At 47.1% G+C, this 144,179-nt stretch overlaps 1 protein-coding gene across 2 annotated transcripts; it reads right to left on the reverse strand.

The window, feature by feature from the left end:
• Positions 1–344: 344 nt before the first annotated feature.
• Positions 345–70,907, reverse strand: ADRA1D (adrenoceptor alpha 1D). Of its 2 annotated transcripts, none has more exons than XM_054028904.1 (2): positions 67,874–70,907; positions 345–1,135 (listed from the first exon to the last, which is right to left on the reverse strand). In XM_054028904.1, exons 1-2 carry the CDS (start codon positions 68,835–68,837, stop codon positions 570–572), a joined length of 1,530 nt encoding a protein of 509 aa, XP_053884879.1. In that variant the 5' UTR covers positions 68,838–70,907; the 3' UTR covers positions 345–569. The 2 variants fall into 2 exon arrangements, with proteins under 2 accessions (XP_053884879.1, XP_053884880.1); XM_054028905.1 differs by lacking the exon at positions 345–1,135 and adding an exon at positions 51,789–51,874.
• Between the last annotated feature and the right edge of the window lie 73,272 nt (positions 70,908–144,179).

Raw genomic sequence — 144,179 nt, forward strand, 5'->3', positions numbered from 1 at the left:
ACCCCAGAGTCGACAGCAGGAATCAAACCCTGGGCCCTTCACCATAAGCCCTTACCCGTGAGCTAACGGAACAGCTCTGTCAGCTGTCGCTAAGCCGCAGCTGAATCCTGGCTGGGAACAGCCTCTGGAAGGAGACGTGGTCACATGCACTAAGACAGGAGAATTACAGCCAGCTTTGGGGCTTTCATGGTGTTGACCTTTCCATTTTTTTGTAATCGCAAAGGATGCATTCTAGTTTCCCATGAATTGCACAGCAGCTGTGAAACACCATCACCCCAGCAGACGAAACAGATCGTTTCCCTAGACCCCACAGTCCCACTGCTTCCTTCACCTGGCAATACAGCGGATCAGACTCTGGCATCCCATTAGAGCACTAGTATTGCCCTTATACTAAACCCTTATTCCTGTAACCTTAGTGGGCGGTGATCACAAGACCTGCCGGTGGCTCATTTGACACCCGATCGCTTTTTCCAGCCTGCCTGACAAACGTATTGATTGCATCCCGTTTTCGTCCCCTCTACCCACATGTAATGCACATTTAAAAACAAACAAATCGTTGTCCCTGGGCTTTAAATATCCGTTTCTCTGAGCCCGCAGCAGTCTGGTAAATCGTACATTTGGTAGTCAATAGCCTCCATGAAGTCATTAGGGATCCCTAAGGAAACGGACTCCACCTCCATTTTATAAGCTGCGGTCATGCCCCCTTTGCTGGAGCCCCTTATTTTGTTGGAGAGGCTGTTCATCTTTTCTTTCAGTTGGGTGGAGGATGGTTTTTGGAAAGCGGTGACCATTTTCCACCCTTTGAAGCTTAGCGTTCGCCTCTTAGGGGTTCTTTCCTGAGGGGTGGAGTTCAATATGAAAGAGCTGTTGAGGGTGGCGATTCTGGGCCCCATGTCCATGTCGGAATCCCGCCCTGAGCTGCTCATGGAGGCGGCGCGCCAGTGGTTGTCGTACACCCTCCAGATGGGCCGGCGGCGCCGGCGGCACTGACATTTGAGCAGCCTGATGAAAGCTCTCTTGAACTCTTTGCTGGAGCAGGGGTAGATGATGGGGTTCACGCAGCTGTTGAAGTACCCCAGCCAGAAGATGATCTTGAAGACCATGTCAGAGGGCTTCAGGGAAGGAAAGAAGGAACCTTGGAGGAAATGGGACAAACAAGGTTAGAGGAAGGCCATTGGGGAACTTGAACTGAAGGTCAGAATATCAAGGGCTGCAAGGAAGGGCGAAACTGATGGTAACCCTGCATAATTCGGCATGCACCATAGACCAAGAGTTGAGGGTCTGACTCTCTGTTTCGATGCCCCAGGTTGAGCAGCGTGATTTTGCTCAGTGAGATCGTGCTCGGCAGAAGCAAGGCTGGCAGGCCTGGGCCCTAGGTGCTCGTAACAGTGCAGTCAGACTGTGCAGGAGATGGGAACTACAGCATCCACCGCACCGTGGGACAACATCAGGGATGAACCAGCTTCACCACAGCAGCGCTGCTGAAGGAGCTCAGCGTCAGGGAAATCTCTCTCTTCCCATCCCCCACATGCCTGCCCAGTGCCCATCCTGGCTGCTTGGGCTGGGCTCTGGGGACAGTACTTGGGCCTAAATCATTTCCCACGATTCATAGAGAGACAGGCTTAGAAGCCACAATCCAGACCACAAGGCAACGTTTCCTCTCTTACCTGTAAAGGTACAAAGCCTGCTTCTCATCTGGTGCAAATCAGCACCGTGCAAGTGAAGTCAATGCAGCCATGCCCATTTGTACCAGCGGAGGATCTGGCCCCTGTGACATCATCTTTGAGTAAACTAGGTGTTTCAGGAAAGTATCTGGTTGACAGGCCTGGAATCCAAGTCTTCTAAACGGAACAGATGTGGCAGCACATCAGACCACCCGCTGCCTTGATGCCCTCACAGGAAAGAGCCTCCAAAACCCGGCCCAGCTGGAGAGTCTGTAGTGGGGTGGTCACCCCGCTCCGGCCTTGAAGGGCTTAAAGCAGCCCTGGGAGAGGGCTGTGGCAGGGGAAAAGCTGGGCTGGTGGGGAAAGCAGCCACTGCTGTAGCCCATGCAATCAGGGCCTAGCTGGCCCTTATAAGAGGGCTGGGGGCCAGAAGAGGGAGACACTCTCTAGCTTTGTGAGAGAGAAGGACCTGGCTGCCTGGGACTCTGAGGAGGAGACCTAGGGTGGAGCAGGGCTGGGGAAGGGCAGAGGGAGCTGGGGAGCTCCAGCCTAGCAGAGCCCCAGGCTGCAGGCCGAGGTAAGGGCCCACAGGAGGGTACCAGGGCTGCAGAGGGGCAGCCCAGATATAGGCAGAGAGGCAGCTGGTCCAACCCCCATTGCTGATGATGAGGGGTTTAGAGACTGCAGTTTGCCCCAGTGAGCGGGGGCTCGACGACGACTGGCAGTAGCCACTGAGGCGAGGTGGAGATAGAGGGTTGGGGGTTCCCCCAGGAGGGGAGACCCAGACTGAGGGGGTACGGCCAGGTGGGTAGAACCCTGATCTAGGAGGGCACCGGGGTCCGGGAGGGACACGGGGGGCCAGAGGCAGGCGAGACACCGGCCTGCAGGGGGCGCTCCGGGCTGGAAAGAGCTAATTCCCTGTACAACCAGCAGGAGGCGCTGCGCCGGTGAGTCGTCGCCCTGCCACAGACTCCCAGACAGTGGGGCGAGCGGGTTGTGATGAAGGTTTCTATGATAGACACACGTTTCAACCCAGCCCAAGCGGGCCACTGGACAACTGCTTTTTGCCCAGTGCCGGCACGGGCTGGCACAACTCTCCTAGGGCCGATCTACCAATCCCCTGAGCCATCCAGTTCCCCGGTGCAGAGTCTTTATCTGCACGTCTTAGAGGATATCACTCATTTGGCCCTGGCTTCTGATGTGCAGGTTAACCACGTTAACTGCCGAGCCCTTGTGATCAATGAGAACAGGGAACCAGGGCTCAGAATGGGAACTGCGGCACCAGGCTGCCGCAGCAGTGAGGGTGGTATATGAACCCGGGCAGAGAACAGCGCAGCTGTGCGTGACACTGATGGTTTTCCCAATGCTAGCGCCAGACAAAGAACTCGTCCCCAAGGGACAGCTGGGGTCAGTCACTGACAAACACTGCAGCAGGCTTGCAATCTATAGAAGAGAGCAATTGAACAAGCGAGACTGAGGTGCTTGGGGAAGCCACAGAGTGCAGTCAGTTATCAACCTGAAGGCAGTTCCCGTTTCAAGGCAGATGAAACACTAATAAATTCAGAGGGAAGACTTTAATCTGTACCCACGGCCGGTGCATGTACAGGATCTCGCTGACTTTTATGGAGAGCTCTGTCCCGAGCTGCCGCTCCTCTCCTGTTTGGAGAGCGGAGGCACGTGGCCAGTTTATACAATCCTCAAGGTCCTTGCAGCTTGGATTCTAGCTAGAGAGAATGGAAAAAAAGTGTTGTGAACTATAAATGTGTATATATGGCAAAGAAGTGGGGGAGGTGTGGTGGGAAGCGGGGGGACTCCTGGGTTAGTATAGCTGTAGATCCGCTACTGACTCATGAGGTCATTTGGGCACCAGATGAATCATCTGGATGTAAACCTACCTCACAGGCGTTTGATGAGGCTTAGTTCAATAGCATTTCTAAAGTGCTTTGGGATCCTGAGTTGAATAGTGCTTTACTACTGCTAGGGTGACCAGACAGCAAGTGTGAAAAATCGGGACAGGGGGTGGGGGATACTAGGCGCCTATATAAGACAAAGCCCCAAATATCGGGACTGTCCCTATAAAATCGGGACATCTGGTCACCCTAACTAGTGCACACTATTTATTACTACAGTACTTAAGAAACCTAAAGAAAGATGTAACTAAGTGTCTAGTTTAGCTGTACATAGCCTATGCCAAGACTCTTTTTAACTCCCAGGAGAGATTTACAGTAGATGGTGCATTGGGATAATCATTTTGTTCTTCTGTTGGGAGCGGCAGAACCTCACCAATAACTCAAGGAGCTATGGCCAGGGATACATAACCAAAATAGATTTGCCTTCAAAATGCAGATCATTTCTGTAAAACAAAGAATGGACTGAAAAAGAAGAGGCAGCCGTACCAGCTAGGACATTTATCAGGGACTGATATTCAAGGTCTCCTTGCAAAGTTACTCTAAAACTTACATGATTTAAAAGACAATGAAATCTTTTCTATAGAACTTTGAAACTGGGTTTTTTCCTATTCAGCTCTTCAGGGCAAAGAATATGGTTTAAAAAGTCCACAGAGAGGTAGGTTGTCGCTCTGTTTTCTGTGATAGGCAGGTGCCAAATGCTACCATTAACCAGGCTATGTTGCATCCTGCACAGCCAAAAGTTACCTTCTCTCTCCACCCCCCATCACAGAGGATGCTGGCTCCCCATTCTGTTGTGGCATCCCAGCACGCATCACACTGTGACATCACTGCTTTTGCATGACGTTGGCTGTGTAGTTAAGTAATTCCCAAGATTACCAAGCCCAAAATTTCAAAAATCATGAACCAGGTCCACAAAATCATGAGATTAAAAAAAAATAAATAATTTTGGGGTTCTTTTAATTTACAATCTGGCACTGGAGCCTGTAGGGTTCCCTTTTTCAAAATTGTCTCCCCAACCTGGAGGGCTAGAAACATACTTTTTATTTTAAGTGAAAGCTGAGATTCTCACATAATCACATGACTCCAGAAGCTGGGACTTAAAGAAAAAAAAAGTGAATAGCATGAGCCCTCTGAACACAGTTTTACTGCTAATTTATACCTTGAATGTGTGTGTCCCCTTCTGGCATAGGAAAAGGAAATGGGGCACAAAGTTATCCTCTAATTATGTCTTCTTTACTTTGCTCATTTTAACAAATGACTGCTTTTATAGATATCATAGGCCAGCTCTTGACAGGAATGTACACTGGCTTCGACCCATGTATAACCTGTACGATGGCCCTTGAATGGAGAGTCCACCAAGAGAAGAATGCAGTGGCACAGAATAGCCACAACTTCCCTATCATTGCATGGTCCAGATGGGGGGTCCAGCACAGCCTGAAAAGCCTTAGATGCTGGCTCAGGAGGGGGGCAGGACAAGAAGATATGCCGATTCAGCGCATGGCGGCAGCCTCCCACAGCACAAACTCTGAGAGGGGGTGAGTGGTGGTATTATAGACCGGGGTGCAGTCTAAGTTCCAGCGTAATTCAGAGAGAGAGAATTCCCTGCAACAGCAGCTGTGATTCTAGGCGTCCATCTTCATAGCATCACTATTGTCTTTTGAACTGGGATATTAATTAAACTTATTGGAGTGCTTTTTGGACCTGGAAGCAGTTGATAAGGCACTGGTCCTGGCTTCTATTCTCAGCTCTGGCACTGTCCTTGTGCAACTCAGTTCACCTTTCTGTGCCTCTGTTTCCCCATCTGTAAAAGGGGCAAAATGGTACGGATCTTTCTTTGCAAAGTGTTTGGAGAGCTGCAGATATAAAATTGCAACTTAAGTGCTGACTGTTATTCACTCTTGAGCTTTCTTTTAAAAATTTCAAACAAAATATAACCTCTCAAATCTTCCCAGTTGTTTTTTTGCTTGTTGTTTGCTTTATTAACTTTAGAAGAAACACACAAGCCAAAAAAAAAAAAAATACAATGCAATGAGCAAGAGCCTTAAGGATGGGATTGTCACAAGTGCCAAAGGGATTTAGGAACATGAGTCACAGTGACTTTCAATCCCAATTCAGGTAGGCACTTGTGACAACCCCTCTCTAAATTAATGTTATTGAATCGACCAGAAATTTAATATTAATGAATTTAACATATCTTAATAATTAATTTAGCACGATTAAATTAAACATTATTCCAGCATCACTGCAAAGGAATGCAAACAGATAACTGCTTTATGCTTTGCAGCTTTGGTAAGTATTCTCACACTTCTTATCAAACTGTCTGTACTGGGCTAGCTTGATTATCACTTCAAAAGGTTTTTTTCCTCTTACTTAATTGGCCTCTCAGAGTTGGTAAGACAACTCCCACCTTTTCATGCTCTCTGTATGTGTATATATATCTCCGCAATATATGTTCCATTCTATGCATCTGAAGAAGTGGGCTGTAGCCCATGAAAGCTTATGCTCAAATAAATTTGTTAGCCTCTAAGGTGCCACAAGTACTCCTGTTCTTTTTTTGGTTTCTAATGTTTTTCTTGACACAAAAGGCCAGGACTTCCCGTCGTAGCCAGTAAGTGGCACTGTTGCACCCGCAGCGTCTGCTGCTCACTATTACACAAAAAAGCCTGAAATAACTTTCTGACTCAGTCTTAATTTCTTTTAATTTTAGCTCTGGATGACAAATCACGACACGGTGTGACTGAGCGTTAATTTGTATTTTAGTAAATATCATTAGCTCTGGGTATCATTATTATTTTATCTGCACACGTAGCCCTGGTGTCAAAACAGTTGAAAGGGTGTTGAGAGTCTGGCGTGAAGCCACAGAGATCCAGAAATTCAGCGTTAAGGAGAAAACCTTCCATGGCCCAGTGAGGAGCTTCCCAAATCGTCGGATAGACGAAAATATACTCTGTAAAACCCAGGGCCCTAATTCAGCAAAGTACTTAAGTTCTGGGCAGAATAAGGATGGATTTAAGCACACGCTTAAAGTTAGGCATGTGCTTAAGTGCATGCTGAAATTATAAGCATGTGCTTACATCCTATTGAAGCCCAGGGGAGTTAGGCACATGTTTAAGTGATGTGACAGGGAAGGCTGGACTTAAGCGTGTTCTTAAAGTTAAGGATGTGCGTAAGACCCCAGGAAAGCACTCAAGCCATGTGTTTAAATGTAAGCATGTTTTTAAGTTCCGTTGCCCTCAGTGGGACTTAAGCACATGATTAACTTTAAGCACATGCTTAAGCGATGGCCTGAATAGTGAGGCTTTCAATTGAGACCAAAACCCTGTGCGGAATCGGGGCCAAGTGGCGATTTACAGCGGTTAACTCTGAACGTTTTAGGCTTTTGTTGCTCTTTGAAACAAGCAACGCTATTGTCAATAGAGATGTGCAGCACCAAAACCACTTGAGCTATGATTAAGTGGCCGGGTTTTACCCTGGTACAATTATGAGTGATACAGTGGCACATAGGCGCCCTAGTCACGCCCAGCACCCCACTGTGCTAGGGGCTGTACAAACACCAAAAGAGCAAACAATCTAAATATAAGACAAGAGGCACCAGCTGGATGCAGACTGATGGGGGAGTACAAGGAAACAGAAACAATGCTGGTCAGCACGACAGGCAGTGGTCTTGGCACGCCAGTGGCGTAATTGTTGTCAAGTGTTTTTGTAGGTATCCTGGCAAAGGAGCGTTTTAAGGAGGAATGGAAAAGAGCACAATGAAGTGGCTTTGTGGGTGTTTCTGGGGGATGGCCCCCAAGGATGAGGGGCAGCCTGAGAGAAAGCAAGAAGATGCCTGTTTGAAAATGTAACAAGTGGGAGCTGTAGGCTGGCATCACAGGCCGATCGGAGTGGGAATTTGACATCTCTGTAGTGAATGTGAGCTGATTGCAAAGGGCCTTGAAAGTGAACAAAAACAGCTTATGTTGGATATTACCAGAAGGGGGCGCCAGTGGAGGCATGCAAAGAGAGAGGTGTCCTGGTGAAAGCGACAGGCTGGGAAAATCATCATTGCAGCTATTTTCTGAATGGATGAGAGTGGGGCAAGACTGAATTTGTTAAGTCCAGAGAGAAGGATGTTGCAGCGATCGAGACGTGAGATGATGGGAGCCCGGAAGAAAGTTTTGTGCAGATGGATAGGAAAGGCTGTATCATAGACATAGGCTGCAGAGCCGGGGACACCACCTGTACCATGGTCCGACTACTACCTTCTGGCCAGGCCAAAACTGAGTGGCACTGTGACCCCATGTGCCTGGTTGCAACACCACTCACTCAAATTTGGCCAAGCAGCCACTCACTCTGATCTGGCTCAGCCATCCCCTCCTCCCTCACGAACCTCCTGACCCATGAGCTCCTGCACCCAAGTCTGAGTGGCATTGCACGCCGGGTTGCAATGATACTCACTCAGATTTGGAAGGGGTGGGTGTAGGGACACATGGGCCGGAGAACAGGCTGGTAGTGGTGTTGGGGTACCTGAGAGGGGAAGAGGAGGAGAAATCTGGGTTTCCTCCCACATACTTTAATTGGGGCTCAGCAGCCCTATTAGATGCGTTACACAGACAGACTCTGCAAGATGCTTGGATGTGAGGTCCTAGAGAGAGGCCCGAGTTGAAGATCATGCCCACGTTAGAGTCCTGAGTAAGAGGGAGGATTGTGGTGTTCTCCACAGTGACTGAGAACAGAGGTAGTAGTAAGGGTTTAGGGAGAAGATTAAGAAGATTAAGAGCTCTGTTTTAGCCATGTTGAGCTTGAGCTGGTGGCTAGGAGATGTCAGAAAGACAGGCCGAGATTGTAGTTTGGACAGGAAGAGTCTGGAGTAGTGAGGTAGATCTATCAATCATGGTAGCTATATTTGTGCGTGCGGATGAGATTACCCAGAGGTGTTGGGTGTTGAGGGAGAAGAGAAGGGGACCAAGGACAGAGCCCCAGGGAACCCTCACAGGAAGCTGGAGGGGGAATGAGGAGGATCCTTTGAAGGGCTGGCGGACGGCACGATTCGAGGTAGGAGGAGAGCACAGAGTCACTGAAGCCCACAGAAGACAAGGTCTCAAGAAGAAGAGCATGTTCCGTGGTGGTGAAGGGGGCTGGCAGGTGAAGGAGGAGGATGATGGAGTATTGGTTCTGAGCTTAGGCTAGGAAGAGATCATTGTTGAGAACAGTTTCAGTGGAGTGCAAGGAGTGGAAGCCGGACTGGAGAGGGTCTAGGGTGGGATTGGAGGAGAAGAACTCCAGACAGCGATTTTAGACAGTATGTTCAATGAGCTTAGAGATGGAAAGGCAGAAGGGAGATGGGGGTAGTTGAAGGGAAGTGGGTCCAGGGCCGGCTCCAGGGTTTTGGCCGCCCCAAGCAGCCAAAACCAAAAAAAAAAAAAAGCCGCGATCGCTATCTGCGGCAGCAATTCGGCGGGAGGTCCTTCACTCCCAGGCGGAGTGAGGGACCGTCCGCCGAATTGCCGCCGAATACCTGGAACTGCCGCCCCTCTCCAGAACAGCCGCCCCAAGCACCTGCTTGAGAAACTGGTGCCTGGAGTGGGTCAAGGGTGTGTTTTTCCCAAGATGGGAGAAACTTATATTATGCCTCTGTTGTGAGAGGACAGAGCCAGAGGAAAGTGCGTGGTTAAAGAGAAGAAAGAGTCAAGGAGCCAGGAGGGGATGCGAGTGGGCAGGAGGGACATCAGTAGACGCGAAGGAGTTAGAAGAGGAGAGCAGACGAGAACCTTCTGTGGTCTGTGACCGGGGAGAAGGAGACCGTTGTAGGAGGGGAAGGGAAGGCAAGCTGTGGGGTCGGGGAAGGTCATGTCATATGTTGTTAATTTTCTCTTGAAAGACATCAGTGATATCCTGTGCTGAGAGAGCAGCGGAGGCAGGAGGAGGCGGAGGTTCGAGGAATGAGTCGAAGATGGCAAAAAGGCAGCAGGGATTGGTGGTGTGAGATGGTTGAGGTCAGCTACTAGAAATAGGCAGGTTCACCTGCACTTAGACAGTTTATTTTAAATACATCAGTGCTGGTGCGGGCGACTGGACTCCAAACCCAGATCCCGCTCTGAATTTCACAACTGATTCTCATCATTATTGTGCACTGAAACAAACCCCAGATCTGGATGGCCCTAACCTCTGGAAGGTTCGAATTCTCGAGTCCCACCCATGTTTTCCAGCTTAGACCCAGTTCTAATTTGAATGTGGTTCTGTAGGAGTGAGTGTGTCTGTTTCTTAAATACAAAGAGTAGGAGGACAGTCCAGTGGTTGGAGCTCAGGCCTGTGTGCTAGATCTTGTGGGGGTCTACTTCTGACTGCACCGTTGACTTGCTGTGTGACAGCAGATCACCTGATAGCTCTGTGCCTCAGTTTCCCCACAGGCAAAATGGGGATAACAACCTTTTACTACTTCCCAGCAGTGTTGTGAGGCTTAATTCAGGACTGTTTGTTGAGTGCCGTGAGTTCTGTAGATGAAAGGAGCGGTAGAAGTGCAAAGTGTTCTTATTTAAAAGGAAAAAAAGAGGAAAAGAACACAAAGCTACAACAATAAAGAAAAAAGGAGCGGCTCTTTAAAAAATGAATCCTGTACCTACGTCTTGAGTCATGCCAGCTAAGAGATCAATTCATGCTTACAATAGCACATTTTAGGGAAAAAACACATCCCCGCACACTTATCACCTATTGGTGTAATGTGGCTACTGTAGCTTATCCCTTGTTTTTGCAGTGTTGGAAAAGCTGTGCATTTTAAAAGCAGTAGGAGAGTTCACTGAAGTTTAACACTGGTTGTTTTTTTCCCAGCAGAATTTTGTGTACATACCAAACCTAGGGGCTCATTAGCATCGGTATTAGTATGCAAATATGCATGCCCCTTAAAGAGACACATATTGAGTGCATCCATAATTCATCCCACCACTTGCAGTGTGATTATGCAGCTCATATTTTATGTCCTTGGCTAGTAACTATATACATTTAAGCATTCATTAGTCTGGTAGTGAGGAATAATGCTGAGTCTTAGATAAGGCAGAAAAATCATTAGTAAGAAAGAACTACCTTTCTCTCTCTCTCACCCACATAGCCACATGGAGAGGGAGGGCTTTCAGGATTGGGTCTACGTTATATAATAGTTACACTGCAGCTGCTTTTCAGGCATGGTGTGAGAACACTGAATATTGAATACACTAAGGACCCAGAATAAAATTTCCAAAAGCACTTAAGTGAGTTAGGAGCCATAGTCTCCTTTTCAAAACTGATTTAAGCACTAAAAAGTCAAAATCCCAACAATTTTCAGTGAGATTTAGGCACCTGAGCAACTAAAGGCCAACTAACTGTTACTGAAATCAATAGCTACCTTTAAAAATGTTGACCCTTAACTGCCTATGGCATTTAGGCATTTTTGAAACTTTTGCCCCAAATCTTGCAACCCTTGTACAGTCCTTCATTTGGAGTTTTGCATGAGTAAGAACAGCAGGATGGGATCCCATTATAATTATGTATCATTATCCTATTCTCCAGTAGCACCTGCCATAAATAAAACCGCAGAACAGTTTCCATTAAACCCTCTTGTTTTTGTGCTCCTAACTGTCCAAACCATTCACCTTTGGGCTATGTTTGGATTCGGCCTGCAGGTGAATTTGGAGCAATAGCTGTGTAAGTGTTTTGGGGTGAGGAGAGGGCGAAAAAACACATTTTTGTGTGTGTGTGTGTGTGTGCGTGGCCTTTCCTGAGTATGTGCTTTGGGGAGACTGTGTGGGTGCAGAATCTGAAAGTAACGAATGTTTGAAAATACACCACGGTGTACCTGCAGCCTTCAGTTATAAGGGATGATTTTACACAGTGGATGTGGCGCCCATGATTGGGATGGCTGCATAGTGAAATGCCCGGAGAAAGGCACTGATTTAAATGTGCCATGGCTTTAAAACCTACATCGGCAGCAACCTTTCCCTCAAAAGTGACAGCTGACCCCAGCCCCTCCTCCTCTCCCAGGTTGAGGCTTCGGTTATGGGGCTGCGTGGTACATAGGATGGCAACGGGACAAATGTGCTCTAGAGAAATGAAGTTGTTTGGGTGGGAGATGCTGCAGTCTCATGGGTTAAAGGTAGAAATATGAACCAGGAGCTCCAGTCCTGGCTGTCACTTTGGCTCACTTTGTGACCTGGGGTAAGTCACTTTCCCCGTCAGTTGTCCATCAGGACGCTGATATTTTCCTACATCATAGAGGCCTGGCTGAATTATGTTCACAGAGCATCCAGGAGGCCAGTTAGTTTTCCTTCTCACCAGCAGCTTTCCTTCTGGCTTATGGGTGAACACCCTCACCTTCTGCTTAGCATGGGGTTTTGAGGGCACCTCATGTGGACATTCCCAACTGGGGTACCCCTTGGCTGTCTCACAGGATGTCTCGTGGGAAGCTTAGTTAGTTATAAACCACAGTTTCTCGTCCCTGTATGGGCAGAGCGTCACCCACTGGCTCACCATGTAGCCACGCATGGAGGTCTCCCATCCATCTGATTTAGTTGGGAATTGGTCCTGCTTTGAGTTGGGGGTTGGACTAGATGACCTCCAGAGGTCCCTTCCAACCCTGATATTCTATGATTCACACACTGACCAGCTCTGACCCTTCCTATGCTGCCTCCATCCCATGGCCTTTGCTCCTCCCCCAGGCAGTGAATCAGTTTAAGGTGCTACCATTGGATTGTTTTGTAAGTTGCCAGTCACGGTTTTCAGTGAAAATGACAAATGCGCAAATGAAATGGACTGACTCCAATCGAATTCTGGCCTCAGGTCCCTGGATGCAGCCAGAATCTCTGAGCAGCTTCCTTCCTGACGCACTTGGTACGGGGACACTGGTGGTCACAAGGACACTGGTTACAGCATGCCCTGAATAACTGCGGAAGAGAAATGCCACAGTGTCTCCAGGTGCAGGCACGTGACGACTGCTGTTCAGAAGTGGGTGTTAGCTCCAAACCCAGAGCTACTAAAGACATCAGAGAGGGAACCCCAGCCTCTTGACACTAAGTCACGGTGTGACCTTGGGCAAATCAGCTCTATCTGTCCATCCAGCCCACACCCTTCACCGTGGTATGGAGAGGCTCAGATAACACAACACAGAATCTAGACAAGCAGGGTCGAGGCCCTGACCTCTCTCTCTATACCTCAGTTTCCCCAGTGGGGATACCGACACTTCGCCACTGCACAGGGGCTTTGTCCCAGGTGGACAGCACCCTGCATACTGACCCAGTACCAGTTGACGTGACCCTGCCAGCAGAAAGGTGAGATAATGGTCTGGAGGGACTTTAAAGGGCCTCCCTTACCTTCTGATCTCCCCCACGCCCTCCCCACAACAGAACAAGGGGGTTCTCACTCAGTGGCATAACTAGGACAGGAAAACTGGGTTATCCTTGGCTTTCGGGTGCGTGGGCACTGATGGGGGAGGAGGGGGAGCAGGAGAGATGGGAGGCCCTGGGGAGGGGGACAGAAGGGATGAGGGTCTGCCTCCCCTCTTCCCCCCTTACTGCTCAGTAGGCACCTGGGTGCACAGGCTGTGGGGCATGCCCATGGGGCAGATGGGGGCCCAGCTGGGGCTCAAGCTCCGCCCACCTCTCCTGACCCAAGCTCAGTATCTGTCAGCCCGGATGTGTCCCCCTCCTGCTGGCACCGGGTGCTGTTGACCCTGTCTCCAGTCCCAGTGTTAGCCCTGCTCAGATCCGCCCCCCACAAGCCCCCCCCCCGGGCTACGCCCCTGCTCTGACTTCCTTAGCCCTATTAATCCCCCAAACCCAAGGAGGCCTGGCTGTGCCTTTCACTCCCTATCCACCTGCCTCACCTTGTCCTGCTGGTCCCCACTGGATGTGAGCTCCAGACCGACCTGCATCCCACCGGCTTGACATTCAAGTCAAGAATTGGGCACAAGGGCAGGGAATCAGTGAGGGTTTCTGGAGGTGTGGGTGGGTCAAAATTCCCGACACTCTCCTGCCTGCCTGTTGGGAGACCCTGACCGACCTGCCGCTCCAACCCCTAAAAACCTCTTCCTCCCAGCTTCTATGAGAGTGGCGGGATTGGTAGGGGCCAATGTTTCACTCGCACACGGATGGTCGTTTCTACTGGGGTGGTTGTGGCGGTCACTCCACTGTCAGGGTGGCAGTAGGGAGTTGTCTCGTTGAGGGCAGAGAGGAACAGGGGAAGCTGCAGCTGACAGCATGTTTACAGTGATGAGAGCTGCTGCTCGCTGGAGGTAGCGGCGCTAGGCTCTCAAGTGGCCCAGCACTGGAATTCCTCAAAGATTGTAAACGTCCCAGATGCAGCTGAGCTCCATAAACAATCTAACAACAACAAACGGCTTCCATCATGCCCCCACAAACTCAACCACCATGGCATTTACTAGAGGCTTTTAAGAGGTACATTCCCTGAATTCAGTGCTGTGGTGAGGCGCGAAAGCATGGATCATGTAACTCTTCCCCAGTGACTGTAAGTCCACAGCCATGGGTTGCTGCTTGTAAATTGCCATCAGCAGCGGCCCTGGTCAGTTTTGATCTGGGGATCTCAAAGCACTCCGGCGTGGTAAGGAGGTGTCTCTATCCCCCTTTCACAGGGAGAGTTCAAACAAATTGCTTACCGTCACACAGCTAGCCAGTGGTAGAGGCCAGAATGGAACTCCAGTCTCCTGGTCCCCTGACCTTGCCCTAATCGCTAGCCCACCTTATCCCTGAAGGTGATGCTTTGGGATCTGCCGATTTAGCATATGCCGTGGATCTAGGGGCTCAGATTGCAGCTGGGGCGTTGGAAAGCCCTTCGTTGTCATATGATTTCCAGGCAGCTTAGCAGGTGTGTTGTTTCCCGATGACACCTTAAAGAAAAGAGGCCACGTCTGCTCTGCATGAACATTAAAAGTCCTGACTCACTGTGTGGTACAAGTAGGGGTTTGTCCCCAGGTCCTCAGCCAGAATGTCTCCCACTGGCTGCCCACACTTCTCCACTGCAGCTCCTGACAGCCAAAGAGCTGGGTTCAAATGTGCTGCAAGGCACAGATAACAGGGGAAGAGACGGGCTCCACCTAACGAAGAGAGGGAAGAGCATCTTCGCCAGCAGGCTGGCTAACCTAGTGAGGAGGGCTTTAAACTAGGTTCACCGGGGGAAGGAGACCAAAGCCCTGAGGTAAGTGGGGAAATGGGATCCTGGGAGGAAGCACAAGCAGGAGAGCGCAACAGGGGAGGACTCCTGTCTCATGCTGAGAAAGAGGGACGATCGTTGAGTTATCTTAAGTGCCTATACACAAATGCAAGAAGCCTGGGAAACAAGCAGGGAGAACTGGAAGTCCTGGCACAGTCAGGGAACTATGATGTGATTGGAATAACAGAGACTTGGTGGGATAACTCACATGACTGGAGTACTGTCATGGATGGATATAAACTGTTCAGGAAGGACAGGCAGGGCAGAAAAGGTGGGGGAGTTGCGTTGTATGTAAGAGAGGAGTATGACTGCTCAGAGCTCCGGTATGATACTGCAGAAAAACCTGAGAGTCTCTGGATAAAGTTGAGAAGTGTGAGCAACAAGGGTGATGTCGTGGTTGGAGTCTGCTATAGACCACCAGACCAGGGGGATGAGGTGGACGAGGCTTTCTTCTGGCAACTAGCAGAAGTTGCTAGATCGCAGGCCCTGGTTCTCATGGGAGACTTTAATCACCCTGATATCTGCTGGGAGAGCAATACAGCGGTGCACAGGCAATCCAGGAAATTTTTGGAAAGTGTAGGGGACAATTTCCTGGTGCAAGTGCTGGAGGAACCAACTAGGGGCAAAGCTTTTCTTGACCTGCTGCTCACAAACAGGGAAGAACTAGTAGGGGAAGCAAAAGTGGATGGGAACCTGGGAGGCAGTGACCATGAGATGGTCGAGTTCAGGATCCTGACACAAGGAAGAAAGGAGAGCAGCAGAATACGGACCCTGGACTTCAGAAAAGCAGACTTTGACTCCCTCAGGGAACAGATGGGCAGGATCCCCTGGGAGAATAACATGAAGGGCAAAGGGGTCCAGGAGAGCTGGCTGTATTTTAAAGAATCCTTATTGAGGTTGCAGGAACAAACCATCCCGATGTGTAGAAAGAATAGTAAATATGGCAGGCGACCAGCTTGGCTAAACAGTGAAATCCTTGCTGATCTTAAACGCAAAAAAGAGGCTTATAAGGAGTGGAAGATTGGACAAATGACCAGGGAGGAGTATAAAAATATTGCTCAGGCGTGCAGGAGTGAAATCAGGAAGGCCAAATCACACTTGGAGTTGCAGTTAGCAAGAGATGTTAAGAGTAACAAGAAGGGTTTCTTCAGGTATGTTAGCAACAAGAAGAAAATCAAGGAAAGTGTGGGCCCCTTACTGAATGAGGGAGGCAACCTAGTGACCGAGGATGTGGAAAAAGCTAATGTACTCAATGATTTTTTTGCCTCTGTCTTCACGCACAAGGTCAGCTCCCAGATTGCTGCACTGGGCAGTACAGCATGGGGAGAAGGTGACCAACCCTCTGTGGAGAAAGAAGTGGTTCGGGACTATTTAGAAAAACTGGACGTGCACAAGTCCATGGGGCCGGATGCGCTGCATCCGAGGGTGCTAAAGGAGTTGGCGGGTGAGATTGCAGAGCCATTAGCCATTATTTTTGAAAACTCATGGCGATCGGGGGAGGTCCCAGATGACTGGAAAAAGGCTAATGTAGTGCCCATCTTTAAAAAAGGGAAGAAGGAGGATCCGGGGAACTACAGGCCAGTCAGCCTCACCTCAGTACCTGGAAAAATCATGGAGCAGGTCCTCAAGGAATCAATTATGAAACATTTAGAGGAGAGGAAAGTGATCAGGAACAGTCAGCATGGATTCACGAAGGGGAAGTCGTGCCTGACTAACCTAATTGCCTTCTATGATGAGATAACTGGCTCTGTGGATGAGGGGAAAGCAGTGGATGTGTTATTTCTTGACTTTAGCAAAGCTTTTGATACTGTCTCCCACAGTATTCTTGCCACCAAGTTAAAGAAGTATGGGCTGGATGAATGGACTGTAAGGTGGATAGAAAGCTGGCTAGATCATCGGGCTCAACGGGTAGTGATCAATGGCTCCATGTCTAGTTGGCAGCCGGTTTCAAGTGGAGTGCCCCAAGGGTCGGTCCTGGGGCCGGTTTTGTTTAATATCTTTATTAATGATCTGGAGGATGGTGTGGACTGCACTCTCAGCAAGTTTGCAGATGACACTAAACTAGGAGGCGTGGTAGATACACTAGAGGGTAGGGATCGGATACAGAGGGACCTAGACAAATTAGAGGATTGGGCAGAAAAAAACCTGATGAGGTTCAACAAGGACAAGTGCAGAGTCCTGCACTTAGGACGGAAGAATCCCATGCACTGCTACAGACTAGGGACCGAATGGCTAGGTAGCAGTTCTGCTGAAAAGGACCTAGGGGTCACAGTGGACGAGAAGCTGGATATGAGTCAACAGTGTGCTCTTGTTGCCAAGAAGGCTAACGGCATTTTGGGCTGTATAAGTAGGGGCATTGCCAGCAGATCGAGGAACGTGATCGTTCCCCTTTATTCGACATTGGTGAGGCCTCATCTGGAATACTGTGTCCAGTTTTGGTCCCCACACTACAAGAAGGATGTGGAAAAATTGGAAAGAGTCCAGCGGAGGGCAACAAAAATGATTAGGGGTCTGGAGCACATGACTTATGAGGAGAGGCTGAGAGAACTGGGATTGTTTAGTCTCCAGAAGAGAAGAATGAGGGGGGATTTGATAGCAGCCTTCAACTACCTGAAGGGGGGTTCCAAAGAGGATGGAGCTCGGCTGTTCTCAGTGGTGGCAGATGACAGAACAAGGAGCAATGGTCTCAAGTTGCAGTGGGGGAGGTCCAGGTTGGATATCAGGAAAAACTATTTCACTAGGAGGGTGGTGAAACACTGGAATGCGTTACCTAGGGAGGTGGTGGAGTCTCCTTCCTTGGAGGTTTTTAAGGCCCGGCTTGACAAAGCCCTGGCTGGGATGATTTAGCTGGGAATTGGTCCTGCTTTGAGCAGGGGGTTGGACTAGATGACCTCTTGAGGTCCCTTCCAACTCTGATATTCTATGATTCTATGGAAGAGCAGTTTAGTTTAGTTCCCTGCTGATGCCCATCCACAGCAGAAAATCACCAGATAATTGTCCGTCTAGTGATTTCAATGGGAATTGAAGGTGCACAACGCCCTCCTAGGAGGCACTCAGTATCTTGCAGGACTGGGCCTCCAATTGCTCTGCACCTCCGTTTCCTCATCCAAAAAATGGGACTAATAAGACACACCTGCCTCGCAGGTGAGAGTGAGGCTAAACTGATGAATGCTTGTAAAGCCTGCTGAGATCCGCAGCTGGACGGCATTATCGATGTGCATGTGCTCAGGGGCACTATTCACTCCTCCCACAGAGCAGGACTGTTCCCTGTCTTCCATTTCCTCACACTTCACCCAGCTCATGGGTGATCCTGTTTAACCCGGCATCAGCCCAGAACAGTAGCCATAGATCTCTAGAGTCCTTGCTCACTGTTCTGGGCAGGGCTATCTGTAAAGCTCAGGGGCTTCCAGCAAACTGTACCCCTATGCAATGGACTGCAGCAAGTAGGCCAGACAGGCCTCCGAAGCTGTGACCGATGCACTACGGAGGGTAGCGGGAGAACCATTCTCCCTGTCGGGGCTGCTCCACCAAGGTCTCCATCCACACTGGCCCGGTGCTGGTGGGCGTTGGCCCAGTGGAGGACAACTCTGTGGTTAGCCTTCCTCTGAACCCAGTGTTGTGATGGCTTGTGCACTACTGGCAGCATCTGTGTGTGTGTGTGTGTGTGAGATATATTAGAGCGGGGCTAGAGGGACCAAACAGGGTGTCAAATTCCTTGTGGGTAGAAAAAGCCATAGTGATGGAATAGTGCCACCTAGTGATACATCACTTCCCAGGGCAATGGATGGTGCAAGCCAAAGAAACTGGTTTGTGAGAACAATGAGCACCAGACCTCTTATATGGGGACAAAGATCTGAAAGCTATAGCAGAAGGGGCCCAAAAAGATACTGCACTAATAATACCAGGCACTTCCACAGCACATGCCAGCTGGGGATCTCAAAGCACAATGCTGGGATAACACATTAAGCTTCATTACACCCCTGTGCCGTGGGGACGTATCATTGCCCTGATGTTAGTAATGGAAAGTCTAATCCACAGAGAAGATGAATGCCTCAACCAAGGCAACACAGGAAGGGCCAACTTGCCTCGCTGCTGTAATGCCATTGACTCCAAGGGAGTTACTTCAGGGATGGATATGGCCCAGGGTCTGTATAAGAGCCAGGAACAGAACCAACATTTCTTGGTTTCCCGCCCTGCGGTGTGACCACAAAACCATCCCTCCCCCATTACACATGCCATTAATCTGCAAGCTTCACCATTCACACGCAGAGCCGTGACAGCCTGTCTCCCCATCTCACGAAGCAGAGGGCGGCGGTGAGGGCGCACATTAAAAAGAATTGGTTACTTTTGAAACCGTGCATTTACGGGGCCAGCGCGAGGAACTGTCAGAAACACTTAAAATGAAACGCTGGCTGTCAAAAGCAATTGTGTAATTCCTGGTCCTTGTTCTGATTTGTACGCGCGAGTCGCTCAGGCTACAGCTCTAGAGCCAAAAAACTAAAAACCAACAAAAAACCAAACCAAACCTTGTGGCACTGAGTCTCAGGTCAATTGACTCAGGCTCACCGGGCTCGGGCTGCAAGGCTAAAAATAACAGCGCAGACGTTAGGAGTCAGGCTGGAGCCCAGGCTCTGAGACGCTCCCTCCTCCCCGCCCCCGCTGAGTTTCAGACGTCGGGCTCCAAGCTTGAATGTCTACACTACTATTTTTAGCCCTGCAGGGCATGTCCCGCAAGCTTGAATCAGTTGCCTCGGGCTCAAATTTGCGACTGTGTTTTTTTGCTATGTCACCACACCTGAATTCAGTGATTCGCAATGCCGCTCCAAATTGTGAGAGCCGGTCTGACTGTAATGGTGAATTAACTGTTCCCAGAACATAGATTGCAAGGCCAGATGGGATCACTAGCTCATCTCACCTGACCTCTGGTATAACACAAGACACAGAATTTCACACAGTTCCCTCTAACGTGAGCCCCAAAACTTGCGTTTGGCTAAAGCATGTCTTCCAGAAAGCCATCCAGTCTTGATCTGAAGACATCAAGAGATGGAGAATTCATCGTTTCCCTTGGCAGTTTGTTCCTATGGTTAATCACCCTGACTGGTAAAAATTGTGACATTTCTCGTCTGACTTTAACCTATGGGAGAAAGACATAACAAGAACCAATGGCTGGAAGTTAAAGCGCCCATTAGCACCTGGTTTAGTGCCCCTTTTCTCTAGGATGTAGAACTTCCGGGTCTCATATTCGGACAGCACCTTTCATCCAGTAGGATCTGGAAACCCTTTACAAACAGAGGGCTTTCAAGAGAGACCTGCTGCATGGCCATCAGCAAGAGCTGCACACAGGAAGCTGTTTGCAATGTAGAACAACAACAACAACTTTATAGACAAACTTATGAATGATACAACACACGCTGTTACTCTTACTTGCCACTAGATAGCGCTCTTTGCATATACTGACGCCATGTACGTAGCCAGACAGACATGCATCTGACGAAGTGGGCATTCACCCACGAAAGCTTATGCTCCAATACATCTGTTAGTCTTAAAGGTGCCACAGGGACTCTCGGTTGCTTTTTACTGCTTTATCTGCAACTCTTGGAACCGCCATCAGATCACTCCACTTAGTGAGTGAGATCTGAGAGGGGAGAGCATAGGCAAGCACTTCATTAGCAGGGTGAGGACTGTTTTGACTCATGTCTCCCCCACATCTCTTTTCTACCCTGTGTCATGTACCATGTGCTGGGTAATGACGTGAGAGGATGCTATTCTTGTTAAACTCACCTGGCTCTTCTATGAAAGCTATTATTTACACAGATACTTCAGCTGCAGGTTAGCATTCCCAGCCATGTGCACACAACCTGAGGTCTTGTCACCTCCTCCAACCTCTGCTCCACCTTCCAAGTTTCAGGCAGGTTCTCTGTGTTCTTGTTAGTAAGGGAGTAGGTTAGGGTGACCAGATAGCAAGTGTGAAAAATTGGGTCGGGGGTGGGGGGGTAATAGGCGCCTATATAAGGAAAAGACCCCAAAAATCGGGACTGTCCCTATAAAATTGGGACATCTGGTCACCCCAGAGTAGGTATTTCAGGGCTTTGAGACCGAGCGCTGCTCAGCACCAAGGGCCAAGCCTATCACGTAACCTTACTTGGTATTTAGACCTAGTGCAATTATGCAGTTTGGACACTAGGGTTATAAACTTTATAAATGTCAGTATCTTGGCTAGATTAGGCAGGTGATTGGCCTCGGTGCAGTGTAGTGGTCCCAGTGCAGAGTTGGGTTTCCTTGTGCTCTTGTACCTCTTTGGTACTACTTACTTTGTGCTTGTATACGCAATCCTGCACCCGTGCTGGGTAGGATGAAGTCTTTTATGAGATCATTGCTCTGCAGCTGTTGTGTTACTTTTACTTAATGTAGCAACTTGCATGCAACTTGGAGGGAGGAGCCCAAGTTGCAGGAGGGAATAGTTTGGAGGAGGCACTGGGAAGTCAGTCTGTGTGCACATGGCTAGACTGTTAGCTGCGGTTGCAAAATCACTGTATGTAGTTCTCTTAATAAAAAGCCAGTTTAGTTTATAAGCATGAAGTCCTCACGTATTCTTACCCAGTGTGTGGTACATGAAACACTTAATAGCAGGAATCATGCACAGGGAGACAGTGTACAGGTGAGTGCCTCATTTGCGTGCTGAGGATCACAGCATGTCTCCCCAGACACACCCATTGTTTAATGTGTGCTCTTGAGAGTAATGGAGCCAGCCTGCAAGGGGCTTGCGATTTACTCCAACTCGGTGCAGTGGGCCACAGATAACACGCAATCGTAGTTGTGCCCCCCGTCACCTGTGCTCCCACGTGCAGTGGAGTGCAACAGCCTTGCTGTGAACTGTGTCAACAATTAAAAAGGGTTAAGGCTGAAATGGGTAAAGAATACAGACAGTGTCTGATACCGCACTGGCTTGCACTTGGTCATTTACTCTAGTAAAAAGAGGGTGCAGAATGCTACAAAGTCAGGATCACTAACCCACACACTCACACCAGGGATAGCCTTTTATACTCACTTGCCTTGCACTTTACACAGGTGGAAATGACAACAGGTAGCAGAGAATCAGGCCCACAGAATCATAGATTGTATGCCCCAGAGGGCAGAGACTGTGTCTTGCTGTGTGCATGGGCAGCCCCTAGCACATTGTGATCTGTATCCGAAGACAAATAACATACAATAACAATAACTTTATGGAACAGTCACAACTGCGTGCTTAGTTACACAGCAGTAGTAATGGCCAAGACCAACTCCAGTATCGCTGATCCCACACTATCAAAAATCATATCAGTCCCTTCCCCCCAAAATGATGAGACTGCCTGAAAAAATCATGAGATTTTTTTTAAAATGAGGTTCTTTTATTTGAGTTCTGATTTTGGAGCCGTTTAAGGGCCACATTTTTAAACTTCTCCTCACAACCAGGAGGATTAGAAACTTTCTTTTTAACTGAAAGCTGAGACTCTAAGGAAACAGCGTGAGTCATGGGCCAGAAAAACCCTCGGGTCACTAGACTTGTGAGAATTGGCCACCCTGGAAATCTGTGGAAAGGCCTCAGGGTGACTGTTATTTGTGCAGAAAAACGGGGGATTCCAAATAAAAGACATAATTTGTCTCTTGAGAACAGGGAACAGTCAAGATAATTGAGTTATCTTCTAGTGTTTACATCTTGCTAGAGGTCACAGGGCTAGAAGAACGGAAGTCATTGGATGGAACTAATATAAGGTAAATATGCACTAGAGAGATTATTATAAGATCCTTGGATGGTTTGTATTTCATCTGCTCAGATGACACCGGGTGATGCCAAAGAGCTTCAAGCACTCAATGGTCTTCAGAAAAATTCCATCTGCATCAGGGGCTGAATAAACACAAGTGATGCATGATGTTCCCAGGAGCCCTTAAGGATGATTCAGAATAAATGAGTCATGCAAGATCTATGCCATCACAGGTGATAGATCCCAGAAACAAGGGCTCTTGTTTTTCTGTAATATGAGTCAATTCCCTGATTGCTTTGGAATGGCAAACAGCTGCAAAATGTCCATAGTTCATGCATTTATTATACTGTGTGCCTCTAGCTGGACATGCATTGTCTCTTGGAATATGACGTTGTTCACACCTTGTGCATGTAGGCTGGACTTCGTCCCTCTTGCCTGGGAGTTCTCTCTCCTTCCTTAGGGGTTTTACAATTATGACTTTTAATATTCAAGTATCTGTAGGTTTTTCATTTGCTCCTGCCTTTTATTCGGTTGTTTGACTAATTCTGAATGCTTTCTATCTGTATAGGTGTGCGTAAGGTTAAATCACTTTTCAACTGTAGCTGCTGTGAAAGATTTTTTTCTGGTAACCCAGTAGCCAGCCCGCCTATGATATTTTCATGTTTTGCATTCCCCAAATCATAATTTTCAGCCAATGTATGCAGAGCTCTTATAAGCCATTCAACACTTTGCCCCAGTTCTTGAATTCTCTAGTGAAAAAATGCTCTTTCATAAACCACATTTATGAAGGGTATAAAGTATGGGTCAAATATAGCCAGAACCCTTTCATAGTCATCTTTATGACTGTCTTCAGTAAAGTCAAAGTATTTAAAGCTATACCCTGCTTGCTTCCCCATAGCATAAATTAGATATCCGCATATCTCCAGTTTCTTTGTGGCATTTGTTTGCAAATTGAAATCTTGCAAAATACTGCTTCCAGCTTGTCCATTCTATAGGTTTGTCGAAGCTGAAGTTCTCTGGGGGCATTGGCATGTTGATGAGATCATGCAAATTTTGTTGCTTTGTTCCTTCTGGCTGTACCCTTTGTTGCTGTTCTTAGTTTACTCCTGACACCATGTCATGTTCCTGCACCAGATATGGACTGGTCACAGAGCTTGCTTATACACACCGGATGTGTTCATCATAAGATCTTTTAATGCTCTGTCCGGTAGGTATTTTACACACAGTGCCATATCGTGGGTGAACAGAATGATACAGTTTAGCGTTCCATTACAACTCCTGCAGATTTCCATTGTGCGAGCTCTGGTGTTTTTTTAAGCATCGGTGCTTGAAGAACTCGCAGCATCTGATCACAGAAGCTGTGCACACATGACTGTCTGATCCTTTGCAACCACATCCTGGGATGCTGTAGCCAACTCTAGTGGGACAGGGAGTGTTTAGTTCAAAGCTGATTGGCAGCAGTGACAGAGTGCAATGGGTGAGCTATGAAAGGCACCATGGGGGTAATCCACTCTTATGCAGAGGGCTGGCAAAAGGCCTCTGAACCACTTAAGTTCCATTTAAGCTGACATGTGATTCAGTTGGTGCCTAGGCCCTGTTCTGGCTCTCTGCCTAGGGGTGTATTTCCCCCAGAACACTGAATAACTTTATCCTTGACAACTGGATTGTTTGCTGCCATTCCATATAAAGCAACTTCCATTCCATATGTTGCTTTCAGGATGGGTGTGGGGGAGGTAGGAGGGGTTAAGTTGTCTGTGGGCTACAGCAGCTTCTGCAAAAATAGCCTTTTTTGGCTACCTGTATCCTACCCGTGTGCTGGGGGTTGGGAGATCCTGATGTTTTTTATCAGCTCCCAGCAGTTGACCTTCAAGAAAGCACCAGATCGAGTTCAGCCAAATCGGCCACACAGTTTTGCAATTCATTGGTAGCTCTACCGCCTTGTGTTGTGATCCTCTCCTATTTCTGACGCTAACCAGCGTTGAGCCAGAGCATTGCCAGGACCAGCAGTTTAATCCCCCAAATCCTTACTACCCGAGTAGTCAAAGTCAGCCACACTGGCCTCTTCCAGCTGTTACGGGCTTGGGAGAGTAGTGGTTTACCAGCATCAAGCCGTCCCCTACATCAAGGTCTTGCTGCCAGTGATCCCCTACAACTGCATGGGGGAGAAGGCTCATAACCCCTGCTCACAGTTCCTCCTGTGGGCTGCCAACTTGCTTCCAGTGCCAGTAACAGATCTTGGACCTGATCTGCAAAGTCATCAGCTCAGCGACATCAGTGACTGCCTCATCTTCATCCGTGACACCCTCAGGCAGCCGCATTCCTCGGGAAAAGGCCATTCGCAAAGCCCAGCATGACACGTGTGGAAGGCAGAGATGAAGTGTTCCCAGCTGAGTGGGTTTGGCTGTGGAGGAAACTCCCAGAGGAAGGCAGACTAATCCAGAGCCTAACCAGCATTAGGGCCTTTTGCCAGATCCTCCTCTCTGAGAAAACGTTCCCATCACAACTGGAACGATTCAAATTTTTAAAAATAATTGAACCACCAACAATAAATAAAGACCAGGATGGAAGAAAGTGTGTGTGTGTATAGGCTGGTGGAAGGGGAACTAGGCTGAATATGTATTTAACCAAGCAGAACCTCCCTTAGGAAAAGAAAAGAATGGAAGACTCCAGGAAGTCCACTAGAAGCACACCATGCCATGTAAATTACTTGAGAAATGCTTACATATTATGACAACAGCTGCAATAGAAAGCCCATAGATAAGTAGACAGAGCTAGGAGATTTCTCCTATGAGCCTGTTACCAGAAGTCATATTTTAATGAAGGGGAAATTGGAAAGCTATCAAAGGTTTTTGGAGAGAAGACCATTGGCAGACCCTGTTACAAGAGTGCTCTGTGCCTGCATATGCATAAATAGATAACGGGTAAGGTGCTAGTAGGTGACACTCAAGACTCTGGCACATAGCTCTTGGGTTTTGTAGGACCAATAAAACTTTGTGCGGTGCCCTGCAAATAGCTTCCTTTGTGCAGGTCCTAACACACTCTTCAACTTCCTTCCCCATTTAACCACTGCTTTTTCTGAGGAGAAGACCAGTAGAAGTCTGGTTTCAACATACCTCCATGATAAAGGTAACTTGCAATCAAGCTCTCTCCTCAGCTGCTAGAAATAGGGAGAACATTTTTTTTTTTTAAAGCGAGAGCTTGGGGAATCCTGGGGAAAAGGAAATAAAAGATTCTCAAACAAGTCACAGGATGCTTGGAAAAATCTGTGTGTTTGCTGGGCCTGTCCCAAGACGACTCTTTGTTTTTCTAACTCAGAAGTTCTTGTCTTCTCTCTTGGTTTTCTAAGAATGTGAACTTGGAGACCACCCCCCCCCCCGCTCCTGTTTAAACACTCATAAATATGAAGTTTAGACTTGGCTGCAGGATCAGCTTTGGAGTATCTGAATCCCACTGGGATATCCTCCATGCATATTTATACGCTCTGGGGCCAGATCCTAGCTTCACAAGAGAAGGGTGTGTTCCACCCCCTCTCCTGCCTTTCCTGGATGAAATTCACTCAGTGTATATGACCCCCATGCCCCACTTCAGCCCTTAACATGGCCTCAAGCATGCTCTCTGCTCTAGGGTGAATGTTTCCTGAGTCCAAGAATAGGTGGAACTACTGATGGCAGAGAACTGCACACCTGAAAACGATGACTGGGGCTTTCTGCCTTCATCAGAATTCAACAGCCAGAACGTCACCAGCTGCTGCTCCCAGTGCAGTTCGACTCCTGCACCTTCACCGTGGTTCGACTGTAAATGTCACGTAAGAGCACAATAGGCTGACCAAAGAGCAAGTATGAAAAATCGGGACAGAGGGTGGGGGGGTAATAGGCACCTATATAAGACAAAGCCCCAAATATCGGGACTGTCCCTATAAAATCGGGACCTTTGGTCACCCTAGAGCACAAAAATTCTCACCCAGGTGGCTTGAGAGCAGCAAGCCCTGGGTATGGGCAGAGGGAATGGGCATTGTGATGTCACAAAGGAAGGGGGGGCGGGATCTTTGAGGCTCTGCTAAACCTCTTAGCGGATCCCTACTGAGCGTGCTCAAGAGTGGTTATTTAGAACTAGCCAAGCAATTCCTCATGGCCCTGGGTATTCTCCAAACGAGCACTAGTGAGTTGCCAAGGTTAAAAGTTCAGCCCTTCCTGAGTTAGTCTGTGTGAAAAAATGTGCATCATTTCCCATCATTTTTTGCAGTGGGAAAAGTGTTGGTGGTTTGGTCCCCTCCATCCACCCCCACTCCCCCTGCCAACCTTGTATAATTCAGAAAAGATGGGACAACGATTTCTCAAACTGCCAAAAGATATTAATCTTTTGGCTGAGACCAAGACCTGAAAATTACAGCCCCAAAGAGAGACAAGGTGGTGGAGGTAAGCTTTTTTATTGGACGAACTTCTGTTGGTGAGAGAGATTTATGGATTTACGGCTTTTTACAACATTCTATAACCCATTAACCACCTCTTTTTGTCCTATGACTGCTGAGGTGTTAACGGGCCACTCTACCTTGAATAGTCCCTTACAATATTACTTATGCCAAAAAAATCTACTCCACCTTGCCTTTTGCTGTGATGCTGGGAGTTCCTTTCCCAGACCTGAAGAAGAGCCCTGTGTGGCTTCAAAGCATGTCTCTCTCATCAACAGAAGCATGTCCAATAAAAGATATGACCTCGCCCACCTTGTCTCTCTAATATCCTGGGAGCAACATGGCTGCAAAGCCCCAAAAGAGACGTTTCCAGACAACGAGGAGCAGGCAAAACACAGGTCACTATAAATGAAGCTGTTCTGCAGCCTTCTCTAACATGCACAAATAAAATAACAACAGCAACATCAGAACTGGGGCTCTGAGGTGATACCAATTAACAATAAGAAGAAGAAGAAGAAGAACCACCTCTGACCACTTCCTGAGGTCCTGAATAACTTCCTGCTTTGGTTTATATCATCCTCTTGAAGGTATGGAACACGATTTGTACAGCACCTAGCACAATGGGGCCCTGGTCCATAACTAGGGCTCCTAAATGCTATTGTAATACAAATAAATAATAACAACAACAATAATTATTATTTAGGGCCTGATCCAGTTCTTATTGAAGTCAGTGGAAAGGCTCCCATGGACTTCAGTAGGAACAAGCCCTTCAGCCCCAACTTTGCCATTGCACCTTGTGCAGATATTCACACGAGTGGTGGTATATAACCATTCTGATTGGGCAGTGCTTTACCTCTTGGACTGGCCTTACGGTGGGTGATGTGGGTGACTGCCTAGGTCAGGGGGGCGTCATGTTCAAGAGGCTAGGAGCGGGGTGGGCCTAGGGTGTAAGGCCACAGAAGGGAGCTCAGGGCAATGGTGGGGGGAGGCAGTAGAGGCCAGAGGGGATGGGTGGGTGGCCTGGGGAGGCAGCGGGGGCCAGGAGCACCAAAATACAAGTTCGCCCAGAGTGCCATTTTCCCTAAGGCCAGGCCTGGTTACATCCAGTTATGTTATTATTTGTATTACAATAGCACCTAGGAGCCAGACACGCCAAACCCATGAAGAAAAGAAAAAAAAAAAAAAAAAACCACGCAGAAATTGAGCTTATTTTTGGCTTAATTGGCTTGTGAGTTGCTCACTGGCTAGTTTTTGGCTTGTAGCTTGTTTGGCTTGTAGCTTGTTGCTTCTTCTTTTTTTTTTTTTGATCGGTTCCTGGCAAGCCTGAGAAGGGGAAAGCAGGGGCAAGGAAGGGAGAGAGTCAGGGGTGCACAGCGGGCCCACCCCAGTCCCAGACTGCACCCCAGGGGGATCTAGTCACATAGAGTGTTGGGGTTCTTAGGGACTGGCTTGTTTTGGCCTTGTTTTGAAATGGGATTAGCTTAATTTTTGGCTTATTGTGAAAGTCGGGGTGCCTGTTTACCGTGTGAACGTTGGCAACTGTGCTAGGAGCACCAGTCATAGACCAGGATCCCATTGTGGTAGGTTCTTCACAAACACAGAGCGAAGAGACGGTCCCTGCCCCAACGGGCTTACAAAGTATCCGATAAGAGACAACAGATTGATATAGAGAAGAGAGAAAAATGAGATGACATGGGACAGCACGATCAGCAGTGGTCTCCGTGCACCAGCAGCCTCACTGTTGCCAAGTTTTTGGTACGGATTTGAAGGAGGATCATGAGGTAGCCTGGAGCGCTGGTGTAAATGGCTCCACGAGGTACAGGGCATAGGGATGCTGTGACAAGGAGAGGGGTGCTCTGCCGCTGCCATGTTAATTTAGCCTTGTAGCAAGAGTTAGGCCTAAAAGCAAGGTGTAGCTAAGTGCCTTGCTTTCATGATGAGGTCAAGCTGGAGCCTTTTTCTTCACTGGCACATTCATTCTCAGTCTATGCCCCACCCCTTTTTTACTCTGTGCTCTTGAGGAGAACAGGGTCAAAGCTCCATCAGTATATCTTGGCATGGGCCCATCTCCAATTTAAATGCATCCTGTGTGGTAGCTGCCTTCCTCACGGTTGCCTTTCAAGCTTTCAAGACTTCTTGCCTACTCTGTTCTCTAATTCACTAGCCTAAGGGCTAGCTAAGGCATCCATGTATCAGAGGGGTAGCCGTGTTAGTCTGAATCTGTAAAAAGCAACAGAGGGTCCTGTGGCACCTTTAAGACTAACAGAAGTATTGGGAGCATAAGCTTTCGTGGGTAAGAACCTCACTTCTTGCATCTGAAGAAGTGAGGTTCTTACCCACGAAAGCTTATGCTCCCAAAACTTCTGTTAATCTTAAAGGTGCCACAGGACCCTCTGTTGCTTAAGGCATCCATGTTACACTTTCATGTCATTAAGTGTCCTCAGTTGTTAATTACTGTTTGAATACTCAAAAGGAACAGTCCCCAGCCTCTTGAGTCATCCATATTAAAAGCCAGATGACTGTGACAATTCTCATACTGCAGGTAACAAATTAAACATCATAATCTTATAACTTCTATTTCCCTGTCTTCTGAAATTAGTCTCCTGCTTCTTATACCAATCTGAGGCCTGGTCCACACTAAGCCCCCAGTTCGAACTAAGATACGCAACTTCAGCTACGTGAATAACGTAGCTGAAGTCGAAGTATCTTAGTTCGAACTTAAAGGTACTTACCACGAGTCCACACGTGGCAGGCAGGCTCCCCCGTCGACTCCTCTTGCAGAGCAGGATTACCGGCGTCGACGGCGAGCACTTCCGGGATTGATTTATCGTGTCTAGACAAAACACGATAAATCGATCCCAGAAGATCGATTGCTGGCTGCCGAACCAGAAGCTAAGTATAGACATACCCTTAGAATCCTAGAATATCAGGGTTAAAAGGGACCTCAGGAGGTCATCTAGTCCAACCCCCTGCTCAAAGCAGGACCAATCCCCAGACAGTTTTTTACCCCACTTCCCTAAATGGCCCCCTCAAGGATTGAGCTTACAACCCTGGGTTTAGCAGGCCAATGTTCAAACCATTGAGCTATCCCTCCCCCTGACAATCTTGCTACCCTGATGAGTGGCAGCAGAATTCTGGGACCTCGCAGGTTGGCTTCTCATCGGAGGAAGATCCACGACGTGGAGATATGCTTTATCTACACACATACATCAGACAGAGGCAGTCACAAATGATATGCAGGAAACACCCTCTTTGAGAAATCGCAGCCCACACATCAGTACCTGGTTCCCAGGAATCTTGTCTGTCCTCAGGAATTGTCTCCGGATATAAAGAAGAAAGAAATGAACAAACTCTCTGCTATCTGCCGCAGGTTCTCTCAACTGCAACATGGGGCAAAATGGCACTTCAGAGAAATGCCTTTGAATGCTGGTTCTGTTGACTGACTGATGCTATGACTATTGTTAACTACCTCACAGAAGGACAGATACAAGAGCAGATTTGGAATTTTCTGACAAAAACATTTTTTTGTTGGAAAATGCTGATTTGTCAAAACTAGTACTGTTTGTGGGAAAGGGTGGACTCTGACAAATCTCCCAAGTCAAAAACAATTTTGGAAGCAAAAAGAGTTCCAAAATTGCTGAAATGTGATATTTTGAAATTTTCAAAATGAAGGGTTTCATTTTAATTTTTGCTTTGAAACATTTTGTTTTGAAATGTTAGTTAATTTCTACTTTTAAAAAGGGATAAATATAAAAGGTCAAAAACAAAATAGGATGTTTCAAAATGTTTTGATTGACCCTATCTGATTTTTTCCCCCAGCTTATTCACTCAAATTTTTGACATTTGCCCCATTTAGGGATGGGAAAAAATGTGAAATCTCAAAAACACTTATGGTACAGGAAAAACCCTTTCTTGCCCAGCTCTGGTGATGTTTATAAAAGCTCTTTGACATCCACATATAAAAGATGGTACAGATATAAGGCAAATAACAACCAAAGCACAGAATAATGTGTAACAAGTCAAGAATGGTAACAGATGAACAGGACCAATGAAGAGGACAAAATGGAAACCCCTCATCTGGAATGGGTGTCCAATTTCAGAGCCCACACTTCAAAAAGGAGGTTAAACAACTGGAATCGATTCAGAAAAGAGCCGTGAGATTGAGTCATAGTTTGGAAAACCTGCCTTATAGTGGCAGACTAAAGAAGCTCAATCTATTTAGTTTATTTAAGAGAAGATTAAGAGGTAGCTTGATCACAGGGCACGAGTACCTATATGGACAAGGGATTTCTGATAGTAGATGGCTCTTGAACATAGCAGATAATGCTATATTGAGATCCAGTGGCTGCAAGCTAAAGCTAGACAAATTCAGACTGGAAATAAAGCACATATTTTTAACAGTGACAGTAATTAACCACTGGAGCAACTTATCCATTCACAATCACTTGAAGTTTTTAAGTCAAGACTGGATGGATGGATGTCTTTCTAAAGGATATGAAACAACTCACACAGAAGTTATGGGCTTGGTGCAGAAATTACTGAGTGAAGCTCTTTGGCCTGTGTTATGTAGAAGATCAGACTAGATTGGGAATCATTAAGAAAGGGATAGATAATAAGACAGAAAATATCATATTAACTCTATAAAAATCCATGGTACGCCCACATCTTGAATACTGCATGCAGATGTGGGTGCCCCATCTCAAAAAAAGATATATTGGAATTGGAAAAGGCTCAGAAAAGGGCAACAAAAATGATTAGGGGTATGAAATGGCTTCTGTGTGAGGAGAGATTAATAAGACTGGGACTTTCAGCTTGGAAAAGAGGCAACTAATGGAGGATATGATAGAGGTCTATATAATTATGACTGGTGTGGAGAAAGTAAATAAGGAAGTGCTATTTACTCCTTTTCATAACACAAGAGCTAGGGGTCACCAAATTAAATAGGCAGCAGATTTAAAACAAACAAACAAAAGGAAATATTTTTTCACACAACACACAGTAAACCTGTGGAACTCCTTGCCAGAGGATGTGGTGAAGGCCAAGACTATAACAGGATTCAAAAAAGAACTAGATAAGTTCATGGAGGATAGGTCCATCAATGGCTATTAGCTAGGATGGGCAGGGATGGTGTTTCTAGTCTGTTTGCCAGAAGCTGGGAATGAGCAACAGGGAATGGATCACTTGATGATTACCTGTTCTGTTCATTCCCTCTGGGGCACCTGGCACTGGCCATTGTTGGAAGACAGGATACTGGGCTAGATGGACCTTTGGTCTGACCCAGTATGCCTGCTCTTATATTCTTATGTTATGTTCTAGATGATCATAATGGTCCCTTTTGGTCTTAAAATACTTGAATCTGGCTTTGGCTAGAGCACTCCTTCTAGTGGTCAGAATTAACAGAACTGGTACAGATAAGACTTCAAAGTTCAAAGAGCTGTGGAAGGTAGTTGTGGAAAACAGCAATGTGGTACAATCACTCTAGCTCACCACAACTGATGAATTAGTGAAACTGCTCTAATTATATATAGCAACAGAGCCTTATTATCCACCACAAGGTCCTTTGCTGTGTTCTCTTCACAGTGCTTACACTAGGGTGTACTCTGTGTGAGCAAGAAATTACAATGAATCAAGTGTCCCTGCTAAGAGGTTTAATTGCATATAATAAATGTTTTGGTCATTAGGGATCATGTGAGATTTAATGTTGGCTTTTGAAATCCTGAACTCACTCTGCACTCTCATGTCGAGAACAAATATCCTTTGGTTTGCTAGTAAAGACCAGCAGTAAACAAACCAAATTCTGTGGAGAAATTCTCATGTTCTTCCCCACAAAGCCAACTACTGTATGTCCCCCCCACCTTACTTATTCACTCCTGTGAATGCCCACGTGTAATGATCACCGGGGATGTTCATCTGTGGGTCTTTTAAGAGTCAGCAATGGGTCACTGACCTTCCTGACCACTCCCCCGGGGCACTACAGACCTGATGCGAAATCCATGTTCAGGTAAAATTCACCATCAAAATCCAAGGGAATTCTGTCTGAATAAGGAATGCAGGACCAGGCTCAATGCAGCTCCCACCAGTCAGCTTCCCTGCCCCCACCAGCAAGGTCCCTCTGACCAGCTCCTCCCAGCTTTTCCCACACTCCATCCATCCCCCCCAACCAAGCCCCTCACCCCACCCGCTCCTACTCCATCCAACGCTCCCAAGAGAAATACCACTGAGCTGAGCACGGGACCTCTCTTTGCTCAGCCCATCACCATTATCTTTCATACCCTGCAATGTGCTGGCCACTGTCCCCGCACATGGAAAGCCATTCCCCGCCCCAAAGAGCTTGCAGGCTGACTCTCTTTGCCCCATGCCGGCAGCTGATTGAGGGTGCAAGTGGTGACAGGTGGATCAGATTGTGTAAAACCCTGAGGGACTAATTTTGCAAGGGGAGGAGCATCCTCAATGCAGCTGAATTTAATGGGCATTGAGCATCTCAGAGCATTTGTCTAATGTAAACCACTGTCCTGGACCATACACTGTCCTCCACCGGGGATAAGTATCATGCTTTACAATGTGGAGAAGTAATGGCACAACAGTTAAACTGGTGACACAACAATCCCTTGGCTGGCATACCGTAAGGACCACTTATGTTTGAGCACCCACCACTGAAACAAGTTTATAAGGCACAACCTTCAACAGGCCCTTTTCATTACAAAAATAAAAATGCCACCTCCCCTCCCGCACCAAACTGTCAATGTAACATATGGGCCCAAACTTACACATCACACATCATTATAGATTCAAACTGAATCACTTCCTCCTATTCCTGGAAAGAAAACAGACCTTCTCTGAAAATGGAAAATCGAATGAAAAGAAAAAACCCCAAATCTTTCTTTTTACAGTAGGAATCCGAGATCATGCCTAATGCACAACCTTAGTTTGTGTTACCATGAATGGAAAATGGAAAGAAAGGCTCTAAAAGAAATTGTTGTACAGAAGCAGGGCCGGCTCTGGCTTTTTTTTTTGTCCTAGGCAAAAAAGCCACCCGCCGGCCCTCCCCCCCAGTGCGGCAGGGGAGGGCGCCGAGCCCGGCCGCGGGCCCGCAATCCCCGACTGGCCGGAGCACCGGGGGAGGGCGGCAAGCCCGCTGCGGCTCCGCTCTCCCCAGTGGCCAGAGCGCCAGGAGCAGGGCGGAGAGCCCGGCCGGGGCTCTCTGCTCTCCCCGGTGGCCAGAGTGCCGGGAGCAGGGTGGAGAGCCCGACCGGGGCTCTCCGCTCTCCCCGGCGGCCAGAGCACCGGGGGGAGGGCGGAGATCCTGGCGCTGCTCTCTGCTCTCCCCGACCGGCCGGAGCGCCGGGGGGAGGGCGGCGAGCCCAGTCGCGGCCCCGCTCTCAGGCCGGAGCGCCCCGCCATGCCTCCCCCCTCCAGGCGCCGCCCCAAGCACATGCTTGGTGGGCTGGTGCCTGGAGCTGGCCCTGTACAGAAGAGCCTTGTTTTCCTCAGTCAGACACAAGGAACAACTCAATTGCGATAAAGTGATATGGAGGCGGGGTGTGTGTGTGTCAAAGTTCTCTGTATGATCCATCCATCCGGGGCTTCGAGAAGAGGTTGAGAGTTGGTCTTTCCCCTTTAGAGGCCAGTCCTGTGCAAGGCCTCGAACTGTCTTGCACCACACAGGGTTAGCCCCCGGAACTCCACACCAGCCATACTCCTTTTTTGAAAGACTTTCCCCAATATATCATTGAGACCGAGGCCTAGGAATTAGACATACTATGGACAACAAGAATATCCTGACCCCCCAGCTGTGGCTTGGGAGGGCTTGTTACAGCTGTGTGTGCGGGGGGACGGATGACACAAATGTCCTCTTTCTACTTCCCTGATCCTGAGCTGGCTGGTCATTGGCATAAACTAGAGCAGCCTGAGAGCTGCTCTAATTTATGTCAGCTGCTGCTAGAGGATTCCTGAGGGTATTCCAGCAGCTGGAGATTGGCAGGGTGTCCAGACACCCCGGCTATGACCCTTTCCCTTCTTTCCCCTTAAGTCAGGTCCCCTATACCAATGTCTGAAGGGCGGATGGCAAAGGAGCCGCTGTAGTGGCACTATGAATCGCCAGTGGCCAGCTAAGCTCCATTTACGTAGCTCTATTGATTTCAGCCATGTACGCAAAACTGAGGGTCTAGCCCCATCTCCCTCCGTCCAGCATGCGTGAGGCCGAGGCAGAGAGCTTGGAATCCTGCATAGCCACAGAACGCAGCTAGCCCCAGGCCTTTGCTGTTACTGCTGCTGCTTTTCTTGGCATTTCTCATGGCTCTTACAGCGAAGACGGCAGATACATCACAAGCCAAGAATGTCACATTGACCCCTCCAAACAGGATGGCGCACGGATTTCATTCTAAAAGCCAAGAGACCCTCTTATGAGTGCCCACAACCCTCTTTCAGCTCCTAGGTTTGGATTTGCAGCAGAGCGTGCAAATGCGAGATGATGCCCATCTGGCAGCTTTCTGGTGTGGTGTCAGGAGGCAAATGCAGATAAATATCCCCCCCCCCATCCTCCTCCTTCTCATGAAATGCCATGGCCAATCAGCATGGGATAGGCTCCAACCGCTCGTTTCCCCCGTGACTTCAGAGTCTGGAGAGCTCATCAACTTGTCCTCTAGCCCTGAGAGGTTACGAGCCCTAAGGCTGCTCTCCAGCCTGGTCAAGGGGAAGGAACTTTTAAAATTTCACAACAACACTGCATCACAGGCTGGTTGTTACTAAGAATAACAGGTGTTTGCATAGCACCTTTTACTCAGAAGGAATACCAAGAGCTTTACAGATGGGCGTGTACAGAGAGATCACCTCTTCACACAGCTTGGCAGAGACAGAGACTACTCCAGATTACCTACACTGTGTCTACACTTAAATTGCTGTAGTGCTTCAATGTAGCCACTCATGGCAGTGATGGGAAGGGCTCTTCTGTCAGCATAGTTACTCTGTCTCCCCAAGAGGCGGTAGCTGTGGGTACGTCTATACTTACCTCCGGGTTCGGTGGTAAGCAATCGATCTTCTGGGATCGATTTATCGCGTCTTGTCTAAACGCGATAAATCGATCCCGGAAGTGCTTGCCGTCGACACCGGTACTCCTGCTCCGCGAGAGGAGTACGCGGAGTTGACAGGGGAGCCTGCCTGCCGTGTGTGGACCCGCGGTAAGTACCTTGTAGTTCGAACAAAGATACTTCGACTGAAGTTGCGTATCTTAGTTCGAACTGGGGGGTTAGTGTGGACCAGCCCTTTGTCTAGGGAAGAATTCGTCCTTTGCCCTAGGGCTGTCTACACTGGGGGTTAGGTTGGCTTAACTCAGGGGTTCTCCACCTTTTTCTTTCTGAGCTCTTTCCCCCAAAAGGCTATAAAAACTCCATGACCCACTTGTGCCTATAAAATCCAGGGTCAGTGTTAGGGGGCAGCAAACAGGGCAATTGCCTGGGGCCCCCTGATAGAGGGGGTCCCACGAAGCTAAGTTGCTCGGGCTTCGGCTTCAGTCCCAGGTGGCAGAGCTCGGGGCTCTGGGCTTCAGCCCTGCGCGGTGGGGCTTTGGCTTTCTGCACTGGGTCTCAGTGAGTCTAATGCCATCCTTGCTTGGAGGATCCCCTGAAACTTCCTCGTGGCCCCTCAGGGGCCCCCGGATTCCTGGTTGAGAACTGCTGGGTTCTCTATCTATCTCACTCAGGGGTGTGGATTTTTCACACCCCGGAGTGATATAGTTGGGTCAATTTAACTTTTTGGTGTAGACCAGGCCTCAGATTGTAAACTCTTTTGGGCAGGAACTATCTTTCTGTTCTGTTTGTACAGCACCTTGCACGTCATGGGAGCTGGTCAATGACTGGGACTCCTGGGCACTACTACCACACTACAAGTAAATAATAACAATAATAATAATACTCTCCAATGATCCGCCTTTTCACACTCTGTGTTTTAATAAATGATCATTGCTAAATTCCTTTTCCTTCTTTCACTTGCTTAGACCTTTTTACCTCGGTTTTGCCACCATTCTGGTGCTCAGCTCAAACGTTTGCCTAGGGACAAATTGTGCTCTCAGTGACATCAGTGCTAAACGGAGTAAAGTCAGGGGAGGCACTCCAGATTTACGCCGATAGCAGGATCTGGTAAAATGTGCCGAATCCAAATTCTAAGGTCTGTACAAAAGCTGCAAAGGGACAGCAATTTGTTCTGCACTAGAAATTAAGTTAAAGAGATGAAATTGAATAATTAAAAAGAAAATCAGGGAAAAACTTCCTAACTGTGAAACTTTCTAAACTGCAGAATAGTCTCCCGAGGGAAGTCGTGTAAGCCTCATTGCTTGGGATGTTTAAAACTGGAAGGAGAATGTACGGTTAAGAACAACCTTGTGGTGGCAGGATGAGATGGCCGAATCGGTCTTTTCCATCACTGTTTCTGTGATTAGGAGTCCAACACTTATCATTCTGTTTCAATGAATGAAAAAGAAATGCCAATACTATAAATACTGTATCACTTTAAGCTACAAAGGGGCCCAGATCCAGTCAAGTTCAGAGTTCAGGCCAAATCAGGACTTGGATTGAATGGCGCTGAGATCTTGCAGTCTGTTCTCACCAGATTTCCACCCCCTTGAGTAGTAGAGCTGTCATGAAATCAGCTGTTTGCACGAGATTCCTCCTTTCCTGGGTTGGAAAGATGTCCGCTGCATTTGAACCAACACTGGGAAAGGGAAATTCACCTCCACCAGTGACCAAAATCACACCGGCAGGGATCTGAAGTCAAGCCAACAAACCCTATCAAACGGCGTTACACATGCAGGGTTATATTTTATGTTACAGAACCTAGAGGAGTGCCTCTGCCTGAGATCAGGTCCCACTGAGCTAGACATTGCACACCCACAGTAAGAGACAGTCCCTGCCTCGAGGAGCTTAGTCCAACTAGCCAAGACCGCCCTTTCCTCATTTTACAGACAGTTTTGTTTTTTATTTATAGGTTTTCCTATGAGCCTCCTGGCTGATGTATGTAAGTGGAAACCACCGGTGATACAGGTGCCTGATCTGCAGGGGATATGACTCTGTTACAGACCCATCTACTGAATCTTGGTGCTTTAACGGCTCATGCTTTTAGCTCTCCACATCCCCAGTCTAATCTGCATCGCCTCAGCCAAGATGGCGGCGGTCACATAAGCGCCTCGCAGGCATTAATGGATTTCGCCTCATCTCATTCTTGTGAGGGATGGGAGTATTCGCATCACCATTTTACATATAGGGAACCTCTACGCACAGAGAGATTGAGTGACTTGATCAAGCTCATACGGGGAATCTGTGGCAGAGCTGAGAACTGACCCTGTCCCTCCTGAATGCCAAGCCAGTGCCTTAGCCACAAAAGCATCCTTCCTAGCCTGCTTTTGTCTCATCACTATTTTGAAGCTGAAAAAGAGGGGTCCTTTTTTATTAAGGTGCCATCAACAATGGCAGGATGCCCATCAATCTTCAGGGTGTCAGTCCTAAAGCTACAGTCTGCTATCTCCTTCATGCATACCATTGGACAAATTGTCTTGGTGCATTCTGTGAGCATGTCTGCTTTTCCTTGATACTTCGGAGCTTGGACAGTGGGAGAGGCAAGATAGGAGCCTAGGTGGATCCACCTAGTGTGGCACATCCTATCTGCAATCTGGCAAATGTATTGCAAGTGCGTCTGAGGGCAAAGAAGGACAGAATCTGGGAGAGATGATCTCTCCTGCGCTCTCAATTCCTCTGCCACTCTGTCCTTCAGAAGCAAATTGCTTATGATGCTCTCTGGAAGGCAACAGGTATTGAGAATGTGAACAGCAGAGAACGGCTAATCAGCGAGTGCCTTTCCAAAAGGATTAAATGCACCTCAATCCTTGGTGGACGGGGCACTCCCAAGAGGAAGAGAAAGAAAAAGAGACGAGAAAGTGACAATAAACAAACAAATCAGGAGAAAATAAAATTGACTTTCCCAGCTCAGATTTCCAACCCACTTGACCCAGTCGCCATGGTGATTGTACCCATGAGATTTGGAGACAAGATGACGCCCATCTGGCAGCTTTCTGATGCGGCATCAGGAGTCAGACACAGAGAAGTATTTCCCCCTCCATCCACCTCCCCCTCATGAACTGCACGTCACGGTTGGCTGTTGTGGAGTCGGAAGGCTTTAAAAAGCCCCCGACATGTATTTTCAGTTGTGCGATTTGCAGAGCTATTTTAAACCTGACTTTGGAGGGAGGCAGAATGCTGCTGACTGGACAAGCCTGGACCCCAGTAAGCAGATAGACTCTAGGAAGGAGAGGGAATCATATGAAATAAACAATCTGAAGCCCTCCCTCCAAGCACATATGTTGGGGGTAGGCGGTGGCATGCTTTTTTGGAGGGACTCTACTCTGGGATTTGTAACTGGCTTTGTGGGTGAGCTGATGACACTCTCAGGAACCAGAAGCTGGTGTTGGCCAAGCATCAAGCTTGAAATGCCAGAGTGTCTTTTATATTGAGTTGTGGGGAATTGTCCATTCCTCGCAGCTAGCTCAATGCCATAATTCACTGCCCTCTTCAGGAGGGCAAGTGTAGTCCGTCCTCTAATCATCATAACAAGAGCATGACGGACTGTTCTCCCGTACAGCCCCAGGTTCCAGAGGTCGTCAAAACCCGTTGGCTCAACAGATTCATAGAATGTAAGGCCAGAAGGGACCATTATGGACATCTACTCTGACCTCTGGCAGAACGCAAGCCTTACAACCCCACTCCATGAACTGGCCTCCCTTCCTACACAAGTGAGCCCCCAAAATGTATCGACAGCATCCCTTTTACAAAGGCACCGAGTCTCAAATTAAAGATTTCCAGTGGTATCTGTATGCCAAAGAGCAGCAGCGATCTGCCGGTTAGCATGTGGAGAAGCAAGGACCAGTGAGGGGCTGGTGGGTTAAGAGGTGAGGACCATGAGAGGCTGGCTCGTAGGAAGTGGTGTGCAGAATGAAAATGAGTGACAACCCCTGTGTCAGGGTCAAAAACACAGCTGGCGATGTCTCTATCCACTGTGCTAGCTAGGAGGATAATATCTTGCTTGTTTATTGGGCCTTTCATTCGCAATGATCCCAAAGCACTCGCTCTACCAATGAGTTACAAAGGAATCGCTTCACGCAGTACTGAAATGCAGCCATCTCTGGGATGGACGGCTGCTGCTTTTTACCAGTGTATTGCTAGAGTGTACATGTTTCCACTTGCTGTCCTCTACATGGTGGACTATCAGACCTCACCAAGTGTTTGTGGTTATGGCAGCTGCTAGAGGCTAGTCTTAATACTATTACCATTTAAAGAGCTTCTCCTTTAGATCAAGAGGCAGATGCCTGTGGTTTTGTAGCTGGATGGTTTTATCAGCCATGCTCCAGGTGGGTGGTTTACTGGTGACCACAATGTCTTTAAATATGTGGTCTCACATGCATTACAACAGCAATACCACACAACAGTGCAGGAGAGAACATGAGGGAGCAGTCCTTTTCCAGTTGAAAATGCAGAATAATTCTTTCAGTAGTGAATAGCATATTCAAGATAGTAGAGAGAGATTTGAATTAACTCCCCTCCCCTGCCCCAGTCCAAACAGCACCAAACTCTGATCTGAACACAAACCACCCTGAGCTTTGAGGCTGTTCAGAATGGGACCTCCCCTGATCCCATCTCTACACAGAGAGACACAAAGTAACCAAGCAGCGTGCAATCCAAGTGATTTGCCTTGTGTGTCGGGAGAGCAGTGATGCTAATGGAACCAGAGAAGCCCCCTCGTGCCCCATTTGGCTGCCTCTGGTTCCTGGCCCAGTTTCCACATCTTAGTGCTACCAGGTGCAGAGTGCAGCAAAGCTGTAAATGGGGCAAGGTAGTTGGACTCCGCGGAATACAATCTTATTTCAAAGGACGTGCACTTGCTAGTGTTGTGCCCCAGTACCATTTCTCAGCAAAGAAACCAATATTGCTAAACACAGAGCCTCAGCCGATGTGACTCAACCCAGCCCCACTAGAACGCCACCAGCTGAGGAGCTGACCGACAGAATTCAAGCTCCAGGGAAATTATCATGCATGGTTTTCTCTTCCTTTCTTATTCCCCCCTCCCCATACACATCTGTATCTTCAAGCACAGATTAAAGCATACTGGCATTGTATTTGCAGTCATGTTGCTAAGTACATCAAGACGTTAGTCCTAGTGCTTTTTTCCTTTCACAGCGGTACAAGTGTAATGATTTAAGCAGCCTGGCAGGAAAGCAGCAGTTATGCCTTCAGGCTGTTCATGACTCGGCTCCAAAATTAACCTGTGGGACTCATTGTCACAGGATATTATTCAGGTACCAAAATCTCATGCTTTAGGGCACAAACAACATGTAACTAATGGGAGAGTTGAAAGAAGCTTTCCCTGTGGGAAAGCTATCCCATAAATGCCTCTTGCAGGGTGTCTGGTCTCACTTGTAATTATCTAGTGGATTTACTCCTGATTTATAGAAGTGCTGGTGAGACAAGGCTCAAGCCTTCTGTTTTATTGTCTGATTTCCACACCTGTTTCACTAGATCCCTTAGGAATCTTGCATCATGAGTGGAAGTTGGGATGGGGAAGAGCTCAGAAAGGAAAGGCACAGGCGGGGCTCTCAAAAGATTTGGGTCCACATGGCTGGCTCTGGTACAGGCTTCCTGTAGGACCTCAGGCAAGTCACCTAATGTCTCTGTGTATCTGTAAAATGGGGCTAACAATAATACTTCTCTACCTCGCGGGAGTGTGTGAGGATGAAACTTTGAAGTGCTCAGATACTGTGGGGTAACCAGAGCATGTCAGTAGGTAGCTAGAACTCTTTGCTCCACCTTGAAAAGGAGTGCCCCAACATTGTGAACATTTTCAAAACAATGGGGCAATTTTGCATTCATAATGAAATCCCAATATTATTTTAAAATATGTTCCATCTTGTTGCAAATATTTCACACACTTCTGCAGCTCATGCACTAGAGAGATTAGCGCCTAAATTCTTTGGGGGCAGGGCCGTCTCTTACTGTGTGTATGTACAGGGCCTAGCGCAGTGGGGCCCCACTTTTGGTTGCTATTGTAATACAAAGCATTAGCAATAATAACTATCATCAATAACTTACCCCGCAAACATGTATCCCTATTAATCTCAATGGATGCTAGCGCTGCTGAGGGGATCAAAGATGGTTTAGTGGTTGGCATGGACTTGCAAGGACAGCGCAGCTGCAGAGCCACGGCCTGAGCCGGTGCTCTGGGCAGTGCGGCTGTAGCACCACCAGCTACTGGTGCTCCAGGCAGAGTGGTAAGAGGACAGGGGAGTTTGGGAGGGGGGTGGTCGGGGGTGTGTGGATAGGGGTCGAGGAGGTCAGAGGGCAGGGAACAGGGGGGGTTGAATGGGTGCAGGGGTCCAGGGGGGGAGTCAGGAAGGAGAGGGGGGGTTAGATGGGGTGGCGGGGGGTAGTCAGGGGCGGGGGGGTTCGGGAGTGGTCGGGGACAGGGAGCAGGGGGTGGTGGATGGGGCAGGAGTCCCGGGGGGCCATCAGGGGACAGGGAATGGGGGGGGTGGATGGTGTACGAGTCCCAGGGGGGCTGTCAGGGGGTGAGAAGTGGGGGGGGGTCAGATAGGGGTCAGGGGCCGGGCCACGCCTGGCTGTTTGGAGAGGCACAGTCTCCCCTAACCGGTCCTCCATTCAATTTTGGAAACCTGAAGTGGCCCTCAGGCCAAAAAGTTTGCCCGCCCCTGCTCTATAGCCTGTTTTACACTGGGAAGAATAGCACTGCCCTTCCTCACAGAGACATCGTGAGGATAAATACGCTAAAAAGTGTGTGGCGTACAGGGACTTCAGTCATGGGGTCCTATAAGTACCTGAGATAGATAGATCAGGTCCTCAGGCAGTAAGGGCTACTCACGTAAGGGTGTGCAAGATCTGGTGCTAAAATAGCACAGTATATCTTGAAATGAGGCCCTGTGTCTGACTGACTTTAGAACATTCTGGCTTTTCCAGTACAGAGCGATGGCAGAGAGAAGCCGGCACTGAAGCAGATTTGACATGACTCACGATGAACTCCGTCCCACAGCCTCGGCATATTCTGGTCTCAGCGACAAGCACGTTGAAGGCAAACACTGTATTTTAATGGATTTCGTTTCCCAAATCCGTCGTCCGATCTTGTTAGCAAAGAAGGCAGGCAAGCCTGTGGCGGTGTGCCAGCCCGACTTCACAACGCTGCCTCGCAGCCTTCAAGCTAATTCCTACAGAAAGGACCCCACGTACAGAAATAGCAGGAGTTCAGAGAACTTTCCTGGTGCATTTTGTAAATGTGGCTCCTAATTAATTTCACTTTAAAAACATAGATTCCTTGGCAGCTACCTGCTGGGGTTTGAACCCAAGACTGCCACAGGCTGTGCTCAGATAGGGCTCAAGACCAAGCAAGTGACAGGGTTCTTTGTTTCTGAGGTGTCTTTTTTTTTTTGGTGCCTTGAGCATTCCCTGTCTAACCCTGCTTTGTTTCGCTAAGCATAAGTGAGACAGGGAGGCCTAGTGAAACCAGGGATTTAGGGGTCAGGTCTCCTAGGTTCATATCCCAGCTCTGCTGTCGAATTATTGTGTGACTTGGACAAGTCAATTAATCTGTCTCAGCCTGAGTCGTCCCCATGGGGTAGCGATGAGAGTGGGGACTGAAAGCTGATGAACGTCTATTCATTGTGTCAAGTCTCAGGGGGTAGCCGTGTTAGTCTGTATCCACAAAAACAACAAGAAGTACAGTGGCACCTTAAAGACTAACAGATTTATTTGGGCATAAGCTTTACCCACGAAAGCTTATGCCCAAATAAATCTGTTAGTCTTTAAGGTGCCACTGTACTCCTCATCTATTCATTGACTTCAGTGGGGTTAGGACCAGGCCCCAGAAGCCCAGGGGCTTTAGAGTGGCCTGCTCCCAAACCCAGTGAAGTCAATGAACAGATCTCCCTTGACTTCATTCAGCTCTGAAAAGCTACTGATGAAGGCAGCCAGGGATGAATCAGTGCCTATGTCTGGTGCACTGGTCACAAGCCTTCTCCAGCCAGCCCCGCCCACTTTTTGGGCTGCACTGACTGCTTCTCGACCCCCTAGTGGAGTGGGGGCTGCAGGTGCCCTGTGCCACTGCACTCTCCCTTCCAACAGTCGAACTGTCCCTGGGACGCTGCCTCAGTCAGCATGGAGGGAAATGCCTCGTGTCTCAGTTTCCCCATCTGTAAAATAGGGATAGCAATGCACCTGCCTCACAGGGGTGTTGTGAGACTCAATCTGGGTGTGTTTGAAGGGGCCAGGTCCTATTAACAGACTGTCATAACTATAAAGGGAAGGGTAACAGCTGTCCTGTGTACAGTACTATAAAATCCCTCCTGGCCAGAGACTCCAAAATCCTTTTCCCTGTAAAGGGTTAAGAAGCTCAGGTAACCTGGCTGGCATCTGACCCAAAGGACCAATAAGGGGACAAGATACTTTCAAATCTTGGGGGGGCGGGGGAAGGCTTTTGTTTGTGCTCTTTGGTTGTTTGTTGTTCGCTCTTGGGACTGAGAGGGACCAGACATCAATCCAGGTTCTCCCCATCTTTCTAAACAAGTCTCTCATATTTCAAACGTGTAAGTAAAAAGCCAGGCAAGGCGTCTTAGTTTTACTTTGTTTTCTCAACTTGTAAATGTACCTTTTACTAGAGTGTTTATCTTTGTTTGCTGTACTTTGAACCTAAGACTAGAGGGGAGTCCTCTGAGCTCTTTAAGTTTGATTACCCTGTAAAGTTATTTTCCATACTGATTTTACAGAGATGATTTTTACCTTTTTCTTTAATTAAAAACCTTCTTTTTAAGAACCTGATTGATTTTTTCCTTGTTTTAGATCCAAGGGGGTTGGATCTGTATTCACCAGGAGTTGGTGGGAGAAAGAAGGGGGGATGGTTAATTTCTCCTTGTTTTAAGATCCCCGGGGGGTTGGAACTGTATTCACCAGGAGTTGGTGGGAGAAAGAAGGGGGGATGGTTAATTTCTCCTTGTTTTATGATCCAAGGGGTTTGGATCTGTATTCACCAGGGAATTGGTGAAAGGTTTCTCAAGGCTTCCCAGGGAAGGGAATCCACTGGGATGGTGGCAGCGGACCAGACCTAAGCTGGTAGTTAAGCTTAGAAGTCTTCATGCAGGCCCCCACATTTTGTACCCTAAAGTTCAAAGTGGGGATACAGCCTTGACACAGATGCAGAGGGAAGACATCACACATGTACAAAGGACTGTCACTCAGAACGGAGCGTCAACTGATTTCTGATGCAAGCCTATGGAAGCTGCATGGATCTGCCATAGCAGGAAAGCCGATTTTGCCTGCAAATACTGGAAGTCCCCCTGACATGGAATCTCATGCCACGGAACCACGCTGCAGCTTTCTGTTTCTAATCAACCCGCACCAATAGGAGAGACAAGATCACACAAGAAATATGTCCAAGTAGTCTATAGCTATCCATCTATCTAAGGTACTTATATAGCTCCTGTCACAACTTGGCCTGGTGCCCCTGTCTGGACACACACCCATCTGTTGTGAGTAGACTAGATCTCACATGCTTCTAAGCCACCTAGGTCTGGGCAGTGACTGGTCACTGTTCCTAGCTTTTGGGTCTCTCAGATGCATTCTCAGGTGCAGTTCCTGTATCTGACACCCTCCTTGGGCAGCGAGATCCCACAGCCCAGCCATCTAGATCCCAAAACCAGTGCCACAGTCCTCCTAAGCCCCCTGTCACTCATACACACTTCCCCAGAGTCCATCCGCCTGGGGGAACTCTGGTTTCTCAAGTAACCCCTTCAGTGACAACATGGCAGGAAAGCAAGGGATACAGGCCTAGCAAAGGAGTTTGTTAGCCACAGGCTGTTCACTCGTAACAAAGCACACCAGAGAGTTACAGATCTTTGGAAAACAACAAAAGCTGCGGGGTAGGGCACTACTATTGTCCCCCTGTTACAGATGAGGAACTAAGGCACAGAGAGGCTAAGTGACTTGGCCAAGGTCACACAGGATGTCTGTGGTAAAGCAAGATTTGAGCCCAGGTCTCCCACAGCCAAGCCTAGTGCTCTAACCACTGGACTCCATTGTAAGTGGCAGAAACGAGACCTGAGCTATACCTTTTATAATTCATCCCTGCTGCACGCATACCTGATTCTGGCACTAACCAGCAGGGATGTCTCTTTGCCTGAGAGCTGATAATGCATCCATTCCTGATATGGGTCAGATTCATTTTTCTCAGTTACTTTTATTACCTGGAAATGATAGCCTACATTTACAATGCACCTTTCATCTCTTCATCCAGAACCTTTCTACAATGCTTTAGTATATCACTCTGGTGATGTATGACTTGTAGTCCTTGCATGTCCATCACTGTCCTTTACACAAAGGATCAGACCATCTAACTACTTTGGGGAATAACTCCAAGCCGAGGTTCACCCCACCACGCACGCACGCACGCACACACACAAAGTTATTTTTCAGAGTAGCAGCCGTGTTAGTCTGTATCCGCAAAAAGAGGCTAACCTTTCTTTATTTTTCTTTATTTTTATTTTTATTTTTAGTACTGATGTTGGTACTAGAGTCCCCCCTCCCAGCCTTTGGGTTACAGAAGCACAAAGCCTGAGATCAAAGCCTGCATCAAGCAGGAGCAAATTGCTAGAGGGGAAAGTTAGAATGATCTCTTTCATGCGTCTGACGAAATCGTATTCACTCACGACAGCTTATGCTCCAATACCTCTGTTAGTCTTAAAGGTGCCACAGGACTCTCTGTTGCTTTATACAGATCCAGACTAATACGGCTACTCCTCTGATAATGATCTCTTTGTTTCCTGGTAATTAATTCAGGGAAGTCCCAGGGCCTTTATACTGTGGGTCAGACTGGATGATCACAGTGGTCCCTTCTGGCCGTATAATCTGTGAATCTATAATAGGTGGCAGGATTGTGACATTTGAGGTAGTCCAACCAGTCACTCTTTAACAATAGCAATACTGAATACCTACAGTCCTGTGCTGCTGCATCTCCCTCCCCGCCCCCATCGAGTTACCACCCCTAGGATGAGACCATAGCTGCCAGCCTGTGTGATGGACGAGGTCAGATTGGATGATCGAAATGGTCCCTGCAGATCTTAAAGTCTGTGAGTGAAATCCAGGACCCACTGAGGCCTTTTTAATAGGCAGCAGGTTTAAAATTAATAGGCAGAAGGTTTAAAACAAACAAAAGGAAGTATTTTTTTACCACAACGCACAGTCAACCTGTGGAACTCCTTGCCAGAGGATGTTGTGAAGGCCAAGATTATAACAGGGTTCAAAAAAACAACTAGATAAATTCATGGCGGATAGGTCCATCAATGGCTATTAGCCAGGATGGGCAGGGATGGTATCTTTAGCCTCTGTTTGCCAGAAGCTGGGATGGGAATGGGCAACAGGGAATGGATCACTTGATGATTACCTGTTCTGTTCATTCCCTCTGGGGCACCTGGCATTGGCTACTGTCGGAAGACAGGATACTGGGCTGGATGGACCTTTGGTCTGACCCAGTATGGCCGTTCTTATGTTCTCTTTTAATCTATTGTTTAGCCATGGTGGATTTTTTTGGTCCTCTTGCTGTTTATTTGATTTGAGGTATATATATATATATATATATATATATATAGTTTGAGTCTCTATTATGTTGTTTTTAATTAGTTTCTATGAAGTTTGCGGGCATTTTACTCTTGTGACTGTTCCTTTTAATTTCTGTTTAACTAGCTTTCTCATGTTGTGTAAGTCCCTTTTTGAAGTTAAATGCTACTGTGGTGGGTTTTTATAAGGATGTTAAATTTAATTACATTACGGTTGCTATTACCAAGCTGTTCCGTTATAGCCACCTCTTGGACCAGATCCTGTGCTCCACTTATGACTAAATTAAGAATTGCCTCTCCCCTGGATTGCAGGACTAGTTGCTCCAAGAAGTAGTCATTAACAGTGTCCAGAAATTTTATCTCTGCAGCCCATCCTGAGGTGACATGTGCCCACCCTGGAGCATCCACGGAAAAAAATTAATGGTGCTTATCACACACTAGCAGCCAGCACTCCCCCCTCCTCTCCAGCACCTCGTGCCCACCGGTGGCCCCGCTGATCAACTTCTCCCCCTCCCTTCCAGCACCTCCTGGCTGCTGTGATCAGCTGTTCCATGGCATGCAGGAGGCTCTGGGAGGAAGCGGGAGGAGCAGGGACAAGGCACGCTCAGGGGACGGGGCGGAACTGAGTGGGAAGAGGCAGGGAAGAGGCGGGTCGAAGGCTTCGGAGAAGGGGTCAGGTGGGGCAGGGCAGGAGGTTGACCACTCCTGGGCCTATGCCCCTAGCAGACCACACTATATACTTCAACAAGCAGGCAGAGGGCATGCAAAGAAGCACACAACAACAGACAACAAACTCACCACAAGGGTCACATAGTCGCTTCTCCTTCCCCCAGAGAACTGCCTCGCCAAACTCCCCTGTTTGCTGCTCCTGTTCACTAGCTGAATCCATAGATCTTACAGCACTTTACAAAGATGAGTCTCATTATCTGCATTTTATATAGGGGGAAACTGAGGCACAGACTGGCAAAATGACTTGCTCAACATCAAGTGAGGGGACTAGAACCTTTGCTTCCTGACTCCTGGTCTTGTATTGTGCCATCCCAATGTTTAAGGGGTAGATTTTCAAAGGCAGCGGGAATTGTGTCCCTACCTGCTCATTGTGCTGTTGTAAATCTTCCCCTAAAATGCTCTAAAAGCAGCTGGGATTTTTCTCACAGTGCGAAAAGGATCAGTTCAAGCCTCTAATGCCTCATCTGTGACAGGCAGCCCATTTAGGACATCACAGGCATCAGAAATGACCTCTCTTCTGTGAGCTGGCAGGGAAATTTTTGCTATGGGAGCCTACGGCTTTCTGGCTTCATACCAAATGCATTAGCAAAGGACTCTTATCAATAAAAAGCTATTCATTAGGATTAGCTAAAGAGCCATATCCTCCAGCCACTCCAGTAATTCCATTCTTGCACTAACCATGCCAATGAATATCGGATATGATAAAATATAGCATTCTGTGTCAGCAGGGCAACTTTTATATGGGAACCACTTTGTGGTTAAGGCACGGGAATGTGAGGTTGCTGAGGCGTGGGCTAGCCCCAGCTCTGCTGCTGACTTCATCAGTGACCTAATAATCGTGCCGTGCCTCAGTTTCCCCTGATGCAAACTACGTACAGTAAAAGCTGTAAAGATCTGGCTGGTCTGCATTGTGGAGATTAATGGAAGAAGGAGGCACGCGTCAGGACCCTAATGGGGCTCTGGGTGATTGCTACTTCCCACTACCCAACACAGATGTAATGAGGTTGAGTAGTGTCCGCAAAAGAGAAACTAAACAACTAATTATTCCTCAAGAAAGGTTTTTAATGACTTATGACCATAGAGGCAACACAGACAGAAAGTGCCTAGCGACTTCATGTGTACTGTAACCATCCCCAACCAACACAAATTCATATGCAATACTGATACATTAATCAACTATAGTTTACTAATTTTAACCTACCTATTAACTTATTTAACAACTTATAAACTTTTACTGACTTTTATGATAAACTTGATGTTAACTTATACTGAAGACAGGCACAGCGACTTGTAAAGCCACTATGATTTATAAACTACCGACTTTACCAGCGCTGTACCTGCTTCCAGCAAGGCACAAAATATATACAGTTACTATATATTGATTAACTATTGACTACTACTATTTTTAAACAACTTAAACAATTTACTAATATACTTAAACTATAGTATTAATACAGACTTAAGATTAACCAGCTCGAGCACAACCAGACCTCTTCAGTTCAAAATCTTACCCTGCATTCTTCCAAAGATACATTACCTTTCAGTCGACCGTTTCCTGCACTGGCCAGGCACAGATAGTCGGTGAAGCGGGTGTATGTGAGCCTGACAAAGAGTAATCTCTTTTAGGTCAACACGCACACACACTCTTGCATCTTTACACCTATTTTATACAGTATTTTCTGGCCATGTTTCAAAACAAGTCAACCAATCAAGGTGGCCAAATGTTCTAGGGTGGTATTTGCGGTTGTCTTGATCTTATGAACTGTGCACCTGTACTCAGCTCATCTCTTCTCTATGCGGCTAATTGTGGTCAATTTGCTAGACTCGGAAATGCTCGAGTAGCTTAAGGAGGTATTTGGTTGCAGAGCATAGTAACCACAAGTCTGTATCTACCTTTACAGAGTTTCCTTTTTAGTCTATAAAGCTTCCTAGATAGATTATGCTTATGCCTGCAGAATTCAACTGTACCCGCTTCTTACAACTTCCGGAAGGTTGAGACCTAACAGTACTTGACAAGACTTATGCACATTAATCACATGCATGTGTACCTCTTCCTTGTGCTGCATGCTTTTAATCCTAGAACCAGTCCCACTAGCAGAAGTTCTTCTTCAACGCAAACAGTAAAGCCCCATTCTTTGTGAGCAGGAAGATTTGAATTCTATCACCTTGAAGTTCAGAACAGCCTGACAACCTCCCTGTAACAGAGACAAGGTGGGTGAGGTAATATTTGTTTATTGGACCGACTTCTGTTGGTGAAAGAGACACGTTTTTGAAAAGTTCCATGCAAGCTCAAAAGCATGTCTCTTTCACCAACAGAAGTTGGTCCAATAAACAAATATTACCTCACCCACCTTGTCTCTCCAATATCCTGGGACCAACACCACTACAACAACATCCGTGCAAGGCAGTTAAATGTTGCCACAAATCCATGATCACCTAAAGACTTCAAGTTGCAAAGTGACAATAGTGAAGTTTCTAGGGGTGTCTGAGAAGCTTAATAATTCATTAATATCTGTTAAAGGCTTGGAGACATAGGTGCCGATTCGGTGGGTGCTCTGGGGCTGGAGCGCCCATGGGGAAAAAAGGGTGGGTGCTGAACACCAGCAGCCCCGTGATCAACTCCTCCCCTCCCCCCAGCATCTCCCACCCTGCTAGAGAGATGTTTTGGTATCCTCATCCCTGTTTTACAGATGTGGACACTGAGACAGAACGGACCTGATTCTCCACTGCCTTTGTACCTCATATGGTCATCTACATCTACGCAGTCAACACAAAACACCACCCAATGAGAATTCTCCACTCACAAAACACCACCCTGTCATGCTGTCAGAAGTGGCTCATGACCATGACTGCCAACCTGAGGGTAGACTGTCAAAAAGGAGGGCAGACACGCCAAACTGGTTGTATGTTCTATCATTAGATTTCATCATCCCAGTGTGAGTGTGAACTTCTAAAGACTGTAACAGTCTTGGAGTCACAGACAGTCCCCATGGGCATTCCAGTCTATCTTGCCACCAGGGCAAGCTGGACTATGGGATGAATGCTCACTTGACACCAAAAATTACAACAATATTCAGGTTACTCCCAGTCCCAAAGGACCAGGCACTATGTACTCAGATCTCACACCAAAGACAATACCTGTAGCCAGTCCTGCAATAAACTAATGCAAGATTTATTAACTAAGAAAAGGAATGAGAGTTATTTACAATGTTAAAACAGGAAGCATACACACACAAATGAGTTACAGTGTTAGATTAAAAAAGGTAATATAAGCTTCTATAATTAGCAGCTCTATATGTCCTTGAAGGCTGACCCATGCCAAGCAGCAGGGGGATCTCTTGCTTACGTTCAGGAATCTTTGCCCCCTCAGAGTCCAGACAGCATAAAGATCTCAGTTTCTCCTTGTCAGGGATTTTAAATTCCCTTCACCGCAGAATCCAAGACGATGAGATGAGTTTATGAGCAGGTCTCCCCTTCCTGGAGGGAGTTCGGAATACAACCAACAAGGTCTCTGTCCTTTGACGCTACACAATGCCTTGTTTGCCTTCAATGGGCCATCTTGTGTGCAGACAAGCACTTTACCTTAATCAATGCTTCTTTTCCTGTTTGGTGAGTTACACGGTTACAGAGGTTTATAATGCAAATGCTCAATATAACTTTATACCCTGTGATACCACAATAAGTGAGATTCATATATGCAGCATCCTACAAGGATTCCATAAAGTCTAACAACTAAACACGTTCTTAAAACACTAATATCCATTTTAACCATACTAACCAACAGGTGAGCCAGACTGGTTTCCAGCTATGCATTTGTCAGTGTTCAGTGAGGATGGGCCTTGGCATGAGTTGGCGCTGCCTCTGCTAGCATTACCCACTCAGTGAGAATTCTCCACTCGTTTACAATGATGGGAGCATTTTATATTCACGTGGTGACACAAGATGCCAGGCAAGGGAAAATCAAGCCTGCTTGTTTTCTCAGCAGTAGAAATCATATTAATCACAATTCACTCCATCTGGGCCCTGATTCAGCAAAGTAATTAAGCACATTCCCAACTTTCAGCATGCCAGCAGCCCCACTGAAGTGAAAACAAGGATACGTGCCTTACTGAATTGGGGCCTTTGTCAATTGCTGCAGCTTACCGAGGTAGAAGGTGACTAAACTTTGTGTGAAAGGGGTGGAGAGGGGAATGCTGGGACATGCTTACTAGGGTTGGGCAAAAACTTCCCATCAAAACTTGTATTTGACAGAAAATTGGGTTTCTGTCAAAAGTGAAATTTTGTATGAAAAGTGTCCACTTTCTGTGAAAATGTCGATATTTTCCCAAACAGCTTCAATGTTTCAATCTGGAAATTCTGCCATGGTGCCTTATGAGAGTTGTGGTTTGAATGCCTCATGCTCCTCATTCTCCTCTATAGAATGGGTTCCCCAATTGGACTACACCTCCCATAATGCACCACAGCCAGACTTTCGTGATGTACCATTTTCCCCTTTCCAAGATTACTTGGGAAACATTAATTCTGACATGTCCTAACTTCTGAGTGCTTGACTTTGCAACCTTAATAAAGTTCTTTTTGTGTAGCTTTGTGTGTGTGTAATTTCTTAGGTGTTTAAAAAAGCAAACCCATGCCCACGTGGATCAACAGCAAGGCTGAAACCTTTAGATCTACCTCACAGACACCTGCCACTTGAGCTTAGGGAGTAACGGACAGCAGTAGTAAGTTGTTATCCTCTATGTGGACCAGCACTAGAGGGGAATGAGACACACACTTCCAGTAGGCTTCACAGATAATTGCTGACCGCAGGGGAATGATGAGACTCTGGAATCTTGGATTCCATTTTAGGCTCTAGAGGGGAATATTCTCTACGAGGCACAACCTCTTCTGCTCCTTCCCCCAAACTTGTCCCCTTCTCTTGTGTCCCCTCCAAACTGCCTAGGAGAGGCTCGTGTCTTCCCAACCCATTGCTCCTCATCCGACTCCCATTCTCTTCACCTAGCCAGTCCCATTCCCCACTCCTCAAGTTTCTTAACCCAGTCCCAGTCTCCTTGCCCAGCCAGTCCTAATCTCCCTCTCTGGACAAGTTGTCCAAGACTCAGTTCCCACCCTGCTATCCCAGATTTCCCCCTTCACGCAGCCAGTCCCAATCTAGTCCAGTTTCCCATCTCTCAGCTCCTCATCTGATCTGTTTCTCTGCTTTCCCCCTGCCCTCCAGTTGTGCCCTGCCCATACTTCTCAGTCCTACTGGTTCCCAGTCTCCCTCCCTGGCTTCTTTGTCCAGCCTCAGTGTCCCCTGCCCTGCTTCCCTCAGTTCCTTGTCTCAATCTATTCCATCTGCCCTATAAGTCTGTCTCTTGTCCACTCTGCAGTCAAATCAGGCAGCTTCCTCCTCCGAGCTGCCTGGGCCCAGCAAGGGAGTCATTGAAAGCAAAGGAGAGAAAGACTCCCTGTCTTCAGTTCTGGTGCCGGGACCCAGAGCCAGCACAACCCAAAACATTCCAGATGAGCAATTGCTGGGAAAGTCCTGCTCACCCCCGGGAGTATGCGTAGTGCACATGGACTCTTCCGAGATTTTCGCTCTAAGAAGTCTTTACTGAACAAGTGCACACTTGCAATTTTTCAAAGGCTTGTAATCTGGCTACAATTGAGTGGATTTTCATGGGGATGGCAAAAGGCACATCCCTGACATAACAGCCACCCCTCTGCAAAATGTCAAGTCCCTGCGCCAAAGCATGGTAGCACTGAAGTCTTTTTTTTTTAAACAGTCACCAGAATTTAACATGGGCAAAACAATGTAATTTTTTCCTAGCCTCATTCTCAAAAGTGGCTGAGCAATTTTAGCCATGCTAGCTGAATTTTTCCAAAATTACAGCGCTATAGACAGCATCACTTGATGCCTTTATTACATGGCTTGTTATCACCACAACATTGTTAGTAGCTGTAGATAATTCTATTTGTTCTGGCAGAATCAATTCAAAACAAGCTGATAAAAGATGATTAAGTAGCTGCACTGTAATATCATTCAAAAGTGCATCTGCACCCAGGTTTAACATTGCATCAAGCTTATATCATGTCTCATTAACCACATTACAAGATGTGATCAGCAAATATTGGCCCAAATTTGGGTTAATGGAAAAGGAACAGGTCATTAAATGCTCCATTCTAGAATTCTGGCAGGAAGGGAGAGGCTGTGCCTCCCCAAACAGGCTATTGTGGCCCCGCCCATGCTCCGCCCCCAGGCCAGGCCCCCCTCCTGCTGTTCCCAATGCTCTGCCCTGGCTGGGCCAGGTTGGCTGGGGTTGGCCAGCTTGCCTCCTGCAGGGACTCAGGGCGGCTGGTTCTGGGGCCGCCCAGAGCCCTGGGACTGGCTGCTCGGAACCGTGGGGCTGGGGGTACTGCAGCCATGCTGCCTGCAGCACTGGGGCTGGGAGCACTGCGGCCGCACCGCCCAGAGGCTGGGGGCACTGAGACTGCACCATCCGGTGCACCGGAGCTGGGGCCTGCCCCCCGTGGCTGCCTGGCACTGGCCAGGTGGTTGTTGTGGGGGTGCTTTGGGCTCCTGTGGGGGAGGGGATAGGTGGGGAGGGGCAGGGCCTCGGGCAGAAGGGGATGGCCGGGGGCTAGTCTCCTTGGGCAGCCGGGTCACCGACTGCCCATGAACTCATGGACAAAATTCTATGCATTTGAATGTAACAAGGCCATGGGGCCAGTTTAAAAAAAAATCTATTTATTATGCAGTACAGTTTGGTTTTAATTCATCACTTTTTGCCCCTTATAAGAAATCCAAAATATTTAGGGTGAAAGATCAGGAACAAAGAAATGTTAAGTGTCAAAGCAATTCCCCTGCAAAATGTCAAACTAGCTACCCTGGGCAAACGTCTCTGTGGCTGTAAACTGTCACAGCATCACTATCTGTACGTCAACAGAGAGTCTGGCCCAATAATAGCAACCCTTATTTTCAAAGCACATCACAGGCATTAATAAATATATCTACAAAACACTCCTGGGAGGTTAGCTGAGGTCTGCGAGGCAAAATGAGAATTTCTCATTTCCAATCGTGTGTACAGTTCACTCAGCTATGGGTCTGATTCTCAGGTCTACTCCAGCTCCTCTGCAACACTCTGTCAGCAAAAAGCCAGCTTCAGTGGGTCCCTGAGCAGCCTCCTTGTGGCTGTATGCCACCCTCTTCCAGACTCCTCTACACGGGGATTTCCCAGGAGAAAGACAACATTGACAGGGTGTCCATATGGCAGCAGTCCATAAGGCAACTGGACATAATTTAGAACAGCCTGATACAATCTTGAGGCTGTTCTAGATTACAAAGGGACCAGAGTGGCTCCTGGACAGTCACAGGATCTGGAAATGTAAAAGTGACTTAAAGCCACCTTTTCTATTTCCTATCTCCGATGGGCCTTTAATATACACAGCTAAGGCTTCAGCCCCATGTCTTGCTCTTACTTCATATTATTTACGTTAGCCCTTGTCCTTGATACTATTACATGTGATAGTGTTAACCAATACACCCTGCTGAAACAAATATACTACCTATCGAAACTGTGTGTTGTCTAGGGTTACCATATATCACCAATCAAAAAAGAGGATGGGAGGAGCCCCGCCCTAGCCCCGCCCCCATCCTGCCCTAGCCCCGCCCCTGACCCTTCCACTCCCTCCCACTTCCCGCCCCCCTCAGAACCCCCAACCCTCCCCCCCACTCCTTGTCCCCTGACTGCCCCCTCCTGGGACCCCTGCCCCTAACTGCCCCCCAGGACTCCAACCCCTACCTAAGCCTCCCTGCTCCTTGTCCCCTGACTGCCCCTTCCTGAGACCTTCCCCCCATCCTAACTGGCCCCCTAGGACCCTATCCTCTACCTGTCCCCTGACTGCCCCCTCCTGAGACCCTCCCCCCATCCTAACTGGCCCCTTAGGACCCTACCCCCTACCTGTCCCCTGACTGCTTCAACCCTTATCCACACCCCCACCGCCAGACAGACACCAGGGACTCTCACGCCCCATCCAACCACTCCCCACCCCCTGACAGCCCCCCCAGAACTCCCAACCCATCTAAACCCCTCTGCTCCCTGTCCCCTGACTGCTCTGATCCCTCTCCCCACTCCTGCCCCCTGACAGCCCCGCCCCCAGAACTCCCAACCCCCCCCCGTCCCCTGACTGCCCCCTCCTGGGACCCCTGCTCCTAACTGCCCTCCAGAACCCCACCCCCTACCTAAGCCTCCCTGTTCCTTGTCCCCTAACTGCCCCCTCCTGAGACCCCCCCCACCCTAACTGCCCCCCTAGGACCCTACCCCCTACCTGTACCCTGACTGCCCAAAACCTTACACCCCCAACCCCCAGACAGCCCCCCCTCCAAACTCCCGACCCATCCAACCCTCCCCCTGCTCCCTGTCTCTTGACTGCCCCCTCCAGAACCTCCCTGCCCCTTCTCCGATCCCCTGGCCCCCTTACCGTGCCGCTCAGAACAGAGTGCTGCGGAGCGGTGCGCTCGGCAGCAGGGGAGGGGGGAACAGGGGGAGGAGCTGCAGACTGCCGGAGGCCCGAGGCGAACGGCCGGCCGGCGATCTGCAAATGTAGGGAGGGGCAGGGAGGGAGAGAGAGGAGGGGAGTGGTCTCAAGTTGCAGGGGAGAGGAGGGGGAAGTGGAGGAGGGGCTCTGGCTGCCAGAGCCCCGTGCGAGTGGCACGATCCGGCCGGCTGCCCTGTCAGCCGCGCGCGCTCTGCATGGAGGGGAAGTCCGGACATTTACAAATTCCCCCCGGACGCTATTTTTAACTCAAAAAAGCCGGACATGTCCGGCAGAATTCAGACGAATGGTAACCCTAGTGTTGCCTGACATTATAGATTCCGGTGCAGAAATGAATTAAATTGATATATGCCCATATAACCCTATATACTGCAAAACCGCTCTATTGCTGCTTGTTGAGTCCAGAGTGCTGCATAATCCAGGCTTCAGATAGTTTATTTAACAGAGTACATTTTTCTATGGTTTCATAGAGTTTGTCTAGAGGTTTATGGGATTTTGCTCACTGAATCAGTCATTTTAAATCTTTCAGGTTCTATATTTTCCCCTGTTTGTACGACATTTCCCATTACAGAAACTGTATTCAGAGTCAGTGACAGGCACCAACCTAAAACAGCCATTTGGCTTTAACTGTCTCTCTTTGGGACAGTTTGGCAATTGGCTGCTGTGGTCTGGTGGCAGAATAACTCGATGGTTTCCACGCCCAGTTCTGTCACTGCCTCAGCGCCTCACTTAGGGCAAGCCAAAGCAGACCCAGTGTTCAACCTGGGGTGCCTAAACTGGATATTTGGGAGAGAGAGACTACCATTTCCCCAGCCCTTCTACTGCTGATCTTCCAGCCAGTGGCCTGCAGTGGGGGATGGGACCCCAGTGCATGCCATCTGATGGAGTTTATTGCCAACTCTTGCGATTTCCTCACAACTCTAGGAATTTTGTGGTGTTTATTTATCTGCCTCAAGAAAATATGATGAAAGTTGCCAACTCATGAATTTTCCCAAATTCAAGATGGCCACCATCTCTTATTACTGTCAATGGGGCTCAAGCCAGCAAGATGGCTGCCATTTCCCTACAGTCTCTCTGCATGTGGAAGTGAAGCTGCCCTTAATAAAGTTGGCTGCTATCTCCCGCTGTTTTCAATGAGATCAAAGCCATGTCCCCAGGCAAAATGGCTACCACCCTATGGTTCAGGAGACTAGACAGGGCACAGGGACTATAAATAGTTCATAATCACTGGATTCTTGTTATCAAGGTCCCCAACCCAGCCTGGTTCCAATTAGAGTTGGGCAAAATTATAAATGTCCATTTTAGGCACCTAAATGCCAAGTCTTTTATGCAGAATCAGAGACCATAAAAACCACTAGGACCCTTGCTGTAGCTTTGCTCTCTACACCAGTAGCTCTCAACCTGTGGTCCACAGACCCTATGTCTAAGGGGTCCACAAAAGACTTAGACTGGAAACTGAATGAACAGAATTCAACTATCTATACAGACAATAGATTTCCAAAGGGGCCCACAGCTCCCTTCGAAATTTTGTAGGGGGATCCTCAAATGAAAAAAAAAGTTGAGACCCACTGCTCTACACAACATTATGATTGGAGGAAAGCACACGGATACAGCTGGTTTACAATACATAATTTTTACTAACCATACGCAAACATACAAAACCTAACTCTCTCTCTCTCTCTCTCTCTCTATATATATATATATAAAAATATATATATATATACCACCACTCTGTTACATTCTGGTGGCTTATGTGGATGGACCCCAAACTATTTAAAGAGATGATACTCAATTCTTATGCGCTATATACTCCTTCCCTCTAAAAGGAAATTAAAAAAAAACCCATTTACGAATGCCTTATATCAAAACTCCTATAATTAAATATATGACAACCCTTTTGTTTTTTTTAATACTATCAGGGAGTTTTCACATGGGAAATGTATCCCAGACTGTTCTAACCTCAGCAAGAACATCTGGTGCTCTTTCTTCCCCAACCTTCAGCCAGGAGATATGAAATAAGCCTGGTGATTTTCAGTGGGTTCGTTCTTTATTTGGGAAGGCCCAAATGAGTTACTAAAAGGACAAAGGGCAATTTGCCGTTTCAAAAGTGAAATGTAAAACATACATGCAGGGCCAATCCTCAGCTTCAGCCTAGGAGAACTCAGTGAAACTGAAGGAAAGAGGGGGATTCTGATCCAGATTTCAAACATCCTCGTTTGTCAGAGTTTGGGTATGGAATTTATAGGTCTATTTGCAACATTCAGTTTAGGTTTCAAGCACTGGGTAGGTATGTTCAGATCCAGGCTTTTAGGGCTTGGGTGTATCTCCTTTAGGAACTGATCCCATAAAGTGTTCAGCACCCTCAATTAGAGCTCGGTAAAATTTTTTGACCTAAACTTTTTTTCTGGCAAAAAATGCCTATTCAGGTTTGTGTAAACTTTTTGTGACTTTGTGTTGATTTTTGCCAATCTATTTTGGTTGGAAAAAAACAAACTTTAAAAAAGTTCTGAAAAAAAGTTTCATTTTGATATTTTTAAATGCAACATTTTGTTCAAGATGACTTTATGTTTAGAAATTTCCCTCAATTTTATGTTAAAAAAACCCCCTAAACGTTCAAAAAACCCTGCTCAAATCAAACCAGAATGTTTTGTGTTGGGTCAAATGAAGCATTTAATTCAATCCAAAACTATTTTTTTAAACTTTTCGATCTTCCAGAAATTTGAAAAAAAAAAATCATTTTCATGTTGACCCAAAAAAGACTGTTTTTCAATTTTTCTGAATGGCCAGTGAACTGAACAATCAGTTATTCTCCCTGCTTTGCCCTCAGTTCCCACTGAAGTCAACGGGAATCAAGGACATTCAATGCCTTATACCAGCAGGTCCTTATTGTGGGATGAACCTCCAAAAAGTTTACAAGGTCTTGATGGGGTTGGTTCAGATCAGACTCCAGAGGTCTAGAGCTGAGCCATACTATCCGAGCCTCCTGCTTCTGAAAAATGGAGCAGGAAAACTCAAGAGAAGGGGGTTTCTCATGGGCTTCTCGGCATCTCCTCTTCCGCTCCCAGGCAGAAATACCCTCTGACTCAATGGCTGTTCTCGTGATCATAGAATCATAGATGATTAGGGGTGGAAGAGACCTTAGGAGGTCATCTAGTCCAACCTCCTGCTCAAAGCAGGACCAACCCCAACTAAATCCCAGCCAGGGCTTTGTCAAGCTGGGCCTTAAAAACGTCTAAGGATGGAGATTCCACCACCTTCCTAGGTAACCCATTCCAGTGCTTCACCACCCCCATAGTGAAATAGTTTCTCCTAATATTCAACCCAGACCTCCCTCACTGCAACTTGAGACCATTGCTCCTTGTTCTGTTATCTGTCACCTCTGAGAACAGCCTAGCTCCATCCTCTTTGGAGCCCCCCTTCAGGAACAAAATACATAAATATAAGTCCAAGTGATCTGCTGTAACAAACATCACCTCAATCCTCATCAGGGACCGAACTGAGGGCTAAAGTATGAACTTCAACAGCATGAGTTGAAGGATTGAGGGCACATCTACGCTGCAAAAACCAAAAGCCCTCAGCAGAGAGTCCCAGCGGCTGGGTCAACTGATGTGGGTTTGGGGACTCACGCTTTGGGGCTAAAAATAGCATTGTAGTCATTCCCACTTGGGCTGGAGCCTGGGCTCTGAGACCCGCCCCACCTTGCCTCAGTGGGAACATCTATACTGTTATTTTTAGCCCCATCGTGTGAGCCTGAATCACTTGACTCGGGCTCTGAGACTCGTTGCTGGCGCCTTTTTTTGCAGTATAGATGTACCTTAAGTCCCCAGCTGTATCTCTAGCAGACTTATATCCTCCCTGGATCAGGCACGGAAGAGGTCATATAGCAGACTTGACTGTAAGTTACAATAGCGTCCATAAAATGGTTTGATTCTAATTTAGACAAAGGAGCAGTCCAAATTCTTCCCCGGTATAAACCCAATTCAGCCAGTGGAGTTACACCACGGATGTATTTGGCCCAGTTGATTTACACCAGGGTTCAGCTTAGTGCATTGTGTTTTCCATATCAGTTCTGCCATCTCTAGGACTGATGACCACCTTATATAAAAGAGAATAAAACCGGAGTATACTTAATGATACTAACTATACATCCTTTCCCACAGCCTTCCTGAACCTCATTTAAAACAATCCTTCAGGCATCCAATATAGATTTACGTCCCCCCTTCATGACAAAACTGACAGGATCCTTCTCGGATTTGCTGCAAAACAAATACCTTTTCCCTGTCACATAATTTACAAATGATGTAATCACTGAAGTCAGAGCCACAGTCGTGGTGCCATAAGCTGGATTTTCTGCAAAACCCCTTGGGAAAGCAGTCTAATATACATATGTAGATTTTTAATCCATCGAGAAACAACCCAAAGAATACACATGACAATCTAAAACCTGACTTGGACTGAGATGGTTTAAAATTTAGGGCTAGGCTGTGGCTCTAGGCACAGATTTGGGCAATGCAGAGTGAATAATGTGCATCATGCTAGAGGTACATCTACATTACAGCTGTGCGTAGAGTACAGATATGTCAAGCCCAGCGAGCACGGGTATAAAGAGCAGTGTAGACAATGAGCAGCAGGTTAGGTGAGTAGAGTATAGTGCCCTACATGCCTGAATGCCCAGGGCCAACACTTACATGGGCTCTCTACACACCCAAGCAGCGCCTCCCATGTCTACTGTGCTATTTTTAGCAGTATAGGGTCCTGTTACCTCTCTGCTGCTGGAATCTTTCCCTGCAGTGTTTAGCTCCATGTGTAGTGTCTGTACTCTAAATGCTGCCGTAAGGGTAGACACAGCCTGGAGGTAGCACCTGGAAGCTTTGTGACTCAGGGCATGGCTACACTTGCAGAGGTAGAGCGCTTTGAGTTAAACCAGCTTTCATAGAGTGCAGCAGGGAAAGTGCTGTAGTCTGTCCACACTGACAGCTGACAGCGCACTGGCGTGGCCACATTAGCAGCTCTTGCAATGGTCACAGAGAGCAGTGCATTGCGGTGGCTATCCCAGCATGCAAGTGGCTGCAACATGCTTTTCAAATGGGGGTGGGGTGGAGTATGACAGGGAGTGTGTTGTGTGTATGTGGGGGGAGAAAGAGTGGGTTTTGGGGGGGGGTGAGAGCATATTAGCATGCTGTCTTGTAAGTTCAGACAGCAACAGACCCCCCCCCCCCCCCGCCTCGCTCTCTCTCACACCCAGTATTCCACAGTAATGTTGCTTTGTCTCGGAGCAGATAAGCAGCTGGCTGTCAAATGGAGCTTTCAAAGGGCATATCCAAAACAATGACAAGAGTGGCCACTTGACTTAAGGGGATTATGGGACGTTTCTGGAGGCTGATCAGAGCGCAGTAATGCAACACCTCGTTCACACTGATGCTGGGGCGCTTCAGCGGGGGCACAGCAAACGTTATTCTACTCACTGAGGTGGAGTACCAGGAGCGCTCTAGGCGCAGAGTCAGAGCGCTCTACGTGCCTTGCCAGTGTGGACCGGGAGTGAGCTAGTGCTCCCGGGGCTGCTTTAAAGCGCTGTAACTCGCAAGTGTAGCCAAGCTCTCAGAGACATGCCTCTGATCCTGACCCTGCTCCCTCCTTGCTCTCAGGAGGTAGCAATGTACTGCTGGCAGAGGAGGTAGCAGTGTACTGCTGGCAGAGTACCCGTGCTGGATCAGCCAGTCTGCCCAATGAGTAGGAGACAAGGCTCCGCCCATTCCCTCCCTCTCTGCCCATGTGCCCTGGGGCTGGAGTAAGCAGGTGACAGGCCCCATTTACTTCTATGCACAGAGACCCAAGGTCCAGATAGAGCAGGGATGTAAGGGGGCAGGGGCATTCTTACTCTCCCCTGAATGGGTGCATAGCCTGGGTAAGAATCTAGCCCTTTACTGGTAAAAACAGACATCGGCCCAGTTGACACGTTCTGCTCTGGCCTGGAGTGGGGGCCGACAATTGGATCCTGTGTTCAGTTTGGTCCCATCTCTAACCTCTACCCTGCAACTGATTTTGGGACATTCCTTTTAGAAAACAAACACAGCAGGAATGGGCCCTCTCCACGCATGAAGGATAAGGTAGCTGGCTACGCTGCCCTTTAAGCAGGATAATTAATGTGAGCCTAATGTACTACCTGCCCTGGAGGAGCCTTGTCTGTGCCTGCTCCAGGGTCAGCTCCCTGCCCCAGGAACAGAAGCCTTCCCCTCTCAGCTCAGGCCGGCTCCATGGTCCCGCTGCCGGTGAGCAATACGTGCGCTCCAGGGGAATGCTGGAGGGCTGGGGTGAGTGGAGCATATCTCTTGCTTACCTGCAGAGGGGCGTGCTTGTGCGACCTGTGCCCAGAGGTGTCAGGGAACTGACCTCTGCCAGACGCAGCTAAGGCTCCCTCACGCTAAGGGTAGGTGGTAGCGAGGTGCCTCCCCTCAACCAAACCCCGGGGAGCATCAGAACTATACAGCACTACACAGGTGGCCTGAGATCAGATACAGATTATGGGCTGGAGTTTTAAAGGTATTTAGGGGCCTATCTGTATCTTTAGAGCCTAAACACCTTTAGAAATCCAGCCCCTAGCCTCAAAAGGCATTCACCTGGATCTCTGCTAATGGGAAGGGTGCTATGGCATATCCAGCCAGGGAGTAAGTTTAACTCCAGTGGTTTACTTCACAGAGTCCATGCATTCTCTTCTCCATCGGAACGTAGAACTCCTATTACTATCAACAGGAGCTGCACATGCCCAGAAAGGGAAGCATACACTCCGGGTGAGATTAGGGTTTTGTCCCTTGCTAGGCAAACAGCTTCCTAAAGTGCCTTATTAGCCAGGCAAACATATTCTTATTAATTGCACCAATACTCTTGACGATTGCATCGTATGGTTGGGGATATGTATCACAATACCAAGAAGGGTGTAGGTTACTCAGCTGATAAAACTCCATGGAGGTACTAGGGAATACATTTAGATTTCAAGCAATATTTTTGCAGATCAGTCTAGGACCAAAAAATGAATAACACCACTGCACTTACATGCAGAGTTATCAAAGCGCTCACAGCGCTTTTAAAATACTCATTAGTTAAGCTTCCCAACCCCAACAAATTAGGTAACTATTATCCCTGTTTCACTGGTGAGTAAGCAGCAGGGTCAAGTGATATGTCCAGGGTCACACGGGAAGTTAATTACCAGTCCTAATTGCTAGGTTCCTGCTAATCACTAAGAATTGCTCTTTTCCACAGAGGACCGATCCTCCGCTGGTGGGAAATGGTGTAGCTGCACTGATTGCAATGGAGCTCTACTGATTTATCTCCAGTGAGGAGCTATATTTCTGTCTGTAAAGCCACACAGTATGTTTGCAAAAACTCTCCTGCTAAGCACTGTTTAGGCATTCACACATTTGAAATGGTGCAACGCAATGAAAAGAAATCAAAGGCAGCCTGGTTTTGAAAGTCAAACCATAAATGAACTTGTGCAATTTAGAAAAACATCTCTAAAAGCCACCGGGAAGCTGACACCAAAGTCGTTTTTACACTGAAACTATCAAATTGCACAAACGGAGAAAGAAAAATGTAGTTAGGAAATACGCTCCAAGGAGAAGGGCCAGAATTTCAGCGGGTGTAAATTGGCATCACTCTGTTGATTTCAATGGAACCACAATGATTTACACCCGCTGAGGATCTAGCCCAGCTTTCCAACTGGAAACAGAAAACATGTTTATTAAAAAGAGATATTGTTGGACAATCTTTCCCCTCTGTTTCCTATTTGAAATAACTCTGTAGTAGAGCTTCCAATCTCCTAGGCTCATTAACAGCATGCAAAAGAGTTGGGGTAGGATTTAATGCCGGAGTTTCGACCATCCGGGCCCTTCTAAGGGGCGTGCATAAGGTTGTGACCACATGTCAAATACAAAGCTGATGAAAGAGATTGAATGTATTCCACTCGTGTTTCTATAATCAAACTTTTCATTTCCGTAGCACAGTGAGTCCAATGATCTCAAAGCTCTTTACAAACTATGAAGCCTCACACTACTCCCTGGGAGGTAGGTCAATAACATTATATCCATTTAGTGCAATAGAAAACTGAGGCACAGAGCGGGTTAAGTGGCTTACTTAAAGTCACACAGTGAAAGAGAATCCTGGCTCTTGGTCCCATGCTCTGAGCAACATGCAATATGTGACTAAGGGGAGATATGATAAAGCTCTGTAAAATCATGAACCGTGCAGAGAAAGTGAACAGGGAAGTGCTATTTGCCCCTTCACATAACACAAGAACTGGTGGCCACCCAATGAAATCAAGAGGCAGTAGGTTTAAAACAAACCAAAGGAAGTATTTCTTCACACAGCGCACAGTCAGCCTGTGGAACTCCTTGCCAGGGGATGTTGTGAAGGACAAAAGTGGGTGAAAAAAGAATTAGTTAAGTTCATGGAGGATAGGTCTGTCAATGACTATTAGCCAAGGTGGTCAGGGACACACCCCACGCTAAATCTTTGATTGTCCGAATGTGGGACTGGATGAAAGGGGGATGGATCTCTCGAATTGCCCTTTTCTGTTCATTCTCTCTGAAGCATCTGGCACTGGCCACTGTTGGAAGACAGGATACTGGGCTAGATGGACCATTGGTCTGACCCAATATGGCTGTTCTTATACTTCTTCTTTTACTTAGGGTGAGAACTGGCTCTTAAATATAGCTAATTAATCCTTACAACATCCTGATGAGGTAGAGAAAATAGCACCATCATCATCACAAAAGAGAAACTGAGGCAAAGCAGATAAGTGACTTGGCCAAGGCCACATGGCCAGAGGCAGGATTAGAGCTCACAAGTTCTTGGCTCCCTGCTATGACCTTAAACCATGAGTTACTCAACTAAATCTCAATTTTTCAAAGTGCTGTTAGGAACAGTAAGTCCAGAAATGATTTTTAAAAGGGACAAACCCACCACCACAAATATCTTCTAAAAGTGTTCCGATGGAGCGGCTGTGTCCCTGCATGCTTTTTGTAATTGATTTTTCCAATGGATTAAACAAATCTGGCTATTATGTTGCCTACAATAAGCAATGAGGCGTTTCGTGTCATCTGAATCTCAGATACATCGCCTTTGATCACGTGACACATCCCTGTAGGCTCAGATGACAACAGGATGGGAAAAAGGCCTGGCTAGTGTCAAGAGGATGCATTCTGACCCCTCCAGTACCCCCTCAACAATAACTAAGGGCATGAGAAAATCCGATGCAGAATGGCTGTAAGATTTCCTGGCCCTTAGGACTTCCCTAAAGCTGTTTATTTAATGAGTTGTCTGTGACTGGAGAGGGATGGTTGACGATGCGGCGTCAGATCTCAGCTGGTGTAGATAGTCTACACTGACTTCTAGGAGCTATTTTGATTTCCATTAGCTGAGGATCTGTCCCACTAACTATATTTTGGGGGGTCTGAAAGAGAATAAAGGGTATTTAAACTCCCTTTTCTTGATGAACTAGCTATGCTGCTCCAAGGGGAAGATCTGCTGGCATGGGCCTAGATGCCTCTGTCCTACCTTGTGAACTAGTACTTGTGTTTCTAACCAAGGTAATGAAACCTGGCTTTGGAGCAGGGGGTTGCCAGCTCTTCTTCCCAAAACTACAGAGGCTGCCTGCATGCCAGAGCAATATTGGCACAAAGATTTTAACCCTTAGAATACTGGCTGGGGAAATGCACTAAGCGGCACAGGGATGATAATCTTAATACTGCTTTGCATTTTACAGCACCTTTCATTGGAGGATTTCAAAGTGCTTCCCAGACACTCAGAACTAAGCCTCACATCTTCCGGTTAAGGTAGGTGGGTCTATACTGTATTCATTTTAAGGATGGTAAACTGAGGCACAGAAAGGTGGAATCACTTGCCAAATGCACCAGAATAAGCCAGAAGCAGACTCAGGAATAGAATCTAGGAGTTCCTACCACTAGGCTAGAGAATGAGGAACTCAATAGGCCCTGATAAATAGTATGGCCTATCACAAGGTCTCGGCGAAATGCAGACAAAACAAGAGTTTCGTCTCTCAGCAATCAGCATAGAGACTGGTAGCAGCCATGAGAAATCGCCCAGAAAAATGCTATCATTCTAGAGAAGACTTTGGCTCATGGTCCAAAATACCCTCCTGGCATCACACTCCATTGAAGGCAACGGAGTTACACCAGACACGGGTTTAGCCCAATATTTTTGCAGCCATAGTCAAGAGGAGGATGCCTTCTGCCCATGTCTGCCCTCTTCATTTGCAAATGTGGTGCCCAATCCAAAGCCCAGCCAAGTCAAGGAGCGGCTTCCCACTGACCTGTGTGGACATTAGCTTAGGGCCTCTAGTCTTTGGCAACTTATTGTGATGAGGCTCAGGGCTGCCAATCAGGAGCCTGACTCATGGGGAACTGAGAAAGGACCAGTGTAACCCACACCCCTCCTGGGTGTGATGTTCTGTCCTATCTAGTGACACCGAGACCACTTAGAGTTAAATGAGTCGGCCACAGCCTTAGCTCAGGGCCATATGGCTTTTAGCTCATGCAACAGAGGTCCTAGGAGGGCTTGATCCCGGAGGGCTTTACCAGGACAACCCAATCCAAGAGCACAAAACTTGGGAGAAATACACCAAAGTAACCACTGATGCTCCTGACCAGACCATGTTAAAGAACTTGATTCTCTCAGTGTCTCTTTGCCAAAATGATGCCGCGCTCTCCGGGCAGTTTGGGCAGTTTCAGAATGATCACAGCATAAAACGCGTGTTATCCCCCCCTCCCCTTACTACACCCTTAGGTCAATGTCTGACCCAGACTAGCGCCAGCTGCTGATGGACACTCCACGGCGGTGGGGAACAGGGCGCGCAGAGATTGCGAAATTCTTTGGCGAGGAGCATTATTATTCCGCCCTTGAGAAGGACCCCGCCCCCCTTTCATTGCAACCAGCGCTTGAAATGAAGCCTGGAAGTTTACTCATGGCAGAGAGCAACCGCGGAGAGCGAGCGGGGTCTCGCTCCTCCACCTAGCTGGGGAGGACACGACAGCGCAGTGCCGGGGTTCACTTACCGAAAGGCAGGACGAAAAAGAAAGGGAACCAGCAGAGAATGAAAACCCCCACGACGATGGCCAGGGTCTTGGCCGCTTTCTTCTCCCGGGAGAACTTCAGGAGGCGCACGGAAAGCGAGCTCCTGAAGTTGTGCCCTTTGCTCCGGGCGCTGGAGAGCGAGTCCTCCACCACGCTGCGACAGTGGATCCGCAACACCACTTCCATGGACTTGCCCCTCTCCTTCTTGACCCCCGCCTCCAGGCTCTTGGTGGTCCGCCGGGCCACCACGTAGATCCTGAAGTACATCACCAGGATGACCATGAGGGGCAGGTAGAAGGAGAAGAGGGAGGAGAAGAGGGCATAGCCCGGCTCCTCGGTGATGCTGCAGATGCTCTCGTCCGGGGGAGGCGGCTCCTTCCATCCCAGCAGGGGCCCGATGGAGATGACCATGGAGGAGAGCCAGACCACCCCGAGGATGACCACCGCCTTCTTCTCGGTCATGATGGTGGGGTACTTGAGGGAGTACTTGACCCCGATGTACCTGTCCACCGAGATGATGCACAGGCTCATAATGGAGGCGGAGCAGCACAGGACATCCACCGCCGCCCAGATGTCGCAGAAGATGCGCCCGAAAGCCCACGAGCCCAGCACCTCCAGGGTGGCCGAGAAGGGCAGCACGGTGGTACTGAGCAGCAGGTCCGCGATGGCCAGGTTGACGATGAAGTAGTTGGTGACCGTCTGCAGGTGCCGGTTGCAGGCCACCGAGAGGATGACCAGGATGTTGCCCACGATGGCCGAAAGGATGAAGAGGGCCAGGAAGACCCCCACGCCCACCGCCTGGAGATCCAGGGCCAAAGGCAGGGAGGTGCCATTGGTCTCCGCGTCCTCCCCCGGCAGCCCCCACTCCCTCCAGGACCGGTTAGCGCTGCCCTGTCCCGTCCGGTTCCCATTCAAGCTGGCATTGATCAGATCAGGGAAAGTCATTTTAAAAGGGTCCGGTCTCCATGGAGGATGGCTCCACTGTGAAAGGGACGCCGGGGATGTTCCCCCGCCGCCCTCCCTTGCACCGCAAAGAGTTTCTTCCTCCCCCACTCACCCCCAGTCAAGTCCCCAGCCGGGAGGTTGTATCTCAGCTTTCCAGCCCACCCCAGACGGGCAAGTCTCCCGGGAAGCGATGGGGAGAGCAAAAGGAAAGGAAGAGCATGGGGTACCCTTGGCTCGCCTTCATCCGAGAAGATGCCTCGGTTGAGGATGCAGGAGTTGGCCGGACGGATGCAACAAGAGAGCGCTTGTAAATTTCACGTCCATCCTCCCCTCCCTTCCCAGTCCAGGAGACAGAAAGGAAAACCCAGCTCTAAGGCGGAGGGAGGGGCGGAAAGTACCAGCTCCTCGGATGCTCAAACTTTGCATTCAATTGGTAGCACGGCTGAGAGAGAGAGAGCGAGCTCTGTGCCTCGCTTCCCGGGGTGGTGGCAACCTCAGTTCTCCAAACTCCTCCTAACGCTTCTGTTGCATTCCCTTGCTGATCGGGGAGGGGGGAGAGGAGGAAGAGGAGGGAGTTGTTACTTTGGAAAGAAAAGGGATCCCAGAGCCTGACATCCACGAGGATCCGGTCCAGCTCCACGCCAGGAGGATGCAAAAAACTCCTTCTCTGCAGGGCAAGCGCTGGGGGAAGGAGCCACGCCGGGGCATTTTTAAAGAAAGAGGCAACCACACCGCTAAATATAGACCGCGCTACCCCCTGCTGCAGCTGCACCGAGTCGACGCTCAGCGTTTACCGAGGCAGGAGAGAGGCCCCTGTCCAACGCTAGGGGGCAGCAAATGGCTGGAATCCTCTCCCGCCGGAGCCACCTGGGCTCAGACTCCAGGGGAGGGAGTCGGAGGATCGAGCCCAGCGCCAGGCTTCTGCAGGGGGGTTGCCGCCCGGGGCCTGCCCCAGTCTCCCTAGGCACGAGTGGTGCCCGTGGCGCGCTGCGGAGCGGTCCTGAGCCCCTTTGGGGGAACACCCCCTTCCCGGGGGAGGGCTGCTGAGGCGGGCTTGGCTTCTGCCCCCTCCTGCTGCTCCCCTTCCTGCCCCAAGCATCGCTGCCTCCTCCAGCTAGCGCCCCTGCCCATTAGCCTCGATCCAGCAGCCCCCTCCGCCAGGCAGCCCCCTTTCCTCCCCTACCTGGCACTGCCACCTCCCCCTGCTTCTCTCATCTCCTCCCCATCCTGCCGGGAGCTCCCAGCCCGGCTGCCTCCCATCCACCACTCCCCTTGACCCCCAGGTATTGCCCAGCCTTCCTTTAACCAACCCCCTAGGAGCGCCCTCCCTCCCTCTGCAGCCAGGTGCCGGAGCGCAAGCCTACCTAGGCAGCTCTGCCTTCAAAGCTCCAACCCCCCAAAGGTATAGGGCAGGAGAAAGGCACCTGGGCAGGGCTATTGCGCGACCAGGAAATCGCCCCCCGGTGCTGTAAAGCTTTTTGCAAGACAGCTTGTGGTTAAAATGTCTAGGCATTGCCTGGGGGCTTGTTTATCCAGTCACTTTCCCCACGGATAAACCCAAGCCCCGTTTCCAGGGATTTGTTTCTAACGAGCCTTCTGCCCCTCCTGCCTCCATACATTATGGCAGGGCAGTGACCTGTATGTTTCGCTGGCCTGGTTCCGAAGCTAGTTCCTACTGTACACAGGAAATATTTGCTTTCAATTATGTTTATCTTGCATTTTAACAACTATTTCCCCCCCTCCCTCCCCCCAGTGGCCGCAAACATTTGTAGCGAAGTGATTTATCTGCAGCCTGAGCAGAGGCTGCTGATTCATGTTATGAGCAGAACTGGTCAAAAATGTTGTGTGTTTTTCTGAAGGGAATGAAAAAAAACCAACAAGCCCACAATTCCTTCCATTTGAATGTTGTGTGTGTGTGTGTGTGTGTGTAAGTTTTATTTTTGAAAGGGAGATTTTCATCCTCCTTCCTTCACATTCCAGCTTTTTTCCCCCAATGGAGAAGAAGGGGGCAAGGGCAAAAACCTGAACCTCCCCCCCCCAACATGCCCAAACTGATTTTTATTTAATAATTTATTTATTTATTTGGTAAGAACAAAACCTTTCAAGCAAAATGACAGTTTTCTGTTCTCATCAAAAAGCCATTTTCATTAAAAGAAAATGTTTTGAGGAAAATATTTCAACCTGTCCTATTTATTTTTGTTTCTTCCTGAGAAGCCAAGTTTATAGAATCCTAGAATAACAGGGGTGGAAAGGACCTCAGGAGGTCATCTAGTCCAACCCCCTGCTCAAAGCAGGACCAATTCCCACACAGATTTTTGCCCCCTCAAGGATTGAACTCACAACCACTGAGTTATCCCTCCCCCCAGCCAGGCCCCTGCCTTCACTAGCAGGACCAAGTACTGATTTTGCCCCAGAGCACCCTAGGTGGCCCCCTCAAGGATTGAACTCACAACCCTGGGTTTAGCAGGCTAATGCTCAAACCACTGAGCTCTCCCTTTAGTTTAGTTCGCTATGATCTTAGCCCAACAAATTTTGTAGCTATATTTGTACAGCTTTAGCTAGATCTCACTGTGTCTATCCCACACGATAAATATATCTAATCTAATCTATGTGTACGCACAGAGATGAAAACCCTACATTCTCCCATAGTTAAGGAGGAGTTGACTTTTTATGTAAAGCAGTATTTAAATTCCCTTTTGAATGTGTAGACAGACTGCTTAATGTACTACTGGACAGTGCTCTGATACTACAGTGGTGGGTGTGGTCTAAAAACCTACATAGAGCAGAAGAGAATAGAATGTTGCTCACAATCAAAATGACACTAAATCTTTACCCTAAAATTATTTAATTTTCTGGATTTTGTGGCTCTGATCTACAAAGGTATGGACGTTAGGAATCTAAATACCTTTGTGGATGTGAGCCTTGGTGCTTGTTGTTATACAGAGTTGCAATGGTTAAACTGAATGTTTGATTTAAGACCAATTTAGTTAAACGGGAGCAAATGGCTGTGTGGCCACTTATTTCAATTTAAACCAGGATTATTTGGTTTCATTTAAATTGATTAGCAACAGGTTTGAGCTAAAACCAAATAAGCCACTCTTTAGCAGAGAAAAGAGTGTCTACATTGGGTTTTCCATTGGTTAAACTCAATTGATTTAACTAAACAGGTGCCACTTTGTGTGTACATAACACTGTGCAAGTCAATCTGTTCTGTTTAAGAATTCAAAGGAGTTGCAACTGCAGCTGGTTGGAAATTTTTTGTTGAAACAGTTTTCTGTCAGAAAATGCCGTATCAATGAAAGTGATTTTTTCTGCAACATCGTACAGGTATGATAAAATGTCCTGCACCAAAACATTTTGAAATGTATGTAATATATGTGTTACATTATAGAGCAGTGGTCTCCAAAGTGGGGTGCGCGCACCCAAGAGGGTGCGCAAGAGGATCCTTGGGGGTGCGCGGCAGGAGGAGCGCTTTTTTTTTTTCCGCTTCGTCAGTTTGGGCGGGAGTCCGAGCGTTTTTTTTTTTTTAATTTGGCGAAAATGGTAGAGCTGGCGCGGCAGGGGGTGCATGCTCAAAAATTTTTTACTGATAGGGGTGCATGATCAAAAAAGTTTGGAGACCACTGTTATAGAGGAGCAGCTGTTTTTATTATCTTAGAAAAAATGATTTTAGGCTAACACAAGGACCTTGAAAACAGCAGCTCAGCTAATTAATACATTGAGTGCTTATCGAAAGTGTCAAATTGTTTCATTATAACACAAACAGAAGATACTTTGATCTAGAAATTAAGATATTTCAATCTGTACTAAATAGCTGTTTCCCTTAATGCTTATTTTTAAATGAAATTAAATAAAAATAAAATACAAAATAAATAAAATATTTCAGCTACTGTATTATGTCATATTATGATATGACATAATTCACTACTATTACTCGCATGACATAAAATAATGTAAAATAATGGGAAAATTAAAAAATAAAATAAAAATTGAAACAAACATTTCATTTTGAAACAAATTTCTGAGCTTTTTTCAAAACAAAATTTTCTAAACAAACTTTATTTTGGAATTTCTACTTTGCAGGAAATTTGAAAATATGTGTTTTCAGTTTGATTGCGAATGGATGAAATTAACGAAAACAAATTCTGAAATGTCAGAATATCCCGTGAAACAGAAATGCTGAGTTTTGATCAGTTTTAATGACAATTGCTTCCTCCTTTGACATTTAAGGCTGTTGTCTCACACTTCCTCAGCCTCCTCTAGCTTTCTATTGATTTTGTTGATAACATTTGGAATTTTATGGAGCCATAGTGCTAAATGCACTCTTGAGCACAGGGTAACTTTTAAAATTAAAATAAGAAATTGTAAACCACCAAGTGATTGGTATTATTTGCTATTAACATTAGTATTGTAGTTACACCACAGGAGGAAACAAAGCAGACACATATTTTTAAAAAGGGAATACAGTTTTTTCTATGTACAATACATAGGGCTGAACATGTATTGTATTTGTGATGTTATTGAAATGAACTGTGACCGTATAGACCGTATTGTTGCAACCAGGGTCCTATGGTTGCACCAGGTCTTGTACAGAGGAGGTAAAGTGGGGTGTCTATGGAAAGGTTGTAGTTTGCTGATTATAATTATGGTGTCTGTATGTGTATATCATTTTTGTATTTGAAGTTATGAATATTGGCTATGTACTTGTATCTCAATGTGTTTGATTCTAAGTAGCCTCAGTGAAGCATTTGGTCAGCTTCTTGAGAATGGGCATTTACTGAGAATAGTCCTATCAAGAAACACTTAACGGACAATGGACTTTGGGAGATGCCAATCCACATCTGAGCTTTCCTGGTAACATTCAAACTAACATCTAAACAATGGCGTCGGCCTGCAGAAAGCTGAATCATTCCTGGACATGTGACTTGCCCAGGTGGCTACAAACTCCATCTTGTTGCTGTGATTTTGCACAGGAGAACAAAGGGGTTTCTGCCCACAAGAGAAAGAATATAAAAGGCCCTGGAAACCCCTGCATTTTGTCTTCAGCTGGCTTAAGAGATGGCCTCTCCGCCCCAAAGAGATGCCTGAAAGAAACTGGAACAAAGGACAATAACTACGGGGGTGTGAGTGATTGCTGGACCCAGACTATGAAGGAGTCCAGTCTATGAAAGAAGCTTATTGGAACATCTCTGTGGGTGAGATTTCATCTGTATTCAGTTTCCTACTGTATTAGGCTTAGACTTGTGTGTTTTATTTTATTTTGTTTGGTAACTTACTTTGTTCTGTCTATTACTTGGAACCACTTAAATTCTACTTTTTATACTTAATAAAATCACTTTTGCTTATTAATTAACCCAGAGTAAGCAATTAATACCTGGGGGAGCAAACAGCTGTGCATCTCTCTCTATCAGTGTTATAGAAGGTGGACAATTTATGAGTTTACCCTGTATAAGCTTTATACAGAATAAAACAGATTTATTTGGGGTTTGGATCCCATTGGGAGCTGGGTGTCTGGGTGCTAGAGACAGGAGCACTTGCTAAGCCGTTTTCAGTTAAGTCTACAGCTTTGGGGTGCGTGGCTCGGACCCTGGGTCTGTGTTGAAGCAGACTGGTGTGTCTGGCTCAACAAGGCAGGGTTCTGGAGGCCCAAACTGGCAAAGAAAACGGGCTCAGGGGTAGTCTCAGCACATCAGTTGACAGTCCCAAGGGTTTCCTTGACCCAACCCTTCAAAGTATTGTGTCCAGTTCTGGGCGCCACATTTCAGGAAGGATGTGGACAAATTGGAGAGAGTCCAGAGAAGAGCAACAAAAATGATTAAAGGTCTAGAAAACATGATCTATGAGGGAAGACTGAAAAAACTGCTCTGTCCTCGCCCCCACTCCACACCTTCCCCCCCAGGCCCCATCCCCGCTCTGCCTCTTCCTGTCCCTGTCCCACATCTTCTCACCCCTTCCACGAAGCACACCCCGTTCACTCCTACCCCTCCCCTCCCAGTGCCTCCTGCACACTGGGGAACAACAGCTTTTCCGCAGCGTGCAGGAGGCGCTGGGAGGGAGGGGAGGAGTTGATCAGTGGGGCTGCCGGTGGGCAGGAAGCACTGAGGGGAGGGCGGGTACTTGGCTGCCAGTGGGTGTTAAGCACCTGCTCATTTTTTTCCGTGGGTGCTCCTGCCCTGGAGCACCTATGGAGTCGGCGCCTATGGAGGTATTATACTTTCAAGCTGCATTCTTAGTGCAGCCTAGAAGACTGCGGTATTAAGCCAGCTCTGGACTAACAGTTACGATACTCTTGAGTAGGAATTAGTTTGGATAAAACAACCAGGACAGCAACATGACACTGCACAGCACAGGATTAGTTTGCAAAGAGGCTTCTGAACTCAGCTTGTCCAATAAGTAACATAAACCAAAGTGAAGTGTGGCTGTGTTGGAAATCATCAGCTCTTGCTATAGGTGGGATAGAGTCTAGTGTAGGGAAAACTACCAACCCCAAACCTAAAACCTTGAATATGTTCTAGAATGGAAGAGAACCAAGAAATTAGGATCTACTGGTGTGTTTTTTGGGTTTCCGTAAGAAGCTCACACAACGCAGGGATGAGTGTCCTATCAATGCTGAGATAGATAAAATTAATAGTAGAGCTGGCTGAAAATTTTCCAACGGGAAACGTTTCTATTTGAAAATGACGATTGGTTGGAATCAAAATGTTTCACAGGAACATGCTGATTTTCACAAACTATTCTACAGAAGAGAATAGAAATAAAGCGGTAATGTTCTGAAATGCCTTGTTTCAAAAATCATATATTACATCATTTACGATACCAATTACTGATTACCAAGTAGAATACTGGTTGAGCAAATCAATTACCAATTAGGATACCACTTATCAAGTTTATATATATATCAAATATTTTGTAGAGAGAGAGAGAAACAATATACATATATGTGTGTGTGTGTGTGTGAAAATGTCAAAATATAAATGATTGACCAGAAATTTCATTTCACAGGAAATTTCAAAAGCTTGACTTTTTGTTCCAATTCAGAATGAGTTCTGTTTTAGTTTTCAGGATGTTGAAATGTCTGTTTCTTGGGAAGTTTGGAGATTTGACCTTCTCTAATGGGTAGATACCGTAGAAGCCTGGATCTTGAACACTCTTGGACTTTGGAAAGCTCATGGCTGGCCCTTCTACCTTTAACGGTCTGCACCAAAATCAGTGATATAGCCTCAGGCTTTGAGAAAAGATGCCGAATCAGAATCTGGCCCAGAGATTTGCATTATGGTTCTGGAATAGCAATGGCATCATTGCTTCACAGCATTCAAAGTTCCCCAAATCTTACCATCTAAATAAAGACATGAGACTGCAAATGGATATAAGCGAATATAAAGGGTGGGGCGGATGAAAGAAGGATAATGGTTATCAGACGGTGTGGTTGTTAAGAGAGGAATGCCAATGTCTGAATAGGCATTGGAGTCAGTGTGTCTTAGCTAATGTGATACGTAGGCTACAACCAATTGTATGTTTAGTTTTGGGGGTTTTCTGGGTGAGCGCTTGCTGGGATGGAAGTGGGGAGGGGAACGGTAGGAAGGGGAAGGTTTTATGGGAGTAAAAGGGGGAAATTAGACAAGAGGAAAGTGGGAGAGGAGGAGGGAGAGAAGCACAATGTGCAGGACAGGAGAGTGAGGAGGGGCAGTGGAGGGGTTGCATTTTTGGGAGAGGATGGGACAAAAGTGGACCCGCAACCAATGGCGATGGAGGAAAAATGATATCGCCCTCCTCTGTGACAGGCATGGATTGTTCCAAGCCTCAGCCACCTCCCATGGCTCCCTCATTTCTGGATCCAGTTCAAAATCATCCTTGAACTTGCTCCAGCTTCTGTTACCAACCTCTACTCCCTCCTTGTCCCCTCCACTCTGCTAATACCCAGCTTCCGCTCGGCCCTTTTGGGCAGTCTGTCGATGGGACAGCTGCTTTCCGGGCAGCTCCTGCTGCCAGTACAGCCTCCCTGTTTGCTTCTGCCTGTGCAACTTATTTCAAGTCTCCACTGAACCCCCTGTCTTCTCTCCCTTGCTTCCTTGCCTCCAACTCTTCATTTCTTTTCCTTCATGCCATTACTTAAAGAGACAATGATCCTGATTCTGTTAACGTCTTGGGCAAAGCATGGATTTTTCTAGCTCTTTAAGTCCCCAATCCAAAGCCCGATGCAGTCAATGGGAGTCCTTGCATTGACTTTAATGGATTTTAGATTGGGTCCTAAGACATTTGGAGATACAGTTTGCATCATAGACCCTACCTAAAATAAAGCTGTCGGGTATACATTTTACAGGTTCCCTTAACTTAGTTTCACTTCCTCATGAAGACATAAGGATATTTCAGATGGCGAATATTTAATGTAACATACATTAGATGCAAACACACATAAACAAACAACATGAAAACAGGTGGCAGAGACCTAGGCTATAATTAACCACCGCAATCTGGATTCTGTACATTTGCTGTCCTTTCTTCTAGGAGGAAGCAAAATTAACTCTACACTTATCCTATGATGGGTCAAAATTCTGATCAGTCCACCCTGGGAAAAGAGATGTCTGGGTTTCCTTTTTGGTTTTACCTCCATTGCAAACGAAATATGCAGGTATTCAGTAGAACTTGGCTAAACTATTAGCGAATTAGGGCCAAATTCTCTGCTGAGTTATAACGGATGGAAGCCCACTGAAGCTAATGCAGCCATAGAGGTGTAAGTCAGGGTAAGCCCTTACATACTAGGCAGTGCTGATGAAGATAATATTTCAGTGGTCCTGTCCTGTGTACGGATGAAACTGCATCCCAAGGTCTGAAGAGCTGGACGATGGAAAATGTACACAAGGCCAGGGAAAGGAGAATGTTTTCAAGCTACTCGTAGAGCTTCCACCAGAGCGGTATTGACACAGAGCAGGCTGGCAAAGAGTGGGCGGGGGAAGGTCTAGCTGCTGATCAAACGAATTAGCAGCCAACAGGAAATAATGGAGTGAAACTGTTTGAAGGTAACCATCAGCGTGATCAGAAAACACAGCTCCTGTGGTGTTGTTAACCACAATTGCAGGCTGTACCTCCTCCCCACTACAGCCCCCCGAGCAGCATTAATGCCCCTGCCTGGACTGAACGGATTGCCTTGGCCACAGCCATGCTGACGAGGGGCAAAGCCTGCATTCGTTGGTCACAAAGGGCCAGACGCTGTCCCTCTCACTCTGATTTGGCAAGTATTTGGCAAATATCAATGGGATATTCCTGGAGTAAGGCAGTACCAACTGTGAATAGGGCTCTGATCCAAAGTGAAAACTGTCCCGCATTAATAGCACTATTCACCACTTTTGTTACTATCTTCCCCCTTCATCTCTGTCCTTTCCATTTAATGTCATAGCCATTAAAAATGATGTGGGTCAAATATTGCCCTGGTGCAAGTTACACTGGAGTTACCTGCATCTCTAGTGGTGTCTGAAAAGCAATGCCATGATAAAGCATCATATATTACTCTTGCTGCTCAGAATACCAACAATAAGTGGCTATCCTCAATGGAAATCCCAGTAGACTCCACTAGAATCCTTCAGATGGTTTCTACTGGCCTCTCTTGGGACCAGATTCTGCTCTTCTTACTCCTGTTGAAATCAATGGAGCTATGGGCAGGTCTTCACTACAGGGGGTGTGTGTCGATTTAAGATACACAAATTCAGCTACGCGAATAGCGTAGCTGAATTCAACATATCGGAGCCGACTTACCCCACTGTGAGGATGGCGGCAAAATCGACCTCCGCGGCTCCCCGTCGACGGCGCTTACTCCCACCTCCGCTGGTGGAGTAAGCACGTCGATTCGGGGATCGATTGTCGCGTCCCGACGAGACGCGATAATTCGATCCCCGAGAGATCGATTTCTACCCACCGATTCAGGCGGGTAGTGTAGACCTAGCCTATGTTAATTTAGACCTGCTGAGGATCTGTTTCTTGTACCACATGCTAGGAAGTGATATAAAGGATTACGTGCTTGTAAAACTAAAGTGGCTTTTTATTAAGAGAACTATTTACAGAGATGCTGCAACTGTAACTAGCATTCTAGCCATGTGCCCACAGGCTGACTTCCCAGCACCTCCTCTAAATTCTTCCCTCCTGCAACCTGTGCTCCGCCCTCGAAGTTCCATGCAGGTTGCTGCACTAACCGAGTTTGTATTTTACAAATCTAAAAGAACCCTAAGTTTATCAGGTATTCTTACCGCTAATGATGACCCATAAACGCAACCTAATCTTCGTTCCTGGTTCGCCAAGCTGCCTCTAGTCCAAGCTATGGATATTTCAGAACAATGGCAATGTTTTGCATTTCTATGGCTCTTGCTCTATTGAAGTCAGTGGATACAGGATTGGGGATGTCAGGCCTTCTGTTTCAAAATCTCAAAAGTGTGTTTCAAATATTAATGAAAAATCTCCCTCACAGGTGTGTTGGGAGGCATGAGTACTCCCATTATTATCCATTTTTACTGATAGGAAAACTGAGCCCTGAGGAGGGAAGGGATAGCTCAGTGGTTTGAGCATTGGCCTGCTAAACTCAGGGTTGTGAGCTCAATCCCTGAGGGGGCCATTTAGGTATCAGGGCAAAAATCTGTCTGGGGATTGCCCCTGCTTTGAGCAGGGGGTTGGATTAGATGACCTCCTGAGGTCCCTTCAAGCCTGATATTCTATTCTATGAATGTGATATTGAGGCTGCAGAAGACATCTGGTAGAAGTAAGACTTATACTCACATCTTCTCATTCCCATTTCAATGCCTTAGCCACAACAGGAGCTTTTCTTCCTTTTTAAATAGCCAATGTGTTTCTATTTTCCTCTCTGGGATTCCTCTGCTCGCTTAATTTAACCTGTCAGTTCTCCCTGTGTTAACGCCAAGTCACAGAGTGATGTGTCCAGTGGCTGCTGTTAGTTAGCGCGTACGTCTCCCAACACTGCTCCTGGTGTTTCCACTAAAATCTCTATTAGCTTTTGCCCTCGAGTGTGACTGCAGGTTAATCCATTATCATCACTTTTCTAAAGCCAAAACAAAAAAACAACAACAAAGTTATAAAAAGAAGAATTGAGCCATATACAAACACACTGGGCCAGATATCCCTGGGGTAATCCTACTGAAGTTACACTGGTAATTAATTTATCAGACCGTGTTATAGACTCACAGATTCCAAGGCCAGGGGGACCACTGTGATCATCTAGTCTGACCTCCTGTATTACACAGGCCATAGAACTTCCCCAGATAATCCCTAGAGCAGAGCTTTTAGAAAAACATCCTATCCTCATTTAAAAATGGCCAGCGATGGAGAATTCCCCACAACCCTTAGTAAATTGTTCTGGAAGTAGGGTCTGAATGAGTCTCCCCTTACATCTAGTAATGCACTGTGGGGGGGAAAGATTTTAGGAACAGACCATATTTGCATAAACACACCTACTCTGCCTACGCGCGCCGCATGATAGAACCGCTTTGCCAAAGTCGCTGGGTTACAAAACACTTTAGTATTGAGTGCAGGGTTAATGAAACGTTGTTCTTCTTACTGAATGAGTAAAGAACTGTATGTAGCCTACTCTGATTGAGGGGTCACCCTACACTTAACCTCATTTGCTAAGCAGAGAGTAGGCCTGCTAAATCCCAGGGAAGAGAAGAAAGGGTGTGGTATGGGTGTTCCTGCATGGTGGTGTGGATTCTACTAAGAATCCCTAGACATCATTTGATCCTTCCCTACGCATTGTTTAAAGACAGAGCTGATAAGCTTCATTTGAGAGTCCTAGTTTTGTTCAGTGATCTCTAGAGCTGAAATCACTGATAACCAGGTGCTGAGCCTGATGTCCGCTGTGGGACAGCGTTGCAGTGAAAGAGACTGCACAGCCTGCACCAGCAGTGAGGTTCCCCACTGTCTTCTGAAATCACCGAGAGCTGCGTTAGTGGTGGAACCTCAGAACGTGAGGTTGCAGCAGAGAGACAGCAGTAGCAGAAGGCAGTGTCAGCCAGCAGCGACGGCAGAATGAATGGCAGCAGCTGTGAGCCAGTGTAGCAGTGGCCACTGCACTGAGGCACTGCTTGAAGTCTTCTGCCCCGCCCCTGTGAACGCCCTTCATAGATTCATAGATTCTAGGACTGGAAGGGACCTCGAGAGGTCATCGAGTCCAGTCCCCTGCCCGCATGGCCCTTGTGAACTCTGGGTCTTCACTGGCCAAGGACAGCAACTGCAAGTGGGGTGCAGTGGAGGGAGGGGGAAGTGGCGCGTTAAAGGAACATTTGGTGGTCAGACTTTCACACTGCACGGTGAGAAACGGAGGCAATGGATGCTGCTGAATGTATGCTGGGGTTTTGCTCATGGCGATATGCTTTTGAATTGTGGTTGTAGTGTTTTTCCCAAATTAATACTAGGTTCCTTTTCCTTTCTTATTAAAAGTTTTCTTTGCTATTCACAGGCTGTGCTTTTGAGAGGGGAAGTATTGCCTCTTAGAGGCACGCAATGCTTGTGTTTAATTTTCCTAGATTACTGGGTGGGGCTCGAGCCGGTTCTGTTTTGTAGCGTTAAGAGGAGCCCCCAGATATTGAACTTGGGCCCTTGATGCTGCCGCCTCCACACGACAGAAAGATGACATTTCCAATGGTTAATTACCCTCACTGTTAAAAATGTACACCTTACGTCCAGTCTGAATTTGTCTGGCTTCAACTTCCAGCCATGGAATCTGCTTTTCTCAGCTAGATTGAAGAGCCCATTATCAAATATTTGTTCTCCATGGAGATACTTGTGACACTGGCAGACCAGCCAACCTGTGTATGACCCATAACAACTTAACAAGAGGCATTACAATTGTAATCAAGCCAATCCACTCATGCATGGGTATCAAAGACACATTAATTAGGCTAGCAATCCCCAGCTCATTCACTTTGTATTGATGAGAATAAAAGAATTCGTCTGTGTTTACTGATATCCTGTTAAAAGTCTAATGATTACACTGTGTAAATGGCTAACATTTTAATAAGCTTGTTTTCCTGTGCCTCTCACCTCATTAGATGGCCACGCTGTCCCTATTCGAACACACCTTTTCTTTTAAAGATGTTTGGGATCAGACAGTCTGTACAACAGCGGCACTAAAAGCTGGCGAAAATGGGGCTACTTGTCCAAATGCCAGCCAGGTATCTAAAAGCATCAGCGCACCTGCTGTAAGAATCCATGCAGCTGGGTTGACCTCCAGAGGGTCCCTGTCCATGACTATTTGTCAGGAGAAAATCCTAGCCAACATGTCCTGAAAGGCATTATCTGACTCTATCTTTCTAATTTCAGCTAATGAGGATCTCAAAAGCTAATGAGTCAACCAGGCACAAGCGCTCCTTCCAAATGACTCATGGAAACCATTTCCGAGAAGACAATATCATCCCTGCATTGGCAGGAAAAACAGTTTAGTTGGATCATCTAGAGCTCAGTTAATTATTACTATTATGTTTAGTGGCATCAAGAAGCCCTAATGTGATAGACACTGTACACACAGCGTTAAGATACACATGCCCTGCCCAGAAGAGCTTACAATGTAAACAGACAGTGGGAGGAAAAGGTACAGCCTGCCGAGGATTAGAAAGTGAGGATTTGCTGAAGATGACAGAGTTTATGGCAGAGGTAAGAACTGATCTGACTTCCCAAGTCCTAGGCCAGTGGTGGGGTGACCAGACAGCCCTTATCCCTAGGAAGAACTTGGATATACTATATGTTGTGTAGGGTTTGGAAGAAGACACATTAATAAAATCTTGAGTTCTGGATAGGAAGTTTGTAGGAGGCCTTCTAGACTGAGAAGCTATGGGACCTTCTGAAGTTGGCATCTGCATACTGCCCGATTCCTAGTTTAGTGTTGTGTTGATCATAGTTTGTATTGGCATAGCAATCAGAATTACCATAATCCAGGACAGGTGTTTTAGCAGCCAGTGAATCCCACATTTTGACAACAGTTTTTCAGTGTCCTGGAAATTATTGTGATTAGAGATTAGTACTTTCTACTACCGCTTTGCTACGGAATGAGAATGTGGCTTTCACAAACATCAGTAATGTAATTTAAAAAATCAGTTAAAGTTCAAGGATTGTTTTTAGTGGATGGGAATGGTAGAGAAGGAAATAAATACTGTTTTGTCTTATTGGGAATACACCCAATTCTCAGCATATAATTATCAATGTGGTAGGGAAACAAGGAACCCCAAAGAGCACCCAGGCACTGACACGACTTTCTATGGTAGTTGTCTTCTTAATACTAGCACAAGATAAATAAATCTAGGTTCTCAATACAGGGCACAATTAGCCTTGTAAATCCAGACAATTCCACTGGGCTGACAAAGCTGAATGGGAGAACCTTAACACAAGCAAGAAAGGACAGGAGAGTGGGATGAATTCTAGTAAATACTTTCAGAACTATTAGCCAAGGGCTATGGACCACCTTCCATATAAGGAGAAATTAAAAAGACTGGGACTGTTTAGTTTAGAAACCAGATGACTAAGAGGGGATATGATAAAGGTTTATAAAATAATGAGTGGTATGGAGAAAATGAATAGGGAAGTGTTATTTGCCCTTTCATATAACGCAAGAACTAGGAGGCACCCAATGATGTTAATAGGTAGCAGGTTTACAAGAAACAAAATGAAGTATTTCTTCACACATCACTCAGACAACCTGCCAACTCATTGCCAGGGGATATTGTGAAGGACAAAAGTATAACGGGGTTCCAAAAAGAATTAGAAAAGTTCATGGAGGATAGGTCTCTCAATGGCTGTTAGCCAAGATGGTCAGGGATGCAACCCCTTCTTCTGGGTGTCCCTAAGTCTCTGATTGCCAGAAGCTGTGACTGGACGACCGGGGATGGATTACTTGATAATTGCCATGTTCTGTTCATGATTTCTGAAGCATCTGGTACCAGCCCCTATTGGAAAACAGGATACCGGGTTAAATGGATCATTGGTCTATCCCAGTACAGCCATTCTTATGTTCTTAAGAAGATGTTTTCGGACCTGATCCCATTGACTTCAATGGGCTTTGGAACAGGCCCTTCTTGAATAGAGAGGAAAGAACAAATGACTCTAGTTCAGAGATCAAATTGTCCACAGCTCAAACAAAGAGGAGTTTGTCCATGGAGTGTTTGATTATAAAAGTAAACTTTGGCACATCCCCTCTGCCCAATCTTTGCTAGTTTAATAATTAATGACCAGAAATTGTAAGAGAATGTAGGAAAACCGATGGCAGACAGGGAATCCCCTGGGCCTGGAACTCCTCCCTAATCTAGGATACCAGCTCTAAATCCTCTCCTCTTTCAACTGCCTCCTCCTCTTCCAAAAGGCCTACGAATCCCCTGTATGTGAAGTACAGTTAAAAGTATTGAGGCCTCTGGAGATGGGTGTGTGTCTATTTAGACTGCAAGCTAAGGACTTTATTATTTATTTTTATTTAAAACATCAAGCATGCAAGGTGCTTGCTGCTCTGTAGAACAAAGTCCCTGCCTTGATCGCTTACTTATTGTTGTAACCTCTCAGCCAGGTATTGTTGGCAGCAAAAAGGGCTGGGTTCAATTTTTAGGTGGCTCCTTCTGAAAACTAAAACACTGGCGGAGCTCCCACCCAGAAGCCTGGGAAACTATATATAGCATCCTGGGCACCTTTGATGGGCAATAAATTAATATTTATTAGGTAAGACTATCGCCCCCATAGGGTGTCTTAAAAATAGTCCTAACCTCAGGCATCATTTTAGAGTTATGAGTGGCTGATGTCTTCTAGTCAATTCCCTCCTTATAAGAACGGCCATCCTGGGTCAGACCAAAGGTCCATCTAGCCCAATATCCTGTTTGCTGACAGTGACCAATGTCAGGAGCCCCAGAGGGAATGAACAGAACAGGTAATCATCAAGTGATTCATCCCATCACCCATTCCCAGCTTCTGGCAAACAGAGGCTAGGGACACCATCCCTGCCCATCCTGGCTAATAACCATTGATGGACCTATCCTCCATGAATGTATCTAGTTTGTTGAACCCTGTTATAGTCTTCTACAGCTCTCCACTCAGACGTTGTTGTTCAGGGCTGATGGAGTCCAAGGCCTCAGGCAGATCAGACTGCAGCCCCTAAGGGAATTGGTGTGTGGGCTCTATCACCTAACCCAGCTGAAGTGATTTCAGCTTTGATTGCTGCATAAGGAAGCCCACACCAAAATCCCTCAGGTAGACTGTCGCTCTCTGTGGCTTCAGCACAAGCTATCTCAGCTCAGTGTGCTGCCTTAATGCTGCCTCTGTACCAAGTGTCCAGAGAGATTTGTAGCATATAGGATCACTTAAGGAGATATCCCCTGCCCTAAAAGATGGGAACCTCTCCCCCCTTTTCTCTAGCCAAGTCCAGGCTCCCCTACCCAATTGGGCCTGACTGCAGTTTCAGACAGGGTGACCCCTTCACTCCAAACATATCTGGTGCAGTTTCTAACAGAGACAATAAAATTGTATTGCCCCCAAACTCAAAATTTAACTGTATTTTAACCAGTGTCCCAGACTGTCACATAACTGAAATGCAAATGAGACCAGGTCCAGTCAGTCTTTTCTTTTTGCTCACCACCAGGTGCCAACAGAGATCTCCCTCAGGTTGAGCCTCTGTCGATCTGGTGTTCTCAAGTAGCTCTGGGCTACTCTTCTCATTATTCACCAATGAATGTCTTCTCCAGGGCTTTGGGCCATTGGGCTTACATTATTATTACAGTGCGACTAGAAGTTGCTACACAAATAATGACCTCATTGAGGTAGGCCAGGGGTTCTCAAACTGGGGGTGGTGAGGTTATTACCAGGGCTGGCTCCAGCTTTTTTGCCGCCCCAAGCGGCGGAAAAAAAAAAAAAAAGATAAAGCCGCGATTGGCGGCACTTCGGCGGCAGCTCTACTGCGCCGCTTCGTTCTTCGGCGGCAATTCAGTGGCTGGTCCTTGCCTCCGAGAGGGACTGAGGGACCAGCCGCCGAATTGCCACCGAAGACCCGGCTGTGCCGCCCCTTTCCATTGGCTGCCCCAGGCACCTACTTCCTGCGCTGGTGCCTGGAGCCGGCCCTGGTTATTACATGGTGGTCGCGAGCTGTCAGCCTCTATCCCAAACCCCGCTTTTCATCCAGCATTTATAATGGTGTTAAATAGATAAAAACATTTTTTTAATTGATAAGGGGGTCGCACTTATCAGAGGCTTGCTGTGTGAAAGGGGATACCAATACAAAAGTTTGAGAACCACTGAGGTAGGCATTGCACCATAATGAGATAGAGTCCTCAAAGAGCTAATAATCTAAACAGACAAGACAAATGGTGTGAAGGGAAACAGAGATAAAGTGACTTGCCCAAGGTCCCACAGCAGGTCAGTGGCAGAACTAGGATTACCACTCCGATCTCCTGAGCCCCAATCAGCTTCCTACTCCACTACATCACCTCACCTCACTTACAAGCTGAGATATGACACAACTTACAATAATAAACAAAAAAGGGGTGGTGGACGACAACGGTTACAATAAATCAACCCTCATTGAAATTCCTGGTTCACATCTTTGTGGTTGTGTTACTTTGTGTGTATTGACTCTTTCTTTAGAACAGTGGCTCTCACCCTTTCTAGACTACTGTACCCCTTTCAGGAATCTGATTTGTCTTGCATACCCCTCAAGGTTCACCTCACTTAAAAACTTCTTGCTTACAAAATCAGACATAATACAAAAGTGTCACAGCATGCTCTTACTGAAAAATTGTGTACTTTCTCATTTTTACCATACAATTATAAAATAATTCAATTGGAATATAAATATTGCATGTACATTTCAGTGTATAGTATATAGCGCAGTACAAACAAGTAATTGTCTCTATGAAATTTTAGTTTGTACTGACTTCACTAGTGCATTTTATGTAGCCTGTTGTAAAACTAGGCTAATATCTAGATGAGGTGATGTCCCCCATGGAAGACCTCTGTGTACCCCCAGGGGTACATGAATGTACATGAATGTACTCCTGGGGGTACACAGAGGTCTTCCATGGGGGACAACAACTCATCTAGATATTAGCCTAGTTTCCCTGAGTGAGAACCACTGCTTTAAAGGGTACACAGAGGTCTTCCATGGGGGACATCAACTCATCTAGATATTAGACTAGTTTCCCTGGTTGAGAACCACTGCTTTAAAGGGCCAAACCCACTGCCTTTAACATCAGCTGAAAGACTTCAATGGGAATTGGATCAAGCCATACATCTGTCTTTATACCTTATCTTTATCCTTGTCTGGAAAAGTGAGGCTGACGTGGTATGAATGTCGTGGTATATATGCTCAAATCCTAGTTTAGGTATTCGTAGCTAGAGTATAAGACAGAGTGAATTCACCAGTAGAAACAAGTGTGAAGGGGTTTTAAATCAGCTCTGATGTTAGTAAAATTCTCAGGAAATAAAAAAACAGTAAGAGATACTGATCTACAGGCAGCTGGCAAAGAGGGAAGTTGGGACAAGGAATGATGTAGCGCTCGCATGATTCACTCATTTTACCAAATGTTTAATGAACCACCCAAGCTCGGAGGGAGGATTCCACTTGCTCAACCATTTCCTAGAACAAGGCTCATGTCCTTCCAAGTTATGTTGTCAATACAGCAGGCTTTGGTTAACTAGAATATACTCAGTTGGGAAATTCACTCACTGAGAACATATCCCCAGGAACCAGTTTAACCTAATGATAGTGAATGGCAATGATGGCTGCTTAGTGAGGACAGCGGGAGCCAAAGTTTTGCTTCCTGGGGCACATTTAGCTGGTGTCGAGGTGCTTCGCCAGGTGTGACAAATACTGAGAGGTTTATCCAAACGATCCTGCATCTGCCAATCCTTCCTGGCTTGCTCATCATTGACGTCTATATTGATTTGTATTAGGTTATGGTATGCTTCCTGTGGTAGCAAGCGGGAGTCCTGATCATTGATCAAGACCCCACTGCTCTAGGTGGTGAACAAACACAAAACAAAAAAGTCAGTGCTTGTCCCGAAGATAGATTGGGGTGAACAAGTAAACAGTGAGACAATATTAGCCAGCTTAATGGGCCGCGGCCTCAGCTGCCTGGCTATTGTCAAGTTATATAGATTATAGTGTTCTTCCTTCCTCTAGCCTGTGTTACAACATGCATCTCAGAGACAGTCCGGGATAAAGAAAGAGACACGTTCATGTGCAAGCTGAAGAGGTAAAACTGGCTCAAGAGGAGGTATACAGGGAGAGATCCAGATCCAGTAGATGGTGCAGCACTGCTGAAAGGGTGGCCCTACTCCCTCCCCTAGCCCTGAGGCGTTGAAGGCAGAGAATAAAGACAAGCTGGGTTTAGGGTGCTGACCTGACTGGCTTTGGCTGGGGGAATTGGTCTTTATTTATTTAAATGTGTATGACAGGAAACAAAGGAGAGCCCAGCCCAAGCTCCAAGTGCCTTTGGGAAATGTTTAAAAGGTCATCTCCTAAAATAACCCCGCTCCAGTAATTACCCACAAAGAACGGCATTGTGGTAGCAAGACAGAGAACCCGAAGGTTAATGAACCCCACTGAGAGAACCACTACCAGTGTGCCTTGCCAACCTCTCTCCTCTCCCTGCCTTCCACAAGCCAGGAAGGAGACATGAGCCTGCGTCTGGAAGGTTAACGTTCTTGAGCAGTTGCAGAACAAGTAGGGAAAAGAAAGCATGAAAGGTGTAGGGCCTAACACACAACACCCTACCACAGTCCCTTACCATACAGAAGGGGGGGCATGAGGATCCAAAAATAGGTAGGAGTTTACATTGAAAGGAGGAGGGTCATTAGGAATTGGATTTCAACATGGAGAAAATTCCCACAAAGGTGACAGGTGATATGATCCCATTTCATGTCTAAAGGGCCCTTCCTGGAGCAATGAACCCATACGGGAAGGGATGGGAAACTACACCTCCATCACTAGACTCCTGACTTATGGGGTTCCACAAGGATCAATTCTTTCTCTGATCCTTTTGACATCTACATCTACATCACCACAAGGTGAACTAGAGAGATGACTTGGACTCAAGTGCCACCAATATGCTGATGATAGACAGCTCAACCTACCCTTCGCCATACACAATCTCACGACTACCACCAATTTGGTCTAGTCCTTGAACAATATCAGTTCATGGATGCAGAACAGCTGGCTGTGACTGAACTCAAGCAAGACAGATGTTGGTGAGCAGAGGAAAGTAGTTTGAAGAGCTTGCAGCCACAGTTCAGTCTTCTTTGGTTGGAGACACATGCCCACACTTGGCCAATTCAGTCTGTTGTCTAGGCGTGCTCTGGGATTAATCATTGACACTAAATGCTCACATAGCAGCATCCACAAATAACACTTTAATAGAGTCCAAGGCCAGAAGAGACCTTTGGGATCTGACCTCTTGTAGAACACAGAGCATAGAACTTCCTCAAAATAATTGCTAGAGCACATCTTTCTGAAGAACATCTAATCTTGATTTAAAAATCATCCGTAATGGAGAATCCACCACAACCCTTGGTAAATTGTCCCAATATTTAATTACCCTCTCAGATGAAAACGTACGCCTTATTTCCAGTATGGATTTATCTAGCTTCAGCCATTAGATTGTGTTATGCTAGATTGAAGAGCTCATTATTAAATATTTGTTCCCCATGTGGGTAGTTCTAGACTAATCAAGTTACCCCTTAACCTTCTCTTCATAAAGCTAAATAGACAGAGCTCCCTGGAGTCTATCAATATGAAGCAGGTTTTCTAATCCTTTAGTCATTCTCAGGGCTCTCCTCTGAATCCTCTTCAATTTATCAACATCCTTCTTGAATTGTGGGCACCAGAACTGGACACAGTATTCCAGCAGCAGTTGCACCAGTGCCAAATTAGGAGAGAAAATAATCTACCATCTCCAGCTGGCTAGTAGACTCCATCCTATCCTGGAAGATAGTGGCCTGGCCTCAGTTATCCATACCTTAGTCACCTCCTGTCTGGACTACAGCAATGCAAAATACCTGGGTGAAGCCTTCAGCGCTCAGGGAACTCCAGCTCTGCTCAGCCAAACAGGCTACTCTGAGCACTCTGGCCTCCGCTCGCTACACTAGCTTCCCATAGAAGTTTGAATCTGGTTCAAGGTCTCGTTCCTCCTCTTCCAGGTGCTCCATGGCCTCAGCCCAGGATACTTAAAAGATCGATTCAAGCTCCAGAGGAGAAAAACAGCAGGAGTTTGCCTGGGAACCGTCCGAGAGGAGCTATGGTGAGTGCTGCATTAGGGGGGCTGTGTTGTGAGCTGGTGGGGTGAATATTGGAGTGGCTGCCTGCTATGACCATTTGTTTGATTTGTGCTAGTTGCAGGGACTGTGTGTTTGTTCGAAAAGTGTGAATTGGGAGTGCTTTGCTCCAGGTGGGCCTTGAGTGGTTGATTAGAAGAAAGGCTTTGAGCCAGGGCAACTGCTTTGAGCCAGCAGCCTTATTTATATATAGAAAAAAGCAGCCAGTTGCAAACTGAGTGAGCTGTGAACAGAGGGAGAGAAGCAAAACAGAGGAAGTTTGCCTGGGAGGAGTTCCCAAAGAGTTTTTTTTGCCTTTCAGGCTTCTGTGAGCAGTAAATACAACATGTGAAGAGGCTCTTAGAAGGAAGACAAGATGGAGAGTGAGTGATCAGCTGTTGTGACCTGCACAGGATGTGCCATGTTTGTCTTTCTCCCAGAGGATAGAAGCGACTTTGTCTCCATATTGGAAGAGAAGGTTAAAGTACTAGAGACCCAAGTATCAACCCTGCATTGCATCAGAGAATCATTACTGGATAGAAGTCACCGTTTGGTACTGCAGACACAGCATGCTGAAGAATCAGAGAAGGCAGTGCAAAACGGGGAAGAAAATTGTCAGCATGTGACCTCCAGAAGAAGAAAGAGGAGAACCCATGTAGGTAAGAAACTGTTTTCAGGCTCTCTGCACAGGTACTATGGCGGTGAATGGTTTGGAAGAGTCATCTGAGGGAAGGGATCAGAAGGAGACCCGATTGCCCGGAAGGCATGGGATGCATTGTCCTAGGGATGGGGGGGCGGGGTTCCATGACCACCACTCCCAAGAAGAGGAGACGGGTAGTGGTGGTCGATGACTCCCTCCTAAGGGGACGGAGTCATCTGTCTGCCGATCAGACTAGGAGACTTGAGAAGAGTGCTGCTTGCCTGGAGCTAGAATTCAGGATGTGACGGAGTGTCTGCCGAGCCTGATCAAGACCTCAGACCGCTACTCCTTCCTACTTCTCCATGTGGGCACCAATGATACTACCAAGAATAACCTTCAGCGGGTCACTGCAGGTTTTATAGCTCTGGGAAGAAGGATAAAGGAGTTTGAGGCACAAGTCGTGTTCTCATCCATCCTCCCTGTTGAAGGAAAAGGCCCAGGTAGGGACCATCGAATTGTAGAAGTAAATGCATGGTTGCCCAGGTGGTGTCAGAGAGAAGGCTTTGGATTCTTCAACTAGGGGATGTTGTTCCATGAAGAAGGCTTGGTAGGAAGAGATGGGATCCATCTAACGAACAGAGGGAAGAGCATCTTTGCAGGCAGGCTTGCTAACCTAGTGAGGAGGGCTTTAAACTAGGTAAGTGGGGAAGTGGGATACCAGGAGGAGGGTGCAACAGGGGAGGCCTCCTGATTCATACTGAGAAAGAAGGGCAATCGGCTAGTTATCTTAGGTGCCTGTACACGAACGCAAGAAGCCTGGGAAACATGCAGGAAGAATTGAAGTCATGGCACAGTCAAGGAACTATGATGTGATTGGACTAACAGAGACTTGATGGGGTAACTCACATGACTGGAGCATTGTCATGGATGGTATAAACTGTTCAGGAAGGACAGGCAGGGGAGAAAAGTTGGAGGAGTTGCACTGTATGTAAGAGAGCAGTATGATTGCTCAGAGCTCCAGTATGAAACTGGAGAAAAGCATGTTGAGAGTCTTTGGGTTAAGTTTAGAGGCAAGAGCAACAAGGGTGATGTCATGGTGGGCATCTTCTACAGACCACCAGACCAGGAGAATGAGGTAGATGAGGCTTTCTTGGGACAACTAACAGAAGTTTCCAGATCACAGGCCCTGGTTCTCATGGGGGACTTCAATCACCCTGACATCTGCTGGGAGAGTGATACAGCAATGCACAGACAATCCAGGAAGTTACTGGAGAGCGTTGGGGACAACTTCCTGGTGCAAGTGCTGGAGGAACCAACTAGAGGCTGTGCTCCTCTTGACCTGCTGCTCACAAACAGGGAAGAATTGGTAGGGGAAGTAGCAGCGGGTGGCAACCTGGGCAGCAGTTACCATGAGATGGTTGAGTTCAGGAAACTGACAAAAGAAAGAAAGGAGAGCAGCAGAATACAGACCCTGGACTTCAGAAAAGCTGACTTTGACTCCCTTAGGGAACTGAGGGGCAGGATCCCCTGGGAGAATAACATGAGGGGGAAAGGATTCCAGGAGAGCTGGCTGTATTTTAAAGAATCCTTATTTAGGGTGCAGGAACAAACCATCCAGATATGCAGAAAGAATAACAAATAGGGCAGGTGACCAGCTTGGCTTAACAGAGAAATCTTTGGTGAGCTTGAACAGAAAAAGGAAGCTTACAAGAAATGGAAACTTGGACAGATGACTAGGGAGGAGTATAAAAATATTGCTTGAGCATGCAGGGGTGTAATCTGGAAGGCCAAAGCACAATTGGAGTTGCAGCTAATAAGGGATGTGAAGGGTAACAAGAAGGGTTTCTACAGGTATGTTAGCAACAAGAAGGTGATCAGGGAAAGTGTGGGACCCTTACTGAATGGGGAAGGCAACCTAGTGACAGATGATGTGGAAAAAGCTGACGTACTCAATGCTTTTTTTGTCTCAGTATTCACAGACACGGTCAGCTCCCAGACTGCTGCACTGGGCAGCACAGTATGGGGAGGAGGTGAGCAGCCCTCAGTGGTGAAAGAACAGGTTAAGGACTATTTAGAAAAGCTGGACATGCACAAGTCCATGGGTCTAGCTCTAATGCATCCAAGGATGCTGAGGGAGTTGGTTGATGTGATTGCAGAGCCATTGGCCATTATCTTTGAAAACTCGTGGTGATCGGGGGAGGTCCTGGATGATTGGAAAAAAGGCAAACAGTGCCCATCTTTAAAAACGGGAAGAAGGAAAATCCCGGGAACTACAGACCAGTCAGCCTCAACTCAGTCCCCGGAAAAATCATGGAGCACGTCTTTAAGGAACCAATTTTGAAGCACTTGGAGGAGAGGAAGGTGATCAGGAACTGTCAACATAGATTCACTAAGGGCAAGTCATGCATGACCAATCTGATTGCCTTCTATGATGGGATAACTGGCTCTGTGGATATGGGGAAAGCGGTGGACGTGATATACCTTGACTTTAGCTAGGCTTTTGATATGATCTCCCACAGTATTCTTGCCAGCACTTTAAAGAAGTATTGATTGGACGGCTGGAGTATAAAGTGGCTAGAAAGCTGTCTAGATGGCCGGGCTCAATGGGTAATGACCAACAGCTCAATGTCTTGTTGGCAGCCGGTATCAAACGGAGTGCCCCAGGGGTCGGTCTTGGGACGAGTTTTGTTCAACATCTTTATTAATGATCTGGATGATGGGATGGATTGCATCCTCAGCAAGTTGATGGATGACACTAAGCTGAGAGGAGAGGTAGATATGCTGGAGGGTAGGGATAGGGTCCAGAGTGACCCAGATAAATTGGAAGATTGGGCCAAAAGAAATCTGATGAGGTTCAACAAGGACAAGTGCAGAGTCCTGCACTTGGGATGGAAGAATCCCATGCACTTCTACAGGCTGGGGACTGACTGGCTAAGCGGCAGTTTTGCAGAAAAGGACCTGGGGATTACAGTGGACGAGAAGCTGGATATAAGTCAACAGTGTGCCCTTGTTGACAAGAAGGCCAATGGCATATTGGGCTGTATTAGTAGGAGCACTGCCAGCAGATGGAGGGAAGTGATTATTCCCCTCTATTCGGCACTGGTGAGGACACATCTAGAGAATTGCATCCAGTTTTGGGCCCCCCACTATAGAAAGGATGTGGGCAAATTGGAGCAAGTCCAGCGGAGGGCAATGAAAACGACTAGAGGGCTGAGGCACATCACTTATGAGGAGAGGCTGAGGGAACTGGGCTTATTTAGTCTGCAGAAAGTGAAAGTTGGTCTTTAATAAGTGGTGGAATCTCCATCCTTAGAGGTTTTTAAGGCCCGGCTTGACAAAGCCCTGGCTGGGATGATTTAGTTGGTGTTGATCCTGCTTTGAGCAGGGGATTGGACTAGATGACCTCCTGAGGTCTCTTCCAACCCTAATATTCTATGATTCTATTATATTCTATATTCTAATTCTGCTCACTGTTAGATAAGAGGCTTTTACACTATTCAGCCACTAGCCAATACACTAGTAGTTTTTGTTAGGAGACCAGAAGAGCTTGGTTTGTTTAGCCTAGAAAAAAGAAGGCTGAGAGGAGATATGATTTCCCCCTATAAATATATTGGGGGTAAACACAATGGAGAGATAAGAGCTATTTAAGCTAACAGGTAACGTTGGCACGAGAACAAATGGGTATAAACTGTCTGTGAATATATTCAGGCTGGAAAGTAGAAGGTTTCTAACCATCAGAGGAGTGAGGTTCTAGAACAGCCTTCCAAGAAGAATAGTGTGGGACAACCAACCTAATTAGTTTAGCTTGATAAGTTTATGAACAGGATGATACCATGGGATTGCCTGCAAATAGCTGGAGTCTAGACTGGATGACTCAGGAGGTCCCTTCTAGTACTTTGTTCCTATATTAAATTAGGCTACCATCCTTCCTGGAGATTTCCGGGCTTGTCTTGTTTATTGTTGGGAAACTCTTATTTCCCGCAAAGCTCTCCTGTATGGGTGCAACAGGTCCCCAAACCAATGTAAACTCACGTTTACATATCTTAAACAGAGTTATTTCAGGTAAGGACTATAGCTTGCTGTATGCCCGTAAAACTTATGGCACGATATAAGCGAGTAAAAACCGAGCAAGCTTGTTAGGACTCCCGTCTCTCGCTTAAACCAGGTAATTCAGCAGGATTAGCTTAAAGCAGGTGGAATGACAGAGAGCAGTTTCAGTCTTACTATTATCATGGCAATGTAAGATACGCTCATGCAATGCCAATAGGCCACAACGTGTTGCAGAGTTAAATAAGAGTGCAAAAGATTTTAGCATCAGCAAAGAAACCAACACAGGAAAAGGTATTTGAGTTAATTTTGGGACATCTGATCTCTTTTCTATTCTGTAATGATTACAATGTTTGGAAAACAAGATAACAGATGTGCTAACGTCCCAAGTCCTGTAATATTTTGACTGGCAAGAACAAAATAAAAAATCAGACGCAGTTAGAGCTATTCACACCCATCTAGACAGCTCTGTGCAAAATTAAACAAAAAACAAAAAAACAAAATGGAAGGGCACGATTCTGCCAACGCTTACTTGTGCATGTAAACTCACCGAGTCCAACACAGCTATTCACGTGACTAAGTGTTTGCAGAATCAAGCAGCAGGCTTATCCTTTAAACAGATTAGTCTGTGATTCTTGGTCAATGATCATTTTTAAAGCATATTCCATTCCCAGGCCCTTTGGAAACCTAAACCTGGCATTAGGTTTGTTTATATTTACAAGTACTATAAATTATAGATGTCACATGAGCAGATCTCTGTAGCAAAGGCTGTTATTTTCAGAGCCTATGGTTAGTAATGGCAAGTCCCATAAAGGCTAAACATGATTTCCCATTTGGAGGCATTTAAAGAATGATTTTTTGGCAGGACAAATATACTCTTAAAATTCAGCAGAGAAATGCAATTTGCTTGCCCTCTAAAATTCTCAATTAAACCAGCTTACCTTATATACACACACGCATGGTATGTATTGATGTGGAGCCTAAAGGGAAAGCTGCATATAGTTAAATAAATAATCTAGACTTATGGAGAAAGGCTATAACTAGAGTTGGTTGGAATTTTTCCTTTTCATTTGTGAAAAATTTCAAAAACATTTCTAGTTTGAAGTTTTGGAAATGTATATATTTTACATTTTTTCCATGGTTACCTAAAATTTTCCAAACCACAGTATGACCAGGTGGCTCCCTACAGGAGGCCCCTGGGTCCTATTACACTTCATCTCAGGAAGCAACCAGCTGGAGGAAAATAGCAGCGAAGGTGGGTCCTCCAAGATTGCCTAGAGAGAACTCTCCAGAGCAGCCATTTTGGAAATTACAGAGATCTGGTCCTCCAAGGAGGGCTAGCAGGGCCCTGTTGGCTAAGATAAAAAAGGCTGGCTGACCTTCACTGTTCAGCTCCTGACTGGGACCAGAGGAGTGAAGAAAGATGCTCCTCTCTGGCCAAAGGAGCTTGACAATCAAACAGAGTTTATGGCTGGCTGAACTTATATAGCTGGGACTGCAGAGAGAGAAGAACCTGACGACACTGGCCCTGAAACAGGGGTGGATGTAAAAGGACCCTGTAGGAAGAGGACCAGGGAAATAGCAGCAAAGGATTGAAGTTGAGCACTACGTGGCTGCTGTGTATATCCCTGGGCTGGGATCCGGGGAAGTGGGTGGGGCCGGATTCCCCCAACACCACAGGTAAAGTGGAATAAACCCCAAGAAGGAGACTGGGGGTTTATTTGGGAGCCTGAACAGGGGCTGAATTTAAAGGGCCCAGGGCCAGGGCTGAAGTAGGGCCTAATGAGGGCAAAGACTATTTATTGGTTTCTAATATCCTGAAAGGGGTTCATTCAGACTTTGTGACTTGGCTGGAGGGCCAAACCACTGAAGACCCACAAAGGTTGACTAGCAACCTACAGAGGTGCCAGGAGTGGAGAAAGATCCACAATACCACACCCAGCTGCAAGGAGGCACTCAAGAAGTAAGTGTCCTCCTTTACCAACAGGGACCCCTATGTGGGACTGAACTGAAATGGGTGTATCAAGCATTTATATACACACTTAGCCAATCAGTCAGGAAAACACGACAACACCAGTACCCAGTCAAAAGCTGCACAGTGACAAACAAAAAATATTCATTAAAAAAAACACCTGCATTTTTGCAAAAACAGCACACATTTTTTTTTAAGTTTTTGTATAACCAAAATATTTCATCAGAACCTGTCAGCAGTGACGGACTGCCTTGTGCAAAGTCCCAATTCAAGTGGCCTAGGTCAGTCCTGGATCCAAGCGGCAGTGGCTTAAATCTGATCAACGGAAAAGTCCATAAACATAACATAAATGAGTCAAAAAGCCTTTGGTCCTCAGGGCTCCTATCTCCAGTTACCCCCTTGTACTTTCAGGAGGTTATAAGTCTCTCAGAGCCAACGTGGTGCTAGCTCATCTGGGAGAGAGTAGTTGCTCCTTTGAATTCTCAAGTTCTTTTGCCCCTTTCTCATCCTGTTCCTCTCTCCTTATATTTGGATTTGCCCTCATTAGCTACAGCAGCTGTGTGTGTGTGTGTGTGTGTGTGTGTATCTCCATCACTGACATTTATCCACCCCTTCCTACCTGTGTACCTGTGTTTTGTGTGTGTGGTGGGCAGGGGGGAGGGGAAGGGAGAGTTGTAGACTCCATCACAGAACCAAAATGTCTTTGCAAAGATTTGTTTTCAAATATGCTATTTTTCAATGAAAGCAAATTTGTTTGAAAACATTTGACTACTCTAACTATAACACCATAAAACTTTCACCTCATGTTTTTAATAAGAGGGAAGTTGTTGTGAAGAAGAAACTATATACAAGAAGGTGAATATTTATAGACATTTCTGATCTAGTCTGCCACATCAAATTTAGCCTGGCTTTGCATCACTTACCCATTCCTGTGGTATCCTAGCTCTAATAAAGTACCATATGCATGCAGACCATTCAAAAGAATACATTCTCCATTTCTTCCTCATGGACACCATTGGCAGCATGCTTCAATTCATACCCCCTTTCATCCCCAAACACACAATTCTCTCCTTGGAAGAAAGGACTCTTGCCGGCTTATTGTTGAGAGAAATCTTGTGCAAAGAGAGAGAAGCTGTACATCTTAGCTGGCACATGGTGGGATCCAAGGTCCTTTTATGTTTAATGGGAGGAAGTTCCACAACTGTGGGCCAGCCAATGAGAATGTCCAGTCTATTCCAGCCATGAATCTCACTCTTGATTCTGATAACTATCATTCTAGTGATCATCTTAGGTCATAGTCATGGAGATGGTCTCTGAGTAGCAAGGACCTAGTCCCTTGAAGATCTGGATCAAAGACAAATTAAATCTTGTAGTGGGCAGGGAGCTGTCTACTGTGCAAAGCCTTGGACAGGTATGTTCTTAGCACCCTGTTTTACACTGTACATGGGCTGCCATTTTTTGTCGCATCTGTAGCTTTTTCCATGACACCACTTCCCACCTTAGGTGCAGTGTGTTGCAGTAGTTGAGCGTGGAAGTGATGAGCACCTGGACTACTGTGGCCAAGTCCTCATCTGAAAAGAAGTGGCACATCTTCCAAGCCAGCTATCTGCTGAGATCATTAGGGTATCCAGGGGCAAAGTGGAGTCTGGAAGGACCCCAAGACTGCATAACACCTTCACAGGTCTAGGACATCAATGACTCTGGGTTTAATTCAGCCTAGATTGGCAGAGAAAAAGTCATTGCTATCCATACAAACATGGACAAATTGCCAAGGATGAATAAAAAAAAAAAATAGTGCAAGTATGTAGGGACAAATCAGGCTAAGGCATATCCAGGGACATAAAAGGCAACAAGAAGAGGTTATTTAAATACATTAGGAGCAACAGAAAATGAAGGAAAGTGTAGGCCCATTACTTGGCGGGGAAGGAGAGGTAATAAAGGATGACACCAAGAAGGGCGAGGTGTTTAGTTCCTATTTTGCTTCAGTGTTAAAAAACAGTTAATTGTGACCGGATATTTAACACAATTAGTATTAACAAGGAGGGGGGAGGCGGTGGGAAAGAACACAAGCGAGATTAGAGAAAGAATAAGGTTAAAGATTTTTAGATAAGTTACATGTATGCAAGGTGGCAAGGCCTAATGAAATTCACCATAGGGTATTTAAGGATGTAGCTGAACCAATCTTGGAACCATTAGCGATTATTTCTGAGAGCTCAGGGAGGACAAGTGAGGGCCTGGAGAGTGGCAAACTTACTAAAAAAGGGAAACAAATTGGCCCTGGGGACTTAGAGGCCCATCAGCCTAACTTCAATTCCTGGAATGATACCAGAACAAATTATTAAACAATCGATTTGTAAGCACTTAGAGGATAATAGAGTGATAAGTAATAGCCAGAATGGATTTGTCAAGAAGAAATTATGCTAAAATAACCTCATTTCCTTCTTTGACAGACTTACGTCTTAGTGGATAGGGTGAAGCAGTAGACACATCTTGCTTTTTAGTAAGGCTTTTGACAGAATCACACATACCTGTCAGGGATGGTCAAGATATACTTGGTTCTGCTTTAGTACAGGGGTATGAACCAGATGACCTCTGGATGTCCCTGCCAGCCCTACACTTGTGGTTATCCTCATTTTAGAGATAGGCAAGTTGAGGCATAAAGCAGTGAAGTGATTTCGCTAAGGACACCCAGCAGTTCATGGGCAGAGCCAGGAATAGAACCCAGCTATCCCAAATCCCAGAGCAGTGAGCTATCCACTAATCTCCACTGCCTTCAAGAAAACACTAGCAAACATTTTAAATCACTCTGCAATTGCTCTATAACACATGGGACAGGTTTCAGAGTGGTAGCCGTGTTAGTCTGTATCAGCAAAAAGAACTCGGAGTCCTTGTGGCACCTTAGAGACTAACAAATTTATTTGGGCATAAGCTTTCATGGGCTAGAACCCACTTAATCAGATGCATGGAGTGTAGGGTTACCATACGTCCGGATTTTCCCGGACATGTCCGGCTTTTGGGGGCTCAAATCCCCGTCCGGGGGGAAATCCCCAAAAGCCGGGCATGTCCGGGAAAATCGGGAGGGCTGGGTGGTGCTCGGCCGGGGCCGGCGGTGCGGGGGCCGGGGGCATGGTGCCGGGCCGGGAACCAGGGGCGCAGTGCAGGGCCGGGCGCGGGGCCGGACGGGGAGCTGGGGGCGCGGTGCCGGGCCGGGGTCCGGGCTGGGAGCCGGGTCGGCCGGGCCCGCGGGGAGCCGGGCCGGCGGGGAGCCGGGTCGGCCGGGCCCGCGGGGAGCCGGGCCGGCGGGGAGCCGGGTCGTCCGGGCCCGCGGGGAGCCGGGCTGGCGGGGAGCCGGGTCGGCCGGGCCGGCGGGGAGCCGGGTCGGCCGGGCCCGCGGGGAGCCGGGCCGGCGGGGAGCCGGGTCGGCCGGGCCCGCGGGGAGCCGGGCCGGCGGGGAGCCGGGTCGGCCGGGCCCGCGGGGAGCCGGGCCGCCGGGGAGCCGGGCCGGGGGTGTGCCGGGCCGCCGGGGGCCGGCAGTGCTGGGCGGGCCGGGGCCGGCACCCCAGGGCCCGAGCCGACCCAGGCTGGAGCCGCCGGGGGGGCTAGCCTGGGCTGCGCCTCCTCCCCCCCACACCCCCCTTACCTGCTTCAGGCTTCCCGCGAATCAAATGTTCGCGGGAAGCAGGGGAGGGGGCGGAGACTTTGGGGAGGGGGCGGGGTTGGGGAGGGGGTATGGGCGGGGCTGGGGGCGGGGCCGGGGGCCGTGGAGTGTCCTCCATTTGGAGGTACAGAATATGGTAACCCTAATGGAGTGGAAAATACAGGGGACAGACTACAAGATAGTTCAGTGTGCTAGTAAAGTCTTACGGGCACTTATTTGTGATGAACTCTGAGCAATCAGTCCCATAAACATGTCAATAAAACATTTATGCCACTCTAACCACCGTATAATCTCTCCTGCATTCTGCACGGGAGCGGGGAGGGAATGGGAATTCCAGCTATGTAAATGAATAAGATTTCTGCAACTAACCTAATATAATCTAATTTCTCTCCCTCTCTCTCTCACATACACACACACACACACACACTGCTATTTACAATATTTAGCCAAAACAGGCTTATCTTAAATCTTAAGGCCAAAAGGTCATCAAGAGTGATCTCCTGCATAACACAGGCCAAAAAACCCCCACCCAATAATTTCTGCATCAAGTCCAAAAAATCCTAGGTGGTTTTTACCTATGACTGACAGACAAGTGGCCTGTTTTTTACACTTTGACAACACTTGTGTAGCTTGGCATGCAATCAAGTCTCATTTCTTTGAGTCAAATTGAAAATGGACACACAAGGCCAATCAGCCTCGAATCAGAGAGAAGGTTTTGACAGACTGTCTTAGAAGCAGGGCCGGCTCCAGGCACCAGCTTGTCAAGCAGGTGCTTGGGGCGGCCACTCCGGAGAGGGGCGGCACGTCCAGCTGTTCGGCGGCAATTCGGCGGACGGTCCCTCACTCCGGCTCGGAGCAAAAGACCTTCCGCTGAATTGCCGCCACAGATCGCGATCGCGGCTTTTTTTTTTTTTGGGCTGCTTGGGGTGGCCAAAACCCTGGAGCCGACCCTGCTTAGAAGAAGCCGGGTATATAACCCATTCGGTCTTAAAGCAGCTTTCGTTTTCTTTAAACCAGTAGTTGTCATTGTCATGCTACCCATTTCATCTGGACCCGATTCTCCAGCATTGTGAATGGCTGTAAATACAGAGGGCAGCTTGAATGACATGCCCACGTTCAACATTTGCTGGTATCAGTCAATGAGCTGTCACAGATTGTAATAGATTTTCTCCTAGAAGATGTCATTGCCTCTGACAATCATGCCTAGTGGTTGGCGCATGGATCACAGCTAGGCATAGGACTGGGCCTGAGCCAAGGGGGCACCTGGAATCAAGCTACAGGGACAGGCTGGGTTAGTGCCAAGATCAGAGTCTGTAGACAAACAAAGATCAGAACTGTAGCCAGCGTCTAACCACAAGGCAACTCATAGAATCTAGAGAGATATCAATCTTATCTATATGTGTTAGCGTTGATAACGAAGAGGGCGTGTTTGTTTTATCAGCACATTTTGCCAGCCAGTCTTTGTAGTCTGTTTCGTTTAGCCAGTGGTCATTGAATGTGCAGTTTCTGATTTGAGTGTTTTTCCCCCACCCCAAGAGTGTAGTAGGATCACTTGCACCATCGCCCTGATCTTCCATTATTTAATATGCCTCGCACGTCTCCTCACTGTTGTGTGAACTCAAAACCTCTCTCACAACCACACCTGGGGCACTTGCGTGTTGGTGGGCAGACAACTGCTGTATTTTCAACAGTTTCGATTGGTTATCTGTTAACCCTGCGAAAATGGGAACACTGCAGCATCTTTAGCTGGACACAGAAACTTTTAACATTAGATAGCCCAGTGTGTTGTGATAATAATGCAAATCTTTAGACCAGGGGTAGGCAAACAATGGCACGTGTGCCGAAGGCGGCAGGCAAGCTGATTTTCAGTGGCACTCAAACTGTCCGAGTCCTGGCCACCGATCTGGGGGGGCTCTACATTTTACTTTAATTTTAAATGAAGCTTCTTAAACATTTTAAAAACCTTATTTACTTTACACACAACAATAGTTTAGTTATATATTATAGACTTAGAGAAAGATCTTCTAAAAACGTTAAAATGTATTACTGGCACGTCAAACCTTAAATGAGAGTGAATAAATGAAGACTCGGCACACCACTTCTGAAAGGTTGCTGACCCCTGCTTTAGGCCCACGTAAAAAAAAAAATCTTGCAGATTAAATTTTTTGGGCAACTAACAAATCCATAAGAATCCTAGCCACGCCAGTCAGATACCAGCCAGGTGGTAACCTTAGTCCCGATACATGCCAAAGGTCGAAACCAGATAGAGTCTGAGGGTTTTGGGGATCAGGAAGCAGAGGCAAGGCTGGATCAGGCCAGTGATGAGGCTGGAGTGAGGCTAGTGTAGGGCAAGGAGTCAGAGAGCTAAAGACCAGAGGGACCCCCAGATCATCTCGTGTGACCTCCTGTATAGCACAGGCCACTGACGCCACCCCCATAGCAAGCGCAACACCAGAATTAGACCACGGTATTATAGCCCTCAGGAGAGTAAACTATTGTGTGCTCTGGGAAAGAACAGGAGGGACTGAGGTGCCGAGGCACTTGCAATGGCAGTGAGAGATACCCAGATGAGCGACGAGTGCCCCACACTGTAGAGGAAGGTGACCCCCCCCCCTGCCCCCGCCAAGGCTGCTGCCAATCTGACCTGGGTGAAAATTCCTTTCTGACCCCCACAAATGGCGATCAGTTTGCCCTGTGCATGTAAGCAAGGCAGCTAGCCAAGCACCCGAGAGACAGACAGACATCTGCACCCCCTCAGACTACCAGCTCACCCCGTCCAGTGTCCCATCTCCAGTTGCGGCCATCTCTGATGCCTCAGAGGAAGGAGAAAAAAACAAACCCAGAATACATGGGGGGTGGGGGGAGAAGATTCCTTTCCTGATCCTTACAGGTGACAAAGAAGGGGGCAGAAAGCATGGGATTGTGAAAACATTATTAATGCATTTGTAAGAAGTTAGTGCCTAGGAGCCCAGGTCATATGCCAGGACCCCCTTGTGCTAGGCGTGGTCCAAACACGGAACAAAAACAAAGTCCCTCCCGACCCCCAGCCTACTCAATCATGTGCTAGTGGTGCAATGCCTTTGGGGCTGATCCTTGGTGCTCCTCACCAACTCCTGTACAGGACCGTGCTGTTCTCAGGTATATGCATCCTGATCCTGCAAACCCGGACTCAGTCCCATTGGCTCACAGGAGTAAGGGTTTGCAGGATCATGTCCATACGCAGTATAATGAGGCAAGGGAGGCAGAGAGAGGAAGCATAGTCCAGTGGTTAGAACACGGACTTGGGAGATTTGGGTGGGGCTTCCTGCTCTGCTTCTGTGTAACTTCGGGTGAGTCACGTAGGCCCAGATCCACAAAGGGAGTTAGGTGCTGAAATGCCTTTGAGGATCTGGGCCTCACTCTCTTTGTGCCTCAGGTCCATCATCCAACTTTTCAGTGCCTCAGTGTACTGCTTCGCAAAACAGGTACAACCCCAGGAGACAGGACTTCCCACTCGAGGGCTCTTGGAACGTTTCTGCTCCGCAATCCTCAGAAATCAGATGACTGATGATCTGCCCCGAATGCAGACGTTTACCTCAGCTGCATAGCATCCTTTCACACCTGGAAAGAAATGGGAATATCTGGGTTATATCAACAGCGGGACAGAAAGTGACTTGAAAGCCATCTAAAAAACAATGTAAAAACACTCTGAAAATGAAACCTCAACATTTTTTAATTTGCCAGAGGAGGGAAGAGAACTGCCGAAGGGGACAGGCACATGAAAAACAACAAGGCAAAAATAACGTCCACAGCACCCCCAGTTCTTACTTTAATATTTCTCGGCCTCCAGCTCATGTTATTGTATGTGGAACTTCCTCCTGTTCTGAAATAGGCAAAGAGAGAGAGGTTCTCTCCTTAAAGAGTAACTGTAATGCACAGAGCATTCTGTTTAGAGACAATCCTGCTCAGATATCTGGAGGGAGCAAGTGTGAGACTGGTTAAAAAGCAAGATGCTGGGAATCAGAAAATCTGAGTTTGATTCCCAACTCTGTTGCAGATTTCCTAGGTGACCTGGGGCAAGTCACTTCAGCGCTCCGTGCCTCAGTTTCCCCTCTCCAGAGGGTGTGTGTGATGGGGTGAGTAAGTAAAAAGAGCCAATTAACTCGTCACAGGCTTCACCTGGAGGAGAGAAAGGGCAGATAAGCTATGATGAAGCAGGGCAGGCTGAGCTGGTATAAAGCCTGGAAGTGGCTAGCAAGAGGGTATGGCAGGAAAAAACTCTGTGGTCACTCTCTAGAGAGGAGAGCTGGTAAAAAAAAAAAAGAACAAGAAGGAGTGAGTGCTGGGACCCTGCCTGGGAATACAGACTCTGGCAAGAACCTGAGAGAGGGTTAGGCTGACCAGATAGCAAGTGTGAAAAATCAGGACAGGCGGTGGGGGTAATAGGAGCCTATATAAGAAAAAGCCCCAAATATTGGGACTGTCCCTATAAAATCGGGACATCTGGTCACCCTAGACAGGTGGAGGAGCCACCAGGAGCCGAGAAAGCTCCAGACGTGGGTCAGAACAAGAGAAGAAGAAAGGTAGGAGGGTGCTTAGGGAAACAGCAACAGGACCTGGGATTGCATAAACTGTGGTTGCTAGTAATAGGTTCCCTGGGCTGGAACCCGTCATAGAGGACAGCCCTGGGTTCCCCTACTAGCCACTGGGGAAATGGCACAGCCTGGGCAGGGTATTGGACAAATAGGGTTTTGATACCCTGGAAGGGGAGGACTATCGTGACCTGCCCAGAAGGCCAGGGGAAATTGAGTCCAGAAAGGAAGAGAGGGCATGGGGTGAGCCACCAGAGGGGACGTCAGACTGGCCAAGAGCTAATCCCCAGACGAGCCTCGCCGAGGCGCCCCAGAGGTAAGTGGTGAATCTTGTGACAGAGGGCTAGTCCCTGTGTAAAGTACTTTCTATAGCCAAACATCTTAAAGGATATAACCCCTGGGCCAGATCCTCAGCTGGTGTAAATTGGCACAGCTCAGCCGAGTGTATTTTGTCCTGTCTCCTGTGATTGAGCTAGGCTGGTTTTCACCCACTGGGGATCTGTCCCCTAAATGTAAAGCATTATTAATTATTCTAGTCTATTTTTTTTGGTTTCTTACCAGCAGAGCCTGTGTCACAGAACCTGCCATCTTGAGTAATTCAGTAGTCCTGAAAATATTAGAATGCATTTATATAAGTCAACAGTATCAGCCTTCAGATGGAATACCGTGCTCAGTTCTGACCACCTCATCTCAAAAGAGAGCAGCAAAAGGAAGTATCCGGACCAGGCAAAGAAAATTACTAGAGGCCAAGAGAGTTTTCATATGAGGCAAGTTTTACGAGAGTAGGACTGTTTAGACAGGACAAATGGGGACAAGAAGGATTCCTATAAAATAGCCAGTGGTGCAGAGAAGGTACATCAGGCAGTCTTCATCCCCCTTTCCCATAAGAATAATAAATAGGCCGCAACAGATATAAAAGTGACAAAAGTATATTTCTCCCCACCATCACCCATCATATAATTTACATGTGGAACTCACTGCCACAAGATGTCATTGAGGTCAAGATATTAGAAAGACCCCAAAAAACTTTAGACATTTATGTGGATAATGAGAACCTCCAAAACCACTAAGTTACTGTGCTTTTAATATGCGGGATATAAATCCCAATGCTTCTGGGAATAAGCTATCTAATAATTGACAGGGGTTAGGAAATATCCCCCTAGAGGCATGTTGTTCCACAATTATGTCAAAGACCTGCAATCAGAAAGCATTCCCCTGCCCCTGAAATGCGGTCAGCCATCCAATTAATGCTGATTACCTCCAAATATGAGCAGACAGTCACTGTCTAGGCTGCTTGCATTGATCTCTGATTGCATATTGTTCATTAAATGGCGAAAGACAGATGTAGACTGATTTTAATTGCTGTATTCTCCCCTTCGTATTTTAAAGAATGAAAACAAATGCACACACAGAGCAGCAAGCTACATATACGTGTTTGTTTATTTTTGGGATGGAAATTTGGAGAAGGGTTTAATGGACTTTAACAAATGGGTTTTTTCCATTAGGTAAAATACAGTGCACAAAAAAATCCCAATACAAAAAACCCCTCTAATGTTCCTAAAACAAGGGTGTTTTATTCTATTATCATAAGAGTATATTTCAGCATTAAAGAAAACCAAATCTCCAAACAAGGCAAGCTGGTCAAAGGAGAAGCTAAAATATAGACAAAAGACATTTTCATTTTGTCCTTCTCTTGGTAAAACCCCGATTGTGTTTTTAAGGGTAAATCTTCAGCACTGTTCAGAGGCCGCATAGCTGGTCTGGGTGGTGGACAAATGAGCAGAGGGAGTGTAGAAGGGGGAAACTTTCCCCTGGGAATATTGAGCAACTGCAGAAGCATTCCCCGGAAGCTGCTCCACTTCAGCGGCTGGAGACACTTCTGCAGCAGGTCCTTATGGGCTGAATTTTCATTGGGAGTTGCCAGCTACTGAGGTCTTTTGAAAATCTGGCCCTGAGTGTCTCCCCACAATAGGAAGAGGATAGAAGGATCTAAGTAGTGGCAGGCTCGCCAGCCCGGTCCCTTCTTCGGAGATTCATCAAATAAAGGAAATGTAAAAGTGCTCCCTTTAACTGGGATGGAAGCGTGTGAAGAACTGGATTGCTATGGGCATGATGCACGTCAAAGCGGAGATTGGATTCCTGCAAAGATATACTGGAAATTCATACATTCCAAGGCCAGAAGGAACCACTGTAATCATCTAGTCTGCCTTCCTATATAACACAGGCTATGGAACTGCCCCAAAATAATTCCTAGAGCAGATCTTTTAGAAAAACATCCAATCATGATTTTAAAATTGTCTGTGATGGAGAACTGGAAGAGAGGCAGCTAACAGGAGAGGTTTGGAGTAGCTCCAGCTGCAGTCTCTGTACCTGGAGGTAGCAGGCCTCGGTGAGTGGTGATTTGGTTCATCTGTGGGTTGGTTGGTGGTTGTTGTGTGTATGGGCTGTGTAGCGGGCTTGTGGGCCCCGGAGTAAGCCCTTGGAGCTTTGATTAGCCAGCTGTTTGAAGTCTGAGTGGGTAATCACTCCCTGGTGGTGATAATAGCACTTTCCATTCCACTACTATCTACGGAGAATGTTAAACAGAAGCTACTAAAATTAGACATTTTAAAATCAGCGGATCCAGATAAATTGCATCCAATAATTTTAAAAGAGCTGGCCGAGGAGCTTGCTGGACTGTTGATGATGTTTTTCAGTAAGTCTTGGAGCACTGGGGAAATTCTAGAAAACTAGAAGAAAGCTAATGTTGTACCAATTTTTAAAAAGGGTGAACTGGATGCCCTCAGTAATTGTAGGCCTGTCGGCCTGACATCGATCCCAGGCAAGATTATGGAGTGGCTGATATGCGAGTTGATTAATAAAGAATAAAAGAGGGTAATGTAATTAATGAAAAATATGGGCTTATGGAAAATAGTTAATTTGATAGGATCTTTTTTTTTTTTTGACAATAGAGGTCTGTCGCATCTTGCGTGCATTTAACATGCGCTATTTCAACTTTACGCAGTTGGCAAAAACAAAAAACAAACAAACAAACAAACAAAAAGAAGAGAAAAATAACAATTTTAATACTATACCCGTAGTGCGGGCGATTTCGCCCGCCATTGAACTCAATGGAATTTTGGTTATACGCGGTTTTCGCTTTACGCGCTAACCTTGGAATGGAACCCCCGCGTAAGATGAGACAGACCTGTATTACAAGTTTGGTTGACAAAGGTAATAGTATTGACATAATCTATTTTGACTTGGTGCCGCGTGACGTTTTGATTCTAGTTTTCTTAAAGATATAAAATTAACATGGCATACATTCAATAAATGAAAACCTGGTTAAGAGGTCTCAAAATGTAACTGTAAAATGAGGAAGCATCCTTGAGTGGGTCTGTTTCCTGTGGGGTGTCATTGATTCTTGGCCCGACATTCTTTAACATTTCTATCAATAACCTGGAAGAAAACAGAAGATTATCACTGTTAAAATGTGCAGATGGCTCAAGTTGGGGGAGTGGTGGATAATAAAAGCACTAGTCACTGATTCAGAGAGATCTGGATTGCTTGGTAAATTGGGCCCAAGCAAACGTGTTTTGACATGGTTAAATGTATACATCTAGAAGCAAAGAATGTAGGCCATACTTACCGGGTGGGGGACTATCTTGAGAAGCAGTGACTCTGAAAGAGATTTGGGGGTTATGGTGAATAGTCAGCCGAACATGAGCTAGCAGTGTGATGCTGTGGACAAAAAAAGCCAATGTGATCCTTGGATGCATAAACAGGGAATCTCAAATAGAAATACAGAGGTTATTTTATCTTTGTATTTGGCACTGCTGCAACCACTGCTGGAATATGGTGTCCAGTTCTGGTGCCCACAATTCAAGAAGGATGTTGATACATCGAAGAGGGTTCAGAGAAGAGCCATAAGAATGATTAAAGGATTAGAAAAGCTGCCTTTTAGTGGTGGACTCAAGGAGCTCAATCGATTTAGCTTTATGAAGAGAAGGCTAAGGGGTGACAATTTCAGTCTATAAATATCTACACGGGGAACAAATATTCACTAATGGGCTCTTTAATCTGGCAGAGAAAAGTCTAACATGATCCAATAACTGCTGTCAGGTGTACAGTCCAGAATAACAGAGTAATATCTTGCTGACTTCAGATCTGCCACAATCTTCTGTTTGACTTTTGTTGCCAGTAACTGTATGATCTCATTTTGAATTGTTTTTCCAAGGTAGAGGTGTGTGTACATTTCTTGGGTGGTGACTTTTCTTAGATGCGCCTGGAGTACAGCATCAAACTCAACCATCAATCTCTGCCTTCTCATGGCATGCCAGATTTTTCCAGTCCTTTGTTCCTGTAGAACCCAATGTGGCTGGAACATTAGACAGGAAGAGTTTGCAACAAAAACAGAATGCAGTATTCTGGGTTTTTGAGTACATAAGCCATGGCCTCTCTTCTTTGTCATCATTGGGGATTTCACGCCAGTAATATGTTGGATGGAAACTTCTATTTTCATTGTCTTTGGGGAACATGAAGTTTTTCACTTGCTGTGGTCCATGCAATACAAGGAAGTCCCTCAGGCTACTGCTCAAGTGGGTCCATAGTCCTGGATCATCTAGACTTAAGGAACTAAACTCAGCAGCAGCTGTTTCTTGCGCCTCCACCACACTCTTCTCTGATCTACACTTTTCTTCAGGAATGTGCATGGTTACATCCATTTGACATGGAGATATGGATGCTGCAGTAGCTGCCAGGTCACCTGCACTCTGACTAACTGGAAGATCAGGCACCTCCTCACCACTCACATCCTCACTGGGGCCGGAAGGCTCACCGTGAACATTTGTGTCTATGTATCTCAGGAGAGCTCCTTCCTGCTTAGAGAGAAAAGCTTCCTTTGCTTTCTTTCTTCTTCTGAATGCTGCCCCAGAGGGGCGTTTTCTTCTTACACTCAGGACTGCTGTTCTGTGCCAGCTATAGTGGCTCTCAACACTCAATTGAAGGGAACAAATAAGCAGGCTGGTAGCAGGGTCTGAGTGAGGGATGATATCAGTGTCTTAAGGGCCTAACTGGCTCCTACTACTTCAGTTGACTGCCTGTTCTCCTCAAGTGGGTTCAGGGAAGAACCAGTAAACAAGAAGCTCCCTGAGAAGTTGGTGTTAATCAGTCCAGGCTCCTGGGGGTGCTAGAGAGGTACATAAGAGGCTCCTCCTCCTCTCTCTCCCTGCAGTTCCTGCTGCTTTCTGTTATTCCGTCTCACCTTTTCTCCTGCCTGCCTGTTATATCTCTTATGCCCTCCTTCTTCCAGCACAGCACTCCACAGCATCTCTGTGCATCGAGAGCAGAGAGAATACATATGCACCAGCAGCAGACACAATTTTCTACACTCTGGGTCATAGAATCATAGAATCACAGAATATCAGGGTTGGAAGGAACCTCAGGAGGTCATCTAGTCCAACTCCCTGCTCAAAGCAGGACCAATCCCCAACTAAATCATCCCAGCCAGGGCTCTGTCAAGCCTGACCTTAAATGCCTCTAAGGAAGGAGATTCCACCACCTCCCTAGGTAACCCATTCCAGTGCTTCACCACCCTCCTAGTGAAAACCTTTTTCCTAATATCCAACCTAAACCTTCCCCACTGCAACTTGAGACCATTACTCCTCAGTTTGCCTCATGCTAAGGCCAGCCCTGATTCTCTGCCCTTAAAGGTGCAGTGTGCCTCAGTTTGCCAGTTATACCTTAAACTACTGCTCCTGTAACCCACACAGCACTTGTGAGCACTTATAATACAGCAAAAGTATGTTTATTTAAGAGAGAGTTAAGCTTTAACTAGAAGTGACAGAGATTGATGGAAACAACTGGGAACAACACCAAACAGAATCATAAAATGCAAGCCTGGCTCTACACTTATCAATAGCTACCTTCCCTAGATAATAAAATAGATTTTCCCCAAAAGTCCGGTCTGTTGCATAGCTGCTTGGAGTCACAAGAACCGGGATCCCCTTTTTCATGAGAACACCTCTCTCCTCAAAAAGTCTTCTCAGTGAAAAGATTCAGAGTACTTCTCCCTCCTCTGAGTTACACTGAAACAATCTGTTCTCTCTATTTGTAGACAAGGTGATCCCCTGTCTGGTGGAATATTCCTGTTTTACCTTTCAATGGTTTAGGTTGTTTGCAGTTGCCTTTGATGGGTTTCCATTGAAAGTTTTGGTATTGAACAAGGCTAAACAACTGAGCCTTGCATTGCATCCCTGGCTAAACAGGACAGGATACAACTCTGTCCTGCCTGAATGGCCATCACCAAGACACATTACCCCACTGACTAATTTTTATTCCAAGTCTACAAAGCATACTTTCAACATGAATATATTATTTTGAAATATTACCCTTACATACATCTCGAAATGATTGAGAATCTTGAAAAATTACGAACTTTTGATACATAAGAACAGCCATACCAGGTCAGACCAATGGCCCATCCAGCCTAGTATTCTGCCTTCCAACAGCGGCCAATGCCAGGTGCTTCAGAAGGAATGAACAGAATGGGTAATCATCAAGTGATCCATCCACTGTTGCCCATTCCCAGCTTCTGGCAAACAGAGGCTAGGGACACTTCAGAGCATGGTTTTGCATCCCAGCCCATCCTGACTAATAGCCATTGATGGACCTATCCTCCAGGAACTTATCTAGTTCTTTTTTGAACCCTGTTATGGTCTTGGCCTTCACAACATCCTCTGGCAAGGAGTTCCATAGGTTGACTGTGCATTGTATGAAGAAATACTTCCTTTTGTTTGTTTTAAATCTGCTACCTATTAATTTCATTTGGTGACCTCTGGTAGATACTTTATGTGTTACTCTTTATGGATAGCTATCTTTTAGGATGTATTTGGTGTGGGGAGTTTGTCCTTCTGAGTGTAGCTAGAAAAATCAGAACCACGCCTCCCAAAAACCAGCCATTGCTCCATCAGTGAACCAGCTGCTTCGCATTATTTGGTGGTGATAACTTATTATCCTTTCATTTCCCTTAGCAGTGTCTCCCAGCAGGAGGGTTTGATTATGCTGCATTTCAGTTTGTGTTGCCAGCAGGTGCCAAGGGAGCACGAGGTGCTGTGCAAAGAACAAATCTTTTCCCTAAAATACGGCCTGTACAGTGCCTGAGGAAGGAAGACAGGAAAGTGAAAGCCCAGCCACCTGACTAAGCAACCCCTTTAAATAGTTAGTGGATGTTTACAATGCCCTTTCACACAGTAGATGCACTCTGTCCCTTCCTTGGCTGACTACCAAGACTGGGCCTGTGAAAACATAACCGGCCAGATTCTTCTCTCTACTAAATTCACATGGCTCTGAGCAAACGTCTTGCTTTTACCCTCTCTCAACACCCAGGGGTTGGATGTGTCCCTGCATCTGTGTCTCAGAAAGCATGCATAGGCCTTTCTCCCACCTTTCATCAAACTAGTTTATGTAGGTTGGTAGCACTTCAAAGCAGGGACCGTCTCTTATTAGGTGTTTGTACAGCACTCGAGCACCACCTGTACTTATATGGCCCTCCTCACTGTTGTACTTCAGCACCTCACAATCATTAACAAATTTTCTCCATGTGATACCCCTGAGAGCTAAGGAAATGTGATCCCATTTTACAGATGGGGAGTGGAGCACAGGGAGGATGAAATAGGAGCCTGTCTACACATACAACTCTACAGTGGCTCTGCTGTAGCACTTGAGTGTAGACACTATCTACACCAATGGGAGGGGTTCTCCTCTCAGAGTAGGTAATCCACCTCCCCAAGAGGCAGTAGCTAAATTGGCAGAAGAATTCATCTGTCAACCTGGCACTGTCTATAAGGGGACTTAGGTTGGCTTAATAAGGCTGCTCATAAGAACGGCCATACTGGGTCAGACCAAAGGTCCATCCAGCCCAGTATCCTGTCTGCTGACAGTGACCAATGCCAGGTGCCCCAAAGAGAGTGAACCTAACAGGTAATGATCAAGTGATCTCTCTCCTGCCATCCATCTCCACCCTCTGACAAACAGAGGCTAGGGACACCATTCCTTACCCATCCTGACTAATATCCATTAATGGACTTAACCTCCATGAATTTATCTAGTTCTCTTTTAAACCCTGTTATAGTTCTAGCCTTCACAACCTCCTCAGGCATGGAGTTTCACAGGTTGACTGCTGTGTGAAGAACTTCTTCCTTTTATTTGTTTTAAACCTGCTGCCCATTCATTTCATTTGGTGGCCCCTAGTTCTTATACTATGGGAACATGTAAATAACTTTTCCTTATTCACTTTCTCCACACCACTCATGAGTTTATATCTCTCTATCATATCCCCCCTTAGTCTCCTCTTTTCCAAGCTGAAAAGTCTTAGCCTCTTTAATCTCTCCTCATATGAGACCCGTTCCAAACCCCTAATCATTTTAGTTGCCCTTCTCTGAATGGCCATACTAGTTCAGAATAAAGGTCCATCTATTCCAGTATCCTGTCTTCCGACAGTGGCCAATGCCAGGTTTCCCAGAGGGAATGAACACAACAGGCAATGATCAAGTGATCCATCCCTTGTAGCCCATTCCCAGCTTCTGGCAAACAGAGGCTAGGGACACCATCCCTGTCCACCCTGGCTAATAGCCATTGATGGACCTCTCCTCCATGAACTTATCTAGTTCTTTTTTTAATTTGTTACACCCCTGACCTGTGTAGTTAAACCAACCTAATTTTCTAGCATAGACCAGGCCTAACTTGCTCAAGCTTGCTCAGAGAACCTGTGGCTGAAAGGAGAACTAACCCTAAGTCCCTTGGGTCCTCGGCCACTGTCCTGTCCACTAGACCATCCACCCTATCCCAGTCGGGCACCAATCCAGTTGAGGCCTCATTATAGTTGGGACCACTAGTTGCTACTGTCATACATAGTGCTATTTATAAGCACATTTACTTGTACAGTGTATTATGAAGCATCACAAGTAAATACAACAGAACTAGAATTGACACCCTATATGACCTGGATGCAATTTCCTTGCTTTTTTCCTTTTGTTTTTCTCATGGGTTATTCCCTAATTCAGTGGTTTGCCGTGGTTCTTCCAGACAGCAGTGTAAACAAGGGAGGTTCTGCTGCACCCTGATAACACCTTGTTTCCCCACAGTGCTGGTCCTCCTCGTCTGTCGCATCCTGCAGGAAGCATCACGTCATACACAGTTTGGGGGGAAGCCGTGGAGCTGGTTCTAGAGTCTCAGCAGCAAAACATCCAGGAATGAAAAGAGAAAGAAAATGCTTTGGCAAAACAAAGACAGCTCCGGCAACCAGTTAAAAAACAAAAGCAAGAAGAGCCCGTTGCTGATGAAAATAGACCCTGCCGACAGGCTCAGAACCCATGAAAGCAAGTGAAGGACAAAGGGTCATAAACAAGATTTAAAAAAGAATCTCCCGTGTACTCAATGTATCTCAATGACTTCCATAGAAAGACGTGGCAGGTAAAATTCAGAGCACATCTGCTAGGGGGCATGGGCATAAGTTACATAGAGTCATCGATTTTTTTTTTTAATGCCAGAAGGGGCCATTAGATCATCTAGCCTGATCTCCCATAGAGCACAGGCCAGAGATGTCCATCTAGTTACTCCTGCATTAAGCCCAATGACCTGTGTTTGACGTTCAGAGCATGGGATGGTGTCCCTGACTTAAGATGGTCAGGGAGGCAACCCCATGCTCTGGCTGTCCCTAAACCTCTGACTGCCAGAAGCTGAGACTGGAGGATAGGAGATGGCTCACGTTCCCTGCTCTGTTCATTCCCTCTGGGGCACCTGGCATTGGCCACTGTTGGAAGACAGGATACTGGGCTAGATGGACCATGGGTCTGACCCAGGGGCTATTCCTATGTTCTTAACACACATATTCCAGAAAGGAACCAATCTTGATTTCAAGACTTCACAAGATGGAGTATCCAGCACTTCTTGGTAACCCAGGCAATGATTAATCACTCTTACTGTTAAAAATTGTGCCTTATTTCTAATTTGAATTTGCTGGCTTTAATATCCAGCCATTGGTTATACCTTTCTCTGCTTGGCTCAAGAGCCTCTTTATTCCTGGCATCTACTCCCCATTAAGGTATTTATCCACCATGATAAAGTCACTTCTTGATCTTCTTTTTGATTGGTAAGACTGATTGACAGATTCCCTTAGATTTATGGGGCTGAATTCTTTATTGCCCTGCACCTTATATGGTCGTTTATATCTTATATCTCCTTAGAACCATCTGCTAGCTGCTTTCTCTGCTACGCTCCTCTCTTCAGAGTTACACTAATTTAGACTCCCTTGGATGCAGTGGTCCAAACTAATAGGTGACATGGATGGGGGAAAGAGGATAGATGTCCATGTAAGTGCCCGATCCTGCTTCCTGTGGGGCTGATGCTTCATGGCCTGGCACCTTGTGTCGTCACCTGCACGTGGGCAAAGTGGGCCAGATTCTGATCTCATTTACAATGGTGCAATGCCAGGGGAATGCCAGTGACTTTGATGGCATTACATTAGACTTGCAGCAGAGTAACTGAGATCGGAACCTGGCCCAGGGTGATTTAATAGCATTTCACGTTCACTCGCTTTGCACGGGTATAGATGACAGCCCAAGGTGGTGGAGAATCAGCCCTCCCAAGTCTGGCTCCTAGAAACTCGGACTTCACAGAGTGCAGTTAGCACGGCGTGCGGCACTCAGCAGCAAACTGCAGCACAGGCAGGGCACACAACAGTAGCGTAATGTGTGCGTGTTGGCTCACTTCACATGAAAGGCATTTTCATTGTTATCAAAGGATGTTTGAAGCTGTAATTCCTGAATATTCATCAGGGTCAGCCCCTGGTAGACCATTGCATGGGCTAAAAGCAACAGGACTACCCCTGTGGATAAAGATTACTCATGTGAGTAAGCACTGCAACATGGGTTCCCTTGCCCCATATGCTGCATTGGGATCCACTAATGGGGGTTTGTGCCAGGGGATCTTAGTACAGGATGGGGTCTCAGACTGTACACTCCCAATAAGGGCAAGGACCGTACATGTTTGTTAAGTGCTGTGCACACCTCTGGCACTATCTAAATCCTAAATAGAGGCAATGGATGCAAACAGTCTCAAATGTTATGAATTTCATACGTATCTCATTGCAGTTGCATGTTCAAAAGAAGACAATTTCAGGGACTGGCTGTCCTTGTAATGATAATTCAGGTTGTGTTAATCAGTAAGCCTTTTTGCCTGTGAAGTAGGATGCAATTTCTTCTCTCAGTGCCTCTCTCTTTCCCTCTCTGGGAGGGATAAATGGATGCGGTTTTCTTCTGCTGACACAGGAACGGATCCTGGAAAATGGACTACAGGGAGGAATTTTGCAGCAGCAGGGGGATGGACTAAAGAAGTTAATATGGTAGCTCTTTTCAATCTGTATATTCTGTTTTTCTACATTATTGACTAGATTTTCAAAGTTCAGAGTCATCTTTCCAAGTGTTGACACAATCAATATGTCCATATAGATCATTGTTGCAACCATTGTTACATATTTGCAACAAATCTTGTACAAAGATTGTCAGGTAAGGTGTCTGTGGAAAGGGTATGATTTGCTGGTTATGATTATACTATCTCTATGCATGTATCATTTTTGTATTTGAAGCTATGAGTATTGGCTCTATACCTGGATTTCAAATGTTTGCTCCTGGGGTAATGCCCACATGGTAGTTAGCCTGCACATCTTGAAGGGACTATTCAAATTAAGTGGCTCATCAAGGAGAATTTAACTCACAATGGAAGACGCCCATTTACCCTGAATGGACTTTCCTGTGAACCTGTTGTTTGAGGTATAGGTAACGGCTTCTACTGTGTCTAAGCGGAATCACGCATGGACATGTGACTTGCCCATGTGGTTCCAAACACTATCTTGTCACCTGTGATTTTACACTAGCTGTCTTGAGGGCTTTGCTTGAAACAGTGGGTTTCCCGCCACATGGCAGAAGCTATAAAAGGCCCTGGAAACACCTCCATTTTGCCTCTTTCCTGCTCAAATTTCTGAACTATGGACTTATACTAATGGGAGCATTCTAACCAAGTAATTGAGGACCTTCCAATGATTTGGAAGCAACCAGAGACTTGACTTAAGCCAGCAGTTTATTCCATCACTGCTACAAGCCTGAACCAAGAACTTTGCAATCATAGAATATATGGTTGGAAGGGACCTCAGGAGGTCATCTAGTCCAACCCCCTGCCTAAAGCAGGACTAATCCCCAACTAAATCCCCAAATGGCTCCCTCAAGGATTGAACACACAACCCTGGGTTTATCAGGCCAATGCTCAAACCACTGAGCTATCCTCCATATTACTGTATGTAGATGATTCCTTTAATCAGTTTTAACTCTCACCTTTCTTTCTTTCTATAAATAAACCTTTAGATTTTAGATACTAAAGGACTGGCAACAGCCTGATTTTTGGGTAAGATCTGAGTTGTATATTGACCTGGGTGTGTGGCTGGTCCTTTGGGATCTGAAGAACCATTTGTTTGATGAGACTGGTTTTAAAGAACCACTCATCTTTAAATCCAGTGTTTTTGGTGGTGATACAAGGACTGGAATGCCTAAGGACACTGCTTTTCTGACTTCTTGTTAGCCAGTGTGGTGAAACAGAAGTTTACTTTTGTTGCTGGTTTGGTATACCTTAAGGGAGAATAACCACCAGTTTTGGGGTGTATCTGCCCTATTTCTCAGCAGTTTGTCCTGAATTTGGTATTCTCAGTCATGACCCACAAAGGCACGGTGACACTGTATATATTCTGTTTTTCTACATTATGGACTAGATTTTCAAAGTTCAGAGTCATATTTCCAAGTGTTAACACCCTCCATTGGGGTAAAATTTTCAAAAGGGCTCTGCTCCCATTTACACACCTCAGTAAGTGACCATATTTTTCAAAATGGCTCAGCATGTCTCAGTTCCCGCTATGACATTCATGGCCGTCTTTTCAAAAGAGCTCGCTACCCAGGGAGTTGAGCCCTTTTGAAAATCTAGCCACTGATTTTGGTGCCCAAATGGGAGCTGAAATCTCCTGAAAAATCTGACCCAGATGATATGAAAATCTGGTCCTGTATGTTTAACCCTTCCAAGCGATGGCTGAAATCTGCAGCAGCGTATATTCTGTATGGCATCTCTAACTATGAGCTGGAGGGGTGGCTCCTAGCTCACACACACATAGACATGCTATGTTAATGAGAGCTAGCGTGAGTATAAATAGTATAGCCATGCCTGTAGGGGTTTCAGCAGCATGGCTTAGCCATGCCAAGGATAAATCCACCTGAACCCTGTGTGGATACAAACCTGGCATGGCTGAGCCATATACCCAGGGTTCAGGCGAGTTTGTATTGGGGCCTGGTAAGCCAAGATGCGTTACCCATGCTACCATGGCTACACTGCATGTTAGCTCTCATCAAGCTAGCGTGAGTATGGGCATGTCTACACTGCAATAAAAGACCCGCAGCATGGCTGCTGCTGGCTTGGGCCGTGGGGCTATAAAATAGCAATGCAGATGTTTGGGCTCGGGCTGGAGTCTGGGCTCTGAGACCCTGTGAGGAGGGAGAGTCTCAGAGCCTGGGCTTCAGCCTGAGCATAAATATTTTTAGCCCCATAGCCCCCAGTGCCATGAGCCCAAGTCAGCCGACCCAGAGTTGTCTTATCGCAGTGTAGACATATCCTATGTACACAAGCTGGGACTCACACCCCTCGCTTGTAGTGTAAACGTAGCCTACACAAGTCTGTTTAGATCCAAGACCAGGTGTAACATTTGGAATATCTGGTCCCATGCATAGACAAATCTGTCTCAAGTCTCTGAATCTCAATGTGCGTGAGGAGCACGTGAACACCGTTGCAGCTTTCTTGTCCATTGAACGGTTCAGAAGACTTTTAAGATAAACCAAAACATTCCTCTGTTTTTTTTTATCAGACATCTAATCATGATATTCAATTTTTATTATTTCCAAACACAGAACGGATTCATGTTGGCCCTAACTAATGAAGAACAAGAGTCCGACTCCAGTTTGTAGGAGGTGACTCAGTGGGCAAGCATCGTCCCACTGAGGATTTTGAAATTCCACATGTGTTTGTGGTTAACGGTTCCTGAAATACACCAGGTTAACAGAAAGCAAAATGCACCACAAACTAATGTGTGCAAAAGTGGAGGTGCACTCACCCCTCTCCTCTGCCGTACTGCTTCATCTACTTCCCCAGGTGAGACCATCTGCAATAAATACATCTCCCTCCTAGCTAGATCCAAGCAGAGCATGTGCTGGGAACATGCAGCATTTCATTCTGTTTATGGAAAGGTGGACTCAGGGGGAGGGAGGCTGTGCATTCTCTATTGTTCACGATCCCATTCTGGGCAGCCTGACAAAGAACATGCAGGTTCCAGAATGAGATCAGGATTACGTTTTAGGGGCCAGCTTTGACGCTATACCTGAGATGAAATATCTCCAGAGGGAACCTTTGCCCTATCACTTCCCCTTGCTGGAGGACACAGTGCAGAGAAATCATTGCAAGCATGTCAACACACTCCAGTGTTTCCAATTTGCAGAGGAAAGATCCCTAATCATGCCTGGAGATCTGAATGTGGCATGGACTCTATGAACTCTTAACATTATTTTTCAAGGAGAGTGAGCAGAGGTTTATATATTTCAAAGGAAAGGCCTGTGACCAGCCTTAAATTGCTGCCACTTGCCTGGCGGCTCTCCCTGGCTCCCCATCATCTGCTTGTTCCATTTGAGTCACTTCCTTTAGGTTTTTCTGTAGCACGGGTCAGAGGTCGTGCAGCTTTCCTTCAAATTGTTCTCAAATGACCTCAGCTCAGCAACTGCTTCTATTAATTGCTTTGCTTGTCTCTGTTGAGCAAAATCCTGCCAACGACAGGGCTCGGAACAGTGTCTAAAACAACTTTCACATCCAGTTGCAGCCAAGCACGGTCTGCAACACCATTCGCGTTCACACTTGGTTACAAACCGTGGGCCTGATCTACTCACAAGGGAAGCCCTCGCATGTGTGTGCATTGATTTCAATGGGAGTATGTAGAGTAATAGTTAATGGATGGCTGGAAGGGATCTTGAGAGATCATCTAGTCCCATTCCCTGTGCTGAGTTAAGATTAAATATACCTACCTACAGGAGTAAGGTTTATTGTGGTGAGTAAAGGGTAGGAGGAGCAGGATCTATGTTAAAGAGCCATACTAAACATTTGTAAGGGGAATAGATTATACAACATGATTCCTGTCCCCATTGGAAATGTAAATCATATGTGACAACAGTTTTAGCTTGCGTGGCTCAGCTCTGAGGGTGGGTGGATGTCAGAGAGTGCCCTCAGACATTTAGAAGACGTGGCAGGTTGGGATTTGTCTGTCAATCCTTTTTGTTGGAAAATGCAGTTTCTGCAAAAATCAAAATTTTCTGTGGGAAAATTTTGATTTTGCCAAAAAAATTTGTTGGGCGAATTGGAAAGAAACGTTTTGGTTTTGTCCGGGTCACCCCAGATCAAAATATTTTGGTTTTTATGAACAAAATTGGAACATTACATTTTGATCAGTTCAACATTAATCTGCGTCTGTCTGAGCTGCCGGGGTGCTTCATGGGAGCTGTAGTTTAGGTACCCCCTGCCCCATTCGCTGTGTGACAGGATGCAGGCCCAGACCACATCTGTCATAATGCGCTGGAGCCAGGAGACTGCAATGATTCATCACCTCCCCTCACCAAGAGGGGAGACTGGTGCATCATGGGAGATGTAATCCTATCAAGGAGCCCCGCCTATAGAGAATGGGAACATGAGGCACGTGAACTACAGCTCCCACAAGGCACTGCAGTGGCATCTCAGAATCAAAATATTTTGATTTTCGGATTTTGATTTTTTTTGCCAGAAACTTGAAAACCACAAAACAAAACAAAATCAAAACGTTTTCTGACCAGTTCTACTTAGTAGGAAGCAGTGGACCAAAAGCTGAGTACTGACTGTAAGTACTGCAGTATGGGATTTCCATAGTATATGCTCAAAGTGTCTTGTCTCTCCCTTTCGTTCACTTCTCCAAGGCCAGAGAAGCAGACTTATGAGCCAGCTCCAGTTTCAGGGACTGAAGATGGGGTAGAACCTTCCGAAGCTGGGTCCAGGTGAACCCTGTTCCTTTGAGCTCAAGTCTGAGATTGTGATTGTTGGTCTTTATCTTTGTGAAAGGCTTTCCTATTGTTTTTCTTGCATCTCCTCCTGAGCTTGGTCTCCACATATGCTGCTCATTATGTTCTACCAGCTGCATAAAGAGAAAGCTCTTGCAATGTTATGCATTCCATCTCTCTGCTGACCTCTGGCACAGATTCGAATTGTGGATAAAATGCCTAGAATGTAAAATGTTAAGGGCCCTGGGCTGTTCTCTAATGAGGCTGGAAGCTGACAAACTGTGGCAAGAACGGCCCCAAAGGGAGAGAGGAATAGTTCCACTGCATCCCTGCTCCCTGGCTCCCAGATCCTCTAGGAGTCCCAGACTGGGACACGGAGAGCGGGCCCTGAGGAACAGCCCCTGCATTAAGCATACTCCACTTTTAGGGGCTCGGATTTCCCAGTGGAATCTGCCTGAAAGGTATCAACGGTGATGCCAACTGTGGTGAGGGTGGAGGCAGCCTGGGGATCAGTGTGGGTGGCTCTGCCCTCTGTGAACATCCTATTAACCACACAGATCTCAGGCTTGGTCTACACTACAAAGTTAGGGCAACATAAGCCATCTTACGTCGACCTTGTGCACATATCGACACTTACATTTGTCTCCCACCTATGTAACCGCCTCTTTACAGCGACACAGCAACACCACTTTGCCAAACGGTTTGGAGCCATGGTCAATACACTGATGTTGACAGTGTGAGTGTAGACACTGCGTTACCTATATTGACCCTAAGGGCTGGTCTACATTATTGGGGGGGGTCAATCTGAGGCTACATCTACACTGCGGGGTGGGATCGATTTCAGATACGCAAATTCAGCTATGGGAATAGCGTAGCTGAATTCGACGTATCTGATTCGACTTACCCCGCTGTGAGGACGGCGGCAAATCGACTGCCATGGCTCCCCCGTCGACGGCGCTTACGCCTACCTGGGCTGGTGGAGTACGACATGACGCGATAAATCGATCCCCGAGAGATCGATTTCTACCTGCCAATCTGGGTGGGTAGTGAAGACAAGCCCTAAGATACTTCGACTTCAGCTATGCTATTCACGTAGCTGAAGTTGCGTATTTTAGATTGATTTACCTGGGGTCCACACGGCGCGGGATCGACGGCCGCGGCTCCCCCGTTGACTCCGCTACCACCGCTCGCTCCGGTGGAGTTCCGGAGTTGACGGGGATCGATATATCGCGTCTTAACGAGATGCGATATATCGATCCCCGATAAATCGATCGCTACTCGCCGATATGGCGGGTAGTCTGGACGTACCCTAACAGTCCTCCAGCAGCTGTCTCATAATGCCCAGCACTGACTGCTCAGTTCACAGGTGTGAACTCCACTGCCCAGGGTCACGGAGACCAGAAACCCCAGCCCCTTTAAAACCCTGTGAATTTTTGAAATGCCTTTTCCCGATTGTCCAGCGTGGGGAGTACACCAACTTCACAGCTATGGACATTTTATTGATTTACTCATAGAAGAGGTAGAGTTACATTGAGAGGTAGAGTTGTTATCTGCTTTTCATTCCCCTGGAGAGTAAGGCAGGGAGGAGTGGGCAGAGGGACATGCAGAGCAGTTTGTTTCTATATGCAGGGATGTCTTTTGAATCCTCGTGGGAGACCTCCAGTGCTGTGTGCAGCTACTCAGCTGACCATGTATGCTACACACTCCAGACACTCTCCATCATGGAGCTGACGGGAGATAGTAAATCTCCTGGACCTGTGGGGAAAAAGAGGCTGTGCAGGCACAGATAAGAACCAACCATAGAAACTTAGATATCTATGAGCAGATTGCATGGGAAATGCAGGCAAAAGGACACGACAGGTACCCCCATCTGCCACGTGAAAGCAAAGGAACTGCGGCAGGTATATCAGAAGGCCAGGGAGGCCAACAGTCAATAAAGTGCTGGGCTGCAGACTGCTGCTTTTGCAAAAGCTGCATGCTATATTTGGTGGAGACCCCACCGCCAACCTGCAGACCACTGGGGTTCCCCCAAGGAGTGTGAGACACAGACTCCAAGACACAGACCCTTGGTGTGAACAGCAAGGAGAGGAGGAGAAGAATGGAGGACATGCAACTAGGGGGGCCAGCTATGCTGTGAGCCAGGACCTGTTTGAGACTCCACTGCAGTCCAGTCAATCCCTGTAGCTGAGCATGGGCCAGCCTGATGCAGGGGAAGGAACCTTGGATAAGTGCGTAAATGTATTTCCCATTACAATGATGTACTGCTGGACCCCAACTTAACAGCTACGGATGTTTCATTGATTTACTGGTAGAATAAGTAGCATTACAACAATGAGAGGTAGAGCTGTTATCTGCTTTTCATTCCCCTGGAGAGTTGGGGGGGGGGGGGGGGGGGAAGAGAGGCATGCAGAGCAATTTGTTTATGTTCACATGGATGTCTCTTGAATCTTCTTGAGAGATCTCAATGAAATGTTCAGAGAAGAACTCTGCAATCCTCTCCTGAAGGTTTCTAGGGAGGGCAGGCTTATTTCTTCCTCTGAGACAGACACTTTCCCATGCCAGTTGGTGATAACTTTGGCAGGCACCTCTGCAGTACATGCAGGAGCGACGCCAGGGTTTTTGCTGCCCTAGGCGGCAGAGCTCCTACTCTGAAGCTGCGTTCTCGGTGACGGGGGTCCTTCCGCTCCAGGTCTTTGGGGCACTTCGGCGGCGGGTCCCGGAGTGAGTGAAGGACCCGCCACCAAATTCCCACTGAAGACCCGGAGCCAAAGAAACCCCTCTGGGCGGCCCTGGTTTTCGGCAGCGTTTCCGCGACCGCTTTTCTTCCCACCCAGAGGAATTGCCGCTGAAATTCCTCCGAGGGCGGTGAAATGCTGCCCCCCACATCCTGCCGCACTAGGCGACCGCCTAGGGTCGCCTAGTGGAAGCGCCAGCCCCGAGTACACGGGTTAGCAGCATACGGGCCAAGGCAGTTTCAGGACACCACCAGCAGCTGTTCTCTCTCTGCCTTTGTTATCCTCAGGGGTGAGATATCAGCTAAAATCACCACCACCTGTGGGAAACATTGCCAATATTCAGTGCCATTGCCCTATACTCATAGTTTCATGAGCGTGAGCAATTCCCTCCCTTTTTCCCTCGCCCCGGTGGGCCGTACCATGACATGGTGATGGCTGGTGCTGTGAGAGGTGCCATGCACAAGCGCTCTGAAGCAGAAGTGTCGATCAGCAAGTCTTGTTTAAAATTTTAGGGGAGCAAGAGAAGGGGACTTGTGGATCTTAACTTTAGCTTTCCATTGTGACTATACTGACAATGGCACCTGTCTGTGTTTTATTTGCAGCTGCCACCATTGTGGCCTTGAGGGGTCCCCCCTCCACACCTGCAGAACGCCTGAACCAGATAAGGAGGAGAAAGACGAGGACTTGGGATGACATGTTCAGCGAGATGCTGCATCAGACCGTGTGCTGAGGGCCAGGAGGGTGACTATTTCAGACCTATGGGGAAGGAAAGAGCAGAGAGGAGAAAAGCCGAGGAGCCCCAGAAGAAAAAGGAGAGGGAGATGCACCAGGACCTAATGTGGCTTCGCCGGCAGCAAACACAGATGCTGCAGGCTCTTGTGGACCTACAGGTTCAGCAGTCATTGGCTCACCTCCCTTTGCAGTCCCTGGAGAACTCCATTACGGCACCATCCTCATCATTCCATGTGGTATCAGAGGCTGCATCCCTGCCCCGACCACTCTACCAAGGAGGCAGCTAAGACAACTACAGCTTCACATACACTGAGCTGTGAAAGCCACGGTTGCTGTATGTGTAGCCAAAATGGGCATGACTTTTCTTTCCCCTGGTTAAGCTCTGTTCCATTAAAACGTTGTTTCTAATGCAGTTGCTGTTAAATTGCACAGATTTTTCGGAACTAATTTTGTTATTCAATAAAGTTCTATTGTAGGGAAAATAATTCATCTTTCTGAGTTCTCGGCATATGCTGCAGAATGCCTAGCGGTACTGACAACACCCACTTGCTTTTTATTGGATCGTGTGACACAACTCAGAAGACCAGTGATGAACACAATGTAATAATCATAAATGGACAGCGAGCACCGCAGACTGAACAGGTGGTGTTATAGGCAGAGATGTACATCAAGCTCTGCACGATTCCTAACAGGCCCCCAAACTGCAGGACCCGGTAGCGCATAGTACACCACAATGCATAACTATTGTTGTGGCTCACTGTTAAAATGCTCTTTCAAGGCCCCCCTCAGCAGACGCATCAGAAGTGGCACTCGACTATCTGCAGCTGCTCCATGAATGCCACCAACGACTTTGAATTTGTTTTCACTGTGTCCCACAGCCAGGGCCGACTTTAGGAAGTGCGGGGCCCGATTCGAACAGTTTCGACGGGGCCCCGGCAGGGATGACTAAAAAAAAAACCACGTAAAAAAACACGTGGGGCTTGTACTCACCGGGCGGCGCTCCTAGTCTTCGGGTCTTTCACTCGCTCTGGGTCTTCGGCGGCACTGAAGGACCTGCTGCCGAAGTGCCGCCGAAGACCCGGAGCGCCACCGGGTGAGTAAAAATTAAAAAGGAGCCTCTAGCCAGGGAAGGGATTCTTGGCCACTTCTTTCTCCCCTCCCCTCCCCTCCCCTCCGGCGGCCCTGCCACTGGGCACGGGGCCCTCTTAGGCGTGGGGCCCGATTCGGGGGAATTGGTGGAATTGGCCTAAAGCCGGCCCTGCCCACAGCAATCGGTCCTCCGCAAAATTGCCACGTGCTCCGCTGATTCAGTTCTTCTTGCAGCTCTGAAGATACCAGAGGATCATGCGTCTGGTGCTTGCAATGCTCATGACAATAGTGCAGAGCTGTGCGGGCTCCATGAGTCTGGCAGAGATGGTGGATAGCGATGGCGGGGGGGGGGAGCTGAGCAAGTTTTTGGGGGATTTTTAAAATGATGGGATATGGATGACATTATGGGATGGAAAAAATGGCACGCTGGGAACTTGACCGGTTGCTCCCACAGTCACCTCTGCGTGACTCGTTTTTGCTCCACCACGCACTGTCTAAACTTTGCAAAAGACGGCGTGGTGGACGGTGCGAGTTGCACACTGGGATACCTACTCCGGGTGCAATGCAGTGTGCGTCGAGACAGGCACTCCTGGTGAGTACGTGCAGCGCCGACGCCAGGAGCCAAGTATGAACGCACACGAGCAATATACTAACTGCAGCGGCTTTATGCTGATGGAACTTGCATCAGCTCAAGTTTGTAGTGCAGCCGTGGCCTCAGATTCAGGGAATGGAGCCCTTGCCGGTTTGACGGGGGATCCAGGACAGGATGAGTTCATGGAAATTCTATGAGACAAAATGCTCTAAAAATCCCAGGTTCCTAACATAAATAAACCTGTAGTGGGTGGCCTACATTTCCCCCCCCCCCCACATCCTTCGTAATAGGCAAGATAATTGTGCAGGCGGACCGAGGGAAAGCTCAGAGCTGGCAGCTGCATTATAGTGGCACTGGGAATTGGGCACAATGTTGTTTTTTTCCTCTGTCATCTAGTCCTCCCCTTTATTCCTTAGGCACAACCTCCACTAAAAGTTTGTGGTACCTTGCACCTATGGCTTTCTGTTCCACAGTGCTCTCTGCCCCAGCCACACGCAGCATCTGTGAATTAACAAAATTAAGAAGCATGGGCTAGTGGTTAGCACACAGGCTTGAGAGCCAGATTTACAGATCTGCCATGAACATCCCTATAAAACGGGTCTAATGATACCTGCCTGCCTCCTAATGATACCTTCTGCAATAAGTGTAAACAGAGGTGTCCCCAGGGCGGATTGCAGCCCACACGCCCTAAGGAAAGGGTGCTCCTTCCAGAGCGCCCCCAATCCTTGGCTTTGTATTTCCTTGGTTTCACAGTGTGCGCATAAGGAAGCTCCAGTCCTATAAACCCTACCCCAACCTTCATCCTCACCCAGACCACATGGTACAGTCCGTTAAAGCCATTACAATATCCAGAAACTCTACTGACACCAGATGGTCTAGTTGCTTGGGAATCACATTCATTTTGTACCTGTTCATTTCATGTTCCTCTGTATTCAATCACGCTGAATTCTCCCTCCCTTGTCTGCAGCCTCCTCACACTTATCACTTAGCAGGTCCCTTTGCAGATTGGGGTTGTGATCGTGCATGTCTGCTACCCGTCTCGTTTTGGTGTCAGGAGCAAATTTTATAGCGGTTGCCTTGCAGGAAGATCAGAAGCGTTTGCAATGGGGGTGCTGAACGGCTCTTGATATTTGCAGCACGATTGCTACATAAAGCACCCTCTAGAAACCCTGAGAGAGGCCCTGACGTGTCATCGCTTGAAGATAAACAGATCCCTCACTCTGTTGATAGGAGCAGCTCTGCAGCACTTGGGAGCACATGTTGGACCACAAAGACCAACGATCCCAAATTGAGATCTGCTGTTCTGGCTCTTCAAGACAGCATCAAAGACATCCCATCTGAAACAGCTTCTACTTTCCAGGCACAGCACTTGCTGTTCTGCCCAACACTGTGAGGCTTAACACTTATCGAGCGGTTTCGTCTACTTATACGCAATCCTTACCACCAGGGCAGGTAAGTATTATTTATCATCAGTTTACACTGCAATAAAACCCCACTGGAATGGGCTACCTAGGGCGGTGGTGGAATCTCCATCCTTAGAGATTTTTAAGGTGAGGCTTGACAAAGCCCTGGCTGGGATATTTAGTTGGGATTGGTCCTGCTTTGAGCAGGGGTTTGGATTAGATGACCTCCTGAGGTCTCGTCCAACCCTAATATTCTATGATTCTATACACAGGAAAATGAAGGCCAAGAAGTTAAGGGTTGGATTTTGCCACTGTGAGTCACATTTTGTACTTCACTCTTCAAGAAGCCACATTGGCATCAGTGAGCATAATTAAGGAGTAATGTACTGCTCACCCTACATACGGGTGTCAGAATCTGGCTCTCAGGGCTTGCCGTCACTAGGAAAAAAGGTGAAGTTTTAACATGAGTGAGCTGACCAAAGTAAATCATAGGGGTGTCCTCGATGGTGGGTAGAAAAAAACAGAGAGAGGCTTTCCTTCCCTAGGAACTTTATAAACTTGCTCTCCACTGTCTTACAAACCAGAGTGGTTGCATTTTACACTCACTTTGCATAGCTGTAAATGAAAAGATGCACAGCAAAGCTCTGTGCAATTTCTATAAAACCCTATTCGGGCCATATGGGACACCATTGGCTTCACCCCTGTTTGACCTCTCCAGACAGGCTGGGTGCACGTGTAGTCAGAAACATTTCTATGTCCTCACACTGTTGTCTGCACAGTCTGGCTATAACATGTTGCAAAATCTGTCCGTGTCGCACCTGCAATTGAAGCAACAGCTCCGAAGTCACATGCCAGGGCCTTAACCACAAAACCATCCTTCCTCTCTAGGGCAGGAACATGCACAGTCAAATGGGTAGGTATGGGAAGCCCCTACAGACCATACATATAGTTTGCAGGGCTCAGACCAGCCACCACTGGCTTCTGCTCTTGGGTTTTTGTAGAGCTGATCAGAATATTTCCATTGAAACAGTTTGGAAAATGCCATTTTGCCGAAAACCAAATTCTTTCCATGGCATCGTATCACTTCGATAAATGTTTGTTAAGGAAAAAAAAAAAAGGATTTCCCCCCCAAAAACATCAAAATGGCTTTTTGTTTCTAATTTTACTTGATTTTCTGTGTAAAATAGTCCATCAAAATGGAACATTTCAAGTGACCCCAAAGTTATTCCCCCCCCCCCCCCCGCCTTTGCTGACCAGGTCTAAATGTTGGCTTTCCATCTCGAAACTTTTCACAGGGTAGAAAACCCATTGGCTGACCAGCTCCGCTCTTTTGCATCGTCTCACTGAAGCCACTGGGAGCTGAGTCTGGTCAGGCCCTGGCAGGATAGTGCCACACACTGTTAGTGTCTCAAAAACAAGACCGAGGAGTCCAGAGATACAAAGGGCACCAGGGCTCCTGCTATTTTTCACTGGGTATGTCTACACTGCAATAAAAGACCCACAACACTGAATCTCAGAGCCCGGGTCAATTGACTCAAACTCGTGGGGCTTGGGCTGCAGGGCTAAAAATTGCAGTGTAGACATTTGGGCTCTGAAACCCCATCAGGAGGCTGTGGGGAGTGTCCCCTGAGCCTGAACATCTATGCTGCACTCTATGCTGCACTTGGACCCACAAGCCTGAGTCCGTAGATTCAAGCCAGGCACGGCCATGGCGCGGGTCTTTTATTGCAATGTAGACGTCGCCGCTGAGGCTTGAGCCCACGTTTTCACGTCAGTTATGACATTTGGAAACCCGTGAGGAGTCTCTCTCACAATAGCTATTAAGAAAAAACAATCCCCAACCCTGGGTGGCAAGACCACGTGCCAGGTATGAAATGATCTTCGGGAGTGAGTAAGAAAAGAAAGCACAATGACACCGTCGGGCTTTGTCCCTTCTATGTGCCTTAGAGCTCAACCCAGGGCACAGATTAAACACGGTTATAAATAGACCAATAAAAAAAACAAAAGCATCATGTTAATGGTGTCTGACCAGTTCATGTGCTTTCTTAAAGTAGGAAATTCCTCCAAGTGGAATGTTCAGTAACAACACTCCAAATAGTGGCTATTTATTTCTAACCAGTCTTGGCGTTGAGTTTTTGACTCTTCTCTTTGACTATATTTCATGCGAGGCGCCAGGCAGTCTCGCCCCAGTCACTGGCCTCTCTCCATCATTTGGCTCGCCTTGTTTGGTGTCTCAAACGTATCCCCCCTGCTCAGACAGAGGGTCCAGCTAATCTCAGAACATGTGGATTTTCAGACGATGCAGGAAGATGCCACCTATGCTAAGTGTGGAGTAATGCTAATAATTAATAGATGCTTTGCAATTACATACAGTGCAGCTGGAACCATCCATACTAGGCAAGCGTCTAGCTGAAGAGACTGCCCCATGGCAACCCCAAATCTACTGGCCTGATTTCCCCATGCCTGCCATGGTCACTTAAACAAGAATGGTAATATTTTGCAGACACTTTGCCCAGGTGTGAATGGCTACACAAGGTGCAAGGCAATGTAGAGTCTGACCCATTGAATATAATACCACCCTGTCTCGTTTTAGGAAGCCAGCCTTTGTTGGGCAACCCATTTTTGTGTCCTTTAAGCGGTGGATAAAGACTACCTTGACTGAAGTTTCTTTCATCCAACAATCTCAACGTGCACAGGTGCTGACTTTTATTTTGGCTGGTGGGTGTGCCTCTCTGCTCCCTCTTCCCCATGCGAGCAGGGGCGGGGTCTTGGGGCAGAGCGGTGGGTGGAGCAGGGCCATGTTCTGGGCGTTGGGGCCCTGTGACAGGGCGCTGGGCTGGGACTCCTGAGACAGCCCTCTATCACGCTAGCTCCAATTAAGGGAGTTAGATTGGAGCTGCCTAGAGAGACCTGGGCCTGATTGGCAAAGGGGAAACAGCTGCCAGCCCCGTTAGTCTGGGGCTGCATAAAAGCCTCAGAGGAAGGAAGCCAGGGGAACAGACAGAAGGGGGGGGGAAGCCAGAGAGTGGGAGCTCTTCTCTCCGGGCTGCAAAGGCTGGGAAGTCCTTCAGCCTGAAACCCCCATGCTGTATACGGCGAGAAGGCGGTGGGATTGCATGCTGCAAATAAACTGCACCCGTGATTGCTGAGCCAGAGGGTCTCTGAGTGGTTTTTGGAGCAAAGGGGGCCCTGCTACGCCCTGTTACAGGCCCATAAAAGATTAATCCAGCCCAGTGGGTGCTGAGAACGCCCTATTCTTTTTCAGTGTGTGCTTGAGCCCTGGAGCACCCGCAGAGCTGGTGCCTATGTTGATGTGCTTTACAGACAATGACACCTGTGAGGTTGGTTAATGAGTTTCCAGGGCTGGCTCCAGACACCAGCTCAGCAAGCAGGTGCTTGGGGCGGCCAAGGGGAAGGGGCGGCAGGTCGGGCTCTTTGGCGGCGGGTCCCTCGGTCCCTCTCAGAGGGAAGGACCTGACGCCGAAGAAGAAAGCGCCGCAGTGGAGCTGCCGCCGATCGCGATCACGGCTTTTTTTTTTTTTCCTTCTTCTGCCGCTTGGGGCAGCAAAAACCCTGGACCCGGCCCTGTGAGTATCAGCTTTATTTCCTAAATGGGCAAACGGACGCACAGAGAGGTTAGATGATGGTGGGAGGGGGAAAGGAAACCATGGGCACATACAGTGGATATCCAGGCCTCCACCCAAAGAGGTGGCCCCCTGTCACCACCCTGCACCTCCCCACTGGCCATGCTAGCAATGGTTATGCCCCCCATTTCTGTGGGGAATCAGTGAGAATGGCACTGAATGGAAAAAGTCAACCAGCAACAGTGCCAGGCTCAATGGGCACTGACGTGACAGCTTGCTCACGTCTGCTCTACACTACAGAGTTAGTCCATTGCAAGGCAGCTGACATCGCCCTCACTATGGAAGTGTGTACACTTAAATTTCACTCCCACTGATGGAACTGCCCCACTATGTTGACTTTAACTCCACCTCCACCAGAGGCGTAGCGTCAAGGTTGATGTAGTTAGCTTGACACCGTGTGAGTAAAGAAGCTGCCTTGCTTATGTTACTGTCTTTCAGGAACTGTCCCACAATGCCTCACACTGATAGTACAATCAACACACGGGCTCCTGGTGGGGACGTGCACCGCTGACTCAAGGAGCAAAGTGTAGACACGCACAAGTGATGTAATTACTTTGGTGGCTATATGCCAAGGTAAGTTAGGTCAACTTAATTTTGTAGTGTAGACATGGCCTCATAGTCCCAGTCTACTGCCTGCCAGGCCAGGCTACAGAGCCCAGACCCCAGCCAAGAGGTGATGGAATGAGAGGACTCTGCTGAGAGAGCGTAAAGATTGTGCGTATGTTTTCAGCTCCTGGGTTATCATAGGTTTATAAATCAGATGAAATTTTGGGCTGTTACTGAAGTAGTCTCTTGGTATAACTGTGCTTTTAAAATGAGAGACAAGGTGGGTGAGAGAATATCTTTTATTGGACCAGTTGCTGATGGTGGCAGAGAGACACTTTCGAGTCCACAGAGGTTTTCTGCAGGACTGGGGAAGGTACTCAACATGGCACGGCTAAATACAAGATGGGACAGATTGTTTAGCATTAGGAGTTAACACATGTTGCAAGAAACCATTCAAGGTGAAGTGGGCAGTAAACACCTCTACTGTCATAGGACAAAGGAGGGTTAATGGGTTACAGACTACTGTAATGAGCCATAAGTCCAGTGTCTTTACTGACATCTTAGTCCGCATCCTCAAAGGAATCCTGCACAACAACTTCAAAAAACAAGCCAGGGAACTTAAATTCATAACTTTACTCAACACTAAAAATCACGGATTTAATATCCTGGGGCCAACATGGTGACAATGCTTTTTAAAATGAGTCATGGAGCACCTACAGCAGAGGAACGTGCTGTTGCATGGAATGAGTATATACACCAAAACAACTAGGTAAATAGCAGGGGGAAGGCAGTGGTGTCTAGTGGACAGAGCACGGGGATTCTCCCTTCTGCTGAGGATCGTGGGCAAGTCACTTCACCTCTCATTGCTTCTGTTTCCCTCCTTCTCTGTGTCTGTCTTGTCCATTTGGAATGTAAGTTCTTCAGGACAGAAGCTCTCTCTTATTATGTGTGTGTACAGCCCCTAGTACAACAGGGCCCTGGTCTCTGACCAGGCCCCTTGGTACTGCTGTACTACTCATAATAATGGGGGAACCTAATCATTTGGTCTCCCAGTTAAACAAAACCACTCCCTCATCACCATAATCCAAGAGGGAGAGAATAGTGCTTGGAAATCTCTTTTAAGCTGTCTTCACTGGTAGTATCTTTAGACATTGTTTCCTGACAAGGAATAAGAGTCTAGCAGTGTCTGAGCTCTGTGATTTAAAACAGGGTCTGGGGTGGAGGTTCCCTGTGAAAAATGTGTGCTGGGGTTTTACCCTTTCCTGGGACATTTGTTTACAAGCAGCGGCCAGATGGTGCAATCTGGCCCATTGCAACAGGCTGAAATTTTGCTCTTCAGAAGCATTTTTATGATCCCCTGGGGTAAGAAACTTCCGGCAAAGGTGGTTATCAGTGTCCAGAGAGGGGGTGGTCCCAGCAGCTGGTTCTTTTCCGGGGTAGAACGTTAACAAGGGCTCCCTTGAGTGCCCTCCAGCCGCTCCCTGCCTCTAAGCATCAGCAAAGGTTAAACAGGCGTTCACAAGAACTGCGGAGTCAAAGCCATAACCAGCTCCTGCTTGCGGGTATTTCAATGAGTCAGTCGTGCAGCTGTGCTCAAATACAGCTTCCACAGACTAGGGAAATGGGCACGAATGCAAACCAGTGAGCAAAACTCTGCTAGGGCAGGCGTCTGGGGCTCCGAGGGCCTGAAACTGGATGACAAGAAATTAATGGAGATATCCCATCTCCTAGAACTGGAAGGGACCTTGACAGGTCATCGAGTCCAGCCCCCTGCCTTCACTAGCAGGACCAAGTACTGATTTTGCCCCAGATCCCCAAGTGGCCCCCTCAAGGATTGAACTCACAACCCTGGGTTTAGCAGGCCAATGCTCAAACCACTGAGCTATCCCTCCCCCAAAGAGGACGGTGCTGGCCACACAACTCCTCGCTGAGTCCCTCTGACCTTCACTCTTCCTCTCCTGCCTTTACTCCTATGAATCCGAGGGTGGACGTGGGGTGACAACGACCTTCCCCATGAAACGACGTAGCTGCCAGCTGTCCTCGGGGGCGGATGAGATCCTGCTGCCACGCTGTGGGACGCTGCAGTGGTTGAATTAGGGCTTCCCAAATCACAGCTCTGGCTGCACTGGGAAAGAGCAGGGAGTGCACATGTGATGCTCCTCCCTGGGGAGTGGGTGCTGGCTTGCGCGGCTGTGGGGGGCACACGCTGCACCCCAAAAAGTGGCAGAGTGAATTTCTCCTTCTGCCCCAAGACCACAGGGGAGCCCTGGGAGCCTTTGAGCTTCTCTGAGTCCCAGTGCCTTCTGGACTCCACCTTTAGTGGCACAGCTATGTACCGCCCCCTACTGATGGCTGTGTTAAACACCATGCTCTAGTCCTCCGGGTCAACGGTGCAGGGAATATGAGCTGCCAAGGGACCGGCCCTTTCTGGGTGTGTTTCATCCAGTATTTGAGTTGCACCTGGCTGACAGCGTAACCCAGCAGTGTGGCTGCGCGATGGATGTGTGGGGGTGCTGGTAATGTACATTGATCTGGACCCCACAACGTGTTTGATGTGTCGGGTGCCTGAGATGGAGGGTTGGAACAACAGGGGGAGCAGACTCCCCCACCCTTAGAAGGCCTGTGGTTGCAAAACCAGGGGTCTAACTGCCAAACAACACAGCAACCGTCACCAGGGCGGTATCTTAGATGGCCAGGCTTTGTCACCCCTGCTACAAAAACCACTAAGCACCGTGGCCACTGGGCTCAGGCTGAACGCACTAGGACAGTGTGTTCCTAGTGTCCTAAGAGACTGGGAACAGGCGGGGGCGTGCACTCCTGGGGAGGCACACAGACATGGCTGGGTCCCAAGAGCTCCTGGGCTTGCAAAGAGACTGTAAGCTGGGCCTAGTCTGTTCCTGTACCGCCAGAGGGAAGCCCGTCTAACAGCTTGCAGCGAAGCATAAGGTGAAGCAGTTGGCATAGGTGGGGCATTGTACCCAAATGCCAGTCTAAGAGTTGGAGAATTGCACAACTGGGGCCTGATACCTGAGTAAGTGGCTCAGCGACACCAGACAGGGGACGGACATGTGGGCAGCCCCATAACCATGACATGAGCCGTTATGTTGAACTTTTGTCTGTCGTGACTACAGAATCCATTGTTACTTAGTCTTTCATTGGCTTCACCTTCTGCCTCTTCAGTCACCCAATTGTTCTCTTTCCCCCAGCACGATGCATAGTCTCCATTGAGCCTTAAGGCTTGTCTACACTACAGCAACACAACTACAGCCCCTGCAGTGCAAACGCTTTTCACAGCAACAGATGGGGTTTTTCCATTGCTCTAGGTAATCCCTCCCCTCCCAGAGACAGTGACAAGGTCGATGGAAGACATCTTCCAATAGTGTCTATACTGGGGCATAGGTTGACTTAACTACGTCACTTAGGGGAGTAAAATCCCTCCACCCCCGCCACGCAACATAGCTAGGCCGACCTAAGTTTTAAATGTAGACCAGGCCTTAATTATTTTGGACCAAGATCATTGAAAGTATTTAGTGATTTCAATGGGAATTAGGCACCTAAACACTTTTGAGGCTCTGGGACTGTATGTCCATCAAGTAAATGAATTGTAGACCCGGTGATGAGGTAGAGCCTGGTGAATAGAAGGAGATACCTGGTTTTATGGAAGGTGCTGAGATTTCTGTATTTTGATAAGTGATGAAGCCAAGGTTGTTCCCCAAATCACTCACCCAAGTGGATCTATCGCATTTTCGTCCATCAATCTCAACAGGCTTCACAATGGTAGGGAAGTACCATTGGCCCCATTTTTCAGATGGGGACACTAAGAGGTCACACAGTGAATTGGGGGCGGAGACTGGAATAGACCTACGGTCTCTCGGCTCCCTGTTTTGTGCCCATTCCAGTGAGCCATGCCAGCTCCCACTGGTTTGTGAGCATACAACTCCCACTGGCACCGAATAGGCGAGACACCATTCCCGAAACGAGAGAGAGAAAACCATGAACATCACAACTCCATGTGCTAAAGAAACTGCCACATTCGCTACATAATATGAATAACAAACAAGCAAACAAAACAACCCCTACCCAAAACTATCTACAAATTACACTGAAGGGCTCCCAGTGCAAGAGAAGCCATTCCATTATTAAAGGCACCCTTAAAAATTCCCAGACATTAGAAAATGTGGGAATCAAAAGCTAAGGTTTCATAAACAACTATGACATCAACTCTAACATCCAGTTCATGCAACATAGAAACATTCTCCATGACCACCTAAACAACCTCAACTCTGCCCGTGGTTTTGTCTTAGATTTTATGGTCCAATCCAACTTCCACTGAAATCAATGAACGTCATACATTTCAGTGTAGTGAGAAATGTAACAGGTCCTTTTGTGCCCTTTCAACATTATAAATATGAATAACTGAGTATCTAGATCTAGGGTGGGCAAACTTTTTGGCCCGAGGGCAACATCTGGGTGGGGAAATTGTATGCAGGGCCATGAATGTAGGGCTGAGGTGGGAATGTGGGGGTGCTGTGTCCAGGAAGGGCTCAGAGCAAGGGGTTGGGGTGCAGGAGGAGTGCGGGGTGCAGGAGGGGGCTCAAGGCAGAGAGTTGGGGTGCAGGAGGTGTGTGGCAGGGGTCTTGGGTGCAGGAGAGGTGGGGGTGCAGCAGGAGATTGGGGTGCAGGAGGGGTGTGGCAGGGAGCTCAGGGCAGGGGGTTGTGGGCTCAGGGCAGGGGGTGAAGAAGGGGATTGGGGTGCAGGCTCCAGACCAATGCCGCTTACCTCGAGCGGCTCTGGGGTGGCAGCGTCATGCTGCGGGGCTAAGGCAGGCTCCCTGCCAGCCCTGGCCCAGTGTCGCTCCTGGAAGTGGCCAGCATGGCTGGCAGTGGCTCCTGGCAGTGGGGTGGGGTGGGGTGGGGTGGGATAGGTGGCTCTGCTGCGCGCTGCCCTCATCTGTGGGTACCACCCCTGAAGCTCCCATTGGCCATGATTCCCCGTTCCTGGCTGATGGGAGCTGCGGGGGGCAGGGCCTGCAGCTGAGGAAAGCGCACGGAGCCATCTGCCCCCACCCTCCCCTGGGGCTGCAGGGATGTGGTGCTGCCTGCTTCTGGGAACGGCACGGGGCCAGGGCAGGCAGAGAGCCTGCCTTAGCCCTGCTGCGCCATGGGGCTGGCAATCCCTTGGGCTGGATTGAAAGCCCTGATGGGCCGCATCCGGCCTGTGGGCCATAGTTTGCTCTCCCCTGATCTAGATCCACTATTCTGTAATATAAAGTGTGATGGTTCATTAGGACATGAACAGCTCCTCTTTTAATGTAATAGAGCTGCGTTTATGCTATGACCTAAGCATTATGCCCAGTCTCTGTCTTTGCAATAGTTTTGATGATATTTCCCTAGTTAGGGCTATGTGTGATTTTATTTTTTTGCTCAGTAGGAAAAAGTGCTGTTTGGATGCATTAGATATACTGCCATAAGAATACTTGAGTTTATATTGATATATAGAGAGGGAAAATTTATGCATCCATCTTTCTGACACACCGAATATCTTGTATCAGAGGGGTAGCCGTGTTAGTCTGAATCTGTAAAAAGCAACAGAGGGTCCTGTGGCACCTTTGAGAGTAACAGAAGTACTGGGAGCATAAGCTTTCGTGGGTAAGAACCTCCCACGAAAGCTTATAGACTCATAGACTCATAGACTTTAAGGTCAGAAGGGACCATTATGATCATCTGGTCTGACCCCCTGCATGCTGCAGGCCATAAAACCGTCCCTACCCCTTCCCTGGACTCTGCTGTTGAAGTCCCCAATCCTGTTTTAAGTGACTTCAATCAGCAGAGACCCTCCTGCTAGAGATCCCTGCCCCATGCTGCGGAGGAAGGCGAAAAACCTCCAGAGGCTCAGCCAATCTGCCCTGGAGGAAAATTCCTTCCCGACCCCAAATATGGCGATCAGTAAGACCCCGAGCATATAGGCAAGAGTCTCCAGCCTGACCCCTGTCAGCCATTATACTATTTACCTACCATCGCTTGGTTTTCCTTGACTACTATGCTCCCAGTACTTCTGTTAGTCTCAAAGGTGCCACAGGACCCTCTGTTGCTTTTTACCGAATATCTTGACATTCTTGCTGGCTATGTCAAGCTATACATTGTCAGCTGCATACGGGAGCTCTGGAATACAAGCCCTCTTCCAAATCAATTTACGCTCAGTGACGCCTTTCTAGACTCTAGGGCATAGAGTAAATAGTCACCTTCTGCCAAGCTGTTAGACACATTCAATTCATCCAGCTATATTAAAAACAAAAAGTTTGACAACATCCCCCACAGCTGTTTGCTGTGAAACAAGGACCTGACTGCTTTTAGAGTCAGTTATCTGATTGTTCTCCGTATGCCTTGATGAACTCGCTGTACCCCAAGGAGAGTCCCTTCCAGACACTGGTATTTGAGGGTACGTTCAGGTGGCTGGCATGCTTTGGGATATTGCAGAGTATATTAAATTCATATATTGCAGGTCAGGGTACAGGCAGGGTGAGGGTGGAGGAAATTGGTGCTGGTTCTGGTATTGATCCTATCTAGGTTGTACTTGCTTTGTAGATAAGCCACAAGCTTCATTCTCCAGGGCTGTCAGACCGGCACCTTTTATTGGCCCTACATTTATTAAAGGGCAAATCAAATATATGTCATCCATGTTCAAACTACTGCTTCAGTCTTTGATGATGCAGCCGTTCGCTCTCTTGTGATGTACTCATGGCACAATCACACAGCAGTTCTTTGAATACGGGCCCAACTTTTCAAATTTCAGTGCTTAAAATTAGGCATCTACAGTCAGTTTTAAGCTCCAAAAACCAAACCAGCCTGGCATTTAGATTTAGTTGGCGCTGGTCCTGCTTTGAGCAGGGGATTGGACTAGATGATCTCCTGAGGTCTCTGCCAACCCTAATATTCTATGATTCAGAGGTGACGAAAAAATCTTTCCTTAGTTATTAGTAACATCTTAGCTGCAATTCAGGAAACCACCCCTGCTCAGGACAGCACTAACGCACACACTTCACTTTAACATCAGTGAGACTTACGAAACTGCTTAAGTGCGGTCCCAAATAGAGATGGACTTAAGCAATGAGCTTAGGTGTTTTTCTGACCTGGGACCTGAAGTGTAAAGGGAAGTGTAATATCCATTTAAATATGTTGTGAGTCCTCAAGTGGCGCTCACCATGTTCTGCATTGTTTTAGAAGCTGCCCGACACTTGCAGAGCAGCAGGCTGTATGTAGTTAGGCCTTGCCTGTTTGTGAATAGTTATTAAACGCGGTTATTTGGAAGCCGACTGTGCCAGGCTGGTTTCTTCAGAATGTCATTGGGGTGTAAACAACAGAGCAGGCCATAAGTTTGGAAAACAATGATTAAGAATATTTGGATGAATTTAAAAAATATTCACCTGCTCACTGTTGATGCAGTTGGCAAATTTTTTCACGCAGGGACAAAGGAACTAAACAGATGCATTTTAGCTTCTGTTTCTAGCCCGTTTGTCTCAGGGATGGACACAATGCTGTTTTGTCGGTGTGTCCTGCTCTAGAGGGGAATGGTTAAAGAAAAATCAAACAAGGAGCCCCCTCTCTCTTAGCCTGCTTTCAGTACATTTTTGTAAAAAGAGAACAATTTGCTATTCATTTTCAGCTTTGTGAAACCTTGTTTTAAACCAAAATCCAAACCTGAGCTCTAAATTGTGCCCTTTAAATTGTTTCTTATTCATGCTTGCCTAGTCTTTGTATTGTGGCAGCATTCAGAGGCCTCAGCTGGACAAACTCACAAGAGTCACAATTCCTACCTCAAAGAGGTTCAAACTAATTTGAAACAAGATGCAACAATAGGAGAGAAAGGAGGTGAGAAACCCAGAGTAGCACAATAAGGTCAGAGTTACACAGGTAGTTATTGCCCAGCACAACTGTTATACACAGGGCCGGCTCCAGGCACCAGCTTACCAAGCAGGTGCTTGGGGCAGCCACTTCGGAGAGGGGCGGCACGTCCAGCTGTTCGGCGGCAATTCGGCGGACAGTCCCTCACTCCTGTTCGGAGTGAAGGACCTCCAGCCAAATTGCTGCACTAGATCGCGATTGCGGCTTTTTGTTTGTTTGTTTGGCTGCTTGGGGCAGCCAAAACCCTGGAGCCGGCCCTGGTTATCCACCATTTGAAAGTTTAAATAAATAACATTGTCAGGGAGGTTTTGAAGGAGAAGGCAAGATCCTGATGGATCGGTTCGCCAATAGGGCCAAAAAGGCGCTGTATTTTGAATAGATTGGAAGTCTGTGTGGGTACTGAGCTGTTAAAGAGAAGGAGGTGACTATAATCAAGACGTAAAATGTTAAGAGTCTGGATGAGGATTTTCGGTGTGTGAATGCAAAAGAAAACTATTCCATGGGTTTTGATCTGTTTGCCCTCGTATAAAAATCAGCTGCAAACGTCTGTTCCACTTACCCTTTGGTAAGTAGCAACATTGCGAACGTAAAAGTGGATTAACTGTGGAAGAAACTTAAAGTTCTCTTTCTTGTGGTTAAATCTCACTTTCAGCAAACTCTCCTATTTTAATCTGCTCTTTTGCAGCGGCTACTCCTATGCTTGGATTGAGCTATTAAATACCAAGTTTTATAACTTTTAAAGGCTTTCCAGGATTTGTTTGTCTGTTTTGTTTGCGAAGCACTGGTTTACTGCACTTCAGATCTGTAAAGGATGAAGATCAAAAAGACCCATTAATCATTTCAGTAGATGAGTTCAAGACATGTGTACTTTCAATTTATGTGTAAATGTTTTCTTCTTATTCAGTGCAGAAAACATTTGGCTTATATCAGAGCATGTAATCTCTGCTCTCACATAAGGTTCTGGCAGAAGGTATTCTGCTCAATTCTATAGTTAGGACATGAAGACTAAAATTATTAGCAATAATTAAAGCTGAATAAACAGTTCAGACAGTTATAGGTATTATACCAGAACTAGTCCAGCCTACAATTGTGCTTAGAGCAATAACTATTTATCAGGCAGTGTAGTCTAATGGATAAAGCACTGGAATGGGAGTCAGGAGACCTAGGATGTGTTCCTAGCTCTGCCACTGATTTGCTGTATGGTACCTGAGGCAAACCACTTGTTGGCCTCTGATTTCTCTCCCACCCCTTGTCTACTTAGACCATAGGCTCCTTGGAGCAGGGACTGTCATTCATACTGTTTTTGTACAGGGCCTTGCACAATGGGTCCTGATCTTGGTTAGGGCACCTAGGTGCTCCCGTAAAACAAATATTGTCAAACTGGCTTTCAGGAAATACATAAGTACTACCAAAAGCTGGAGGTGACTGTGCCTTTAAGGACTGAATTCCAGTGGCGGATTAATGATTTTGCCATCCTTAGGCCCTGAAATGGTTGCCGCCTCCGGCCCCCTATGAACTTGTTTTAGTTTTTTTACAAATTCGTTTCAACTAAAATGAATCTAAATATCATTAAAATAATTGAACATTTACAAGTTTTATTATAAATAAAATTACAAGTACAGCGGACCCTCGCTTGAACGCGCGTCTGTATAGCACGATTTCGCGTATAGCGCAGGACTGCGCATGGATCCAAAACCCTGCGTTCAAGCGGGGATCCGGTGCAGTTTAGGATTCTCGCGAGTATGTTTACTAAATGGCGTCGCGCCGTCATTGGTGGTTTCAATACGCGCTATAATTGGTAGAATCGCAGCATTACAAAAATTTGCCGCCCTAGGCCTAGGCCTTGTCAGCCTAGGCGATAATATGCCGCTGCTGAACTCCCCCAATGGAGAGTCCAGGTGAGGCACTGAGAAGCTCCAGCCAAGATCAGTTGGAACCTGACACAGAATAAAGCAAAGCTCTTGCAAGCACCTTACCCTGATACCACTGAAGACACCACATGCTATCAGGAACAAAACAAAATTAAGAAAATACCCCCCAGTGGAAGAATGGAGTAGTTAAAAGATCCACCAGGATTGAAACTGTCAGGAAATGTGGAAAACATCTGAAGGACGTTCAAACAGCCCTCCAGTCTGTATCTGCGAGCAATGGCTTCCAGTAAAACAGGAGACATTCAGAAGGTAGCCACTTTTCTCACACTAGCATTTGATGCATTTAATAGTTTTCAGTTAACTCGTGCAAAGGAGGCTAACTTTGAACCTGCAGTATGGAAATTTGAGGAGTACTGCACTCAAAGCCAAAGTGAGACATATGAAAGAGATGTTTTTAATCACAGAGTACAAAAGAAAAGTGAAACCATACAAGAGTTTGTGACTCACCTAAGGCTGAAAAGCCAACCTTGCAGGTTTGGAGGGCTAATTGAATCCCTGATAGGAGACAAGATAAGCATGTGCATACACTGTAGCAACCAACACAAGCCAAGACAATGGGAAAAAGATGGAAGAAATACAATGGATTACATCACTGTGCAAGAGATTGCAGGTGCCAACAAAATGCGCACAGCATGAACAAAGAGGATAAAGACAGCAAGGACTCCAGGCAAATTAAGGTAAGGTTGAGGCCTTGACAAGGGAGGGGTACAAAGGTATTGGAATGGTGAACTCTGTAGGGATATTTCATCCTACTAGCTACCCAAACCAGCAACCTGAGAGCACTATTGTGCAAAGATGCCCAATGGACATGGGATGCAAATCTTAATTAAGAATTTGAGAAGCTGCAGGGGGTAATTAACAAGGCCCCAGTCCTGAGGTACTCTAACAGTAATTGCAAAACTAAGATGACCCTGGATACATTCGAGGAGGATATTGGCGCAGTCCTTTTACAAGAGTATGGTCAACACTGGAGACCAGTGGCTTACATGTTGTGGGCACTAACACAAATTTTGAGTGTCAATATACCCAAATAGAGAAGGAAGCTTTGGTCTTAGTCCATGGGTGTAGAAAGTTTCACCTCTTTATTTATGGGAGGCCAGTGTTAGCTGAGGCAGACCATAAACCACTTACTGGCATTGCCGAAAGGGTCCCGGCAAATACCGCCCAGACGGCATAGAGATTATTTTTTCAGCTACAAATATCTGATTTGCAAATCATATGCAAACCTGGAAGATATTTCGTGGTTGCAGACAGTGTCTTTACGGCAGTGGAGCAAAGTCCAGAGCTAGATTATGTACACGATGATCTGATAAAAACAACAACACTCTGCCCAGTCTCAGACAAAATGTGGACTGTGATTGCCAGAGCGACAGTTCAGGATGAAATACTGAAGCAAGTAAGTAAGGCTATTAGCACAGAGCGGGTAGGACAGTATATTCCCAAACAAACAGTGACATTGAGGAAGCTCTTAAGGCTTTTTGCATACGCCAAAAACACAGACCAAGTCAAGGAATGAGCCCATGTTTGTGGCACAGGAAAAAAAGGCCCCATGGAGCAAAGAAGGCATAGATCTCTTAATACCGACCAGAAAAAAACCCTATGTACTTGCCTAGGGTATTATTCACACTTCTCTGAGATAGCCTTACTAGAAGATACTGCAACTAAATAGGTGAATGTGCATATCAAATCTATTTGTCCTAGACGTGGTATACCCAAAATAGTAATGTCTGCCCATGGGCCACAGATTAGTGGGCATGCGTTTAAGCAGTTTGCAGTGAAGTTTGCATTTAGATAGGTAATCACTAGTCACGATTTTCCCCAGTCCAGAGGGCTGGTGGAAAATGGTGTCAGCATAATAAAGTGGCTACTGTAAAAGGCTGTGCAGTCAACCTCTGAGCCATATTTTGCACTGTTAATTACAGAACGGCACCAAAGAAGCCTGGCTTGTCACCCGTTGACATTTTGTTCAACAGAAAATAAGAAGGGCAGCGCTGTTAGAAGCTGATGTCAGAGTCACTGGGGACTTGCAGCTGTAGAAAGAGACAGATAAGGCAAAACCAAAAAATCAACATGGTTTGGGTTTACGGGAGCTGCCACCGCTTCCTGAAAACGACGTCTGATGGGAAACAATGGTTGCAAACAGGGGGTGTCACAAGAGGTTGCCCTGTGGTCGTGTGAGGCTGTCACCCCAGATGGGCATTTACTGCAGAGGAATAGGCGTGACACCTTCCCCAAATCGAGGGAGATAAGGGGCACTGAGGCTGCCATTTTGCCCGAGAGGGTCCGTGACAGGCAACACCAGCAGCAGATTGAGACGACGGAGCTCCAGCACATGGCACCATCAGAACAAATGGGCTTGTCGCTTCCTGATAGCTGCAGTGCTTATGTTTTGGGGAGCGTACCGGTCCACGCCACCGTGCAGGGCACCTGAGAGACGAACTGAACACTTTTCAGAGTAGCAGCCGTGTTAGTCT

The sequence above is a fragment of the Malaclemys terrapin genome, chromosome 5 (genome assembly GCF_027887155.1).
Source record: "Malaclemys terrapin pileata isolate rMalTer1 chromosome 5, rMalTer1.hap1, whole genome shotgun sequence".
NCBI classification, from domain to species: domain Eukaryota; kingdom Metazoa; phylum Chordata; order Testudines; family Emydidae; genus Malaclemys; species Malaclemys terrapin.

What these genes read in the sequence shown, in the direction of transcription:
- ADRA1D (XM_054028904.1), bottom strand. Translation starts at nt 68,837, where the DNA reads ATGACTTTCCCTGATCTGATCAATGCCAGCTTGAATGGGAACCGGACG. An exon ending in CTTTTTCGTCCTGCCTTTCG is followed by an intron (nt 1,136 to 67,873) that starts GTAAGTGAACCC and finishes ATTTCCTCCAAG; the next exon opens with GTTCCTTCTTTCCTTCCCTG.